This window comes from Falco rusticolus, chromosome 4 (assembly GCF_015220075.1).
Source record: "Falco rusticolus isolate bFalRus1 chromosome 4, bFalRus1.pri, whole genome shotgun sequence".
Classification (NCBI taxonomy): Eukaryota; Metazoa; Chordata; class Aves; order Falconiformes; family Falconidae; genus Falco; species Falco rusticolus.
This window is the reverse complement of record NC_051190.1, coordinates 3463922-3578712: the sequence shown is the minus strand read 5'-3', so window position 1 is coordinate 3578712 and position 114791 is coordinate 3463922. Positions and strand designations below refer to the sequence as shown.

Sequence of the window (114791 nt, the reverse complement as noted above, 5' to 3'; positions counted from 1 at the left end):
CTAGTGCTACAGTGTTTACAGCCATAAGAAGAGGCGAAAGGGGTAAACGGGATTGTTAGCCCACACAGAATTGTTTTCTACTGTAAAATTACTAGCATTTTATTTAATCTATCTTTAGGTTTGTACTGATCATTTATATTCAGTATGTCCTCAACCTAAACTTTATGATCCTAAAGTCAATTCCTCCATTCTGTAAAAACTGAGAAAATTGTAGAGAACATTGGGTTTGAACGCAAACCCTGCCTGAACCATCTCCCACTCTTCGTGCAAGGCTTTTAAACTTCTCGCAAGGCTGGAATGTCTGCAACTGCCTCCTCCTTTGATCTGAACTTCCCATAAAGAGGGAACGATAACGTGTAAAATAAACCCTAAAAGAGCTCCCCATCATAACGAGACAATCAACAATTCAGTGTTTCTCAAGTTTTTCAGAACATGTTCCCCTCTCTCCTGTAGGAAGGTGACCCGCAGACCGTTGCAGCCGTGCTGCACCCGAAGCCTGCAGCCTTTGGGCTCCTTCACCCTTCATGGCCCAGCAGCGTCGATTCACGTTTCCTGTGGCTGCCAGAGAGGAGAGAATTTTCAATTGGAAGAGAAACGAGTTGAGAAAGGGGAAAGTAGTGAAGCAGAAGTCAGGAATTCCCTGCAATTTACCACATCGGTACAGGATATACTCCTTACTCCTCCTCCAGGGTCTTCCCTAGAGCAGCTGTGGGTCCCCCAACCCTGGCAGTGCTCAGCGCCAGGCTGGATGGGGCTTGGGGCAACCTGGGCTGGTGGGAGGTGGCCCTGCCCATGGCAGAGGGGTGGAACTGGCTGATCTTTGAGGCCCCAATCCAACCAGTCTATGACTGATTCTATGGTAAGTGAGAAAGAGGCATCTCAGGAACATTAAGGTGACTAAGTTTGACCCTAAACACTGGGGTAAATTCCTTTCAAGATCCCAAGAAATGGAACTTACCATGGAAGAAATATTCTTCAATTATGGTCTTCCAGTATTCCTTAAGTTTTCAGCCAGAGTTCTTTTCCTTAATTGTGTTCCATCATTTCCAGTTTCATTAGCAAACATACTACCTTGTATCCCTCCCCGCATGAATGCTCTCTAACATCCTAACACAGATCATTTGGTCATTGTTCTTCATTCCCATGACTTTGGAGGCATGTGAAGGGCACCTAGGGCAAGTGTGCAGCAAGCAGGTCTTCCCATTTTGGAGTTGCACCAAACATCTGCTGTTCATGAACCTCATGTGGTTTTGTCTGGTACTGGGATGAGATGAAACTCTTGCTGCCTTTTTCAGGCAAGGGCTCGTTGCAGCACTGCAAGGTCCTGTTGCATCAATGTGAGGTTTCAAAATATAGTAAAACTAACTTGGCCCTAGATTATTTATTTATCAATCTATTTATTTGGTACTAATGTCTAAGAAAGAAACAGCATTACCACCAGCAAGATGATTCCAAGCATCTGTCCTTAGCTTTCCAGTGACCCTAGGGAAGCAACCCATAATCCACATATTTTAATTGCCACATTGTGGGCTGTGGAGGGTGGGAATGTGGGCAAGCATATTTCTGGAGCTATAATTAATCCTACTTGTTGTAGGGGTGTGATTTATGTGACAGCCTCATCATTGCGGGAATAAAGGAGTTGTTATGAAGAAATGTGGAGGTATATTATTTGAAGGAAGAAGAATATATAGCAATTCCACCGTCTTTAATAAACCATGCATATTGGAAAGGCACTCTTAAAATGCAGTAGCATGCTGCCAAGAATTAGTCTGTTTTCTACAACCTGAGGATTATTCCAAAAGCGTCCCTGGAGTTTTTTGGCTACTGAGATCAGGATTCACCAAGAATTTGAATTAAAGGCTGCAGCAGAAGTCAGAGCTTGCTAAGTGACACAAACTGGGGCTTCTAGATCTTCTGACAATCGAAGTATCAGCAGCACATGATCCTTCTGCTCTGATCACCCCAGCTCCTTCCCAGACCACCCTGCTGGCTGTATTTGCCCCATTCTCCCAAAGGAGCCCAGAAAGCAAGGAACGAACCATTCTGCCGCAACTTTTTTCCATTTTAGCGTAAGCAGATTAGACATAACCTGGCTATTACTTCATGCACAGTCTCTTTTGAAACCTGGTCATCTTTTAAAACAGTATTGGATATTTTTAAAATTTTCCTGCATGAACTCTTCAGCTTCCTCCAGGATGATTCTGCACGAATACAGACTCTGTATCACAGCTCAGGGTAAATCGCAGCACTGAAGAAACCCAGCATACCAGCAGCATTCTCTTGTCATAAACGTTTAAACATATGCTGACCCACACACTTTGTATGACCAAAAGCAAATGTTCCTACAGAAGTATGTCATCTGACATCTCTATCTTTTTTGCCCACATTGCTTCCCTTTTTTCCATACTGATGCTATGTTCTGATGCCATGCTGAGTCACCCCCATGGTGACAAGGCACAGCATATTGCTAGTAAACAGCTTTGACTTATGTAAGCACCTATACAAGGGTAATTCCTAGGTACGCTACTTGGCATGGACCAGTTGCAAAAGGTAATCCCCTTCTACGGTTAGTCAGAACACAGCAATTTCTTCGCATGAATTGCTCAGAAGAGTAAGACAACTTACATTCTCTGTATTTAAACTGCTGGGTAAGATGTAAAGGAAAGACATTTGTCATTCTGTTCCCTCCGTTAGCATTCCGCCATCCCCACATGTTACCTCGTAGTTCAGGCTGAATTCAAGTTACTAATTTGGATGCAAAGCTACCCTTAACACAGTTGCATGCAAATAGATATCATTTGCTCAGACAAGAAATTATTCCATTTCTTCTCCTGTGAAAGCTTAAAAATTGCTGTAGAAATTATCTGGCCAATATATAATTATCTATAATCATCAGCAGCTCAGCTACGGTATTATCAACAGTTTCTAGTATACAAAATTTCAGGATCCATATTCGGTGCTAGTGCAAATGTCGATAGTTCCCACAGGAGTCTGGTGAGCTGGTAAATGCAATACTGGCTGTGTTCATTTGCAGAAAGATTTCGGGAATAGTACTGCGTTAAGTTACAATAATTCCAGAACTTAATCCTAATGTTAGAAAATATACTAATGCTAGCACTGTTGAGCCTTGCATCATGAAACAGGCATTGTTTTGGCGTTATACAAATATTATGTTCCTCAAAAAATATTTTGCATTGAAAGCAAATCAAAAGAACTTCTGTATACATCAGCAAAATATTGATTAGTGCAAAGGTAACAAAATGTGGACAGAAGCTATACATCTTTTCCTAGAACTTCACAGAAAACTAAATGGTCTTAGTTCTGTTCATACAGAAAAGGACCCAGTCAATTAATAAGCCCCATTGTCGATTATTTCAGCAAAGATAAGGAATGAATGGTTAGAAATGCTGAATTCACGTGCATCCCTAGCAGTGGCTTTTCAGGCTAGTGTCGGTAGACACGAGGGAATTCACGACCAGGTACTTACAGCCTTGCTGCCAGAATCGTACCATTCTGCAGGTAAATGGACTTAATTCTCAGGGATTTGATTTATATGTATAAACAGAGGAGGAAGTCAATAGGATAAAGCAAAACCCTAGTAGGATTCCATAAACCCATCCATTCTTTTTAAAACCGTGGAGGAATGTGACAGAAGCAGCAGATGACACAGGCTGCTGATCCTACCCATTGGATTTCATAGAACTACTAATAAAAATAAAATAAGCAGTCTTTCTATCTAATACCCCAAGCTACCTGGTGGTTGTGAGGGAGAGTCAGGGTATTACATCTGGGAGATATCTAGAATCTTTCTGTCAAAGACGTGGCTGCCATTCATGCAAAGAAAGTGAGAACTTGGCATACGTGCTGCGGGGGTGCACGTGCAGCCATTTGAAGGACTAGGCTGAAAATATACCCTGTGCCCCTCCTATCATTTCAGAAAGCTTATCAGTGCTGGCTCAGGCTGAGGGCCAAAAGGCAAATTGTTGAGCATGCAGGACCCTGCACTCTCCTACCCTGGAGCACTGCTCATGGGAACAGAGCTGGCAGCACAGGAAGCTTAAAACGAGTCATAAATTTGCCCATTTTGGAGAAGTAGCCAATATTTCATGAAGTGAGTGTTCCTGTTCTCACCTTCATGAACAGAACGGTGTTGTACAGCCCTAAATTCAGTGGTGCTCACTTTTCATTACCTTCAAAGGCTTTTCCCATTCAGAGGCAGCCCTAAACCAAAGCAAGACTTAATGGTCAGCCACCAAACTCCCCGAGACCGGGGTGGGTGGGGGGGAGGCAGGTACAGAATTCCAGAGAACAGAGCAGTTGGGGCCATTTCAGATGCTCAGATGTCACCTAGCTGCTTGCCGAAACAACCGAGAGTGAATACGAGCAGCCAGAAGCCCAGCCAGGTAGCTGCAGAGCTGGTCAGAACTGTGAGTCCAAACACATATTCAACCAGTGTTGCAGCACTATCCAAACCAGCCGGCTGCAACAAGGCTTCTACCATCCCAGGTTAACTTCAATAAGCAGTCCCCACACCTTGCCCCAGCACGGCCACCAACCCCCCACATGGTTTCATCAGGTCATCTACTGCCTGGGCTGTTTCTCCATCCCCTTCAGGCCAGCCCACCCCACTCCTTGCCTCTGCTGCGCCCAGGTTCTTCCTTCTCCAGCTGCTCTCCCAGGCCCCCTGCTTCTCCTGGGGCTTCTCCTACATCCAGGGGGCTCTCCCTCCTCCCTCTGCTTCTTTTGGGCCTCTCTTCATCCAGTGCTCCTCTTCCGTCCACCTTAGAGGTATTTAACTACTGGAACCAGCCACAGCTGCACCTTACCCCACATCAGCCCCTGAAGCCAGCCCACAGCTGTCTATTATCAATGTTAATTAACCTGCCTTCATTCCTCTACAATTCCTCTACGGACCAGCATCCTCAAAGCCAGTTCATGCGATTGCAGCTGGCATTTCAGAAGGATGGCGGTAAGTGGCTGTGCGTGCAGACCCGACCCAAAGCGCTTCAGCACAAGCTCGACGCCCCTTCCCCTGGCATGGGACAGCCCTCTCCCCCCTGCCGGGCCGCTGCCCCCTGCTCTCTGCTGGCTAACGTGTGTGGGGAAAGGAGGTGCACAAATGCCCTCTCCGTGCACAGAAAACAGAAAAGGAATCCTCTTGTGCCGCCACACCTGAGAGCGTTTCTCCCCGGCCTGCTGGCCTGCAGACAAAGCAGATGCCACCTCTCTTCTGAGACCGTGACTCACGACGACTTCTGCTGTCATCTGAGGAGGTCCAGGCAGAACAGGGAGCATGTGACCTGAGGCCAACTACAGCCGGGGATTTGGATTAAAAATAAAAGAATATTTGTCACTGAATATTCCATCCTGCAAGGAGCAGAAAGTTTTCTAATGGGGAATGGAAAAGCATTTATTGTTATTAAAAGTGCTTCTGGTTCACTCATTTTTTCTGGCCCTAAGAACACCTGTGCTTTGATGGAAGGTGATTCCCCCTCATGAGTTTGGTTTAGGGAAGAAATCTGTGAAATGCCACAATATCTGTTCTTCCTCAGGTGGGGAAGAGAGAATGTGCCTGTGAGAAGCTGCCTGCACCTTGCACTTCTGAACCAAGTAAGAGCAGCAACGGGACTGAGGCTCTTTGCAGTAGATGTGCCTGGGGTATATATCCTGCTGCCAAACGGGGTCAGAACAAGGAGGAAAGTTTACACCAGGGGTCCTCAAACTACGGCCTGCGGGCTGGATACAGCCTCCCAGGGTCCTCAATCCCGCCCCCAGTATTTACAGACCCCCCACCCCCCCCCCCCCCGCCGGGGGTTGGGGGGGAGGCCAAGCAGCCGCAGATGGCTGCCTGCCACTGCATCCGCGCGCCGGCCCCCTGGTTAAAAAGTTTGAAGACCCCTGGTTTACACGTTTGTTGTCCGGAACAAATATTTACAGAGTGTCCAAGCTGCGGTTTACAAGGGGATTATCTACTTGGAGTTAATTGTCAGTGAGTTAACCAGAGATGAAATGCCCGTGTGCAGATACAAGGTCCAAGCAGTGTTTGGTGCTGAGCATCCGCCCTGTTCCCTGCGGAACGACCGATGCAGGAGGGGATGTCACCGTGTGGGCAACAGGAGTGTGCACGCCGCGGGTCACCTGCTGGAAACAACCAGCAAGCTGGGGGGTTGGGGTTTTTTGTTGGGTTTGGTGAGGGCTTTTTTTTGGTTGGTTGGTTGGTTGTTGGGTTTTTTTGTAACGCCCGTTTCTGCCTTGCTGATTTTGGAATAGGCACGGGGCCATGACTGACCTTAGCAACCAGAGCTGCACAGTGCAGGCAGAGAGACAGGAGGTGGCCATTCGGTTCACTCTATGCTATCTGCTTTAGCACGGCATTTGCTCTTCAGTTAATCAGTCACTGGCTCCTTCTAGATGGCCAGCTTCTCCAGGCTAGCGCCGAGTGCTTTGCTTTGATTCGGCTGTAGTTACACATTGACCCAGTCCTGTATTCACCAGCTGGAGTAATAATCAGCCATCAGTACGGTCTGTAAGTCACAAAGTTCTCTTGCTGATAATTTCGTCATTGCTTTATCATGTGGCAGCGCAGCACTGCTATCAATGTGGCACAAATCGAAGCAGCGGTATTCTGCTTGCAGATTGTCACTCCAGTATTTTGTCTATATGCCCAATCTCACACAAGCAAGCCAAGGAATTTCGCTAACTCAGCTAGAGCACTTCGGCTTTGCAAAGCTCTGTAAACACAAGTTCCCAGAGAAGAAATCCAAGAGCATGTTGTGGCAGGGAAAAATGTGTTTTAAATACATTTAGTGAGAATTACTTAAACAGCTCATCAATCAAGTGACAAACAAAATGTAAGATCTTATTTATAATCCTTCTTTGCTTTGGGTATAGTAAAAGGTTAGTATATGGCAGGAAATTAAAATCGTATTTTATTTTTCCACCTGCTTATTTCTATTATACCTTGGCCAACGGTATGTAGTCTTAGTACATTTTGTAACAGACCTCAGGGCAATGTGGGAGCAATAATGAAACATCATTATATTTTCTGGGAGCAACTGCAAAAGCTGATGGCAAGATTGGAGGCTCACTTCAGCTATAGGTTATTGCACACATTTTTCAGGCAGCTGATAACAAGGAAAATAGCTGTGCTGAAAAATAGGTAAACACTCATTTTTTTTATTTGCTTCAGAAACAGATCTCCAAGTTAGAAGAATGATTTCTTTCTTATGGCTGTATTTTCTTGAGTGTTGAAATCTAGCTTAATCAAAGAAAATCTATGGTGATTAGTAGGCTGAAACATTCAGCCTCTGCTAAACTAGTCCAGTGTGTGGTTTTGTCATATTTTCTGTTACTTTTAAACAGAAATTACATGGAAGACTTCAGTACAATAATAGAGTATTTGAGGCAAGACTGTATTTTACACGGTGTTCACCATTTTATGTATTTTCTTTATATATATTCCTATAAAATGAATAATCCAGTTGTTCTCAGCACTGAAGAACAGGAATGCAGAGGCAGTAAAGAGCACTTGGCATACCAAGGTTCAAAGTTGCCACGTCAGGAAAGCAGGGTGGAGGGGTGCGGAAGGACCTCGGTGTCACGTTGGAAACACAGAAATAGCAGAACAGTGCTCGAGGGGGCCGAGAGATCTTCTAATCCGTTCTCCTGGTCCAAGGCAGGAGCTGGGAGTCTGAAGCTATTCCCAAAAGAGTGAAGGGAAAACCCAGAAGCTGGTGGTGGCGGTATCTGGAAGTGACTGCACAGGAGCATTTCTGTACAGTTTCCCTTTTTCTGAGTTCGGTTTATTTGATGTCAAATGTGCAAAACTTGGTGTGACAAGATGCTGTGTACATTAGCAGGTGTAGCCTGTGCTCCTGCAACATCCCTCGCTTTTTATGAGCAAGTGTGTGAACTGCACGTTCACACAGGTAGTTAAACCTACAGTTAATCTATTTGTTGTGTCAAGGGTGGGGTTTTGCAGGCTTTGTTGGCAGCTCCAGGTCTGAAAATGCTGTTACCAATGAAATGAAAAAAACCCAACACATTTAAGCTAAATAAAGGAAACACTTTGATGAAACGCAATTAACTTGCAGGTCCTGCTTTCACAGGACATTGGTGAGGACGTGTCCATAGAAAGAGGTTTCCTTCAGTGGATAAACCCTTGCTAATGAGAACAGTATGGACATATGTATGCAATAATCATTTCTGCCTTTAGAAATAATAAATCACCAGCTCCTTTATGGGGATCAGCATAGTAGCACCAGTTACCTTAGCAGCAGCAGCTAGTCATGTGCTATCTGTTGCTCAATTCAACCTGTTAGAGGCACTTTGTATTGTATGCTAAAGGAGCAATTTCCCACATTTGCATACTTGGGCCAGACTTTAATGAAAAATCTGCCTTGTAGACCCTTCTTCTGTTCTTGGATGTACCCTCTAAAAATTTCCACCTCACCCATCCACAGTTTGCAAACATTGCTGCTTCTTCCAGCCCTGATTGCATATTATCCCCATGGCAAATACAATTGCCTAATAGAAACAAACATTAAGAAAGCATTTAATGTATTGTTGCTTGTCCTCTAATAATAAATGCAACAGCTAAAAACAGAGAGGAGAACTGTCACCCGGAACAGCCAGTTCTGAGCACCCAACATTTTGGGAGAGGCTCCAGTAACATGTGTGGTACCTTCTGAAACGGGCTCCCAGGCAAGACTGGGTCATATTTTTGGAAAGGCAAATCTGAACCCTTTTTCTTGAATATGAAGAGAAATACTACCATCAGATCACACCTCTGTTACAAACTCAGTCTGATCCTCTTACAATGATTTCCAGGGGGATGGATTCATACCGGGATCTCTAAATTCAAACTTAGGTTGGTCTTTGAGAACTTGATCCTGCAATTAATTATTTTCTGAAAACACTGAATGCCCTTTAACATCTTTTTGTGCACGTAATGCAAATGAGCGACACAGATGCCCCTCAAAGAAGCTCAGTGCGGCACAGGACTGAGTGTATGTCCCGTAAAGTAAATCTCAGCTCTTCCAGCAAGGCTGTGTCAAGGTCCCTAGGAAAAGCCCGTGATAACTGTCGTCAGCACTGTGGAAACATTGCAGCACTTGGGCACCCTGAAGGCTTAGAAGTGACCTTGACCATCACATCCCAGTGTGGGGAGAAGTACATACAATCACATCAAGTGGAAAGACTGTGTAATAGCGTAAAATTTTAGATTTTTTTCAGAGAGACCCAAAATTTCTTCTGCCTCAGATTTCCTTTGTCTGACACAAAATAATTTTGTACTGGTACAAGTCTCACAAATGTGAAAATGAGAAGGAAAAGGGGAAACTAGAGGAAGAGAAAGAGAAGAATGAACCGAGATCAGCTTTGCTAGGTTCCATGTATATATGATATTATTTAGGTATAGTAGCAGACACCTTCAGAATTTCATCCATTAGTTGAGAGAAAGAATTCTTTCCAAACTGTTAAGAAAATACAGGGTGTCACTTCACTGTGGAGCGTATTATAGACTATGTTTGGCTCATTTTTATTTAGTCATCTCAAATTTACATCTGCAGCCTGTAGAAGGAGCAGCGTCTTCAGCGTGCAAGCCCTGCCACAGCCTGAAACATGGATCTTTGCAGGAGATTAGTGCCACGCTGAACTCTCCGCTCTGTAGAATGAGGCCACTTGGAAGCGTGGCTCTTAGGCAGTCTTAAATTAAGCAGTATGAAATCAAGCCATAATATACATGCACATTTTTTGCTTTGTAAATAGTAAAATAGCTAGAGGACAGGACCTAGAGGGAACCCAGCAATCGTTTCAGAAACAGATGCTGACAAAAAAAAAAATAAAATCTGAGACTCTTTGGTGTAACTTAAACATCCTTTTTTCCTACATAAACGAAGCCCTGCTAATTAGCCAAGCTATCTTTCCAGTGTCTTGTGCCACAGGTTTTTTTTTTTTTTTTTTTTTTCTGCAGTTTTTAGATCACTAATGTCCATTAACTCTTGGAATATCAGAGAGAATGTTAAAAAACATCTATTTCTTCTCTAAAAGGAAAAGAATGCTATGAAAACAAACTGTGGCTTTTTAGGACTTTTTGCAATTTCCTGAGGCTTTTTCTTGAACTGGGGAACATCAAGTCCTCCCTCTCCAGCAATTCGTGGGAACAGTAGACTATGCACGAGAGACTGATTAGTGCAAGTCTACTAGAGAGGGAGAGACAGATTAATACAATTGTCTGGTTTCAAAATGTCTTTCGAAAGAGCGCTGTTGGCGCGGGAGCATGCCCGACACAAATGCGTTTGAGATGCCATCAAGCAAAGAGTAGAGTGAACGTATTATGGACTGGTTTACTACTGGCACAGGAGGATGGCTTTCCTCACCAAGAAACAGGGTCTTCCTATAGAAAGAAACTCACATCCTACATAAGAAATTAAATAAGGTGCCTTTTTTTTTATTGTTTTTTTTTGTTTCCCAGTTCTCCTCCCTGTGCCCTTTTCAGGCATCTTAGGACTGTGCCGTCAAGGCAAGGACATAACAATCATGGATAGTGGTGGGCAGTGTCAGTTGTCAGCCTACCAGATGTTTTGGCTACCGAGCAGTGCCTTTTGTAGCAACAGCAGCACCGTACTGGTGTGCACTGGGGTCATGGTTTGCTCTGCCCAGATACTCACTCCCTGCAGCAATGCCACAAATTGCCAACTACTCCGCAGTTTGTAATGGCATATCATTTTTTTCTTGTGTAGGTAAAGCTTCATGCTTTTGTTTGCTGAACCTTGCTGTCTCGCTTCCAGACGCTTCCTCCATTATCTCAAGATCAGGTTGAATTAAAATCTTTTGCTCCAAAATGTGTAAGTCTCTGTGACGTGGCTTAGAATTGTTCTAAACGTGCTGGATACTCTGCCGCCCTAGTCGTTAAGAAAAACTTCAAAGCAGATAGTGCCCAGGCAAAACCTTGTGCCTCCCAGCTGGTATGATTTCTCAGTTTGACAGCAAACTCCCGAAAAATCACTTTTTAATCTATTTTTTGCACCTGTAATAGCTTCACCTTTCCATGCTTCACTACCTCGTTTGTACGACTGTTACATTCAACTGTGCAGTCGTGTCATAGCACATCTCCTGCTTCCTCCTTACTCACAAGGCCAATTATTCTGTCAGAAAAGGAAATTAAATTAACATGGCATGATTTTACTCTCGACAAAAATATGTGGACTGCTTATTATCTTGTTGTTGGCTGGATATTGTAAGAGGGATAGTTACTCGAACAGATCAGTAACCGACTGAGCATTTGAAACTGGACTGACCTGTAATTCTCCTAGTCCCTTCTTTTTCCTTTAAGAAGGGAGGGTGGGAGCATGGGGGGGGGGGGGGGGGGGGGAGAAGAAAGAAATTTGTCCTTCTTAAGTCCTTTGAGACCTCACTTTTCCATGATCCATGAGTTCTTAAAGATAATTGTTTAATGGTTCAGATTGTTTCAGCTATTTCCTTAAATACTCCAGGGTAAATTTCCTTGCAGCTTGCTAATTTGAATATATCTAACCCAGCTGAACATACTTAACCTATTCTTTTCCGACTTGCTATACTCCAGTTTGTTGCTAATTCTAATTATTCTAAGCATCTGGTAAGAATTAACCTTTTACTGTGAAGACTTAAGAAAAGAAGATATGAACGATGAATCTTTAGTCTGTTATTTCCTCATCTTCCCTTGGTAGCACTGCAGTTTCTGTGTTTCTGTTATTTTTATTTCAATTTACAGAACCTTTCCTCACCTCCTTCAATACCTCTTGCAAACTGTAGCTTTCTACTTCAGTACTATAACGCCAAAGGATATTTCCCAGCATGGGTGGCTTGAACAACTCGGTGCCAACAGAAAAAGGACCCTTGATTTTAGAGGCAGCGATTAGCAGGGATAAAGCTGTCCTAGCAAAGCCAGCTCCAGTGCCGGGCTCCAGCCCAGCAACTGGATGCATTACATCGGTTAGAGAGCATACCATTAGACAATTTAATTTCAGTTTACTGTTTATTAAACATGTACACTGGCCTGAGGTGATCTCTCTAGAGTAGTGCATCTTCACGTTATCCAGGCACCCCTGCTTTTCAATGAGATGGGAGAGAGCAGCACACAAAACCACTGGGATGGGAAAAAAAAAAAAAAAAAAGAAGAAATAAAAAAAAAGAAGTTGCTCACTTGCAAGCAAACACACAATTTGGGAAATGAAATTTTAAAGCAACGGTCCTAGCTTAGCTTTCTTGTTTGTAAATTAAAATCTTTTTAGTGGGTTTTTTTGAGATGGCCAGTGGATTTTTCCACTTGGTGAAAGAAACATTTCCAGGAATACTGCAGAAGACCCTGTAACAGGGGGATTAGTATGCAGCTGGCTTTCTGGATGATCTCAGGCTAATCACTTACCTGCAACCCCCGTGCTCCAGCTTCACCCACCAGTAAAATGAATCTGGCTGATACTGACTGTTATAAAACATTTTGAGCCGTTTGCTGAAAGACCACTCCTGAATTAACCTTCTCCATTGGGTTGGTCATGCATAGGGCTGTAAAACCAGGGAGCTGAGCATGGTCTGAGTAGACCGATGTGATTTCTTCAGTAAAGGTGCAATTTGGAGGCTGAGATTTTATCTTTGAAACCATGTTTGAAAGATGTATTAAAATGCCCAGTAAAATATGTTGGATTCTTAATCCATTGAGCAATTACTCATTTCAAATTATAGCAGCAGCATTAAAACGCAGCTGGGGTAATTTCTAAGAAAATCAGAAGATATAATCATATGACAACATTCTTGTGCCCTGCAGCCCTGACACATGCAGAACGCCTGCTGAGCTCGAGGAGGTCTGGTGTGTCTAAGCGCAGTGGAACAGGCTTTGAAGGAGTGCTTTGCCATGCAGCTATCAAAATGAAATTTTGTTCCTCTGGATGTCAAGCAAAATGTACCCACTGTCTGTGATTTAAGACTTACCAGGCAGGCCAAAAATATATTAGCTTGCTCTTGGCAGTGGGAATCACATTTGTGTAACAACAAGCTTTAAAACCCTGTTAAGAAACATTGTCTGATCTGTAACATGGGACTCATTCATTTTGTTGTTGTTGTCATTTTACTGAAAAGAAAAAAAATGTGCAGAAAACATTTTTCCAAAATTCTGTAGGGTACTTTGGAATGTCTTCCCCTCCCCCTCTCTCCCCCCTTTTTTTTCTTCTTTTTCCCAAAAAAGCAAACACCACAACAGATTGGGTAATAGCTCCATCTACTAGTTATTTAAGGCTTGTTTATAATGTAAAGGAGAATGTTTGTTGCAAGTGTCTCCTAGACACACTACTGTCCCTACGCTATCTCACAATGTGAATTGCACAAGAATTTCAAAACCAGTGCCTAAAGTTAGGCTCCTAAATCCATATTTCAGTATTCAGAGTCCAGTTGCTTGGCGCTCAGCTCTTCGGAATGCCAGACCTTGGATTCATTTGGCTAAATGTGGATCAGAGTAAGATCAAACAAGGGACAGGGAAAGGCCAACGAGTTGCAGCACTCACCTGTAACGTGAGGGACAGCTTTCAAGTGCCTGCATTGCCCTCCAGATGGGTACTGCAGCATTCTGTGCCCCTTTATTCATGCAAAGTAGAAGAGGTCCAGCACAAAAAAAAAACCCCAACAAAAAACGAAACCAAACAACCAAAACCCCCCAAACTATAAAAGAAACTGGCTGCAATGGCTAAAATACCTACCAGAGCTGAGGAAAACTAGATTCCAATAAAGTGGCTCAGGAAGAAGGGTCTGAACCTGGGTTTTCATCAGGGCTTCTTGATATAGTCATGGAGGGTTTGAACTGTCTCATTTTTGTCCCATTGCACACTAGAAACTGATTTTGCGGATGACATTTGTGTTTGGTTTTGCAGAAGTGCGCTCCTGTTTTCAGCCCCACTGCAATAATTTTATATAATAATTTTGATAAACCTCGATCACGCATTCACGCTCAGCAGGAAAACCACCCCTAAGTTCCCACTCAGTCCCCTCGATCACAGCTCCCGGGGAGAAGGTTTGCTGCCTTATGGGATCGGCAAAATGCTCCTTCCCGGGATGCCTTAAGGTTGCCGTTGACCTCAGGATAGCTGCCGAAGGCAGGAACATCTGGGTCTGCACAGCTCCCATCCCCTGGCACAATGATTTCTGGGGAAGGAAATGCTATTATAATTTGTATCCTCAGCCCCTTGGCTGCTCACCAAAGTATCATAACTCTGAGCAAGACAGACACTCACACCCAGCGAAGGCACAGGCCGGATGCAGGGAACAGGAACTGGGGACAATGGGAAGAACCTGGGGTGTAGCAGCCACGGGCTGTGTCCTCTGCTCTGCACCCAGCCAGCTCCCTGCGCTGCTGCTCCCTTACCAGGGCCATGCACCAGGAAAACCAGTCGGACGTGCTCCTTGGTACAACCATCTCCTCTCTCCCTCTTGTTTGAATAATGCCCACAACTGAATGCGGATGTTCCTGCAGGTGGACGTTAGGTGGTCCTTGCTGGTACAGAAGGGAATTTCTCAGCTGCTGCCAACCAGCCGGGCTTCGAGATGGCAGGGTGCTGGCAAGGGTCACACTGTGCTCCTTACTGAGTGTGCACGTGTTGCTCCTCAGGGGGCAGCAATGGCACCAACAATCTATTGTCACTATTTTTAACATCTAATTTCTATCTCACAATACTTTGCATGTACTGTTCTTTGCAAACCTCTTTTCTGCCTATGTGGGACAGGTATCCCCAGTCTTCCATTTAGGAGGAATCCTGCTGGCTTTGGGTGCAGTGCCCTGGCTCCTCACTGACAGCACAGAGGGGAGCACCGTTGGTGAGCCGCCCGACAGCGGGCTGTGGGGCAGGCTGGGAGGCATTGCACACCACACCACAAAGCAGCGTGGCTGTTACGGAGTGCTTCCGACACAACCGCAGAGTTCCTGCCCAAGCCCACCCTGCCCTGCGCACAGGACACGTGCGGTTATTCATGAGCGAAGAGCGAGCGGCAGTGCTCAGGGTCTGATGCTCGTTATTGTGTTTCATCCTTCGGAGAACAATCCTACAAGCAGTCCTGGTTCAAAGGTGGCTTCAGTGGTGCTGTGCACTGGCAGAAGCACTTTTGTGAACTGAAAGTTAGGACTGAGTGAAAACAGAAATATTTTAATAAGTGCTGTACCTGGGGTTCTTCTGTACTGTCTCTTGACAGGGATTGAAATGCAAAGTGACATGTGGCATAAGGAAGCATCCACATGAGACCGGTGATGCGGTTATACTAGTGAACTGAACGTGCCCAGCTCTTGGGCATCGAAGCCAACCAGCACAGAACAGCCCCTGCCCATTCCACAGAACTGGAAATCTCGTCTGGTCGGGAGCTGCCAGAATCCAAACCGTGAGCACTTCGGTCATTCATGTCGTATATAATACAAACGGGATTTTTCTCTAAACACAACAGCTACTATTTAGGCTTGATCCCAGATTTGGAGATATTCCCTTGGATTCAGAAGGTTTTCAGTCAAACTCTCTATAACTTGGTTAATTACATTCCAGGCTCGGTATTCATTAACAGGTACCGCTTTGCTGTGTGCAGACAGAAGTGCAGTGCAGAGCGAGCACCGATGAAAGGTTGCCTATAAACGCCGTAAGTGGTGCTTTACAGCCCATGGTTTCCTCCCTTATAATATATGGATTAAGTTGTATATGGCAGTTGTCCAGGAATGACAATTTATTATGGTAGCACGAAGTAGAAACACACTGCGCTTGTATCGTACCTTGCAGGTAAGGCACCTCACAGTCTTCTACAAAGAGCAAATTAAAGGTTGTGCTTACAGGGGTCCACAAACAACTTACATCAGAAAACACTCACTGTATGAGTACAGCGGTTTTATTGCTGGATGCCAAAAGTGCCCTTTTATATCCAAATATATATCCAGATATCCAAATACCGCCCTTGCAACTCCGTCTTGTTTTGAAAATCCATTTTTTTCATATGATTTCATCCACTGTGATTTCATTTGGCATAATGCCATTGCTTTGAACAACCTTGTACAAGATCTGAATTATACTTGCAAGCAGATTCTGGACTTTTGCATTACAATGGTAAATGCAATGATCACTTATAGAGTTCACCCAGAAATTAAGGTAAACAACTCCCAGTGACTTAATTTTCCATTATCTTTGCACATCTTAATTTTTCTTAATAACAACTGCAAACTAAAAAAAGATGTTAATATACTAAGCATTTAATACATTTTATTTTTAATAATTAACACCCCTCCTCTTTTTCTGATAGTCATTTGCAGCATCTTTTTCCACTGGACCGCAAGTGCAAGCTTAATAATAAGACTCAGGGAATTTTATTCCATAAATTGATCTTGCTAAGGCAAAGCACCTTGAAAGTCCAATTTTCCTTGAAGCTGCCTTTGTTGCCCTTGTTTACCTTTTATTGTAAAAATGCATAGACTACAAATACATCATGTTTGTACCTCAAAGTGTATATGCAGAAGAGTATGCAGAACGTTTTGTCCTGCCTGTAAGAGCCCAGCAGGCCAGAATTAATGTGGCATAAACCCACTCTTGTAAAATGCAGAAAAATGTGAAAACAAAAAGCAAAAGAAGTATAAAACATGTGTAGAAATGTTCAGCTAAAGAGCTACTAGGTCTTTTGATCAGAGTTCAGCTAAGAGATAGCAAGTATAACCTGGATTCATCACTGCAATGAAACTGTTCTTTGCACATGAGGGCGGACAGTTGGACTGGGCACGTCAGGATCTGCTTCCAATTGTGTGATGCTAAACATTCCTTTTCCTTTGATTTCTTCTCTTTTGAGGCTAAATTTTGTGAGACAATGTTTTTGGTAAAAGGACCTCCCCATACCAGTGGGGGATTCACAATTGGAATTTCGGAATTGCACGGCTTTGTCTTTCTGTGTGTGCCTGCACGTATGTTTGGAGCTCTGCATGTGGGATGGCCTCCGTGGTGTCGGCTCTGGGTCCTATATGTTAAAAGGAGAAAGCACAGCAAGCGAGGTTTCACAAGAACAGCTGATTTGGAGAGATTTGGTTGAACAGTTTGTGATACTATCCTGTTATCAGAGACCCAACTTCTTTTTTTGGGTCTAGAACCCAAACCTTGCCCTTACTATGAAAGCCACCTCCTTTGCTCTGCTGTGATTTTTTATTCAATATAACAGGAAGAAGCGAGACCTCTTTTGCCAGCAAACAGATGTCCACTAAAAAGGTTTTACTAACTGATCAATTGCAAAATCCCTCACTGCAATCCTTCATAAAATAAGATGCCCTCTGTCCTTCCTCCCACCCTAAGCTTAGTTGCCAAAACTTACATACAAAATTATTACTGTAATGTTTTATAGTCACTGGGAAAAAAATATCCATTTGGTCTTACAGAATGATGTGAAATGAATCTCTGGCCTCAAAAGAAAAAAAAAAGTCTATTAAAAGTAGCTCTTTTTCCTCCCTCCTCCCTCTCCCAGGCCCCTTTTGCTCCCCTCCCCCCAATAAAGGATGTTTTGGAACAGCCTTTTCAGGAAACATTTCCACAGCAAAATGCAGCATCATTTATAATATTTAAAGCTACATTTTTGTTGAGATGGCTTGGCAGGCTTTGCTTGCAAATCTGGCAGGATATGGCCAGCTGAGAGTTAGCACTAACAAACTGAGGATATGCTGACACAACAGAATGCTTTAATCATCGTTGCAGCAAGCAGGACAAGATCTTCTCCTGCACTGCCAGCTCTTCCCAGTGTGAGAACCAATGGTGCTGCGTATTTCTCCTTCCCTCCCCTGCCTCTGGAGAGTACAGTTTTCCCTCGTCGTTTCCACTGAACTAAAAAAACCTCGTTGGGTAACAGCATATAATATTATGAGCAATGGATATTCCTCTTGGCCAATGCTGTTATGAAAATGCTACACATTTCCAGCACAATAAGGAAGCTTAATAATTAAAAAAGAAAGTCCTTAAACAATATGTGTCTCAATAGAAGGGCTATTTTCATTTGCAGCTAAAACTTTTTCTGCTTTACCATGCATACCCTTTTCTAAAGCAGAGCTGAAAGTTCCATTCAGTTAGCAAAACCATAATTAGAAACTTGTCTCATTTGAGAGCTGAGAACTGATTTTAGCCATTTGCAAAAGTCTGTTGAAGTACATTTCACATTTAAAAAAAGTCCCAAAGAATTTAACCCTGAAGACCTAAGAGTTACAACCTTGAGTAAGGCTTGCCCAGAGTAAGGCTTGCGCAGAGAATTCCTGCTGGATGATCCAGACAGGCTTTAGTGCAGAGGCTGTTCTTGCAATAATCTAGCACTGGATTTGATACATCAAACAACAAAGACCCATGTCGTTAAAGTGACTGTGAATTGAACTAGCTATTCATATTCTGAAGGCGTATTGATGTATAGATGCTGTTTGCTGGCTTTGCTACACTAAAACTTCTTGCAAACACCAAGTCTTATAAGGCAGCTGGCTGGCTGCAAGGTAAAAATGCCAAAACCTGTCAGTGGCAGCCTGAGCAGCCCAGCTGGGCGCTAAGCTGTGTCGTTTCTTGTCCGTGGATCCTGAGCAGGGCAATGTAAGATTTACTTACTGCTCTCTCCGTTTGTCTGCCCTGTCTTGGTGTGTAAGTTACTTGGAACAGTGCTGGTGTCGCTAAGGCCAAGTATAACAGGACTCTCTAATCTCGTTTAGGAACTGTAGGTGCCTTGCATACAAATAAGCACGATTAGAATACGGTTCCAAGATTGCACGCTGTGTGTGTTGGGAAGAGGAGTTGATATCTTTGCAAGTGTGCAGCTGATGCACAGAACGCAAAGGCCGGGAGAGGAGGGTACCATAAACAGGGCTACTCCGTACGGTCCTTGAAACAGCGCGTATTTGCCAGGTCTGATGGAGGAGCAGGCACAGTGAAACCGCGCTGCCTCCATACCCGGAGTTGCAGTTGCTCATACCCATCTCCAGCTCTACACTGAAACTTGGGGAAATGTGTATCAAACACCAGCCGCACAGGGAGGGGGAATCTATCCGGATTTATGTCGTGAAAGTAGGACTGTGGCAACAGAGGACTGACGAAATAGAGGGCTGGATGGCAATGCAGGTTGATCAGAAGTCAAAATACTTAGATCTAAATACTCTTTCTATACTGGAAAACGAGTGGTATGTATTTTGAGGCAACTCTCAGAATGCATGAGCCAAAAGGTGACATGTGGCAGTTATTTTTTACTGTCTGGAGTTCTTCCAGCCACAGGTTACTGGTAATGGTCTCTGGTTAGGAGCTGTACTATAAACGAATATTAGGTATGCCCTTGCTCATGCGCACACATACACATTATATTGCATCTGAAGCTTTGGAATCTTTTCCTCACTTCCTTTTGTTGTTGGGCCACTTGTTGGCTACTGATTGTTTTCTTAAAGCCAGTGAGCAACATTTCAGATATGCTGCTTCGCCACTCTTTTCGTATCTATACCCTGCGTATCAAAATGAAAAATCAGAAATTCAGAAACTGTTTTTCCTACAATTATCAGTATTTTCAGGGCTGGTTAATGCTGGTAAGTGTGAAAGTACCGCTGTATTCCTGCCGTTGGAGACACAGCTATGCAGCTGATTTTTAACTGCTGTAAGCAAGGCAGTTGGGAGGGGGTGTGAGGTGAGGCACATCATTTTTTCCAGTGCTTGAATGAAAACCTGAAGCATTTGCCAGGTGTATGATTGAGCAGCTGATCCAGGAGGCTAGTATGTTGGGTCCCCCCTCCCCCCTCCTTTTGTCTTCCTCCTATAAATGTCTAGCTGCAGCTTTGTATTGCATATGCTTACGAAGCTGATGTTACATCTGTTTAAGGGAGAGCTGTTACCTCTTATTTGAAAGGGAGAAGTCCCATTAAAATGTACTCAACTTCAAGACAGAGTTTACAATCGCCAATCAAATATTAAATCCTGATCCCCCAGGGCTTTGTGAAGTGAAACCCCGAGCGTGTGTGTCACAGCGGCGGGGCAGGGCAGGGCAGGCCTGGGGCACTGCTCGAGCATCGGGACACAGGCTGTGACAGCAGTGACCAGGAAGCCCATTCTCTGGGCTGCACTGCTTGAGCGTGCTGAAGGGCTGGCTGTGTTAGAAAAAGGTGGTGTTAGGAACACGCAGCTCAGCTGCTTCCTTTCATGTAGTGCTGGCGGGCCGGCGGCAGGGCAAACAGCTACCTGTGTCGGTAGGACAGTTTCCTTGCTGTTTTGGAACCTGGTTAAAATGGTCTCGACTGCCTTTGCTATAATAATGGTGATGCTGGAAGTGGTTTTCTCTCATCTAAGTGTAGGCTACTCACAGCAACCTTTACTATCGAAATGGTCCCCAATGACCTTTCTCTGAAGAAGGTCATCTTTCCTGCTACATAGAGACCTGTGAGCATTTCCAAGAACCGCTTTGATGGCTGGCTGATGCTTGGCACGGTGAGGGAGGTAGGCAGGTAGCTGCTGGATATGTGCAGGTACACCCAGTGACTTTCTCTGGACATGATTTACCTCTGGCATTTTTCTACTGAAAAAGCAGATCAGTGTACAATACTGATCTACAAAACATAGACTTGTAGATGGTAGACTTGTCTACAAGACAAGACGACTACTATGAGATGGAAGAACAGCTCAGAAGTTCTAAAACCTGCGGGAATGTACCAGTACCCCACTCAGCGCATCACCTCTGAAGCTGTTACGAGGTAGTGAGCAGATGACTAAGGACAATAAAACACACCAGCAAAATGAAGTTCTTCAAAGGCAGGCATATACCAGCTGACTGTTTCTATTTTTGAATTGTTAAATGTTTTTAGTAGCACTGAAGATCAAACCCCAGATTGTTCGTTTATGGCATAGCCCATTCTAACCAAAACTCTAGAGAGTCTGAAAATATTACAACCTACTTATCAACTCCCATTAGCAAGGGTTTTTTTTTGTTTTTAATAAATAAAGTCCCATAGAAACAGAAAGTATTTACAATTAGATCAAAATTCTGAATATAATTCACAAGAGAAAATGCTATTTTTTGAGAAAATGTTTTCATATCCTCATAACAGTCATTTGTTCTAAATTAGTACATAGCAATTGTCCATTAAATGAACATTTTTCCCTTAAGACCTATTCTTGTAGAAAAGTATTTTAGGCAAAACTTCCTAACCATGATGTAACTGTTTAGAATCAGAACATTTCTGTGATTAGTAATTCACATAAAAATTAACATTTTCCATGGCTTGAGGAAAACAGCTATCAGAATGTAAGAGAAGACAGGATGTAGGGAGAACAATATATTTTATTGGAGCGGCTTATACAGTTGAAAGAAGAGTATTGGCTTTTGGGCACGCAGTCCCTTCGTCCCAATAAAGGATAACACTTTTTCCTGCAAAACTGTCTTCTCTTTTATCCTTAGACCATTATGTCTATGATTATGCTACCGCTCTCAGAATGTATGGATTGTATATGTCCACATTGGACTGGATGGCTTAAACAGTGTCACTGCTAAACTGCTGCTTGCAAAACTATTACTGCTTGCAATAAAGTAGAATTAAGCTCTTTGGGTTAATGTGCTTCTTAGTTACATTGAATTTTTTCCTGTAACAAAGTAATGAACTTAATTTCATTGCCAGTGCATCTCTTCCACTGGCCTTCTCAAATAATTTTTAATATTACTTACATAAGAACAGGCCCTAGAAGTCTTCTTTACTTAAAACTAATTCTGAACTCTCATTTCCAGTGAAGCCAATGTGAAATTGGATTGTGTAAGAAATGCAGGCTCAGATTAATAGTTTTTGCTGTGTGCTGCTATTATAGGAATTCAGTGTTGGAGCTGTGTCCATCTCAGCGCCAGTTCATCTTTAATATGTCCTCCTACAGGAGGGGATGAACTCTGCGATTAAAGAGAGGTTCTCCGACAAAGTGATGGATGGCAACATTGCAAACGTCCGGTGGAAAACAACTTAAAATAAGGAGAGAGGGAATATTTTCTTTTGAATTGCAACAACCACAAATCAGTGTGCTTGTAATTCCTGTCAGAACCCGACACTCAGCTAGCACGATGTGTCTGGCTTGAAAGGCGCAGGAAACCTGCAGCCTTGAGCATTAACACGCCACGTTCCCTTTGCTTGAGGGCAAGCATTTCTCAGTTACCCGAAATGATCTCATTGCAAACTTGGCGAAGATCAAAGCTGCTCGCTTCAGCCTCGTACTGACTTCATCTCAGCACAATTTCACCTGTGGGTTTTAAATCTCGAGGCTGAATGATCCAATTCTCCAAACTCCCTGGTGAGCAAAACGCTTACTACTGACCATAGGCCCAGAGGTTATCTGAAATTAGTAGTAGGAAATATTTTCAGCTGTAGAAGGCATGAGCTTAAGGATTTATTTGAATATTTGCCTCTGTCAGCCTCTTTATTGCATAATTTGCACCAACTTAGATTTTCAAGTTCTCCATTGGAAGTAAGGCCAATTCATACTCCCTGAAAATCCAGCCTACTCACATTGCACTTACACTACCTCTTGGTCCACTTCTGCATCACCACTGAACTTGTCTCACTAAGTTTAAGTCACACTTTTTGCTGCATAAGCACAAAGGGGACATGGTGAGGAAACCAAGGATATCCAGCTGAGGACGACTCCTGACTTCAATATACGTTACAATTACTGGCTTTTTTTCCTGACGTCCCCTCTTCTGGCCCACCAGTGTGGATCACACCTGTTCACAAACAGCTCAATGGGAATCCAAGGGAACCTCATGTCAGCACTGAGAATACCAAGCGAAGATAGTGTAAGTAGATTTACCTTCTGTTAAATTTATTCACTGTCCTATGCTTTGCTCCCAGGGGAAATCTTAGGTGACATTATAGGGCAACATATATATCAGAAAATTAACAACCTTATCGGCAGCGTACATATCAAAGCGTTCTTGTTCCCGGTGATAAACAAGGATAGCTCAAGTCAAACCAACATCGTAGGGTTTCCACTACAGGTTTACATTTCCAAGAATGAATTTGAACCTTGCTTTTGTTCAGGAAGAGTCACGCTATTCCAATTCTCCATGACATTTCTGACTGAATATATTGTTCAACCATAGTTCATCAAATAATTTGGGACGGCTGCAGGCCAAGTGGTTTGTACAAACCTATTCCAACTACAGACTCCAGAGTGCCCGAAGCTGCGTCAGCACCAGCTGCTGTGGCACGTGCCTTGGCGGCCGTGGGGGGCAGCTGTGCCGTGCCTCCTCCAGGCTGCTGCTCCACCTGCCTCGGCACTGCCTGAGCAGAGTGATTGAAGAGTGATAAGCAGTGCATGTTCCCTCCTGAATTAATTACTGAAATGGCATCTACTTTTGGGGTTTGCCCACAAATGATGGGCCTAATTCTTACACGAAGACCTCTTTACCGAGCTCTGTCCGTGTACAGTTATATTACGGTAGGCACAGATATTGTCAGACCTGACTTTTCCAACTTTTGCCTGTCGTAGGAAGTGACAGTAATCTGTGATTCAATTTTATTGTTATTTTGCTGCTGCCTTGGGAGCACAAAATCAAACATAATACTTAAAACGTTTCCCTAGAAATGTTTAAGAAAAAAGATTTTTATTTTTAAGTTGAAAATTTAACTGCATGCTTAACCAACTTCAGTGAAGCATCAATCATACTGGACAAGCAATTTTAAGAAATAAGATAGTTAAAAAAATTAATTCTGAAAATACTGCCAACAATTTCATGATATAGATATTTTTAATATTAAAAGTAATTTGTAAATGTGTCTTTATAAACAATATGCATAAAATAGATCTACTATACTAAGCTCTCTCTTTTTAAATGCTGTTTCACAGTAATTTCTTAGGTATGCAAAATTTTCCCTCAAAGAAATAGTGCAATCTGAAGAACATACATTATGTCAGCGGATTAGAACTACTATGGTCATTAATATAAGTCTTTATAGATTTCTTGTAGGAGTGGATGAAGACTCATATCTGTCTCCGTTTTCTTTATTATTTGCAAAAGCTGCACATGTTCCGTTACAATCTGTCTGAGGTCCGTCATTTTCTGAAGCAACTTTGCAAACAGCTGTGATGATTCTGGATGATTCAGCTTTAGCTGGAGCTCCAAAGCTTGCAACAGATTGTCTTGTATATCTTCAATGGGCTTCACATTTAACAAACCTGGGCGATCTAGGGGAAAAAAAAAATCAGGAGTTGTAAGTTTAGGAAGAATATGGAAATATCAATCTCATGTACTAATTTCTTAGAGATTTCTAAACTTTTACACATGGCACTTCCTGAAAACTTTGACAATTTCTTAATGTATTGATTTATAAGATTTTATTAGAATTTGCTCAAAGAAGTTTTATAACTAGTCTTAGAAACAGTTCAAGCATTTGTGTGGTGCAGATACAGAGGCAAGTTTATACAATACTATAATGCTTTTTCCACAGTACAGTGGGAGTGTTTATGGGAAGAAAGAGTGAGATATAGTTGGGGGATAAACAACCTGTATCAGGTAACTCACTTTTGGAAAATCAATACATACTTAGATGGATTTCCATGTAGTTGCTACCATTAAAAATGTTTCCTGCTAAGCGGGATGCTAACCTATCTAAAAAAAAGAGCATAAATTCAACTTCTGCAGTCATACTAACCTGAGAGATTGAAAAATCACAGATCAGGTCTTCTCCACACCCAAGCTCCAGTTGCTATTAAGTCTCATGATAGCTTTTAGCATCAGCTCATCAACTTAGCCACAAATGCCGATGGCAGTGGAGAACTGATAGATGTGGCGTGTACAGAAAATGCTTCTTCTGGGCTCATGCCAACAGAGAGTTTTCCTCCGTATGGAGGAGTCTGGGATGGATGTTTACAACCCCAGTCAGCTATCTGCACTACCACAGCTGCGAGAGTCCAGGATTATCTTTGGCATATCTTATTCTTTGGCAAGAACCAAATATTTCTTTTTAAACTGTTATTACCTTTCATAATAATAGCTGTTTTGTTATTTCTGTCTGTCCCCAAATACCTTAAGTGGTTGCAATTATTATCCAACATAATTTGTAACTTGAGGTAATAAATTATTTGATCCTACACTCCTGAAATAATAGTGTTACTTAACATTATTAGATTGTCACATATGATAATGACCACCGATAATTTGTTACTGCTAAACTACTTGATACTGGGTAACACATCCTGATTATCAGAATATTCCATGAAAAAACAGTCAATAATTTAAATTACATTTGCTGTGTATCTATGAAATCAATTTCACAGCTTGATCAATAAAAAGCAGTGCCTATAGCTAGCCTTAAAGCACTTCTCCAAGGCAGTATTTCCATTTCAGGAAGGACAAGAGGTTAATCTATATTAAACATTTTAAAAATAAGGTGTTTTTTTCCTGTCATCTTAGTAACCTTTCTGTTACTGTTATTTTCTGAACTGTGCATCCAGTTCTAGCTCAGCCTGGCTTAGTGTTGTATACTAGAAAAAAGGCTGAGAGAAAAAAAAAGTTTTTTATAAATACAGTGGGGTTTTACTTCACGGAGAAAAAATTGCAGTGTAAACTAAAAGGCAAAGTTGGCGTGAAAACAAATGAGTATACACAAGCCATGAATACATGTAGGTCACTGGTCAGGATCGTTAACTCTCTAAGAGGTGAGGGTTGGGGAGAGTTTTTCAGAAATAGGAGTATCAGCAAGTTTGAATATGGAGCCTGATGTTTGTTTGACGGTGGCTTTATGAAGTGGCTGCTTGCAGTTGTAGGTGACTGGGCTCTGACCAATTTGGCCACTCTTTCTGTTTGGTATTTCATGCTAATGAGCTGTGCTTGTCTTGCAGAGATCACTTATTTTATACCGTACAACGGATAATACCATGAAATATGGTTCAGAAAGTCTGTAAGTAAATACCTGCAGGCAGAAAGTTGTTTCCAAACAAATGGCCCCTTTTTATTAATTTCCTTTGGCAATACTATCAAGCAATTTTTTAAAAATTCTTAGAGAACGTTTGAGAAATTTTAGATATTTATTTGTAGATTACTCAAGTGCACTGCATGTGCCGCAAAATCTAGTTGCCTTCTTTATATCTTTCAGAAACTTCCCAAATTTCAGCACTTCAAAGCTGTTAATAATTTTGGCTTTGGACTGCGATAGCTTTAAATTTTACTTCTGCATTGCAGATGAACTCTGAACCAGCTGGGTATGACTCAGTGTACAGTGATATAAAAAATCAAAAAGCACAAAGACTGTGGCCTTGATTTCCTCTGAGATTAATCTCCATTTGCCCTCTGCTTCTTTTATGGTGGGAATTTTTAGGGTGTGAGTTTTTCAGAAGTGAAACTCAATTCGAACGTTGTGCTCCCCAGCGCAACTTTCGAGTCCAGGAGGCAAACCCAGAAGATCAGTACTGAGTGTGGAACTTATCAAGGAGCCCCCCAGATTTGGTGCCCCAGGTCAATTGAAGTTTAGTGAGACTTAAGCATCTAAAATCCTTTATCTTCTTTGAAAACCCCCATCTAATGGTTTTATAATGACCCAGTGGAACTAGAGTCAGAAAAGATGACTATGACAAAAGCCTAGGAGATCGTCAGATGTTATTTTTAAATAAGTCAATTCAAGAGGAAGGAAAATTCCCATTGAAGGCAAGAGAGATTTTTCATGAATGAGAACTTCAGGATATGGACATTATTTTTTGGGTGTTGACAGTTTGCTATACTTTCTCACTAAAAATTTCTTACAGAGGAAAATGCTGTTTCTGTTCCAGGAAACTTATCTAAATCAGAAAAAAAAAGGAAATAAGAGCCAAAAGCTTTAACATATAGGTATTATGGTCTATTTCAAGTTGCTAAAATGCTCTTAAATGTATATGCTCCGGACTCATCGGGTTACTGTATCAGAAGGTGTATTTTGTGCCATAAGGAACTCCAGATAGATGTGGCTTGTAGAAAAAAATACAAATGATTAACAGTGAGCCTTGAGAAAAAATGTATATAGAGAATAGGAAGAAACAGGAATGGGAGTAAAGTAGGTGCGATGCTACAGTGGAGGCCTTTGAAGAGGCTGAGACAGAATTGCTGTTTGAAAGCTCACAGAGAAAATTATACAGGGAACTGACAAGGGAAGCGAAAGACAAAAACAAATGAGTTGTAGGAGTTTCTTATGATACAATGAAATAAGGTTACGAAAAACTTACGGAAAGAGAGTTGAAATGATGAAGGTGAGAACTAAAAGTGAATTGGACACCACTTTTAAACCTCTCTGACACAGAAGACTGTCAATTGAAGTTTAGCTTTTTTTACGTGCTGTTTGTGACCTGCCTTTCATCATTCACACTACGCCAAAGGAGTACCACATTTCTCTTATACTATTTTTCTTTATTCATTTTTCCTTTAGGTCTTCATTCATTGTCATACGGCTGTTTCATTTGGTTTGAAAATTCTGCAGGAAGCTGCTCTAAGTAACAAAATCTCCACAGCGACTGGGAAAGGCTAATAGCCCCTTGGTTTTGAGTGTCAGCTGTATGACTGTGTAAATCGGTGTTCTGTACTATCTCAGGGAAAAGCATTTTCTTTGTTTACCTACTTACAGATTTGGATGCTTCTTTCATGTTCCTAACAATTACAATTTTTTTTCTGCTTCTCACATATTTCCATCTGCATGCCTTTACCCATACCTTTATATTTTAATATCTTTAAGTGCATTTTGCATTTAAATACACATTCTAAAATCTTAATATGATAAAGAGACAAAGACACAGCTGACTGAAAAACTGCTGCTTCTTGTGCTGAGGCAGATATGACTCAGCAGTTTGAGCTTTTCCTTCTGAGACTGTCACATGTATTGTAGTCACCGGGATTTTGGTTCAAAGCCCACAGTGATTATCTGCAGTTCTTTGTCCGATTATAAAGCATGTCTTTGTTCTAATGGGTCTGCTAGAGCAGGATTTGTGTAGCAGTCAAATATGAACTATTTCTTGGTACTATTCAGTGAGAAAACTTCAAATTTTGCTGATCTCGGATTGTAGCAAAATTATTGAATATAGTGTTTAAACAGGCAGCAGTGATTCACGGCTCAAAATGTACCGTAAAGAACACACTCAGAAAGCAAAAAAAGTGAATGTAGCAGCATTTCTGAACTCAAATACTAGTTGGGCTGCGTGTTGACTAACAGAGTCTGCGTCTTTACAGGTATACCCTACTACAATTCCCCACACCACAATATCCTGAACGTTGCAGAAGATAAGTTACAGAAGTCCAAGTCCACCCATGAGATGTAAACATACAACAAAATTAACTTTTGAGCTTTTTATTTATTTGAGAACAACGTGCCCGAGTGAGTTTACTTTGTTTATAAATGTTGATCATCCCAACAAGTCTTGGACTATATTATCTTTCCTGCCCAACACAGACATCCAACTTGTTCTCCTTAAACCTTCTTACAATAGACTTCATTTTCAGCACCAGTATGTATACTATTTTTAAAGGTGCTTCAAGTTCTTTAACATGTATACCATGGCACTCACTACTGGCTGAGAACGTGTCTCAGCAGCACAGAGGAACACGACAGGGAGGAAGAATATCTCTTGAAGTTTTCCAGATCTCCTTTTACCAAAGCTTATTTATCCAAGTTCCCATAAGTAAAAGAGTGTTGTGATGAGAGTTTGGCATTGCTGTTAAAGGCATAAAGCACTTCTTTTGTAAAAACAAGGTAATATCCTACTGCTCACACACAGAGTCTGTCTCATCAGCATTACATTCAGAGTACTAGAATTTGTTTGCCCTTTACAGTATTGCTTTAAAGCACAATACACCAACATTAAGAACAACTCTTCAGCTTTGTACTAATGAGTTCAGAGTAAATTTGGAATCATTGAGACAGAGTGAGGCTGCACTGAGCAGCTTGGAAACAATAAAATGATTGACTGTGGAAGTGGGAGTACTTTCATTTTGTTGCTATTCCAGTTAATTGGTCAGCTTTTTATATTTTGTTACATGGGCATTTTGCCTTTTTACATATAACACAAAGGCAACTGTTTCAATATCAAAAGGCTGAACTGTTTTATAGGATTTGTGGCAAATTCCAAGCACTCACTTCACAATGAAAAGCTTTCTACATGTAATGTTCCAGCTGGAATTATCTTTCTCTTTCCCTTCTCTCTTCTTTTTAGAGCTGCATAAGAGAGAGCACCAGCGGAGCCAGCAGAACTAACACAATTTCGCTAGGCAATAACAGATTCACTCAGAATTAGAGTGTTTGGCTTGGATCTTTTCTGTTTCACAAACTGAATTACTTTTTAAGATATTTGTACACGGGATTTCTTGAATTGACTTAAAAATTACAGTACTCCTGCAGCTAGTAAAATCCTTGAGGTAATATGAACTGGTTTTGAAATCCTATTTTCAATGAAATAATCCTGGTTTGATATTCATGTACTTCTTACAGAAATTAAGTTCCGTAAGAATATAACTCTTACAAAAACCGGAGCGTGTGAGACATCTGAGAAACAGGATTTCAGTTCTATGCCACATAAGATATTACAGTCCCACAGGACGCATACAGTTCAATATATATTATATCTGACTCTAAATTCCATGATAAAAACCATTTTCTAATTGGCAGCAAAGCTCAATTTTTTTTCAAAATATAAACTCGGGTTTTACTATATAAACTATATTATAAACTATAAAATAACTATAATGATTTTTGTGAAAAAAAAAGTTCTTGATAAAGACAGGAAAAGATCTTTACTATCAAGAAATGAAAGGATTTTCTTAGAAAGGACTAATTTATGTTTATACGGATTTATATATTTATATGGATTTGCTTCAGAATTATTTAAGAGCTAACTCTTAAAATTCAGTAGCTCTTTACAGATCTCTGTTTACAAATTATTCTTAAAAGACTTGTTGATAGATCTGGTTCAACACTGTTGATTTCTTTCTGTGGATCATTGTCCTCCTGAGATCTAAAATGTAAGATTAGTTACATCATACCTATTTCCTCTAATATAAACCAAACATCACTGAAGACCTAGCGTTACAGATTGCAAGTTGCCTTTTTTCAATTAGGAGTGGATTTTCAGAGGCCTGTTTCTTATCTGTCAAATTTCATTATATTAGAAAATGCAAAATATTGGCATGTTTTGTGTAGTGCCCTAATAGGCTTGTATAATTTCTCCTCTTCCATCAAAGCCAAACAAAATATACCAGTAACATATTTTCCCTTCCTGAATTAATTCCAAGTCCTCAGGGATCATTGTGTTCGAAGGTTTGCACAAGAAAATGTCTTCTGGGAATTGTACTTGTTTGAAGTGGATTTAGTTAGTCTAATAAACCATATAGTGATACCACATTTTTACTGAATGAAACACAATGCCAGACGTAATTGTATGTGATTTTAAATGAAGCTATACATAACAATGCACTCGCAACAGAATGTTTGTTTTTAAAACAATAGCATGTGGTTGTTGTGTTTGATTGCTTAAACATAATTTAATAACAAAATACTCTGCGTTGCTCTGTGAAGGCTCTGAATTCATGACATTCAGCACATTCCTCCCATTGATAGCTGCACTACCATTCTAAGCCAAAACACACAAAAATCAGTAGGGTAAAATTTTCTTTGTGCAACATCACTAACTTGATAGTATTGGCCAAAGTCAAAGATCTTCAACATGACCTGAAATGCATACCTGATATCTGAGATTCTCGGTGGAACGGTTTGTAAGTGAACTAAGTCTGGCTAGCATTCACTACTTTACAAAACATAATAGCTACATCACCGCAGAATGAGATAGAGCATATTGACTGTCTTCAAAACCTGAAAATTGAGTGCCTTTTCAAATGAAGTGTTAAAATGCATGTGGTCTGATGACCTGGGCTTTCAGATTCATGCTTTGCTCAAAGCATAATGTATAAAGATTAATATAAGCAGAGCAGCTTAGGAAATCTGAACAGAGCAGACACACAGCCCCTGTTTTTCTCAGGCATTAGAAGAGCATTGTTTCTTGAGAAATGCATTCTAACCCCCCACCCCCCCTTTTAAAGGCAAATAAAACCTTGCAGGAGTGAAACAAACAACAACATCAGAAAACATCATAACAATCCTGTAAGCCAAAGGCCACATACATTTTGAAATTTTTACGGAGTCAAAGCTATTTGTGTACAATTAGCAAGCCACACAATCTAATTGCATGTTTAAAAAACCCTCATGCAGAATTTTAACTTTTAGAAGTTCTTGCCAGTGAATTTCCACCCTTCCTGTTTTCAGAAAGACAGTCCTGATTTTGTTTTCTAACTAAATGGACTGCTGATTCAGCAGGCATTTCCAGCTCCATCATTAGTATCAGGTCATTTACATTTTTACTTTCTGCCTGACACTGAAAAAAGTGCAAACAACATCAAGAAAGCTGAAAATTAATAAAATACTATGTGTAAATAAACTCATACCCATCCTGTAGTGCTGAGCACTTTCCTGTTTGGACAGGAATCAAAAGTGTCAATTTTATTATATAAAATATCATATTAAATAAGACAGCACTTACCTCCACTTAGTATAATGACAGCTATAAATATTGCCAGGTCACTGTCATCTAATTCCAGTGCATTGAACTTCACAGCAAACTCAAACTTGGGTTCCATAAAGTCACAAAAAGGTTTTCTCAGGCTCTTCAGGAACTCCCGTGTCATGAATCCTTGTCCATCAGATATAAGAACTCCATCTTTATTCATCAGAGAAGCCAGGAGAGTATATATGATCTCATGGACGCCATATTTCAGGAGAGTTACTTGATCATTCAGGTCAAGATTCACAAAACCTGGAATGTTCTTGGCAAATTCTGTGATCTCCTGCACTGCCTCCACTGAGCGGAACTGGCATCGCTGGAAAATGCGAATTGCTACTTCTTTGTTCTCCTCCTGCAGCGGTGACACATGCTTGCACTTGATCTGATCTTCTCCCATCATTAAAGAGTTCATGTCATAAATAACAAATGGCTAAAAATGAAAGGAAAAGAGAATTTACTTTCAAATGTCCTTTCTATGGACATTTTACTCCTGAGAAAGGGAAGTACCGTACAGAGGTATCAGAAAACACTTAGATATCTATGAAAAATATATCAAGGGTTATACTCCCTTGATTTATTCCCAAAAGAGTTAAACCTTCATAAACCTATTAAAGCAAATATCCACACGATGTTAAAATGATTTACAGAAAGCACAAGTAGTTCTTAAGGACTTCTCACATGTTCCATGAATTCACATTCTAAAAATAGGACTTTGGCTGATACTTTTTTTAATAATTGGGCGAGAGGGGTAAGGAACACTATTTTAAAATAGCCATGATTTTTGCCTTTTTGTGTTTGTTTGGTTGGTTTTTTGTTTTTTTTTGTTTGTGTGTTTGTTTTGTTTTGTTTGTTTGATTGGTTTTGTTTCATAGAAGTTCTGTAATATCAGAATTCAAAATTTGGAATGCTTATAAACAAAAGATTAATATGTTACTCCTTTTACCTGCATTTTAATGGCTTCTATAAAACAGAAACTAGTAAGTGTACACTGACATGCTTTCACTTCTGATGATATAGCTTCTTTTTTATAGGAAGACAGAGTATATTCACATTTTGATTACTTCATACACTGTAATGTTCTTTCCAAGTTTTATCCTTCTATAAAATACTGCAAGTAGTATCAACTTTATGGTATTGATTATCTGACAAACTTAACCTTTTGCTGTTAATTCCTTTAAAAATAACAAAGTTAGGATGCATTTAAACTCAAACAAGTTGTCAATGAGATAGAAAACACAAATAACACGTTACAAACTACAGCAGCCAATTCAGAACACAAGAATGAATCTGACTGTGAAATAATCTCAACTGGAATAAATCAATTTTGAAAGCAGATTAGAAAAAATAGTGCCAGGAAAACTTTCGTTATGATCTGGAAACAATCTGTTTCAGAATATGCAGAAGAAGCTCCTGGTTTTAAAGAAGTGGTTAAGCGAGGATTTCTTGACTTTATCTGAAGGATCTTTTCGTTAGAGAATAAATGACTAAATAGTTCATTGATGCACTGAAAATATATCTACTGATATTAATATTAATTAATATACACCAACAATTGAACTACAGAAATTCATTTTTTAAATTTAAGATCCTTTAGGATTACAGATTCTAATGCCTTAGTCACATGGGTGCTCACTGTCATGTTTTCATATTCACTATATGCTGCAGAACAGATTCAAAAAACCCCCAAACCTCCCTATACATAGTCTGTGGTCCTCTCCCACAGAATCAGCTTCTGGAAACTTCTAAAATGCTATTCCTATTTGATTAAATCGGTTTTGAAGTCTATTCAGTGCTAAATTATGATGGAAGTTTTAAAACTGAAATTAGCTGCTTTCTTTGGCGTCTCTTGGTGCCGTCTGAGGAGGATGTTGCCCATGGATGCTTGTCACTACCCGCCAGCTAGAGGTTACTGCTCCCATCGCCCCCTGCAAGTTCTGCAGACGGAGCTTGTGCAAGCGCTTGGTCGTCTGGCTCAGGCTAAGTCGAAGGCAAAGCTCCGACCTGCTTTCACCAGGAAGAAAGGAGGGGTGGTGGTGGTGTGACAGCTGACAGTTTTGTCCTTAACTGATACAGCTGCTTGGCAAAAAGAGGTCTAGCTGGGAACCAAAACACTAATATCTGCACAAGATGATTTCGGTTTTCAAAATGGTTTCATTACATCGGTATTCTGCTGCTGACAAGACCAATGGAAGTAGTGCTGTCACTGTCACAGTAACCGCAGGCAAACCTAGCTCCAGACCATGAGGTTCAGTTAAATAGAGTGTGAGGTGTGACACAATTTTTCCACTTGCACCAGGAATTCAGTGTGAAACCGAAAAAATAAACACGCTGCACTGAGAAAAGCCAGAAGAATAAGGTATTTTTCAGTATGTAATGTTATTTTGGCAGCATTTTATACATATCTGTACGTAGGTATATGCAGGCATATGCAAAATAGTGGAATAACAAGACTATAGAGCCTTTTAAAATACATGTTTTAGTAATAGTAGGTCATTTTGGTTTCCTTGTAGAAAATTTTAAGTGGGAGCACAAAGTACAAGGAAATGCCATCTATCCACTGCATGTACACGTGCTTTAGAAAGACTATACTATGCCACCAGCCTACTGACATTAGAAGATGAAAATCAAGAAAGAGTTCAAAACAAGTAAAGAATTTTTTAGCATAAATATTCAGATGAACTTTGTGAGTAGAATTTTATGCCAAATGAGCACTGGATATCCCATAAGAGGATGAGTTAGTAATTTTGATTTTGACACACTCAGTTAGCATATCCAATTATTTTCAGTTAATGCAGATGATATAACAATTAAACAATAATATAAATTTAAACTATGTCCAGAGTAAACAGTTTGATGTTCCAGCGCACAAAGTCCATTACAGTTCAAATCATGTAAATGTTATTACGTATTAATGTTAATTAATAGTTATATATGCATATCAATATTTATAAACAATAAATTAATATTAATAAATAATTAATGTTAAATACTATCACTCTTTCAGTGTTAATTTTAAAACGATTGAAAATTTGCAACAAAATGAAAAGCTGAATCTTGTGTCTATTGCTTTGTTGCTGTATTGTAATTGGCAAAGTTTTAAAACTTTCAAAAAAAAAAAAAAAGAACATAATTTATGGCATGCTATATATTTACTAAATGAGTATTGCATTAGTGTAACTTGCAGACATGACCAAGTTGCATAAGCCCAGATGTTTGTTAAGCGCCCAGCACAGCCCAGCAGCAAACCACGTGCTAATTGACTTCTATGACAGCTTCACAGAACCTTACAGAACAAAAGCAGAATTTGTGGATGCACTTGGGACCTCAGAAGCAAACTTCCCAGATTTTTAAACACACATCTGGAAAAATGGAAGATGAGAGCACCATAGGTAACCCTGCTCAAAATGCTGTCATGTTCCAGAGTGTGTGGTGGGCAGCTGCAGACAAAAGGAGCAGGGCTCCTGGTGACGTTTTTACGATGAAGAGGAATAAACAAGATAGATAATTAAGCACCCTATTTTTCTGTTTCCCAACGCAGATACATAGTTTTTAATAACACACTTAAGAAACCCTAAATTGCTTAATTAATACTTTCCCAGTAAGCTAAATTTCTGATACAGAGAGGGAACTGCAGAAAGACTTGGAAAAAGCAATGACCCTCAAGTGGACTTAGCATATCAGCTTTCTGCAGAATAAAAAAAAAAAATGCTAGTTCAAGTTTTATGTAGTCCGTGATGAAAATTTACTCAAATTGTAAGTGTCCACCATATCTGAAGTTTTTATATGAGGGGTACAACCATATTAAGGGCAATATTTAAATTATGATTTTAACTATCTTTCAAGAAAAAAAGCCTGAAATAACCTCCACATTCAATATGGTCAGTTTTCTAATCCTGACAATTTTTTTTCCGATGATTCTAGAAAATATATCAAACTAAGAGTTGTAAGTTTTGGAATACTATTTTGCTCTTTAGGTATTAAAATAGTGACAAAATTTAAAGCCTACTATAATTATCAGGTCTTCTTCATCCTCCTCTCACTGATACAGAGGATTGTTATGTACCACCAGTGAAGTTTCCAAAGCAACCCACAAATACACATATCTCTATTCCCTACTTTTCAAAAATTTTCTTGTAGACTCTCCTAAAATTCCAATAGCACCAACACAAGATACTGATCTGATCCAAGATAAGAGAGTTAAATGCAGGAAGTCATCAGAGCATCATGAGAATAAGCAGCATAGTTGAGGCTAGCAGTGGTGCTGGTACTGGGAATCATTTGACACATGAAAAAGAACTACACTTATGAAAAAGAATATTCCTTTGGGTACATCTAGTGCTAATAATATGCTATGATAGGGCTGCATGAATAGTACAACAACCAATTCCTGACAGCTAGATAGCTACCTTAAACAGATAATGTGGAAGATAACCTTTGGTGAAAGAGAAGGAAAACGGGAAGAGTGGATCAGAGAATACAAAAAGGTTAAGATGACCTTCAAATTCTTGTACTGGTTTCAAGTATTTTATTAGGTGAACTTGGAGTTTTTTCAAATAATGTTTACTTATCCTATCTAAAAACATTTCCTGTGTTTCAGACACAGCTTGAAATATGTAACTGCCAACAGCAAAGCTTTTTTTTTTTTTTTTTTTTTTTTCTTTTTTAAAGATTGTCAATGTGGTAAATCATTTACTCAAAAGAAAGAGAAAAAAAACTCCCAAAAAACAAAACAGAGGGAACTAACTGATTTGTCTGTTGTCTTTCCTGTCAAGATCGCCCTCGCCTTGGCTTTGGTCAGAGGGAAGGACTTTATGTATGAGTCATACAAATGTTTGGCAAGTGCTCGTAGATCAGCAGATTCAGGGTTTAACTGGTCGATGTCGCTGGAAATCTCTGCCAAGAGCTTCTCCTTCTCCGCCTGTGGCATTCTCCCAAACCTGATGGCTGAAGAAGATGACAAGCAATTACTATAGCTATAGTAACACCTAAAAAAGCACATCTGAATACCTTTTTATGTCACTTTTTGTTATGACCTCTTGAAGTTTTTATTAAAACAGTACTTAGGCAAGTAAGAAAAAGATGATTTTTCTCCAGTATTATAGGCAAAAAAAAGCTGAAGTGCTTTAAATAAATGTAAACAAACAAATCTCAAAGAGGAAATAATCTATGTGCCCAAACAGTTAAGATTACAATATCTTGCTTGGAAATGCAAAACCTATTGTCAGCTCACCTGACAGAGCTGGTGAAAACCACTCTACCTCCAATCTAAATAAAATGTAAGGAATCTTTAAAATATTAAAATTCTGTTGGCTTAGGGCAGGAACCACCCTTCAGCCTTCTATTGTTTTGGGCAAATCACCATATGGGTCTCAGATTCTTCATTTGTTTAGAAACAAAACACTCACATGCCTTGTAGGAATAAATTCCTAAATAGTTCAACAGGACTTAATGTAGCAAGTGCTATAAAATGTTACCAAAAGAATTAAGGAATGAGAAAGAAGGTTGCACAGGGAATAAGAAAGCCAGAAAAGGCTGAGTTCTTCATGGTAACTCTATGTGCATGCAGTGTTGAAAGAACAAGAGGTGGTTCTGCCTAGTCATACCTGCTCACCATTGCTCAACAGCGATGTAAGGCGGGCTGTAAAACTCCTGCTTTTACACCTATGTACTTACTATCCAAGACACTATTTATTCGTATGGGGACTGACTTGGAAAATATTTCAAATGAGCCATCAAGATCAAGACTGATTTCTCATGATATTTCAGTAAACAGAAATTATTTTATTTTATGAAAACAAAACAGAACAAAAGAGCATCAAAACAAAAAACAGAAGGAAGAAATAAAGGTTTGCATTTTGGCCTTAGGAGGAAATGGAAATAATAAAATATTTTTTCAGCAATTAGTGTCCTCCCTGGTTATAGTAAAAATGCTGTTAAGATCATACATATGAATGATTGTGCTAGGGACATTGATTCAGGAAATGACTAGCCACTTTCCTTTTACAAGTTTGCTTGCAGTGTGCTGATGGACAGAAATAACACTTTTTTCCCAGAAAAAAATAATTGTGCCAGAAAACATAACACCCCCATCTGTCATATATTATAGTTATTGATTGGTTCTCTTCTTTCATGGCTGTAGAGACAAAGTTGTTTATTTTTACAGCTCTGCTACATTTCTCTTTCAGTAAACTCAGTCTCCAAATGATGCATGCTGTAAATTTAATATTTACTTGGGTATTCTTAGAGTTAACACGGCAGAATAAAAATCATCGTGAAAGGAATTCTAGTTCAGTAGGTACAAATGAACATATTCTACTTCCCCCACCCCACCTCCCCCACCCTGAAAATGTCTGTTGCTTATAATTTTTTCATATGGGAAATTTTGAATAATTGCCAGTTTATATTTGTTTTGGATCATATATACGATGGCATATGTAATTTTTTCCTCTCTCATAGGAAAGACTAAGTATTCTTACTCAGCTGTTAACAATAGTTTTCAGGGAGACGTCACTGCTCTCCTTTCTTCTGAGAGCAAAAGAAATTATTAACTTCATATTAGTTTATATGACATACTAAAATGTCTCAAAGAGACTAACACCGTTCCGTAAAGAAGTGAGTAGATGAACATATGATAACGTTAGTGATGTATAAAAAATTAGTATCAGACAAAAGGAGACTTCATATTGTACTTAGCGTAACCTAAATAAAAAGATGAAAAAAATCATCATAACTACAAAGGAGTTAATTCAGCTACATATGCTTCCATGAACACTGTGTATCAAGATGGTATTTTCATTTTGCAGTTAAGATGGATTCTCTCACTATTAAAAATTCTTATCTGTAGTTAACACAAATCCTTCGAGTTTTTTTAAAAAACATGTATGGATGTGATAACATTAAACCCATGATAATGATATCTGCATTTTAGACATCCTTGAAGATGTAAATGAAGAAGTATGAGTATTCCATGCAGTAAGTAGAGTGAAGACTCACTGAAAATATTTTATAGCATTTACAGATTATTTTTTTCAGATACTTTAAGACTGATTCAATAAAAAAAATATCAAACCATCATCAATGTAATAAAGCTAAAATATATTAATACAATATTGTAAGAAGTTGTTGCAGGGACAACATGTATAACTAAAATGTGGGGTCAAGAAGGTGTTAAAATAATAATATAGCTAATAAAAGTGTTAAAGGTTATTTAAAAGCCCATGTTGAACAGTGTGGCTAGACATTTGTTAAACTTATATTTTCATTAAAAGCTATTATGTTCTTCACTAAACCTGGTTTCAGTGTTAGTATTATTTTAACATTAAATTTGTGACATGCATCGGATTATGTTTTATGATTAATTTGTCCACTCTTCAAATGTGTATTTTGCAATAGTTTCATCAACGGGAAAAATCTTGTGATACTTTGGTGCTTCTGATTGGGTTCTTGCCGACAAATTCAACTCCCCCTCACCATTTTTTTTTGAGGAAGAATATGCAAACTGAAGACCTAAGTGAAGCCTAGCAAGACTTCTCAGACCAATACAGTGGACTTTTTAATCTGGAAAGAAACCAAGGGAAGTATTAGCTTCATATAAAGGACTGTTAATAAAAAAGGAACACAGGAACTCTAAGGATCATGTCCTTTGATAGATTTCACAGTCATATCAGGAACTAGGTGCTTTGGGCCAGAAAAAAGTTTTGTTATGATAAATCCTACTTGTAAACTATTTTGACATTTTATATGGAATAAATTTATAACATTATATGTAGCATCTTCATAATATGTTTACAACAAATTTATGCATCCCCAGCAGCCTGATGTGAATGCTATCAGCTGGTTCTGTAAGCACACTAACTCTAACTGTTATGGAAACAGAGCTTGACTGAACACCAGTATGAGACATGATTCTGTTGTGGGCCTGTTCTTGAAAGCTGGGGTTTGCAGAGGCAAATTTATAATCTGGACTCTCACTGGCGTGACTCCCTTTCATCAAGGTTACTTCTACAAACCAGGGATTGAAAAAAAAAAAAGACAGTATATTGCTTCCCCTTCCTATGTTTTAACATTAACTTAGCTCTAAAATAGTTCATACACTTCCCCAATGCATTAAAAACAATAGAATTTTATTTTCTTTTATCTTTCCCCCCCTCCTCCCCTTTTCTAATCAGTTATCTACTGAAACTTTCTTAATGATGCACCACAGCGTATGTACCAGCTATGACACTGATTACTGAAATAGAGGTTTAATGTAGAGATTTTACTGAAAAGATCAGGGATTTTCAAAACAGATTTGAACAAAAGATTGTTTTATCATTAGAGAATAACTGATTGAGCTCTATAATTGTATTCTTTTAAAGAATAGAAACCAGACCGGTAACAAACATCTTGCTAGAAATTCATACATGGGTGAATAGACTAGTGCCTTTTTTTTTCAAGTAAGTTTGCCAGAACTGAGGAGGATAGTTTCCTTTTTAAAACTTGTGGCAGTTTTCCACATAACTGATTCTACTGTTGCACTAATACTGCCAGTATAAAATGGGCTTGCTTTTAGTTTTGAGTATAAAATAACAGCATAGTATATATACTGTATTTTCTAAATATACCCCTTATCCTATACCCTGATTCCTGTGCAGAGCCTTGTGTCCTGTCCAAGAGGCTTTGGGAAAGTAAATTACAGTATTTGTGCTAGCAATTTGGTATTGCTAAACAATGTATTGTTGATAGTTCCCTGTTAAAAGTTTACATAGCACTGGTGTAGAATTGATAATAAATGACAACTTACATTGTGTTTACTTTTTTAATGGAAAATAAGATTGACCAGGGGTGTTCCAGAATCACATTTCTGGTGTGCTTATTCATCCCAAATAAAGCATGCCAAATTACCTTTGCAAATTAGTTACGAACCCTAGTGCTTGTAATATAAAATTCTACTAATTTACAGAGCGTACTGAAGTACGTAATACTGTTAATATTTCATTTCCTGTTAATAATTCTAGAGGAGATGCCTTCTTTCACTTATCATTTATTTTTATTTTTCTTGTGACTGTGATACTTATGTTCCTGAAAAGCATTTGAGATCTCTGCTTGAAAAGTGCTATAAACCCCAAATACTATTTTTTACTGTGCTATCTGCTTCAGTGCTTTTCCTTGTTGGAATCATATCTAACTTTTTGTTTCCATGTGTTTTAGAATTTGTATAATTTTTATATATACAGTCAAAAACCCCTGTGAACATTAATGTTAAATCAGAGCCTTGTCTTCACTGTGCTAAATTTTACGAATGCAAACACCCTTGTGTATAATCTATTTTGAAGTTGAAGCCCAAAGACACAGAGGAAGACTATATCAAATCATACATGATTAAAACTGCATAGAAATTTACTATACATTTTAAAGGAATATTTGGCATAGGTTTGGCATGATGCTAATTCTTCTATGATGATCAGATTCCTGGTTTCTCTTTTAAAAATTACTATTTAAAATTCCTTCTGCATAAATGAAAAAGGGAAAGAAACCCAGAAACAGCAGAAGTATCACTGCCAAAGGTAAGACTGAATTATATAGCAAGTCTGTTAAAATGCTGAGATTACTGTGAAAGTAAATTAGCACATACGTTGTTATATGGTAAACTAGGTTATAAACATTAACGTCTATTCCTGAACACTTGCATGCTGCATTCAGAATTGAGTTAGATGTAATAGCTTTCTGTGCTATGAGTAAGCTTTGTTACATCAATGTCAAATCAGTCCAAACTACCCCCCTGTTATCAAAGAATGCACAAGCTGATTAGCTAATCAAAGCAGTATAGCGGGGGTGGGGGGGTGGGGGGGTGGAGTGGGGGGTGGGTGAGGTGGGGTTGGGGTTGGGGGTGGGGGGGGTGTTATCTCTCACTGGCCTAAAACACCCATCGTTGGTTTAACAACCCACTTGAGCTGGATTGCCAGCTATCAGATCACATGTCTACTCAGTTCAGCAAAACAGCCCCTAGTATTAGCAGTTTGCATTTAGCAGATAGGACCAAGTCTTCTTCTAAACACAGGAACTGACTTCACTAAGAATAGGAACGAGATCTTACTGTCCTCTGTACTATATAAATCCTTAGGGCATATCTTGTTGCCTGCTATCATAATATCAGACTTTTACATAGATTAATTTGGCAATAATGAAATCCCTCAGGAATCTCATAATATTTTTTTCTTGTGTTTAGTGTGTGAAAACTATGCTTGGGGCAAAGTTTGTTATGCACCTTTGTATGGATTGTTTATTAGCAGTCCATCATCTCCACATGTCTTTGTTTCTTTCTAAATGGGCTTTTTTAGGATGAACTAATAATAGCAGTGGATCTTTCATGATCCACTTTTAAACACTGTCCCTATTTCATGAACATATGTGTCTGAAGTAATTCATGAATTACGAGAATAAACTTTCCTAAACAAAAGGTGATCATGACCCAAAGGTATATTTTCAATATAGCACTTCGTTAACAACATAAAGTTAGAGAGTTCTGAATAAAACATTCAAATCTTCTAATGTGATAGGCAAAAGGATAGTTTAACTTTTTTTTTTACACTTTAGAATATATTTTATAAATATTGTATTAGTTGCAGCAGATTCTGTTCAGTGCTTCGTAACATTTCAGGCAAAATCCAGTTATGTTCAAAATTCAGCCTAGTAGTTTCCTTTTGGAGAAATTGTCATTTTCAGGGGACTGAGACAAAAGTCAGGGAGAGGTCAGGCACCAGGAGATTTACAGAAGGTTATGTTATAATATAATTTGGAAAGTGGGATTTTAGATGAGAGGAGAAGTAAGAGGGATTGATGATACCTACAGAGGTTAGGGTGGGAAAAGGAGAGTTTACAGAATGGATAAGAGTTCACAGTATTTCTGGTGGTTTAGGAAAATTTCAAGGATGGGTGACATCCTTTTCTGCTTCTCTCTCCACCTCCCTCCTGTGACCCTGGCCTCATCTACTATTTCCCTGGACCACTTATTCTCCTTGCTACTCTATCTTCTCTCTCCTCCATCTACACTCACAGCAGGTCCAGCTTCCTTACCTCCTGGGGGCCTGGGAAGCAGATCAAGGCAGGATTTGTAGGGGTAGGAAGGGCAGGGGCAAACCAGAAGGCTGGTGTAAGACATCTGGAAATATGGCTTGCTGCTGATGCTGCAGGGGTGGAAGGGGTTCAGATGGCGATGTCTGTCACAGTAATAGAAGGTTGTGCAGGTTTGGGCACGTGCCTGCTGGAACATAAGATCTCTCTCTCTTCCCTTTGGCAGTTATTTCTTTTATTTTCATTTACAGTATTCTTCAAATGTCAGTGATTTAAAACCAACAGTAAGACACTATGTGCTATGTTATATCCTTTGCCTTTCAGTGGGAAAAAACTACAGACTATTTATCCTTACGCCACATTTCACAGCTTGGAGAAGTCACTACAATTGCTTATAGGCCATTCTGTATAGCACTCTCCTGACTGTCTAGATTATTTTTGAGCATAAATAAGTCCTCACATAGACTATAAACAGTTTCTTATACTAGAAAACACAAAATAAAGCCAGGGCGGATACCTGTCTGAATTTACTGGGCATATACCCAGACTGAGCAATTAACTGCTCCCAGAACTGATAATAAAGACATATAGCCATGCGTGCTCTTTTTTCCATTACAGTAGTTAGTTTTATATAAATAGCATTTTTAGTAGAAGAGAAAAAAATAAATTTAGATTGCTAAAATTTTTTGGTTCTAAAAGAACAAAGCTTCTGCTTAGTGGTACTTCAGAATACAATCTGAGCAACTAAGGGTTAAACACAGAGTGCACTGTGGCTAGAGAAGAAAAGGAAAACAATATTCAAAGCATGAGAACACTACTGTCTTTTTTAACCTTCAGCCAAGTGGTATGTAGCATTTATACGTGAAAAAATGTGGTTGTAGCTGCTAAGTGTCTCCTTGCATTCCCTGTTTTTGCAAATGCCCTACTGATTTTGCAATAATATGTCTATGCAAAGACATAGATTGGAACCCTCAGGCACAAATAATCCACATTCTGATTCCAAGCATTTAAAATTCAGAATTCACTGCCCAAATGGCTGAACTTCATTCTGTAGATGTAACTTAAAAAAGTATCTCAGTGTCATTGACAACATCCAGCGTTGCATTTCTGCATGCATCTTTATACAGGCCTGTGCCTTGAAAGGCAAGATTTAGTTCTTTTTTATAGATTTGTTTGTTTATAAATGATGGAGGAGCGAGGGTGTTGTTTCATGCAATGTAACGTAACCAGAGTGGGCAAAAAATGCAAATGTAGAAGCCAATACTTGAGTATAAACACTACTAACTCCCTGTTAGGTGAACTGCTGGTGAGAGCAAAGGAAAGCGTTCCTTCAGGCCCTGGGACAAACGGCTTTGCCTTTCCCCTCCTCTCTGTGCTTCCCCCCGACTCCCATAGCCATGGCCTCTGCTGGTGCCACAGCTTCTGCCCTGGCACTGGCTGAACGGGAAAAAATGTCAGGTGAAATGTTAATTTTAAAAATACTTCTTGGGCCCTTCATGTTACTAAGCCAGAGAGAACAGTCTTAGCCTCCCCCTTCTTGATAAGGCCGCACATGTTTCCCATTGACATAATTGGAAGCTATGTTGCTAGGTTATGAGGGAATTTGGCATGCACCTTGAAAATAATAATAATAATAATAATAATAATAATGAAACCTCCTGAATTACTATAAAAATACCCACAGTAGCATTTCAAAATTAGATTTATTTTTAAGTGCTACTGTTGCATCCCAGGAACTTGAAAACCATACTTTCTATTAGCAAAACATTTCCCATACCAATTTACATTCAGTGCATGTATTAACTTCTCAAACCACAGTTAAGCTTTCCTCTTGGGGACAGTACACTCATTTTTTTATATTGAAAATAATGAAAGTTCTAAAAAAACCACAGAGAAATTATTTTCCCAGTCATGTTTGCAATTCTTTACCCTTAGAATTACATAAGTCTCTATGTTATGACATTTAATTCCTGTTTTTACTCAACTTTGCCAAAGCAAGGCAGCAAAGAATCTTCATTATGTCTTTCTGTCCAAACATTCATAAGTATTTCCACATGAATTGATATGTGAATTTTAAAGTTCAGAGGGACTTTCTTCTCAATTCTATGCAAGAGAGCAGTCTCATGCTTACCTACTGCAAAGAAAGGAACCACAGAACCATACACAATTGCAAACACCTTTGCTATCTAAGACTGCAATTTATTCAGAATGGAAATGCTCCTTACAGTTCACAGATGGGAGGGAATAGTCACCTCTGGACGGTGGAGAGATCAGACAGTGCATATAACACAGCAGTCACAGCTCTGCACACCATATGATGAAAGGCCAACAGCTGAACGGGCATGCTAAGAAACACTACGCTCCTACTTACCACACATTGGAATCTATGCCCAGATGTGGGTATCCTAGGAAGGAGGAGGACAGTTTTTTTTTAAAATGGTACAGGGTCTGCCCCATTCATCTGAAGTATGTTGCGTTCCAGTGCAAAAAAGTGTTAACTTAGTGATGCTAATGGTCCTCAGTAGGTGTCCTATGCCTCAAATTCAAGTTATTATTCACAGTTTCAGTAAACTCTCTAGTCCCTTTTTCATAATTAAATTAAGTTTTCTGCTTACAGGAAAGACACTGAGCTACAGTATGCAGAAGAGTCTCGTCAAAAAATAAGACAATGAACTGAAAAATAACAATTACACTAGGAATATGTTCAGGAAGAACAACCAACAGTGTAATGAGCAAGAATGATGGAGAATAAAACCAACTCATATGTTGCGCTACAGATTATATTGCTAAGTACAGATCTCTACCTATCTGATCTTTATATTGAAAGCAATTTCCAATGATATACAGTGTCCTATACTCAGAGGCAATCATTCTGACATGTATTTCTAAACTGCCTAGTGTAAAGGAACAGAAGACTAGATGTTAAAGCAGCACATTCAGTAATCATATTAATGTTTCATGTCATTTTTCAGATGAAAGATTATTGTTTTAAAATATGCTATGTGCGCTTACCATTATGTGACATTCCAACAGCAAGGCATTTCTGAAATCTGCAGTATTGACATTTATTTCTGCTTTTCTTATGGATGCGGCAATTAAGATCACACCTGTCATAAATTAGCTTTAATCTAATTGTTCTTCGAAAAAAGCCCTGGAGTAAACATAAAAGGATGCAAGAAACTGTCAGTATCAGTGTCTCACTTCTTTATACATACAAAGCACCCTTCTGCACACACGCTGAACCTAACTTTATTTCAGACAGATTTCCAAAGGAAGCAAGGCTCATGTGATCATACTCTCTGCTTACCAGTGTGCTCCTGTTCTGATCTTATTAGCCATTTTCAAGCTAGTTTGATAGAGGGGTAAAAATCTCAAACAGGTGGGAAGCCTATGGGAATCAACCGGGTTTAAAGGACACTAGGAACAACATAAGCTGAGAGCTTTGCAGAGCCATGCTGACCACGAAGAACATAATGTCCAAGGAAGCAAAGCTCTATTTGTTCCACTGCTCATGGGACAATTTGTTATAAAGAGAACGTGACATTTTCAAAATGTAAAGCTCATTAGCAATATAATTTTTTTTATAAATAAAAACAAACCAGAAATTCTGCCAACAGCAGTTTGTTCTCAAGTAAATAAAAAAGGTTATATTAGCTGTTTTTTAAAAAATTTTCTTTGCTAACCAAGTATTTTTTAAATTCTATTTCAAACATTTATTTTCCTTTTTGAGCCTCAGTACTTAAAGAGAATTTATATTTTAATATATTTTACTTTGTTTTTGCACAGTGCTGAACTAATTTTGCAATATTTATTTCTGGATTATGTTTTCTAGTTTTTTTTATTTTCTAGTTTACCTTGATTGTTTGGATATTACAGATTTTCAAAGTACATCGGCACATGAAAAATCACAAAACTTGGTGCCAAACTTATGGAAATTATTGCACACAAGCCTTATGAAGTCTTACAAAGAGAGAAATCAATTATGGAAATTCACACTTCTGTCTATCCACAGTTTAAAGATGCTTTCTCAGATCACTCAATCAATTAATAAAGTTTATCCAAATTTTCATCGTTTGTTCCTTGTAACAATCGATTTTTCCTCACAGCAAATAACAACAAAAGCATAATGCCAACTCTTATTTATGCAATTCACTGGAACCTAAATAACCAACAGCATACTTATTGCTTTATGTGTGTTCCTTAATTCAGTGCTACAAATTTTATTTAAGCTCTGCATTGGGTCTTTCCCATTAGTTACTCTCCTCAAGATATTGAAAACAGAGAAGATGGGAATGTCATGTTAAACTCTGTAATATTTTTCTTTGAACTCAATGAATTATTATTTATTTCTTTCTCTTGCATTTCTTTTCTCAGTCTTGAGGATGATCAATTTTTACACTATTCATTTGTCCTTTATATGCTATAGACACTAAATATCATTGACATAAAAAAAAGAGATGGTGGAGTTTTAAAGCAGAAGGCTAAATTCTTTAACACCATTAGACTTTTCCACAGTCACCTAGCAATGTGTAAATTAGGTAAAGAAACTCTAATGGAGTTGGAATTTTAAATTGCTGAGTATTGAGCTTTGGAGCTGGGCAGGAGCCTGCTTTTGCTGTGTTCTATGAATTCAGATGCTGCAAGTGACCTCCAAGACAGCAGGAATGAAATATAATTGCATAATTGACAAAAGTAGAAGAAACGCACAAAAAAAGTTGAATGGATCAGTAACATAAATAATACAAAAGCAAATTATATTTTCAAAAATTCCTGCTTATTAAGTCATAAAGTATATGTGGTATATGTGGAATGATTTACTTAAAGACCTAAAACTTTTTTTTAAAGCATGGATCTCTGATTTTACAAAGTGATTATTCAGATTAAAATAGTATCAAATTTTACTTACTGAAAAAAATATGTTTGTGATGACTTACCTTGCAGCCCTCACATGCATGCACACCATAGTGAAATCCGGAGGCCTTGTCCCCACACACACGACATTCAATAGCCATCAGGGAGTTGGAGGACTCCTCGTGAGGTTTATTGTACAACTGAACTTTTTCTGAAAAATAGGGTGGGGAAGGAGGCTCCATTTTGATTGCACCTGTGTAGAAGAGATTTAAATGATAAACTTTAAGTTTAATTGAATATATAAAAGAACATGCAAGGAATAATCACAAGCAATCACAGTAAACATTGCCAGATTCATAGGTCTGCTTCATAATCCAAAACAAGCAGTAAACAAAGAATGTAAAGGGATGTAAGCTATAAGCCACTATTTCAGTGGTAGCATATAGCCTGAAAAACCAGATTCTGATGTAGAAAGTGTATTACAGATTCAGTTTGCAGCTCTGTAGTGTGGAATGATTTGAAGACAAGGATATTAAAAATTTATATATGGAGACCTCATACTTGAAAGGCCTTACTTTTCTCAGTTTCTAATCTGGTTGTATTACTTTAAGGTGTTCAGAAATACTGCAGCGAGATGGACCAGAGTTTATAACGTAGTCTTAAAAAAATATTTAAGTATCTAATAGGCCTATACATTGAATAACATATTGTTAGATAATACATATACTGGATAATATAATATTGAATATTTAAAGAAATGTAGTTTTCTCCTGGATAACACTGTTCAACTTTGGATGCAGTTTAGAGACACATTTTATCTTCTGAAAGTTTCTTATTAAGAGAGCAATTGATAATATTGAACCAGCTCAAACAATGAAATAGGATATCTTTAAATCAGTCATTACTGGTCATAGAAGAAAGCTGTGACATTTGACATTATAACATTACATCAGATCATGTATCAGGATAAGGTGAATGTTTTTGTTTTCCAGACTGTTTTTGTTTTCCAGACTGGCTACACTATACAAAATATATATGTATATTCCTGTATAAAACAGGAAGAAAAAAAACAGGAAGAAAAAAAGAGAAGTGGAAAATTATTTAAGTAAAGACGAAGAGGATTTATCCTACCTAAACTCTACTGCACTCTCTAGCTTGTTATTAAAGTGTTATGGACATTTCTAATTAAAGAAAATAAAAACAAATTAGTAGCTGGAAAAATGCCTTTTAATTTATGACATAAGTAACCCAGTGGTACACAGCACCTGCTTTGCTGTACGACCAAAATTAAATACCACGATTTTCTTAGCAAGAATTCCCTGTAAGAATTCCTGTACAGATTGCTACAAGCAAATGTGATGTCAGATCTAAGTACGCTGAGGGAATCTTTTAAAAAGTTCCAGGCACAGCAACCTTACATACCTACTTTGAGCAGACGTGCAGTAACAACTTGTTTAAGAATTGTCACTTCCTTTCTTAAAAGGAGAGTGCCGTGTAAATTTTTTTTACTGTAGCTAGTGAAAAAACATTTTTCATAGAGAATAAATAGTAGTAGCCCATGAAACTCCAAGGTTATGCCTGCATTAGGAGCACTGATAAGAGTTATACCAACGTGGTGACTCAGATGCAGAAAATATTTCTACTCCATCAGTTTCTTAGGCCACTTGGAATGTAAAAGCTACACATATTAATAATTCATATGCTATGTACTCTGGGGCACTTTTTTAACATCCAGGATATTTATTCTGCATTGTGTGCATAGAGCTTCAAAGGACAATTTACACACAAGATATGTGAATGGGAGGCTGGAGGTTTCAGGAACAAGTGGTGGGGTTCATGTGTCAAATAAAAAGTGTTTAATGTCATTTTAGATACTTTATGATGCCTTGCCTGATCTCCAGCTGCTGTTCTCAAAGGCTGAAGGTCTGCTATATGTACTTGATCTTTTCTGTCTGCCCTGCAAGAATATCTTGTGGACATCTCTGATGATACAAGAGACCAGCATTTAGACATCTGAATACTTCTAAACACTTTGGCTGATATTACACTTCCCAGAGAATGAATCAATATGAACAGGAAAGAAGTATTTAAAGAAATTAAAAGCATACTTTGGCAATCCTGGAGCTTGATATCGTATTTATAATCAATGCTTGTCTGATCAGTTCTTGCAAGAGGAATATCTTCGTAGTGCGGTGAAGAAATGCTTGAAAAATCAACAGTGGTAAATGGCTTTATGTCAAAGGAATGTGCATGATCATCCATCGCAGACAGATCCACTGGACTAATTCCAAAATTAATGGGCCAAAACGGCATTTCTGTGTCAACCATTGTAATCCCTGAAAACAAAACAAACAAAAGAAACAGAAATTTCAAAAGAAGCTAGTTTTCTCTGTAATGATTTCAGGCCCAAGCTGAGATCCAATTGTCTCATGTCCAAAGGGCTGAGGTGCAAGCTCACAATCAGGTATAGGTTTTAGGGGAACATTTAGGCTCCCTCTGTCATTTGGCTTGAGTTGTCACCATGTAATGTGTTAGGCTGTATAGTAACATCGCATGGCTAATGCCAGGCAGTTAACCCGGCTTTGAGGTTCTTCTTAGGAAGGCTCTGACATCTCACATCTTAAGAGCAAACGAGGTTTGCTGGCATCCAGGGCTCAGGCTAAGCTTAGAACAGAGTGGTTGTCTTCGGTATGCTACTAGACTGAACTGATCTGGTCTGTACTTCAAAAGGCAGCAGAGGCAACTTGTAGGCTCACAGAACAATGGTTAGACGAAAAATTGACAAAAATATATATGGAAAAAATAACCACCTAAATAATTATGAATGGCCAGATGAAACACAATGGTGTTTTAATATTATATTTTACAGAGCATCTATGTACTTTAGTAAGCATGCAAGTAATTTCAAAAAACCCAAATACACCAATACCCAGCCACCCCCACCCCTCCCAGTGATGTTAACTTAAATCAGCATAACTGGAAAAAAACATTTCACTTTTTTAACAGACAGATAACACTGACTTTAATTCCATCTCTCAACAGCATGCATATGAATAGAATTAGAAGTATTCCACAATTCATTTTTCAGTTTTGCAAATCCTAATTGTCATCCACTTCGCCAGTGCCTGAAAATCTTAAAGATTTTTATATTAAGAAGAAAAAAAACACCAGTAGTTGGTGTTAAATAAATGGTGTTTTTCCTCCAAATAACCAGAAATATTGGAAGTCTTTACTCATTCAAGTATGTCAAAAGTTTTATCACAGAGTCTTAAACACAAGGATCAAGGAAATTTAATTTAGGACTTCCAAATCCCATATGTATTTATACAGATCTTTACAGTAGTAAACAAATAAAAACCTTCAGTCTTCAAAAAACTCAGTGAATTTAGACAGAGATGCAAATTGAGTCTTCTTCTGACAGCTGAACCAAAAGCCTTAATTTAGATGTATTTCAACTATGAAAAACCCTGTAAGTAACAGCAAGTGTAAAACACTGGTTTATAGCTAGGGTCTGACTTTAATTTTCCATGATTTATAAAAAGAACATTCTAATCTAAAAATAGAATAGATGTTATGGAACTAAAATAGCTTGGTCACTTTGGCTGTTTAGTTTGGACTTTAGACCCAATCAAGTAAGTAGCCTTTAACCTCTAGATAACATGAACTTTGATTTGATCCACTTTGAATCAAAACTACTCCGTCACACTGCCAAAAATGTTGCAAAATGAATATAATAGAACAGACCTGCTCTGTAATTTTGAGATCATCCTTTGATTTGACAGGCCTGCAGGTAAGTAAAACAGTGCCTGTCCTCCCCATCAACTGTGCTGAAGGGCTCAGGTAGGAATGGCTAGGAATGGTTAGAGGAAACCTTTCCTCAGGAGAGTCACCGTCATTCTGCCACCTTTTAGGACTCGCAGCACAACCCTTTAGCTCTTCTACCTTGAACACTGGCAACAAAGCTTGTAAGATAGCTTTCTTATTCTTAAATTTCAGATAAGAAATTCTCGCTGCAGAGGGGACAAAAGAGATGCTACTGTATCCCGTGCTGCGCAACATACATGTTGCCTCTAGTAGAACAGAAGGGGAACCTATAGCTCCTTCATACTGCCACTCGTATTCCTACGTGACTGATAGAGTCCTGCAAAGCAAACGGTGTTGAAGGGTGATGTTGGCACGTTTAGCCTAACAGTCAGCTAGCTGCCTACCTTCCCAAAGGCTTCAGCCACTGGATGGGGCATACAGTCTCATATTAGCCTTAATGGAAGTAAGATCCACCTACAAGCAAACAACAGAATTTCTAACTGCCACAAGTGAATTATCTGGTGGAAGTGCATGATAGGCTGTCAGAGTGCCTCAGTGTCATACAGTAGCTTCAAAATAGTAAATTTTTCTGTTAACGTGAAGTGTAAATCCCTGGCCCATCAACACTGAAAACTGTTTGTCTTGAACAGATCTCCAAAGAAAGCAGTAAAATAGAATACACTCCTTCTTAAGAGTCCATTTTTGTAATTGCTCAGCCACATCTTTAAAAGAAATTAAATAGAATCAACAGACCTCTAAAATTTAAACATTGGCTTATTATATCCTTTAAGCAAGTGACATGGAGTGTTATGTCCACCTTGTATCCACAGAGGAGGGCTGCCTCAAGGGTGAAGAAGGATGCCCGTAGGCATGGTTCTGGTTATGGTCCAGCTTCATCCTGCGAGGTCCAGAGGACTCTATATGTGCAGGTGCACTCACGAGGTTACTGTGTGGCCAAGAAACAACTGCAGGCAGCCACGTCCCCAGCAGGCAGGAGGACTCATAGTGACAGCTGCCCTTGCACTAGGGAGGCAGCTGAGGAGGCTGGGGTCCACGCTTAAAGGCAAGTGCCAGCTTAAGTCACTCTCTGAATAGGGATATGCTTAATCCCTCACCACGGATCTCAGTTTTTGTATTACACACACACAGACCAGATGTTAAAATTGTGCTGTTTTCCTCCAAAATCCATAAAAGCTCTACAAAAATATTCTCACAATCTTGAGGCATTATCGCTTTGTAGTTTCGGTTTAAAGGGCTCCAGTTTGCAAATGACTGAGAGCTAAACAGCCAGTTAAAGCTAGGCTATATTTCACTTTAGAACACAGGGAATTGCTGTGGTGTTTTGGAGAATTTGGTTACGCATAACATGATGAATTCTATGAAACTCCTGAATCATTACGGCAGAGTGTGTGCACGAAATTCATAGGCACAGATATACTACAGCTTAGAAAGAGCCTCAGATAAGGGTGCGAGACCAGATGTCTGGCTTGCTGGGCACAAACTACAACAGCTGAGAGGGTATAGTAATTCCTTAGCAGGAATTTTCTGTTTTCACAGACAGCACAGCTAACTTTTTTCAGCAGTCTACCAATGATTTCCAGAGCAGTTTCATGGTGAAAATATTTCTAGCCTAGAACTGTGATGTTTTAGGTTTTTATTAAGCTTTAGAAGAAGCAAAATAAAAATAAACAAATAGTGACCTGTCATCACGTAATACAAGGGATAGCGTTTCATGCATGTTGTTTTTTCCTTACCAGTTGTTTTTTTTTCTGTGCATCTGTTCACATTATACACATGATCTGTGTGCTGGGAATAAAGGATATAAAAAAGCCAAAATTAAACTGAAGAGAAAAACAGGGAATTGTGGGTGCACCTATCAGCTGTGACAGGTCACAAAGTAATTCCATTTTATGCTACTCATAGTTCTGCTCTAAGGTAATAAAATCTGGACTCAGCAGCCATTTACAATTTTTTTCGAGCAAAAGCCTATAAACTCCACCCCTTCCAGAGGTTAACATCCCTAACATCCCATGACTAGTAATAACAGTTCTTCTGATCTTCAGGCAACTAAAAAGGCTTTGCTAAATTGTTCCACTACAAAAAAGTCTCCTTTTAGTTTTCAAAAATTATTATGTTGCCTGTAATTTCATCTAATACTACAAAGGTACCTATCAATGGTATTATACACATACACATAGGTGTGTGTATCTGAAGTATTTCTTAAAGTGTAAGATTCTGACGTGGTAAAATGCCTTAAGTAGGTAGGTTTTACTCAACACAAAAAAAAAAAAGGTTTGCATGTACATTTTTCATTGCTTTCCTTCCCTTAAAAACAGGTAATTTTGGCCATACTGTAAATCTGAACTGACAAGGCCTGAGTTCTGTACCATTTACAGGAATTTAACATCCACTGCCAGTCTAGCATGAACCTAGGAGGGCTCATGAACACAGAACATTTAATCTAACCACAGCTGAGAAACATTTTGCCTCTCAGGCCTCACAGTTAAGGAACGTACATCTCTTCTGAGGGATGTAACGTTCTCCAACAGCAGCACCACAAGACAGGACAAGATGGGTGTTTACATGCACGTGTGTCTACGTGTGGAGAAATGGATATATATATATAAATATATATATATCCATATATATATTTGGCGATGGGGAACCATTACTATATAAAATAAAGCAAATTCTGTGATTTCCCAGCTGTAGGGACTATATTTCTACTACTTACTATGACATCTATGCAAAGAGGCGGCAAGGGATTATTTTCTTACTGCATTAACTATACACAACAAAAGGACTAAAGCATTTGACTTTCTCTCATTATGCACATATTTCTGATTTGTTTGGTTTAAAAAAAAAAAAGAAAAAAAGAAAAAAAGGAAAAAATCAGCAATGTGAACTGGTATATAGATATACAGATCAATAGGTATTTTTCAAAGATGCCAGTAAATTCAAAGTTGGTAAAAGAATCTTAAAGATGTCAGTGCAATAGATTCTGTACTGCAAGAATATCTAAGGTCAAACTAAAAATAAGAGCTGTTTTGTGCTACTTTTTCCATTTCTGGATAACAAGATGCTATTATAGCATTATTTTATCCAACAAAATAGCTAGGCATTAGTGATCCCACAGTAAAATTATTCATCAACCTTTCTGAATTATGAGAATTTTTAGGTTTGCTCAGGTTTTGGACATAAAAATCAGAGCATTTAGATACAGTTTTAGATTGAATCTTCAAATATGACTGCTGTGTCTTGGTCAAATTATGGATATCCTGTTCAATTTAATAAAATTTGCTATTATGCTGGAAAAATGAAATTTACTGTATAGACTAATTTATATTATAAATACTAGAACGAAGAAAACCTTTCATGTGCTAGTTTTATTCTTGTGGCATTGAAAACTAAAATATGAAAAACGTTCCTATGTTTAATAGTTAGTTTACAAATATTTCTATTTTGCATATAACTTTATTTCTGCTGTGTATTTTGTCTTTTTTCCCTCCACGTAAAAAAGAAATGCTAATATATCTTTTTTTTTTTTTCTTTCTTTTTTGGTGGTGGTGGAAGAAGTTTAGTTGTATTCTTCTCTTGGCTTTTTTTAAAAAACAAACCACCAAAACATCCAAAGCAAAGTCCAATCAACAGACAATTCCAGAATTCTTTCATAAAACTCACACATGCTCATGTGAGATCCAGGTAATAAAAATGTAACTAATGGTTAAAAAGATTTTCACGTGCAAAAATCATTCTCAGTCAGCAAAAGACTACACTGAATAGCAGCAGAGATGTTTTTCACAAAGTCAGATGAATACGCTTTAACATTTAATCATCAAAAAGACGAGAAGTGAAAGAGAGAATGGTGCGGAGATAACATTAAACACTGAGAAATGAAACTAGTTGTTTTAACTCCGTTTGCTTGCATTTAATCTCATGTAGCCAACTGCTAACTGTTATCTACAAGGAAGTAAAAAAAGGCGCCCGAACCCATGAAACACGTCTGTATTGACTATCAACCATAGTGACAGCATACAGTTAGCTAATCAGGCACTGACCGTGAAAACTATCATACCATTAAGTTAATTCATTCAGTAGCAGTTGCAAATTGAATTGATTTCCGATTCCTAAGAAAGTTATTCAGGGTATTTTTTGTATTAGGAAAACATAAAATATAACAAAAGAGATTACCGTGGTATGAAAAACATCTTGGATCACAGGCTACTCTTTACCATAAACACTACCTGTGCTCAGTTAACCTGAAAGGCCTGTTACACTACATTCTAGACACGCTCTTTCCAGACAAAACTACCAAAATATGACCCTAGAGGTATTTAACAAAGCAACCAGAACATCCTAGCCTCATATGAGTTACAGAAAATCAGAAAAAAAAAAAAAAAGCGCGATTAAAGCCTCTCAGCCTTGAAACATTAAAATCTAGGCAATGATACAATTATACTACATGGACAGGTATAAATAAGGACAAATATATACATTATGTAATTTTTTTTTTATTAAAACATAATTCATAGACAAGTTTGAATTTCATCTCATGTATAAATGTGTCAGAATCCGTCGAGTAAACTCATATGCAAGTGCTGCAGAACTTAATGGGGACTTTTACCAATTATTTTAATTAAGGCAGACTCAGACCATCTCCAAAATAATGTCATCTATGTTAGTTAAGATCACAGAACCATTCCTAGCTTTAAAGAAAAATTTAGAGATGGTGAAGGGTCAGCTTGATATCCCCATATATTTTATTTATCTACTTAGGAGGAACAATAAAATGTTTTATGTGTGCCTTGCAAAACCACATCTACCCTAAATGACAGCACCAAATCCACTGAATTAAAGACCTTCAATGATCTTTTAGAAGAAAATGCTGCAAAAGGACAATAAGAATAGAAAGGACAGTCTTGTGATAGAACAATCGCATTCCCCTTTCAATAACTCCGTTCTATTGTTGCCTCTGACACAGAAATTCTGTGTGGCAATGGGCAAGTAGTTCAAGCCAACATTTTCATCAGTGCTGTTTTCAGGTCCTAGATGTGAGGCATAGGGTCTGGTGATACATTGTGTTCAGAAAGTGATTAACCAATGTCTCTGGATGGTGGAATTTGTCATCACTTCTAGTAAAACTTGGGAAAATGGTATCACTTTGTCCTATTCATTGTTCTTCTGGTTACTTAGAGAAAATTGCACCATCCAACTGCATTTACTTTTCCCAGAGAAAATAAAAAAACCCCAAACTACTGTTTAGACTTTTGCCTCAGTTCTCCACTTGTCCAGTGAAATAATATTATCTATTTTCCTCCCTATTCTCTGTGTTGTCATTAATAAGGCAGCCTTCTGCAGCAGGGATGGTATTACTCTACATATTCCTGATTATGTCTGAGTAGAATGAAGCTTTAAGCTTAGTTTAAAAGCCTTTAGGAGATACCTTCTTCAATCATGAAAATAATATATTTTTCATGCATAGTACATGTCATTATAACAGACTTTATCTAATAGACAACATTTGCATAAAATAGAGGTAGTTTGGCTTTGGATAAAGCGAAGTATGTGATTTTTTTCTGTATTTCAAACAATGACTCAAAGCTCTTGGACACAGCCCATTTAATACATTAAAACAACTACTGTGTCGTCTGCAGGTTCTTAAATTTAACAACCACTCCATAACATAGGACCTGTACTATTTTGTGTTCTGTTGCTGCAGAGTCAGCAGAGGGAGCACAACGTAACTAAAAAAAAAAACCCAACTCTTTCCAAGAACTCTGCTGACACAATCAATGATGCTCTTAAACAAACAAACAAGCAAAACAGTACATAAAAAGAGCCTTGTTGGCTGATACACCCAGTTCAGTATTTGGACAAATTCAGAAAGCTTCAAACTGCAGCAAGAAAAATAAAATAATAGCAAAAATCTATAAAGACTTGCTTTAAAAATTGTGTTACAGAAGTTTGTACTGTTACGTTTGCATTACCAAGAAACAGAGATAGAAAGGAGTTTTTTTCTTTTTGTCTGTGCACATATTCAAGACATTGGTATTATTATGTGGTGACATATATACTGAACAGCAATATATTGATAGGACTTAAAATACTTATCCAAAGCAGTCTTTTTCCAAGGAAATTACACATTAGAAACAACTGTGATTTTGGGAAAAGGACTCAGGCTTACTTAGGCAATTGATAGAAGAAGTATTGACAAAGTTTTTTATTGTAAATTCAAACTGTTTTTGAAAACTCAGTATTGCCTTTCAGCATTCCTACCCTAGAATTGTCATTATAGCAAGAACAAAAGTACTTCTGCACGCACCCTGGTGTCAAGCAGACGCCTGCTTGTACCACAGTCTTAGCGGACCTGCTCTTTTTCTTTTCATTTATGAATTTATCAAAAATTTTACAGGAATGAAAATGGAGCTCACTGCATAACAGAAGAACAAAACTTTTATGGGTTTGTTTCAATTTGAGAACTCTAAACTAAAGCTCCCTGTCCCCCTCAGTTTACCTGTAAAAACAAAGAAAATACCTAGCGTCCTTTAGCAAATGTTGAGTGTCAAAACCAGCTCCACAGTAACTGACTTAGTGAAGAAGTAAGTTCATAGATAATTTGGTGCATTGCTTTTAACATCAGCCCTGACTCCAAGCACAAAACCAAGACAATGGAGGACATTTCTTCTCTGTTCCTCAGCTCCAGCCCTCAAGCTATCTAAATGTGGCCCAGAAATGAACAGGTCCATTAGGGAATATGCCTGACAATACGAAAAAGATGCCACATAGAAAATATACTTTGGAAAGAATGGGAATAAACATTGCATATAAAACCAAGCCTGGTAGTTCTAGACAAAATGGTTTTGTTACATCTTTAAGCAGAGGAGGAGGGATGTATCACCACTGTGGCAGGGTGCAGCCAACAAGCACACCTGAAGGGTTAATCACAGAGTGGGATGAGTATAAGGTTATGAAAGTCTCCTTTCAGAGTCTGCTGTACTAACCTGCAGAACCAGCACAGGACAAAAATTCTGATAGCAAAAAGAAAAGCAATAAGCTGGGGCTGAGTGGAATGTTAAAGGTGTGACAACAAACCAGATACTCCCAGGAACCACCAGATGCAGGTTTCTGTCACATCTCCACAATGTAAATCATGGGCTAGAGTTGAAGATTGGATGGCTTAAGAACCAGGCTGAGATACCCAAATGGTGCGCTGTGCACGGGCTTCAGGGAATAGTGACACCGAGATCCTTCAAAAAACTGAATAAAATGTAAGAGGGGAGTAAACCCATTCATCCTCTCAGTAAGGCTGCATGGTAAAACATCAGAAGAAACTTGAGAAACGGTGTAAATCCAAACACTTGAAAAGGCCAAAGGCAAGCAACTCATGAATCAGTAGGAAATGTATTCTGTTCCTATAACTGAATTATAACTACAAGCTGTGATCACTAAAAGCTCAGTCCATAAATTTACTACACAGTTTAGGAGCTAGCTGCTAATAGAAGCACAAGAAAAATAATAATAAAAAAAAGCCCATTCAGGGAATAATAGAGCTCTTTAATTTAAAATATATTTTCTATTCTATGCCTGTGGAATTCACACAAAATGGTAAGTGGCCTGGGTTCTTATTTGAAACAGCAGCATTTTATACCCTTGGAGCAACATAAACCACTGTAAATATAAATGCAAATGAGAAACAAGCTCAAAAATGCCACAGGCTACTCGGATATAGTACAAATTCTACCATACTATTTTAAGTTTTTAGTGCAGAATTTGTTGCATTCTGATACTGGATAGATATCGATGAAACTTTAAGTTATTTCAGGATATAAAAGAAATTGATTGCAAGGCTATGTCAAATAACAACTTAAATAGAAATTGAGAATATTGGACAATGGAAGATAGCTGTGTAAGAAATACTGATTAATATATCTGAAAAACTTTATAGACAGATAGCTCAGATTTAAGAGGAACAGCACTTGAAAATCATGGAGAACACAACTACAAAATTCTAGAGGTGACCCGGCATTGGGCTCCCAGTGATGAAAGGCTGACTACAATAGAAATGGAAGTGTTCTACTGCTGTCACAAGACTGACAGAACACTGAGCTGTAGAGATAATTTCTGTTCTCTCAGATTCAAAGTGTGTGGGAAATACAATGTTCTTAGAAATACTTGAGTGGCAAAACTGCACAGTTTTCTAGTTATAGGCAGCTGCAATCCATGCCTTGTGAAGCACCATGTATTGAAACTAAAATTAATCCTGATGAAAAGACTTATCTTCCAATGCTTTTTGTTCAAAAAATATCTTAAAAATACCTCCCACTCTTCAAAATAGAAATTACTGGTAGTTCATTCTGTTGAACAAAAAAAAATAAATAAATAACCGAACAGCCCCAGGAGTATAAAAATCTGAAAAATAAGATATCATCTCATTGCTAATATAAAAATCAGAATAAACATCTACAGAATTCTAATGGGCAAAGATCATGTATCACTATTTACAGTATGCCTACTTGCCTTAGTGGAGCTCAAGTCTGGATCCCTTTGGTTTTGAGGGATTTGAGGAAACCAGAAACTAACACGTCTCTAACTTGCACTGGCAATATTGTAAAACTACCTCATGATATAAAATGTAGGCGTAACTCTCTATGAATCATTGTGATTTAAAAAAGGATCCTGATAGATAGGCAATGAATCACATTCAATTTTGTAATCAGAAAAAGCTGGCTTCTTAAGAGAGACCTTTGCCCCCTTTGGCAAAGCGTCATAACTGAATGTGCCAAGCTACTAAGGAGTAGGCCTTCCCTTGTCAGCTGAGTGGCCTCGTAAGACTGAAGGAAGTAATTGATTTTAAAATATACAAAAAAATGCTGTGCTGTAAAGAAGATAGCAAAGCTTTATTAACTAGAAAGTCACAACACAGCTCAATTGACCAGAGTGTTAATGTTCTCAGAACTGCGCTTGGCTCCAACACTCAGTGTACCTTTTACAACTGGAATTTATTCGTACTGGGCAGACTTTGTATTGCTTAGGTTTAGTGAAAGTTTTACTAACTACAGGAAATTCATATAATTCAAAGACATCATATTTGTGCATCTTAATCTACACCATAATTTTTTATTATTATTTTTTTTTGCCACTGACTCAATGTGAGAGAACAATCTGCTTCGAGATTCTTTGAAACTGCATTCTTGCTGTGCTAAATAAGGTGACTAAGACAGTGTTCCAGAAATCTTTCCCTGCATCCCAAAGATGTACAGTAAGATAATATAATTCTTAATTAATTTAAAAATAAGGTCTCATATCATGTAATAGATATAACCTCTTTTATTATCAGTAACAAAAATAGAAATTGCCAAGGAGTTAAGAAAACTTTTCATTGTCTGAGTTTTCAGTTAGATTTATAGGTTCAGTGCATGCCATTAGAAGTATTTTAAGAGAAAATTCTGTATTCAGAAGTTTACATGCAGACTTATGCATAACCTGTGACTGTGCTTTCGGATGTCAAACTTGTTTCAAAGTCAATAGAAAGTTTTATAGCTTCAATAGAAATTCATTGTTTAGGCCACAGGTAAGAAAAACACTAATGTATATACTTAATATTGTATTATTGCTAGTGGTATGTAAACACCTGCTTAAAGTTAAGTACTTTTAAAACCTCAGTTCCTGGCTAAGGAAGGACTTCTTTAGCTAGGGTATATTATTAAATCAAATATCATACACATGTATACAGACGAATAAATCAGTGTATGTTGTAATACAGATCCATAAGGAGTTGGGTCTTCATAAAATGCCATATTTTCTATGTAAAATTACTGTTTCTCACTAGCCACAGTGAAAACACTGTGCCCAGAATTAATAAAAGTAACTCACAGCTACCATGAAACACTAGTTGCAATGTTAAGCCAGGTGCCTGCTGTATGTTTAAACAGGAAACAGCACTGTCCCAATACAGTAGAAATGCCACCTAGCAAATTTATACTGTGCTCACACATGACTCATTATATGAAAATTTGCAAATTCCTCTGTGGCTTCATAAGCCTTTGTGAGATTATCAAAGATTTAAGCGTGTAATATAGCAAAATACACCACAGATGTGTAAGCACTGCAGCAATTTACAAGACAATCATGCTACATTGTTTATTTGGTTTCATGAAGTCATTGTCACTGTGTCTTTTAATGTATTTTAATATACTAATCATGGACTGTATTCTTCAAAAATGGTGTTTAGTCAATGATTATCAACTAAGGTACCACTTTAGCAAGACATTTTAAAACTGATGTACTTCATTATGGGATTCAAATCTGAATACAAAGTTTGTATTTCTTTTTGAAACATTAATAACTTTAATAGCAAAAGTTGTATATTTTATGCACAATATCCAGTTGATTCTTTTTTCTAAGTCATCTTAGGTGCAATAAATTTTATACTAACTCTGAAGAATTTTTATTATATTAATACTTAAATAACCACAAGAAGCTTTCGCAATCCACTTAGTAGTAGGGGAGAATTTATTGAGAACTTTTTATGGAGGCATAATACTGTTGGTAAGAAGCCTGGGATTTTTTTCTTTCCTCAGACTGTCATGTCAGTGCTTTTTAATGTTCACAAGACAGTAAACTTAAGCATTGTTTCCAAGAGATGAGCTAATAAGGCATACGACTGTAATAGGGTAAAATATACTCATTAATATCCTAAATGCAGTTCTCTGCCATGGCAGAATACTGAATACTCCCACAGGAAGAGGAGGAGGAGGAACAAATGCAACATGAGTTTAAACTCATTCCTTGAATTAAATCCCACTTTTAAAGTTTTTCCTGGCAGTCAAATACATTGCAAATTATCCATAAAAATGCTTCTCATATCGGGATGAGCTGTTTTCATCACAAAGCTGTTACCTTCTAAAATACTAAAAATGTAAAATGTAATTTAGTATGGTAAGACTATATGTAGGGCCCATATAATTTGATTGAGCACTGTTTTTTATTCAGTATCACTTTAAATATTTTAACCTGTTGGACAATCACTAAGTCCAAAAAGTTGAAAAGCACCTTGTTGCAAAACTCATTCATTAATGTAAACGTGCTTAGCACTATTTGTGCATTAAATACAGAAAATACCTCAGCATAACAGGGACCATACTTTCCTAGCTATATAAAATTATATAAAGAAGAATTATAATTTCTGATATATACCATTATAAGATAATACTCTATATATGTGTGTACAGTCACTACTCTCTGTGATGTCAAGCTAGTTCAAATACATTAAAGCTTGAGAAAGTAGATAGATAGTACCAAAGAGGGCTTAACATTTAGCATTCTCCTCTTCTAGATGCTCCCCAAATTAACAAGCAGAAAAATATGTTCAGATTTTGTGTGGAATACATTATTTACAGACTGTTAGCGAAGTGTATTTTCACTAGCTACTGAAACTCTTCTATCAGACATTTCTAAACTTGGAAGGGTACTACCAGTGACAGGCATACCACTTCAAGGCACAATGCTGCCCAACAAGAGCTGGAGGACCCTACTCTTTACTCCATCATAATTGTTGCCATTCCTCTGACAAGAGAAACACCAGGCAAAAGAGAAATGGGTACCCCACTTTGGCTACATCTAAGAGCAGGCTTTGTACCAGCCTACAGTGAGAATACTCAACTGAAATCATTTCATAATAAAGACACATGAACTTTTGTACACCTATCATCTGTTGCACAAATGTATCTCTTTCATCTTTTAAATTAGGAAAAAAAAAAAATCAACCTTCTCCACTGTACAAACTAAGAAACATATAACCTGCTCAGCCACTTTTCAGTAATAGAGCAACCTTTTGTCATCTGACTACTGTACTTTTGACCCGCCAAAATATTCCCAACTAAAATATGTTGACGTGTTTGTACATGTGTTTCAATAATTATTGTTCTCAATAGTGTAGGATATTTATCACATATTTAGATCAATGTTCTTTGCATCTCACGTACTCCATCTTTCTAAATATTAATTTTCCCAGATAGCTTTAAAACTGCCCCATCAAGGTGTCTTCAGGCTGCCTACACAGGAGCGTAGAATCAGGTCGTAAATAGGGCAAGCTTGCTTTTGTAACTGAAATTGCGACATTGTGCAACACTGTGAGAAGTATTTAATGAACACAAGTAAATTAGTTATGAATTGTGCTCTGAATTTAAGTTACCTTGAACAGTTCCATTTCGGAATCTTCTATTGGACTACAGGACAAAAGTATGAAGAGAATCTTCCCCATTTTGGGCTTTTTTGGGGGTCAGTATAAAATACAACATAATATAACATTGCACTCGGTATTTTATTCCAGAAGAAAAATAGGTGAAAACTTTCTGAAGGAATTTTAGCACTGAAAACTGACTATCGTAAGATCTAGATATAAAATATTAATTTTAAAGTCTGTGTATGACTATAATAGTGATCTGAGAAAAAGAATACTAAAGTATCAACTATAAAACCTCAGCATTAAATTAGCACCAACTTACCTCCTTTCATGTCATTGTATTTCTTACTTTCAACAGAAATTATAGGCATTTAATTAGGAATTTTCTATTTGATATACTTCAGAAAAGCTTCTTGCAGACTGGAACTTAAGACTATAGGAAGTATTGAACAGAGAAAAAAAACCCACAAAGCTAACCCAAACAAACAGAGCCCTGGATCAGAGTTACTATGAAATAGATGACACTAAGAAGCCCTAAAACAGAACTGTTATCTTGAGTTTTAAACTAAATATAATGACTGCAACTTCTAAGTTTATGGGCTAACAATTTCCCTAGCAAACTAAGTAGTCCTGGATGTCAGTCTATCCATCAGACAAATCGAACTATTTTCAATTATTTCATTTCTGTTCCTACCATCTAATACTAATAAACAAAATTCCCTTTAGCCCTTAAAAAGAATCACAATACATGCATTCAGAAAATGGATTATCAGTGCAACACTACATAATAATTCAGAAAAGGGTACATGCTCAGTTGTTATACAAGGTTATTTAAACCTATCACCTATTCCTCAGTAGTTTTCTGAGAAAAGGCCCCCCCCGCATCACAAGCTTTTCTGAAAATTTGACATGAGTCTTTGGGAGTGACACAGAATTTGATGAAGATATTTTACTTATTTCCAAATGTACTTTTCAAGGAAAAAAAACCCCAAGATAACTTTATCTTAAGGACATAGAAGTAACTTACTAAATACACAATAAGTAAGTGTTGCTTGAACCTGAATGAAAAGATGAATATTCTCCCTGCAGCCCTTTGATAAGAAGAAATAGACAAAATTTGTTGGGCAAGAACATGATTTCATCTTCTATTTAGTTTCAAAATCATTGATAGACTTCAAAAAGAACTTATATATAACCTGGATGATGATACATTAATGCAAAATTATACAAACTCCTGACTTTGTTACTGATGCATAAACTCACTGTGTTTTCTAATAAGAGATCTAGCAAGGTTTGGATTTTACAATGTGCATGAAAACTAAAAGGAAGGAATTTCTTTGACCTTATTTTCTGTTAGGTTATTCTTCCCCTATGTTGTTAATATCCTAAGAATATGTCTGCTATGACTTGGCCCTACTTTTGTCAACCTTTCTATTTTGAAGCAAAAGTTTTTCCAATTCATCCATTGAAATTGCCTTGCTTTCCCCGTGAAGGAATAAATATTTCTACCTGCCAAGGTAAGGAAAATTACTTCACAGAACTCATTTGTTCCTTTATGTGAACTGTATGTCACTCCTGCACTTTCTGTAAGTGTAGTTCATCCAGAAAGCAGGGTATAGTTATATTAACGTTTAAACATATATGTCTGGCAATGAACAGCGCCCATTTAGTTAGCAGCTTCAGGGCTTTTGCTACTGTTCTTTGCTTCTGCAATAAACTGTAATTTTAAAAATTGTGGTTTATGTTATTCTTCAGTTATTAATATTGGTGATCTTTAACCTAGAGTGTTCATACAAAGCAAACATCACTCTCGTCACTCAAAGTCAGCAAAGTTTTGACCTGCACAGTGACTGACACAGACTGTACAAATTGTTCTATTAAAGGAAGATGGAAACTGGTGTTGCTATTTTTGACAAGAAATTATCAAGAGTTAAAATGACATCATTTTAGGACACCAAACAGATAGTATCCATAGCTAAGAACAATTTAAATTTAGGAAAAATTTATTCATGTATACTTTCAGAATTTTGTTATTTTTAACAGCTAATGCTAAAAAAAATGCTTTAATAACTAAGGCTGAACAGTCACTTCTGTAAATTTCTTTGCTTCCAGCTGTAAAGAATCTGCCAATACTTGACTAAATCAGTAAAGACACCGACTGCACTTTATATTTTGCACATATATATTGTGGAGAGCATAAAGTGACTGTCAGCTGTAAGTTAAAAAATCTCTGTATGCCCCCATCACATATGTTCATATGGATTTCAGATTCTGTGAAGCTCTGTATATGAGACTGACAGTTGCCTGTAGAGATCCCAGTTTATGTAAACTTGCCTGCTTTCTTTAAAAATGTGAACTGCCATTCCATTTCTATATTTGACAGCATTTGCTAGTTTCAATTGAGGAGAAAAATGTATAATCAAGTTCTAATGCTGTTTCAGTAAGATTAATAATTATAGGGTTATGCAACATTAACAATACTGGTACAAGCAAAGCAGCTATGTTAAAATTTAACAGCATTAAAAAGAGGGGAAGAAAGAGATTGAGAAAATTTCAGTTCCCTTCTCTGTCATGTGTTCTTGTCATCATCTTTTTTTGTCTATATTTAAAATACTTTAAGAATTCCTTCTGCAGTGATCTAAGAGGATAGCTAACAGCAAATCTGTTAGTTTCACGTCATGATATATAGATTTATACACCACAATTCAAGACAAAAATGCATCTTTAATTCCATTTATAGCTAACTGCTTGCTTATTTTTCTAGAATATTTATAAAGTAATTTGGAATACTGAAAAAAACCACATTAACTAACTTTCTGGAAAGTGTTATTTTGAATAATTACATGCAACTGTATTTCTTTAATCTAAATATGCGTGTGATTTTCACATACAAACCACAAATTATACACTGGAATTTTGCCCGTATACTCTGGGATACTTGATAACTTGATTGGTTTATTTTGAAATCAGCTATTCGTCTTCAATTTGGTCAGACTACCAGTAGTTAACCTTGCAATAAATTATATCGTCATACCCTATTATTCCTGTAAGGAGATTCATTTTCTAGACAAGCAAGTTTAGTGTGAGGAACTAAAAGTTATTGCTGTGACTTTTTGTAACCCCTCAAGCAGGCTTGTGAACAACTAAATATCACGTGGCTCTGATATATAACGAGGATAAGTTACTGTGACTTTTTACTGTTCCAGGTTTTTTTTTTTAACTGCTAAACAAAAATCAATTGTTTGCAAATGTCTATATGCTGAGTTTGAAGCATGATCACAAGACAGATGGTCAATCTCTTCAATGATTCAGTTATACTTAAAAGGAATCACATTGAAATACCATTGAGATTATCACAAAAAAATAAATTCTTAAGGGACATCTGGATTACATCCAGTGCATTATATGTAACGTAGAGCTGAGTATCAGGATAAGACACTCCTTGCATTCACGGTGCATGCAAAACACTCACTGGAACTTTCTGAACTACCTCTAATTCAAAGACCAGAAGGGGTCTTCAGTAGCAGACTGCTTCCCACACCCTATACTTCCTTGTGCAACAAGGTATGAACATCTTTTTTAAATCTTATTACTATACTCTGTAAAAAAATAAGAAATTATTTTACAGCAGCTTAGGTGACTCTTCGCCAACAGTGATATACTAGAGGGATATGATAAGGATGAAAAGAAGGGCTATAATTCCATTACACCCATCTAAACTGAGAGTGTTTGGGAATTTAGAACCTGGGTTTGATCTCTCACTTTCATTTTCTACTATCAATATATCATAAAAAAATAGGTTAAACACCAAACTTCTGCAGAGCAGAAACTGGTTTTCATTGGTTTATAAGAATACAGTGTTCACCTCAAAGCTTTATACAGGCATACCTTTCCAATGTAAAGGAGGGGCTTCTAAAATGTGTGTGGCATACTGTATAAAACAAATACTATTAGACGATGGTCTCCCCTGTATTTCAAGAATTCCTAAACTGTTTCAGATGTAAACTGGTACCGGACTTGGCTCATTGTTTGAAACTATGCAAGATTTTGTACAACTCTACATAACATGCTCTTTTGAGTCAGACAAGATAATTTGGGGTCAAACACTGGCTCCTTTAAAATTAACTCTAAGATTTCTATCAGTTTATTTAATTTACCTTTTGTGAGACAATGATGAAGGCATGTGATTTTGAACAGGAATTCTGCACCTCTTGGTCAATATCTGAACCTAACATATCCAAAACCTCTGCCAGCACAAACATACGTATCATACCAAACTGGCTCTCAAACTGAACCTCCTCCTTCCTCAGACATTCTGAGGAAATCTTTGGTCTATAATCCTCGGTTAGGGAAAATAGTCAAAATTATTGATACTGAGATCACAGTAATACATAAACTGATGAATAAATAGCTTCCTCACAAGATTTAGATTTCAATGAAAGCAGAAAAAGTTGCCAATTCCATTATGTTTGTCAGATGCAAAGCCCCCAGATTATCAATGGGCTATGGACTGTGGATCACAGAGCTCAACTGGATCTTGTATCTTGCCAGTTGTATCTTTATTTTACTATTTGTTCTCGGATGTTAAAAACACTATTGGAAGCAGTTCAAAAATACATTGCTGGAAAATTGTTAATGCCCTAGTCATACAATGTCATTTTGAAGCTCCCTGGGAATTTAGATTTGCACAGCTTATTAGGATATGACCTTTCCCTTGATTTTTTATTTTAAGATCAAGTTAACATGAAATTTCCCCAGTGGGAGTTGCTGTGTTTCCTTCACAGATAAGGAAAAGAGCAATGGCAACTCCGTATAGAGACAACTTTCATACATTTCTACAATACGGACAACTTTGTGGGCTTGACAGACATCCAATGCATTCCTAGAGGTTGAGAGGAAAGTCATGCGGTATGTTAACTAAAAAAAACACCAACCCAGGAACATAACAAAGGTATTTCCCTGAATCTACACCCCCCCCCACCCCCCCCCCCAGCGTCATTTGAGATTAAGCTTTGGGGAATTTTAAGGCCTATGGACTCCTTGCATTCAGAGAATCAGGGGTAGCACTGGTGTGAGATAATGGCTTGTTGCTGGAACACATTCATACTCCTTTGGGTGAGCAATTACTACCTATACAGCACTCTCTTTCTTCACGATACAGATCTTGTCTCACAAATTCACACACTTCAGCATTTCTATGCTTATTAGATTAGCATAATTTTTCCTGGGATCTCCTGAAGCTGATCTAAAAGCAGGAGGCTGAAAAGTCAGTTCTCAAAACTTTCCTATGTGGCAGGTATTCAAAAAGGCTAATAAGAATATCTCAAGTTATATCTCGGTGGTCAGTGCAAGAGGTTCCTCTAGAGCCTGATTCGGAACAGTTAAAGTAGTTTCTTGCTCTAAATTATTCTCCAGAGGAGAGATCTCTCTCTGTAATATAGGCTGATTACCAACAGTGTTTAAATACTTATATAAAGTAAATACTTTTTAATAGTTTAAGACAGGCATAGTCAACATTTTTCAGCCCTTATCTCTCTATGTCAATGAAGCCCAGAGAGAGACAGTTAAATAATTAGAAGCTGAACAACATTGTTTATATTTGAAAACTTTCAGATGGTCAAGATTGCAAAAACTAACAGCTTTTCATCAGTTTTTATTCAGGAGAAAATAATTTTCCTCACTAAAAGTAAAATCAGTCGGTCAATAAAGAGATCACGAAAAAGAATTCAATATTTTGATTTTTGTATATTGTGGGTAAAAGCTTTACAAAGGTATTAAACTTTTGCTATGCAAACAACATTTTTGCTCAACTACAGATACCAAAAGAAGAAAATGAACTGATAATGAAATGAAATAAATTATTTTTTAACTTTTCCAAGTAGTCTGCTGACTTAGTACTTTGGGTTGGCATTGTGCATATAATGTTCTTATAATGATGCCACATTATAACATAAAGTATATATGTTATACAGTATAATATAAATTCATCCTAGTCATATTTGAATGTCATAGTAATGATGTATCTGACAAAACCATACAAAGATTCAACTGATACCTAAAACTTCAGCTAACTTTATGAATTTCATCAGTCTGCAATTCTTCTCATAGGAGTGATGCATATTGCCTGATGTAATTTGGCCATGCAAACAAAATGTAGTCCTTTAAATTTTCCTGCAACATCTGTTAAGAGGGGGTGCCCCCATTGATTAAATTTGCATTTCCAGAAACAGCCCTTCCTCTTTCCATGACTGACAAGAGATATGGGCTTATTACTCTAACAAGCAAGTAGAAGACAGCCTTAAAACCAATTTAGATTATAGCAGACTGTAGGAGTTAATTTGCAATTGATCTGAGGCTAATCTCTCTTGGGTAAGTACAAAGTAATTATCTACATCACCAGTTAAAGACCTCTGTGAAACATATGTATCTAACAAAGGAGTAAACAAATCCAGACTGATATGATTTACTACATATTGTTGTAGAGTGCACTGATGTCACATATTTGTGACTTTTCAGCAAACAAATCTAGGAATGTGCTAATAATAGAGAAGGAAAAAATTACAAGCTGAATACTACAAATGTACAGGAAGAAATCTGTTGGCTAGCATCATTTCTACCCGAAGAGTGTATCAGCAGGCATGTTTGAAAAGTGATTCAACAGAAACCATGTATCTTTTTCTACTCTGGTGACATGGACTCTCAATGCAGATTCATTAGTGTAAGCACTAAAAGTTTATTTACAGAGGGCAGGACCTGAACATTTCATGTGAACACATTCAGAGCATGATAAAGAGCTTTGTCTCCTATTAGTAATTTAAATAATTGTGATTTGGTACTCCCAACACACCTATAATTGAATTCCTCAGTCATAAAATCACTGGTGCCAAACAAGTTCTGATATCTTTTATCAAGCCTCTTTTTTCTTGTCATTTGTTAACATATTTCTTATGGAGCTTTTCTTCTTTTTATAGATACATTTGCTTTAGTTATAAATTAACCCTGGAATTTACTCTCCCAGAGGCCACAAACTGCTTTTCTATTCTCTTGAAAAAGTTTCAGGCTATATGAATTTATGATTTGGAACAATTTCGAATAACAGTTGGTGGTTCAAATAGAAAGGAAGGAAAATTTTGAAAGATTAACAAAGCCATTAAGAATTAACTGAAAACGTTCAGTGGCTTTTCTGTGCCTTCTGCTCTGGAAGCCGCCATTAATTCACCGAAAGAGAACGTATTTGCCTGTGGGATTTCTGGTGCTTCCGGTTCCTTGTAGTAATATTAACTGAGATACAGCCTCATTCTGAAAGGTCCATATTCCATATTTTGACAGCTCCTAAAGATGGCCAGTACATCCCAAAGGTATGCAGAATACTTTAAAAATTTCAACTCAAGTGCAATTTGAACCATGTTATAAAAACATCAAGATTTGTTTAAAAGATTCAAGTAATGACCATTACAAGACTTTTTATTTGATAAATGTAAGCCTAAAGAAACAGGGCTTATAATATTTGCTGTTTCCTATTGTGTGTCTTTTGTGGGTGTCTTTCTCTTCACGCCCAATAGCTTTGGAAAACTTTGGCTTGTTTTAGCTAGAACTGACTACAACATAGAGGAGGTGTAACACCATAAACCTAAATTGTTGTTAGTGTCACCACTGAAAGAACAAGTTTGAGCTCACCCTGTAGTAGGTATCAGAAAACGCAAATGAAAAATTCCTAGAAGATATTTCCATAAGAGACTAACTTGATTGGTTCCACTGTTCAAAGAAGAGTTTGTATAAGGACAGAATAATATTTTGTAACAGCCAGGATAATATACACACTATTTATTTATCCTTCTGTGCTACTTTCAGTATCATTACAAAACACTGAAGTTTGAAAAATGTGATTTGATTTGACATACTAAATATCCATTTTTTAATGCTTTAACTCCTGTTTTAGCTAAGATTTTCCAAGGTGGAACGATTTGGGGAAAAAAAAAAAAAAAAGCAGCCTTCATGATTCAGAAAACAGGAAATGATCTTACAGAACTTTGCATTTCAGGATTATTCTTCCTGATCCAGTTTAGACTGGCTGTGGTCACGCTGCTGCGTGCACCACGTGTAACAAGGTGCTGACTTAATCCAGTGTGGGGTGGGTTAAAAATGACACTGTTTGTTTTTTAAAATTACTTTAAAAATTACTCTTTAATTAAGAATATCAAAAAGGATTGGAGATCCCAGAGGTATTTTACCTATATAAATAATTTGTAGGCCGTGCTTTCCTCCATCTCCAGTTTCCTATATTCAATACAATGTCCTTCTTGCAAAGGTAAGCAGAACTTCCTTCCCTACATGCTGTTTCTGAGATTTCCAGTCAGTTATTTGAAGGTAAAATTTTCATCTTACATTGTGCTTTGGGTCTCTGATTTTCATATTTCTATTACCAAGTTAGTGCCTCATCCTCTGGAAAAATGTGTTAACTTAGTCTGTATTTCTTCTTAAATGCTTCATCTGTTTAAGTACCTGTAGAAGGTTCTTGCTTTATCTTTGTTGTCTTAACAAAACATGGCATTTTCTGCTCCTTTAATTGAATCAATAGCAATACAGGATTTTTAACAGTCAAAATATTTATCAACTTTCACAACAAAAATGAGGTTTAAAATAATGGCCACATTGTCAAATATTTTAGCTCTCAAATCTTCAAGGCTTACAATACATATTTATCTGTTTAGATTTTACAATTCTATGCTTTCTATTTAATTAAAAATTTTAAAATCCATGACTTATTTGTTGACACTAGTTGTGGAAAATCAGTCTGATTTGGTCCTATTATTCATTTGTAATCTCATTCAAATCAAGATGATGAGCGTAAAGGTCAGATTGCATGGACTACCTTGAAGGATCAGAACCATAAAGTTCTACACAAGTATAACCATCTACTCTCACACCTTGTGTACACATTTCATAACTTTGTTTGCACTGTGTACTTTCACTTGAGCCAAAAGGAATTTTCAGAGCAAACAAGTTGTAATGTATTCTGTAAAGGTGAGTTACAATGTTAGCTGTCTATAGTTCTTGGACCAGACAGTAGGACAGTAACAATTTCAAAATATTTTTCATATTGTTCAGAGTGATGACTATGTCATATACAAGTATTTTACTAACATCTGCTCAGGACAGATGTATAAATAGAGAATTTTGCCATCATGCAACACAAGTATGGTAACAACTTGATCCTTCACCAGGAGTTAGAAAAACATTTTAAGAGTATTTTTAAAGATTTTGAGCTTTATGTTATATGTTTTTTAATTTATGTATTTGACAGCCAAATGAACAGACAATATAAAATGACATACACAAATTTTTCTTTTGATACAATGCCAACAATCTACAGTCTCTACTTTGCCAGACATACAGCTTCTATTTCTTTCTTGTGTGCTTTCAAACTTACAAAGATCTCCCAGTTATAAGTGATTAATTTTTTAGAGCTAAAAATCTACAAACAGAACATTAAGCACAGCTCCTCTTGGAAGAAACTTAGAAGGAAATTACAACAAATCTGAGAGGCATTTAAGCTAATTCAGTTTCAGCTATACTAACAGACTAAAGAGTACCAGGACTCTCACTCTGGCCATACTTGTTTGACTCACATAATCAAACTCTCTTTGTTGTCAAAACTGGGTGGCAATACTTACATGGCCTGTGGCAAATGGTCCATGGCCCATGCTAACTCCCAAAGTATTTCTGGAAAGCGCTTGAATGGCTGTTAGTTGGCTGAGCTAAAAATGGACCATGGACAATTCTGTGAATGTAACAATTTAACAATCCAGTTCTAAGCCTGTGCCCGAGACACAGCCCTTTTTAATTTACTAGCCTTTGAGTTCAACTAGACTTCTCTGAGACTAGGGAATATAATTGCTTTGGGATTTTGTTTTGTTTTTCCTCAAATCCACCAAATTACTTAATTGTGTATTAGCTTTTTTTCCTAAACATGATCCCACTTTCTGCCTGCAGGCTGACAACAAATGTAGTAGGTACCCTTAGCTTTCAGGAAGGGGGAGCATGCAATTCTGAAGGTGTTCACCATCAGCGTGAATGTGAATAAGACTCTAGAACTCTCATGAATCTCACCAAAGATGCATTTCCTTTGGTACAACTTTTTATTGAGAACTAATACAAATTGTACTGAACTGTTTTTCCCAAATGTGCACTTGATTTCAGTGAAATAATACGTCTGTGCAAAAAGAAACTGTAGAGATAGAAAACTAAGATATAAGTTATATTCTTGATACTCAGACAGACAGCAAAATTATAAAATTCCCTGTAACTGACATCTAAAAGAGGCATTTATCTACCTATCTTCATGTCACATAAAAATAGAAGAAATATTTTGCTACTTCAAAAGTCCACAATATAAAAAGAGCAATACTGGAAACTGCTTACTATTGATCTCATCTTCTGCTCTGAGAATGGGTAACAACATATTGGATACAGTCAGCACCTCAAAATCACCCCTGGCTTCTAGAAGCTAAAATAATCCACGTGCCCTGTGGCTGTGGTTGTAGAAGAAAACTTGACTATTCTTCAGCTGGATACAGCAAAGGTCATAAGGAAACCTGTTATGAATAATGGCTCATAGAAGATGAAGGGAGGAAAATCCTATGGAGTCTGTCAGTACCTCTTCCCAATGCAATGCTTATCTCTGCAGTAGCTTTTCCGATTTTTTTCTCTGATTTAATTTCATAAATCATTATTCAGGAGACGCTTTCCTTGAGGAGCCATACAGCAGTTTATTTGACATATTGGAATCAGAAAAAAAGTGTTATTTAGTATTTAACCTACACTGTTTTTATTTAATTTCCATAGTCATAGCTAAATGAGCACGCTATCACTCTTACCATTTTGAACTCCAAAGAACTCTTCTCCCACAGAGTAACTGCCAGGTATAATTACTATATTCATTAGCCCTTCCTGGAGTAATTGTCAGGAAAGTGGCAACCATACCTGCATCAATTTCTTCTTCCTCTTTGCTTTTTTTCTGCTTTCCTTTCAGGAAAATTAGAGTTTATCTCCACTTTGTCTTCCTCACACTGGGTCTCTCACCTTAGTCGCCTCAGTCCTCTTCCCCAAATCTACATTTTAAAGGTAAAAGTAAAGGGAGGAGGAAAGGGAGGGGTGGTCCTACCATCCCTCACTGTTTTCATGTCTACTGATTTGTTGTGGGTTTGTTTTTTAATTTAAATCCATTCATTCTGACATTATATAGAGATTCATAGTACAGTTATTTCATCAGTGACAGCAAAACAGTTACCCTCCTGTCTAAGGGTCATACTTTAGCAGAAATTTAAAATTGCCACATGCTGTATAACATTGTGCTGTGCCTTCCTGTTAGTGGATGGGGGAGGAGACAGGAATCTGTTGCACAGCCTGCGTCAGAGAATGTAGTCACACTACAGTATATCAAACTGAGAGTATGTACAAGTTATTGTTATTCTAAACTTACCTCAGACTTCAGCAATATTCACTGCCTGTTCTCCTGTCCTTAGTGACAGGAAAGCTGTCACTTGTTGTTAGCATATCAGACAGTTCCTGTTCTCAAAGGAGTAATAAATAAGGCTAGATTTAAAAAACAGAGCAAACTTGGGCAGAAAAAGAACAATGAGTAGGAATGCCAAAATGCAGTGAAAGACCGTGTTATGGCATCGTCAGCATATCTTAAACCAAGAAAAGCTGAAAAATCTCATAAGAGACCAGAGAGAAGAATTCAAAATCAAAAAGGTTCCAACAATAAACTTTACTCTTCGGGAAAGAAATTCAAACATCTGTATTTTTAAAGAATTTCCCTGTTTTTTAATACCTTATTTGGCAATCATAAAAAGGGCTAAATAAATAAAGAAAAACCAACAGTCTTAGCCAGTCTTCCTACTGTCTGCCTTCAAAATTTCCTTTAATTATTTAATTATTTTCTTTTCCTGATACTCTTCATGGACAGCTTTTTCACTTTTCCCCAACTCTCTTCTCTGCTGGGCCTCTGAAGTCCCACACTGCCCTTAGATCCCTGTCTTAATCCATGACTGCAGTTAATCTAGTCATACTGGACACCAGTAGCCTCTATTAAGATTAAAGATACTCCAGCTATTTCACAATATTTTTAAGCCAGAGCCTATCTTAAAATGGCACATTACTCCATCGATTCTACATAAATTTGTTTTATGGACATTTTTGCTTGTAAAGGAGAAGAACACTGTTGATAAAGTTTTGATCTTTTAAAAACAGAATTGATAAAATATACAGAAAGCAGTTTTCTGGGTTTTCATTTGATCTCTCACATACTTAAAATTGGCACCCTGGTGACCCAAAAAAAGAATGGAAAGAAATGCGCATGACTTCCACATCCTCAGTATTACATCATGAAGGATGAAACAGCATATTGGGTACGGCTCACAGGGCCTCTGTACTGTATGTAACTTTTTTGTTGCATAAAAATATGCCTTTCTTAACAAAACAGTGACTCATTAAAAATTTGACAGATACCGTATTCCAACATACGGAACAATGAAAACAATGATAGACCATTAGACAAAAACTCATTTCATAATGGGATCACTTACCATGAACTCTGACATTAGCATGCTAAGTGTTTTTTTAATATAAATTAAAACATGAAGGTAAGTTTGTGGGAAAAAATATTTTTAATATTCTATTTTTAGGTTAAGATTTTCATTGCCAAAAATTTTCATGAAGACATGTCTACAAGAAAATGTCTTTGTGGGAGGAAAATTGGGTTCTTGATTACTGAAGGGTTTTCCAGTACTCCTTCAAGAAGTACTTCAAGTACTTCTGTCAAGAATTCCTGCCTATGCCAACTGTGCTGTAATAACTATTACTTAATAAATTAGTGATCCTGGTCTAAGAAAATAATTCCTCAAATGTCATTACCTATGTCAGAAAGTAACATGCAAACCCAAGTAAAACCTAAACCAGTGCTATAATTGCAAGTGTATATTTTATACAAGGTATTGGATTACTGGAAAAAAACCCAAACTAAACAAGATAATGTGAACATAATATCCGCTGCACCCAATTTAACTGGGTAAAGTTAGCCAGCCTGATCACGAGGCAGACCCAAAGAACAAGTCTTTGGGCAGTGCCCAAAGGAAACTGTGTAAGGAAACCTCTTGGGTCTCTTATTCATCATGCCATAATGTTCTTCCCTGTATCGCAAAAACAATTAACCAGTTCAAGACAATTGGCAAGCTCACATCATAGCTAATACTCCAAGAAGCTTTCAAAACAGAACAAGATCAATTGGCAAGCTGATCATGGAAACCAAGTATGGAATTTGCTTGCAATAGCATTTCTTCAGTGTGAACATCCAAATAATTAAAAAAAAAAAAAAAAAGCAGCAAGCTAGGAACTAGTAATTAGGTTTCCATAGGTTTTTTGGAAATTATTTTGCATTGTTTTGATAATGAAAACCACTTTAAAATAATTGTTAAAAACCTGAAACCTTCAAAGTAGTTTTTCAGTCTTTGCTTATTTCCTATTTTAAGTTCAGGACCTGCCATAATAAACTTTTGCAATACTAATTTTGAAACGTATTCTCTAGTTGACTATAACAACTCATACTTAGCTGAGATCTTTACTTCAGGCCAATTTAGCAATTCCGCCAATAGGTCTACTGTAAATTAAAAAAAAAAAAAATAGAAAAAAGAAAAATCCAGTAAAAATAAACCTTTTTAATGGTGCTTGTTTCATTCAGAGAACTGACTTAATGTGAAATCCTTTTGTTCTAAATAAAGCTTAAATTTTCATCTTGTTTATCATCTCAAAACATCTCCAGCAACAGCTGGAAGTTCTGAAAGTGAAAGCATATTTGCAGAACTTTTGCTTCCACACACTTAAATCATGTTCTAAGCAAAAATGAAAAATATCTACATCTTTACATGAGTGTCTTGCAATATGCAGTCATTTGTCAAACTCTTTTGATGTTGACAATTACTATGGGATATTTAAAATAATAAATAAAATACTAGTCTGCTTTTCTTAAAATTTCTAATAATTTTAAAAATCAAATACACTAACATGCCTTCATGTACAAAGAAGGCATCTCAGACATGCAGTTTAAATGCAAATCATGGCATCCAGGAGTGATGACAGAAGAAATACAGTAAAATCCTTACAGAACTTTAGTGACTCAATGAAGTAAGTCTATCCACCATCACTGGTTAACTTTAGCAGAATCGGAAGAATAGCTACATCACTAGGTCAGCACAAGAACTGACATACTACAAGCTAGAAAGCAAATAGATAAAATCATTTTCCTCATCCTAGAGGGAATGAGAACCTCAGCCTGTGGCCTCTTCAAAATTTCTCACAGTTCCATTACATATGGTCCTGAATATGGTTAGAGAATACACAATATTCTGTGTAAATCAAGCAACCTTTTGCCCTCACATACTTCTGTGCTTCCTCATCTATAGATTTCTCTGGGTGTAACTGAAAATAATAATTTGGCTTTTTTTTCTTTTTTTTTTTTTTTATATTAAGAATGTAAGGATTCTTAATGTTAAGATAGGTAAGGTAGGATTAAAAATTGGTTTAGGAACATACCACATAATAACATGCCTCTACTAAGCTTAAAATCTGAGATTCAGAACAAAATTTTGCAGCTGAAATACTACTGTAGGGAAAAGTGAAAAAGTGAACAGTAACTCCAAGTAAAGCATATTCAAGACGAAAGGATCAGCTCTTCAGTTTTATTTCCTGTAGACATAAAAAGTCAGTACCTAAACCTATCACGAGGAAATATGTACATTATGAAAGGCAGTAAATAGAAGTGGCCACATTTTTCCACAAGCCCCCATATTAGATAGCACCACAAAGCACCAAGTCTAGGTAGTAAAACCTGTTTTTCTGACCACCCCTACTAGAAGATCTTGGTGCGAGTGTTAAAGCCTGTAATTAACATTTTTCTTTTCATAGTTCCTTTTTTTGGTGTAACAGAGTGACTGTTTTGGTAGTCTGACACATGTTTCAAACCACCATGGTTGGGAACTTATTTCACAGCAATATTAAAATATTTCCCTAGCATAAATATTGAAAGTGTACATAATTCTATTCATATACAGGCAACAACCTAAGTTCAAAATCTCTCAAAGTTCCAAATTGCTGCTACACAACCGTGAATAGTTACAGCAGTTACACAACTTTCCTGTTCAATAAATCAAAACAAACACACAAATACTATGGACATATAATGCAATATTATAACATAAAATATTATTTTATGCAATGCAGCATAATCACATATTGTGTAAAAGGTTTTCAGATAATTATCATCTTGTCTTAAAGTCATTTGCTTAAACTCAGTGGAAAAACACAAGATACAATAAAAAAGCTTCCATCACTCTCACCTATTCCATGGGGGCTAAAAGTGTTTGTATGAAAATAACATATTTAGAATTGTATACATGCAGATAAGTTAGAGGAATCGTAGCTGGAGTCTCCTATTAAAAGGTATAGGATTCTGGCAAAAGGGAATCTAAAATATGTCACAATCAGATTTGTGATAACAAGGAAAGACAAGAGTCCCCATGGAGCTCATGAAATTCCAATAACCCGTAAACCAGTATGAAGTATAATATTTTCCTCCCATAATAGCTGTTATAAGAGCAAAGCTAGCACTCACATCTGATTTGAAGGTCTAGAATAAAGGGATACCAACTGCAATGCCTGTATCAAAATGTTAGTATTTCATTTAGAGATAAAACACATTAAGAAATTGAACGCATAAATTCCAGAACAAAAGGCAGAAAATACACTACTCCTGTTACACTGGCATTTCTTATATAATGGAAAGAAAAATATGTAGGACTTTTGCTATAATATATATTCATGGTTATTCAATTTCAGGCATTTTAGTCTTACTGAGCAAACAGCGATTTATTGAGAGTCGGACCCTAAATATTCAGTATACCCAAACCACAGACTGGCTTCAGGAGTAATTGCACAGAAGCAAGCCGACAAAATTTCTAACGCTGCATGTAGATTGCAGACCTGACCCTACTGAAACAGCAGAACTGCCACTAACCTGCATGAAGCTGGGATATATTTTTTAGATTCTATGCATCTTCCAATAAACCAACATCACCTTTTTTTGATACTGTGGAAAGTTCTGTATATTTCTCTCTTGGGATATAATCCAAGATTTATTATGCTGTGTTATCAGATGTTATAGATAGCCTTTCAACATTACTGAGATAAGTAAGATGTCATTCTATCACACAGGGCTAATACATTACCTACACACACATATCCCCTACAAGTATGTACATAACCATACACGCATGTTCATCTTGGCAGTCGTCAAGCATACTTGTGCCTGAACATACATTCACAAAGCTACATAAGCTTTGGTTTTTTTTAATTGCTAATTATCAACTAGTAGAGTAGACTTTGGGATTCATAGACTTGAATCCATAGACTTTGTCCTGAATGTGCAGACTGCATGGCATGGAGGTGATCTGCTTAGTCATGAGGGAAGGGGGTGGCTTATGCAAGTCCACAAAGCATCATCTGCTAGTTGATTCCAGAAATTTACTACCTGGCTTTTGAGGTAGGTACTTGTCTTCCCCTTTCTGAGCAGAGTATTTTTTCTATTTAGAGTGAAATCTACTGAAACTGCAAAGTAAAAACAGCTGTATTTAGAGAATAGTGTGCTGCTTAGAAGCTGAGGGGTTTTTTTGGTTTGGGTTTTTTTTTCTCCTGTAAATTTGGGGATTTGTTATCACACATAACTAATTTTTTTTGTGTTTGTCATGACACAAATGAAAATCTATTACTGTTGTAAGAATCTATTACTGTTGTAAACATAAATCAACACACTGAAATCATAAATTACGGTTTTTACATCAATCTCTCTACTACCTTATGCTCCATTATAAATCTGTAACTATTTGCATTCTTATATCATAGACCATACAGTATTAAGGATAGGGACAATCTTGATTAAATTTGAGTAACAAGAGGTCCCAATCTTGACTAGGCTGCTAGGTAGTAATGCAACACAGGTAATTAAAAATATCTATGTAGTTCATGTATCATGAATTTTAATTGGAGAATGATGTAATTGTTCAGTTCAATTCTATGGAGTGGTTTAGGAGAGGACAAACAGGCCAAATAATATAATGGAGAGTGTGGGTGGAGTGGGAGAAAAATGTGAACCTCATCAAATTGACTTAAGTTCTGTGAAAGTTTTCAGATATGAAGACTGTAGAGTAGACCTTGGTTGGGGTTTTTTTGGGTTTTTTTGTTGGTTTTTCTTTTGGTCTAAATTAGATTAATAAAAGCCTGTGAAAGTTTTAGTTGTTTTAGTTGCATATCTGCCTAGTGGTGTAACAAGAGGTGACAACTTTGTAGCAACAGTCAAAGGGGAAGTCCATGCTGCAGTAGAAGACCTGATGCTGAAGTAGAAACTTAGTCTTTCCTATGGTTGCCAATGTAATTTTGCCTTCATATCTACTTACACCCGCAAGATCTGCCAAGTATCCCAAGGCTCACTCACCACAGGTGCTAGTACTAGGGTGACAATTTGCTTAGCACCTGCAGTTTCTATGTATTTTGTCACTGGAACCTGAAAGAAAGTATGACTGAAAAAAGACAATATCCTTCATTAAAAAAAAAAAAAAAAAAAAAAAGCAAAAAAAAAAGCAGGGGGTCAGGGGGAACAGACCAAAGAAATGTAAGAGGTTTATCCTTTACTGTAGGAATCAATTTGCATCTTGTATCTGAATTCTTATGAGTTTCTCATTTTTCATTCTTCCTTGGAAATGCCTCCACAGGGGGGAAAAAAAAAAAAAAAAAAAGAGGGTGGTGAGGGGGAGATTTTTTCCAAACTTCTCTGTAACCGTTAAATGAAATCCTTAAGAACTGACCTGTTAATGGGAAACCCCAACTTCTGTTTGTGGCATGGGTAGGTAGGACTAGAGTATATCAATGTTCTCTTGCTTTGGATTATTTCTAACTTTTTCTTGTGTTAGTTTGCAAAAAGTTAACCCGAAGAATAAATCCCTGCTGTTAAAGAAAATATACATCATTATGGCAATACAGCATGGAATAATTAGCACTCATCATCTAATATCATGCTAAATTCAATAAGTCTGTCAGCGACTAAAAAATGAAACTAGTAGCAATAACTAATGGGAAGTATTATATCCATGACTTCAAAAGAACCTAGCATGTAGAATTTATAATTGTATTTTAATTTCTCTTGAGCAACTGCAGTGGAAACTGTTTTACTGTATGCCAGAGGAAGATACAGGAATAATCATTGTGAAAAAAGCTAGTAAAAGAAACTCAAATTATGAATATCAAATATGCAAAACTAGCAATTCACGATTAGGCTACAAAAAAATGGCTAGTAAATATATTTAACACCGTTCTGAGCAGATTATATGTAAAAAAAACCACAAACCAAAAAAACCCAAAGGATAACCTCTACAATCAAGATGAAAAATATAACTAAGTATACTTTCCATTATTTAGTCCAGCTTCATACAAGACAGACGTTTTGTTCTACTTCTAAACTTTTCCTTCTTTTCCCAATATAACTTTTTGAAAAATTAATTTTATTAGTCATTGCTATAAGTGGAAAATTATACTGGCAGTAATTGAAGCTGGGCCTAAATTTATTTTATTGACTTAGAAATGCACTTATGGTTATTTAGAAAAGTTCACAGAAGAGACAGATTTAGAAGCAGTGTTGATAGTGGGTGTTTTAATCAGTATCATAAGGAAGGTCAAAGGGCATAGCTTCAGTATTTTTCAACTAGATTCTGGTATTTAGCCACCTTCATTTTGTGGTGATTATTTTATGGAATATAAATTTTTATCAGAAGAGAAAGAATTATTTGTATATTCTGTATCGTAATGGAAGCTTTATTGAATGCTGATGTTTAATAAATGGTATTATCCAGGAATTTGACATTGAGGCATTTTAAAGAAATACATACTATCTTAAGGATGTGTACAGATATATAATCACTGAACCACTAACAGTTAATGAGATGTTTTGCAAAACTGATGCCTGAGAACCTTCACATTCAAAAGCTGCCTGCGTAAAAATACCATTAAACTATATTTCTGATAGGTTATCATTCAAAGTCCATGCCAACTATTTTTTCAACTCTCTTTGACAAGCCCACACTTATGTTGTACCACACGCCTTAACACCCTGCTAAGAGTGATTTCCTATAATCTCGTAATTAAATCTCTAAGTAATTTTTGCAGCATTTTTTTTTGTGACAGCCAAGAATAATGATGTTAAACACATGACTTCATGCACCAAATTCTGATATTAACAGGAGCACAACATACAAAACTTCTTTTCAAAGGAGAGCACTGAGTATCAGATGTCATAGCTACTTGGTGTACACTGGGAATTTTTAGTTAACTAGTAACAAATCATAGTAACCTTTTAAAAGGTAAATTACTGATTAAATTATGGTCTAATTGGTACCAGAAAAAAATTCTTTTGGTTGTTTCAAATGCTCGTTTTTAGATGGAACATTACAATGACGTTTCACAGCAAAAACTTGTTCAGATATGGGGCAGCAGGTCACAAGTACAAGGCTAGCCCACAACTCTACTGGTCTTTCTGATTTACAGGATTTTACTGATTTTACCGTAAAGTTTCCACTACCTGAAGAAATGGGTAATTTCCTGAGCTTTCCATCAGAATAAATACCAGTCTTACATCACCGATATTAATAAATGCATCACTGTTAAGTCAGCATTGTATTGTCGTGTGTACGCAGTGCCACAAAGTTACAACACACAGGAACTTGCACTCTCCAGTTGTAGAATACCCTGGAGAGAAATGACACCGGGGAGATTACAAAAGGCTCCTGCAAACCTGAGGCATGCCACCAAGACATAACATATTTCAACATAGTATCTCAGTTGCTGAAGGCTCAGAAAGGCTCCCCGACTTTCTTGCGGTTGAGAAAAAAAAAAAAAAAAAAAAAAAAGTCTGTTCATTCATTGAGCGCGTTAGCCAGGTGAGCAGCGACACTTCCCCGCCCGCTCCTGACGGTAGGAAGGGGCACCCCGCCGCCGAGCCCGGGCGGCCGCTGGGCACATCTCCCCCCGCTGCAGGGGGACACCCCCCGCGGGCGGCCGCTCTCCTCAGCACCCTCCTCTCCGGGCGTGAGTCCCGGCTGCCCGGCCCGCCTCCCGGCCGCTGCCCGAGTACAGCACCATGGACACAGCGCCCACGCTCCCCCCGCCAGCGCGCCGGGGCTGAGCCGCTGCCGGGGCGGCCGCGCACCTGGAGCCCCGGCCCGGGGGTCCCCCCGCCGCCGCGCCCCTCCCGCCCCGCCGCGCCGCGCCTCCCCGCCCGCCGCCGAGCGGCCGCGGCCCCTCTCCCCGCCCACACAGCCCCCGCGGGCACCGGCAGCCCGGCTCCCCTCAGGGCCGTGCCCCGCGCTGCCCGGGCTCCCCGCTTCGCCCCTCGGCTCCCTCCAGCCCCGCCTCCCCGAGCATCCCCGGCCTCCTCCCGCCGCGGCCCGGGGCTCTGCCCTCTCCCCAGCCCGGGGCGTCGCTCCCGCCCGCGCCCCGTCAGCCCCGCCGGCCCCGCTCCCCGCAGCGGCGCCCGCACGGCCGCGCCTCCCCCGCCCGCGGCTCTCCCCGCGCCTCCGCCGGTCCCCTCACCTCGGGGGAAGGTCCCCCGCAGCCCGCACTGACCTGGCGCTGTCAAGTCTCAGCGGGAGAAACTGTTCCCTTCTAGTGGGATAAACTCCCCCGCTCGGCCCGTCCTACCGCCCAGGCGCCGCCTCCCCCGGCCGGGCACCGCCTCCCCGCCGGCCCACACGCCGGGGCTGAGGGGCGAGCGGGCGCGGGGCGCGGGGCTCGCGCCGCGGCGGGCGGAGGGGCGGGGCGGGGCGGGGTGGGGGCGTCGCGGCGGCCCCGGCGCTGAGGTGCGGGGCTCGGCGGGGGCACAGCCGGCCGCGGCGCGGGAGCGGGGCGCTGAGGGGCCGGCGCCGGGCCGCCTGCTTGGCCCCGGAGACCCCGTCCGGCCACCCCAGCCCGCTCCCCCCCGGCCCGTGCCCGTGCCCGTGCCCGTGGTGCCCGTGCCCGCTGGGTGCGATCGCAAGCGCGTACCTGCGGGCAGGCCGCGGGCCCGGAGCGGGGCTGGAATTTGATCCCTGCGCGCTGCGCACTCCCGCGGCGGCCAGCGCCGCTCCCCCGCTGCTAACCGCTTTCTCTTTGCATTCCCGCTCTCCAGCTCACCCCTCTGCGCCGCGGGTAGCTGGTCGCCTCACCTCCGTTTGCATCCTGCTGTGACAGGGGTAAAGGCTTTTCTGAAAAGATTCTTAGCAGTTAACGGAGGTAAATGAAATTCTTTTTTCCCCTCACTGATCTTAGCTACGGATTCTCTCTCCCCCACCCCCACCCCCCCCCACCCCCCAAGGAATGCGGAGAGGAACGGTATAGGCTGTGCTCGGTAAGTCTCAAGAGAGAGCAAGTTCAAACAAGCATGTCACCTCCTTCTGCTTCACCCTCCGATTCTTTTAAGAATAAGTTAGGTGTAAAAAAAAAAAAAAAGTTGTAAGATCAACAGGCTTTGGAGAGTCATCTTGTAAGTCAAGATGCCCCAGGACACAACAGTTTACCTTTAAAATCTCTGGATCTCTTGGACATCATTAGAAAATTCAGAAGATCCCGAATTTGCCTCATGATGGGTTTTTAGTCATCAAGCATTTTGACAGAAAGCTTACATCTGCTTTTGTACTTGTATACTGAGGCAATTTATAGATTAGAGTTGAATACGTCAAAATACCTGGTCTACTTATAGACACCAACATCGCCTACAGCTTTTTTTATGAGCCCAATCTTCCTGTCTGTAGAGGCTTGAAGCCTTGTGTTAATCTTTATGAGAATTATCTGTCTGTTTGTATAGGCTCGAAGTGTTACTTATGCCTTGACATATCAAGGAATTTACTTTTCCCTCCATCTGAATGTTTTAGCCCTAGAAATGTGGAAATCTTTTCTTTATAAGGTGGAGCGGTTTTTGGGGATTTTTTTTTTTTGTTTTCTTCTTCTGTTTTTTTGTTTGTTTTAGTGTTTGGGTTGTGTGTCCCCCCCCACCCCACCCCATGCTGCAATAATATCTATTCAGCAATACTCAGAATTAGGAGCCAGGTACTGAAAACAAGTAAAACAAAACCTCAGAATTAACTCAAGGTGCCATGCATGAATAAACAGGCAAATATGCGTGAAATAATCTAACAATTACCGAGACTTAAATACCCAAATTATTAATGTTTCTGATCATTTTACAGCAATATCTCAGGCAAAGTTTCAATGGAAAGTTAAAAGAAGGATCTTAGCTGGACAACTCCACAGAGCTCAGGTTTAGCTCTGCTGTGAACAGAAACAAGGCTGCTCTCTGTGCAAACTGCTGGAGAATATACCCATTTAGCTTAAGTCTCTGAATAACAGAGGATCCCTCCCAAAAATCTGGGCTTTAACATGCAAATTTTTTAAAACCCTGTGAAACTGGGAGCATTCCAAAAACTGGCAGGTATTAGTGAACATCTGATTGTGACTATAAACTCATACTTTGAGGCTAGACTTCTAGTAAGCTCATAAGTAAAGCAGAAATACAAAGCATAGTTTAGATTTTAATTAAATTGCATGGGCGAAACAGGCATACCTAACTCAGTCCAGAGAAACCAGCCAAACAGAGCTTCCAGGGAAGTATTACAAAATACCATGTCATTTTATTTCTGTTATAAGCATTGTATTCTTTTAGCAAGTTCATCCTTTGAACAGAACTCATAAAATATAAAGCAGAAACAGTAATGTTGATCTATGTACAAATTAGGTTTTGTAAATATACATTTTAACAGATTGAGACAGGAAAGGAAAAGAATTAGTCTGATTTCCTGCTTAACATAGATGTTTAGGTAGCATTTGTATTTCATTAAATGTTTCTTTTAGAAAGACAGCTAATCTTGATTTGAAGAATCAAGAGATGAAGAACCCATAAATTCTCTTTGGTACTTAAAAATATGCCTTATAATTTCAATTAATCAGTTTTTCTTTATCAACAAAGAGTGGGGTTTTTTACACGCGTAACATAGAAAGCCAATAATTTTCATATTGGTAAAGAAATAAAATAGGGTACAAGTTTATTATTTATTCTAGAATTAATTCTAGTTTCTTTATACAGTAATGAAATGGCCATAACAAAGAAATTATCAATTTCTCACACAGCTTTTGTTTGCATTATTTGACTGCACAGTTTTTGATTATGTGGACTTTGTCCCCTACTTATCTGAGAGAATTCCTAAGTTTGGCTGGAACCTTTAAACGTTATGAAATACGAATGAAATGTCAGGCTCGGGCCTTCCTGAATCATGGGAGATTTTTCCTAAGTTCAAAGAGAAGCTGAAAAGGGCCTCTCAGCATCAGTTCTAGCTTTAAAATTAGATGATAAGTTATCTAAAAGAAAGATCAATTATACTTTGCTTTTCTTGTTGCATATAAAAACATTAGTTTGTTGTTTTCATGTAAAGGAATTGCATTTTATATTATTTTCAATCATGGAATTTTTCATGGTAAGTCTTTCTGAAGTTTGTTGCAGCTGAAAAAAACCATATTTCTGCATACACTTATTACTATTAATTCAATTATTAAGAAAATGTGAAGCAGATTAAATTGAATCAATTGGCAAAAACAGTCTCATTGAAATGAAAAAGAGTACTACATGGAATCTCGAGACGGATAAGGATAATAGCCTCTCTTAAACATTTTTATTTCTCTTTTTCATCTTAATGAATGAATTTTGGTGCAACAGGTTCTCAGGTAAGCCAGGTAGGGTTTTACGGTTTGGTCTGAAGTTAGAATAATGAATACATTAGAGACTCTGTCTATGATACTGTGATTTGTACAATTGGCTTGAAAAGGGTAGAAATCTTGTAAGGATATAGAGGTGAAAGATTTATACCTCTTCCTCTCTCTGCAAACACACTAGTTCCAACTTTTACTTAATTATTGTGATGTTTCCATTGTGTCTATGCTTCAAGTCTCTAGGTGCATTACAGAAGTTTAAAATCACAAATCATGCAGTGTGTCCCATCTCAGTGTTCTGGATAAAATGAAAAATTATCTAGCCAAACTTTTTAACATCTAGAGGGCAATCTCATACACTAGCAGTGTGACTATAAATCTAGCAGTCAGAAGAATAAGTTCAGATTGTGGGGATTGCGTTGGTTTAAAGTATTGGAGTTTAAGCTAAAAAACTATTGTATTGCTGCCTTTTTAAAAGTTACCCTGTGTACTTGTGTTATATAATGTTTAAATTTATATATCTCATGATCTGTATTGATAACAAGAACTTTGTCTTGGCATATCCCATTCTGTCTTTATTGGCAGCTTTTTGTCTGGGAAGACAGGCTTGTAAAAAGTATTTCATAATATTGCACCACGCTCCTGTCTTCAGTTTTCACGTTCTACATATACGTAATTTTACTTGAAGGAAATCAGAAGTTTCAACTGTTCTCAGTGATGTTTTATATGGGTATATGGCAAAACCTGTGGTATAAACCGCATTTCTTTAAGTGATGGCAGAGGACTATCCCTTGGTATCATTCCAAGCTCTTTGGAGATTGTACTCTAGTATTGTTATACTGCATTTAGCATGCTGTGCCTCGGATCCAGCAAAAGTGATAGGACTAAGCATAATGCAGATTTTTCATAGATAACTGTAGAGCGGGTCAAAACAAGAACCCTTTAAACTAAAAATGATCCTCCTTTTCCTGAACTTTGAGGCTTAGATAAAGAGAGAACAAAATCCAAATCACGCCTTCTTTAAATCAGTAAAGCCAAGATCACACCAGGCTGCCTACTTCTAATTATAATGTTTTTTTCAGGATCCTTGGTCTCTCCCCAACTCTTGACTTCTCTGATTTCATTCTCTCTTGAAGAGAATAACTTCCTTTCTAGGACTGTCTGGTTCTTCTGTAATCGGATATTACCTGCATGTTCTAGTCCCATTCAGATCGAATGGGTCCAAATTGCATATCACACAGAGATAGCAGGAAAAGTAATATATACAAATAAAGAGCTCAAGCATATACAGCTATCTGTCAGATTTTTTAATCCATCAGAAATTTATATCTGAAGGAATCATTTCAAAGCAACCAAAAGTTTAGGTTCATTTTGAATCTAAATTAAAAATAGTTTATCCTAATTTCTCGGGTGATTAAGTTTAGACAGATTTATGAATGCAATTTATTCAACTTCAGAAATTCAGATTTCTACAATTAGCCATGCTTAGACATCTTAAATTAGTAGCTGATGCAACCAAGACTCAGAGTTGTGCTAATATAAGATGGGAAGGAGGTGGCTACTTCTGTGGTTAAAGCATGGGACTAGCTGCTGAGAGGTCTGGGTTCTATTCCTGGTTGTGTCACTTGCTTCCTGTGGGTCACCAAGTTACTTAGCTGTGTATTATTTCACTCCTATATAAAATGGAAATAATACTTACATTGCTAAAGCACTGTAGAGTCTGAAGTCGTTAATGTTTATTCAATTATTTTATGCTTATAAAAGGACTTTGTGTATAACTGTATCAGCAGGTCAAAACCTATATCCCTAATGTAATTGTTTTCATGTAATTTGCTTCGTCTTTGCCACACAACAACTCACTGATTCCAGCAAAGAAGACTAAAAACTCAAAAGTGCAGATTTTAACTTAAAGCATCTAGAGAACTTTGCTTCCAGGTTCCGGTTAAAATCTGTTCATGAAGAGAATCGAGTTTTCTTTTTAAGGGTGTGAGAAAGGTAGTTTTGTGGTATTTACTCCCTCATAACTGTTAAGAAAGAATAAATACCAAACCCCCACCCCCCCTCCCATTGTTTCTTTTGGAGGATTGTGTGAAGATCTCTTGGTACTTCCATTTCCTATAACCTTTGTCCTGTTTTATAGTTTTTATACATTGTTGTGATGGAATTAATTTGAAATACTATTTTTAAAATCCCTGCATTTTACATATTTCACCCTAATCTCCAGGGTGCTCCACATAGATGTAGGAAATACTGTCAGTCAATTAAATGACAATTCTGTAGAAAAACATTCTACACTGCAGCTACTAAATCCTGGCAAAAGTCATGGAATCAAGAGCATCTTCTGGTATGCTGCCTAGCCTTAAGGATTAGTTTCTCAGCGTTTCAGACACAGTGGCATGGATTTCACGTTTGTGTTACCACAACTTCTATTTCTATAGCAGAAAGAAACTCTGGAGGGTTTTAAACCAAGGAGATTGTTGTGTCTTTCAAATGTCTGGCAAATTAGGTTAGTATGCTTAGATACTTACAAACATTTTGAACATTTTGTAATTCTGTAAGACAGATACAGACAGTAAAAAGTAAAGAAGAATTAGCTGGCATTCAGACAATCCTGTAGATTTAATCGTGTTAACTGAAATACCTGTGTTAGTCTTTGCAGCAAATGGGTTGCACGGCTTTCAATAACAAGACCAAAGACTAAATAAAGCAGGTTTTTGTTTGTCTTTGTAATTAATATATATTATTATAATGCTAAACTTTCTAAAATTGTGTCATTTTAGCAACGTTATTTCTGAAAGAATCAGGAGGAGTGGCATAACAGTAAAATGGAAGAATCCTTTTCTTACATCTCACCAATTGTATTGCAGTGGCTTCTTTTTCCACAGAAGTTGTGACCACTGAGGTATACTCCAAGCAAATACACACAAAACTCTGACTTCTGGCTTCTACACATGGATTCACAGGCAGTAGTGTGAGACTACTGATAGCAGCGTAGTGAAAAAGTACGTAAATATTTGTAGTGTCAGGGCATAATATTTTTCAAATGTTGCTTTGTGTAAGTGTACACAGATGCTAAACTCAAAGGCCTGAGATGATGGTTTCTACTGCATAAACAATATCTGCTTACTCTGTGATTAAATCTTCATCATAAAAATGTGCTGCCAACATGCATGGAATTTTGCTGGGCAGAGAGGCAGTAACTAATCCTTACTGATAGTTGAATTTTGTTTTGCGGAAATGCAAGAATAAAATATATGGTCAGGAAATACAGCTTGAAATAGCTGTTGTATTAAAGTCGTCATGTTTCATTCATGTAGTTCCACTGGTTTGTCAGCTGCTCTTCTGAACTGACTCTTGTTAGCCTTTTAAATAAACCATTATTTTCATTTAAGATATTAAGACTCTTAAAAAATAAAGTTAATAACGGGTTTCTAGTCTGTGCTGACTGTTAGAGGATGCCAGGTAACTTTAGCAGTGAATCAGTGGCTATTTTGGGAGAAAAATATTACAATAATTTGCAGGAAATAACCTTTTTGTTCCAAAACAGCTGTCATTGAACACTATTATATCTACAACAATTAAAATTATCTTTGGTAACTTTTAGTATTTGGCATTGCTCCATTATTGTTCAGTTAAATATTTTTCAAGTATGTTAGGACTTCTGCCCACTGTGTGCTTGAAACCCTTCATTATCAATACAGAAGCTCTCGCTCATTTTTGTCATATTGTAGTCTCTCATGGCAGGACATGTGATAGCTTCTGTGAAGATTCTTTGCCATTCTATAGAATGGCAACAGGATTTCTGCTGAGCACTGATGATTCAACATTTACAGTATAGAATATGCTTTCTAATATGAAGTGTTGAATGCCAAAAAAAAAAAAAAAAAAAAAAAAAAGAATGTGCTAGCTAGCATATAAAGTGAATTAGGAAACATGTGCAAACATCCTGGTGAATTTAAATAGCTGGTTGGATCAGAAATGGAGGAAAAATAACATTGGGTCAGGAACAAAACACAAAGAAGCCAGAAACCTTGTATTTCTAATTTAGGATATAAATACTCACTGCTAAAAAATTCTTTGTTACAAAATGTAATTGATTAAAAAAAGGCAGTTTTAGGGGGTGTTGTTGGTTGATGGCTTTAATATGCTTCAAATACTAATTAAGAATATTTCCACAGTGCTGAGACTTTGTTCTCTCAGATTGTAACTAGTTGATATGCAACTAACACCTTTTGTGAATGGTTTTTCAGAATGAAATCTTTATTATTTGTATTGTAATAGCACTTGTGATTCCTGGTTATGGCTTTGAGTCCTCACTATTAGCAGAGCAGAACTGAAAGAGAGTATGCTTTTTAAAGAGTCTATCATACATATATAACATATGGTAATGTTTTATTAATAGCACATTCACTTATTGTGGTATATGCTTACTTGTATTTGCATCGGTATAAGTTAATATAGAAGTGTCCCTTCCATGTGACATGTATCAGATGCTATCAATCTCATTTTTCTACAAAAGAATTTACTCTGTGAACTCAATTATTAGTATTATCTTACCCTATGTATTCTTGTGTTAGCAAAGGCAATCCTGGGAATATATAGAGGACATTGTGTTGATTTCTGGTATTTGAGTTTTATATATACTACTAAATAATAAAATGTAGCAGTTTAGTACACTGTGGACTGGAACCTGGCAACGCACTGTTGTTTCAGTGAACTAAACTAAATTTAATCTTAACTCTTCTACATTCATTTGAAAATTTCTGACATTTGGGCTGGATCACCCCTTTACCCCTTTATGCGTTTAGTGGTCTCTGTGGACCTTTCATCGTACTGTGTACAGTTCTTTGGTCCAGCAGTTCGACCTGAAGTAGCAAGCCGAAGCAGTTGAACCAAAGTATAAAAAATAAGAGTAGAATTGTAAGACAGAAAATCGCATTAAATGGGGAAATTATAATTGAAATTTATTTTGTATTTCATTTATTCCCGCTCAAATATGCTTAGTTACAAAGTATCCACATATAAAAAGTTATTTTTATTGTGTGGAGTTAAGCCTTTTGCTGGTTTTTTTGTCCTAAATAGGTGATATAGGTAATTCAATTTTACATTATAAATCAGTGGAAAACTAATTTTTTTAAGGATACCATATAATAACATACAGATAATAAAGTGTATCAGAAAACAGGATTTTCTTATCATAGCCGCTCTTAGAGTATAACAGTACAAACGGAATCACAACTGAAGTTACATTTTCAGTAACAGCTGATTTTCCATGATTTGTTTTTTCAATAATCATTTACACCTGCTTCAAATGAATACAGAGTGAGAAAAACCTCATTTTAAATGTGAGTGAAAAAAAAATCTTGCTACTTCTTCCAGATAGACCATAAAAGTTTCAGCTCAGTGGGAACTAGCTCCGATAATTTCACTAATGATAGATGGACTGCTGCTAAGAAAGTATGGAAGTTGCAACAAAAAAGCTTTTTGGGAAAAAATGTCTTGTTTCTAGACTGTGACTTGGACAGCTTTGATCTTCAAGGACATTTTTGTAAGCAGGATAGAACAACTTCTCATCTAAACTACAGTGGTATATAATGGAGTGAAAACATAACAACAGATGCACAAGATGTGAAAAGCAAAATTTCAAATTTATTATTCCGTATTGTAATGAGAGATGCAGAGGAGGAGGACTGTAAGATTTTAACTTTCATTGTGATTATTGGGAGGAAGATAGCAGAATGACTTTTGTGTCTAGATATATGTCCAGAACATTACTAAAAGTGGGAAAAAACGTTATTAGTTTTAAGGATTTAGCCTGTTCCTCAGAATTAAGTTATTGAAACTGCTAATCTTAGCTCAGAACAAAGAAGTGATTTAGGGTAACTCCTCTCACACATGTCAGCAAACTCCTTCCATTCTATCTTTTCTGTCTCCAGTTTCCTGTTTACTCATCATGCAGCTCCAGTCTCTTTTTGTCTGGAGTTCTTTATTAAGGGGTGTACCATTTTTTAATTTATTTGATTTTTTTTGGTTAGAAACTTCATCTCCATTTGTCCAGGTTGTTACCTCAGCTTTTTTGTCATATGTAACATTCCCATTTTTTAAATTGTATGATGTGATCTCTTATGGTCTGATCTACTTACCAGATCAGGTTTTTAAATTCTCTCAAACCTTCTTTTAAATTAATGCTTATATTTTTGAGAAACAGTCCTTGTAAAAATATATGCATATCTATTACTGGCAGTATGTTTGAAACAGGCAGCAGTATACTTATTTCCCAGCTATGTTAATTTGCTTTTCCAACACTCTGAGCCAACTCAAGTTGGGAAAATAAATAATGATTTCTAGTAGCCAGGTGAAACTAGGAATGTGGAAAAGAAAATAAGCCAATCTGCTATGAGATCTGAGGGTATGACAGCAAAGCCAAACGTTAAATTCACCTCTTTCTGATTGTGTTATCTTTCTGTCTTTTAAGAATGGTAGAATATTTTATATTCATGTTTCTAGAAGATCTCGTAACGTTATTTATAAGACCATATTTGTGTATTCCTTCACACATCTAAAAACAATTTTATAAATATTTCTTAACATTGAGTAGTGTTGACTTCCAGCTACACTTTTACTTTACACTTTTACACTGTACTGTTTTTCCATATGCCAATCATCTGTTACCCTTAAGCTTAAATAGTAACAATGGAGCTGGTGCTGAAGCTTTTCTGTATGACCATTTGATTAAATTATAAAACTTCCCCATAACTAATCTCAAATTGAAATATATCCTTCAACTCATATTAAAGGTAGAGAGTTGCCCTGGACACAAGCGAGTCTTTTAAAATCTCTTTTAAGTGAGAAAGGACTGAAATTGTTTTAGTGTTTTTGGTTTGGCTTAACTGTCTTCTTTTAACTGTTGGCTTTCTGTTGGAGAAACATTATCAGTCTGCCTACACCCCAGGCATTTAAAAACCATTTCTTTACACTTTTGTTTCTATTCAAAAGGCAGCCACACCACTCCTGCTGATGCATTAAAACAGAGCACAAGTGGGCATATCCTGCTGTCAGAAATGTGCACACATGTGACTTACAACAGGAATTGTGTGGGTGTCTGAGATCAGAATTTGGTCCAATGCATGCTCTGCCTGAATTAGCATCCCGTTTTGCTGCGCAGTAGCAAAGAGCTTCACCCAATGTCCAAAAAAGGAGCGAGTGGATCGCGGATCGGGATCGGCACAGGCGCAGCTGGGCTCCCAGAGGTCTGGCTGGAGCCCTTGGCGAGGTGGCTTCCTGATGGGAGAGTGATAAAAGGGAAAAGAGGGGGACTTTCTAATGTACTTGATAGATTGTGTGTATGGCAGGGGTGGGGTCACAGACAAAAGGAAAAGAAGGCTTTCTGAGGTTTCTTATAACAAGGAGCAGATTTTCTGTGTGCTTCTGACCTCGTTACTTTGTTAACTGAAACACTGTCTTGATTTTCTTTTTGTGCTTGGGGAAGCAAGGAACTAGGAGGGCTTTTTGATCTCTCCTGGGTACTTCACAGCAATGATTCCAGGTGTATGCTTCAAAACACAGCTTTTAGAGAAAAGGGCATTAATAAGAACCAGTTGTCTCTTCCGCCTGCTGATTCTCTCTATTGTTTCAATTAGACACCTTATCTCTTCTAAACCATTGCTAAATGCGCTAGAAGCAATTACAGACTAACACAATCTCATTAAAAGAAATGCTTGCTTTCTTAATCTAGAAATTTATGTAGGGCACAACAGTAACAACAAAAACCCCAAGCATCAAACCAGAAGTAAAATAACTGTCAGAATCAGGATTAAAAAGGCCTTCCAGAGCCTTTTGATTGATGCATGTAATAAAAAAAACATTAAGAAAAACCAAAATTAAATTTAAGAAGGGTTGACTTCCTAGGCCTGCATTCTCCTTGTATTTAAACACAGATGTCCTCTTAAGTTTCAAATCATCCCTTAGAAAAAACTGGTTTCTGAGCCCTAGAGACACAACAGAAAGACACCTATGGACATGCTGCAGGCTGCAGGTTGCCTGAGCTGAGGGAAATTCATCTTCCTGAGTCCTGCAACTTTCTTCCCTGCCTGAATGGTGCATCCTGTGACATATGTTCCCCAACAGCCCATTTGTCCTAGTAAGAAACTGGCCAATCTAACAGTGGGAAATTAAATTTGGGAGAATAATTCCCCTAAAAATTAGGACAGCAGTTGGTGGAAGAAGGATAGCTACAGTTTGATTGATCATCTTCTATCCAGTAATGCTTCAGCGAGGACCTTTCCAAGATGTGTATGTTTCTAGGTTCATTTCCTAATAATGTGCACCTAAGACCACTTACATCAGACCTTTCAGAGAATAGGTTTTCTATCTATAGAGCCTCTAGTTTCTTTCTAAAAGATTTCTGTTTGCAATTTTGTTTTTATTTTCTCTTTTGGCACTGAAGTTTTGAAGTCTGCTTTGAGCTTTCTAAAAAGGACTGCATTTCTTTCCTATGTGATGTTACCTATCCGGTGAATAGAAAAACTGGCGTTAGTGAGACCTGTTGAAGAGAAACACAGACCTGAATTACCTATCGTGTTCCCTTAGGTAAATGTCTTTCACTGGTAGTTTATGGGCAGAAACGTTAAACATTAAAAATCTGCTCAGTTGTGTACAAGATTCTTTGAGTAGATAAATGACCCTGTAATAACTTAAACTCTTAAAGTAGATGTTAATTGGGCTGTGAGTAATTTTTAAAGCATTGCCATAGCAATAAGTTGCCAGAATGTTCTCTGGTCAAAGCAGAATTTGGGAAATTCCTTTCACAAAGTGGCTTTAGTTATTCCTGAATATAAGTGAATAAAAATATTTCCATAAATTATTACTTTTTAATGTTATTTTAACTGCTTAAACCAGTGATTTGACCTGTTTACAGACTTCCATAAAGGACAGAGCTGTATTGTGAATGATATGAAAGTTGAGAAACTTTTCTGTGTCACCAAAGATCTTGTGTGTTCTCTGTCGATTTTAAAAGTAGCATTGTAGTACTAGCACTTAGACCACAATCCCACATACGTTTACACAGGTCTACTGGCACTACCGTGGGAACAACTGATATTAATGCAGTTATTTGTGTGTCTGTGTCAATGACTGCAGGAATCAAGACTTCAACTTATGCCTGATGGTAAGAAGAGCAGAATATGATCTCTTGCTCCTTTTCTCATAACTGTGGGTAGTCTCTGAGGGGGTGCTTTGCCCCAACTCTTTGTTTTGGTTAGTGGTCTGCGGTCCGTTATGGAAAACAGACATTTGTGAACTGAAGAAAAAAAGCAGTTATTGTCTGCAACGTCGTTTCCCAACTCTGAAAAGCTATTTCAGACTCCTATGCAACTACAGATGCATGGTTGGAAGCTAGTAAGCAGACAGAAATATGCGTTCCTACTAGAAAACAAAATATACCTCTTGTATGGAAAAAGCCACCTTATAAAATGGAAACTGTGAGTGACAGCTTTTGCTTGGACTTCTAAGCACATGCTTCCTACCTGTGAGGGAGAGGAAGATGCTAAAAAGTGGCAAACCCATGAAGTGAAAGAAGTAGCTTCTATAAAGATACTAAGTTCTAAAGGATGTTCTGTACACACTTGCTTTGCTCAGGTGTTAGTTTTTGCCTGAAAATAACCCTGAACTTGTCCGTCTTATGGACAACTTTTCTCTGAATCTTCTCCTTTTCTATGGACACTGAGGTGCTCTTTTATCTTTTCTCCCTGCATAACTGTGTGCCAGGTATTTCTGCCTAGTGTCTTTGTCGGTGGCTCACGGTAGAGTATCCAGACTGAGGAAAGGTCCTGACATCTTTTTGCACAGAAACTGCATTATCAGAAAGTTTTTGACTGATGTAGGATTCCATTTTGGCTGTATGTGCCAGAATGGATTTACAGACATGGCAAGGAGCATCTTTGTGTTTGATTTCAACAACATCAAAGAATCCAGTTACCAATCAGATAAGAAGTGAAGGAATATTATTAAGAATAGGTAGTGTTTTCTGAATTACTTAACAATTTAAATGGGCTTTTACATTGCAAAGACCACTGGAGAACTATTGATACAAATTGAGTGTAACAGTGTGTGGGAAACTCTACTAGGAGAAAGTAAGAGAGCTGCACTACACTTTACAGCGTTGTTACAACTTGTAGACATCAGTGACTTGGACCAACCTATAGAAGGTAAAGGTCAATTGATTCAGTAACTATGCAAGGAGGGTTCTTCTAGCAGTGGAAACTGGAGGAAAATATAAAAGATATAATAAGATTTTAACTGCACAGGTTCATATTAAGAATATAATTAAAACAAGTCATCTAGAAAGTGATGTATTACTACCCAGAGTCTGCAAACCAAGGTTTAATATATCTGTAGAAGACATGGTTGATTATCAGGCATTAGTTAAAGGTTTGCTAGAGCAATTTCTGGGAAAGTTTCTATGTCTTTGTATTATGTGGGAGATCAAATCAGATAATAACCTTTTCCATCTTTAACATCCACAATATCTTACTTTATGCACCTGAATTTTGAAGATTGGTAGTACCAAACAATTACTTGCGCTTGTCTGGAGTTGCTTTGATGCATTCTTTCCACTATGGTAAATAATTTAATGAATAGTAAAATCCATGTAATCTTTCTCTTAACATCAGATTTATCATCTGGTGGGTTTTCTCCCCCTGTAGATTTCCCTTATTCCTTCCATAATCTAAATGACAGAACATCAGTGCTTCCATGGCTGTTCACAGTATTTTATTCCCTGTGTAATACTACTTCTGCTTTATAGTTTAATTCTGTGAAATTCTGTATTTAATCTTAGCTTCCTAAATGTTTAGATTTACCACTTTCTGGTTCTTCTCTAGTTTTGTATAAATGTGAACCATTTGGCACGCCTGACACCACATATTCTGCCAAACAGCAAAGAAGCTAATTGAAATACTCTGAGTATTTCAATTTCAATCTGTGGGCCAAATCCTCAGTTGTCATCAACTCAGTTGTCGTAGTCATGGAGCTCCAACAGTACGTGGAAATATGCCGATACAAATAGAGGCTATAGCCTACTATCTGTAATTGAGATCCGTTGTTTAGTTGCCTGATGGAAAGGAAATTTTTCTTACATCCTGATGCTGTTTTCTCCAGCAACATGGTTTCTCAGTAATTGCCACCTTTGTCCCCCTCATTACAGAATGTGCTATATCTAGCAGCTAAGATGAACTGTTGTACCATCCAGGATTGAATGGGGCAGCGGTCACATCCACTCTTGGCAAATAGTTTCAGCCTTGGATCCTGTTTCTTGTATCCTGATGCTGAGAGTTCTGTTTACTACAGTTTTGACAATAGCCTTTGAGAACGAGTACTCTGAGAATACAATAGTGTACCTCCAAAAAAGTTGCCAAGAGGAAAAAAAAATAGACTTCCTTCTTTGGCAGTGGTAGAATATAGGTAAGGCTAAGCAGCATTCTTAGCCAGCAAGAAGGGCATAACAATATATTTTGACTCCAATAGATCAAATGAAATCTCCTGTGAGAAAATACTTTTTTCTTAGACAAGGGGAGTCTAGAATGACTTTTCTTATTAAAGAAGATTTTATATAGAGGATAGACAAAAGGAGGATTGAATTCAAACATTTAAGGGGAAAGGAAACTATGGTCATCTCAGAATTCTCAGCCTGCTATGGACTGTAGTTAGCAAGCAATGCAATTTAAAAGAGAGGATGCCATGAGTGCCTATGAAAAATATTGGGACGTCTTGTTTATAGGCAGTGTATCACAGCTGCTTATTTAGTATCATTAAGAGAAATTTTAATACGAAAAATAGACTGTGATATCATGACTACCCATGAGGTATCTCTGGAAGTATCAGAACAGTCAGAGAATGAACCAGAATGTCCAGGACTCCTCCTCTGTGTGAAGTAGGCTGCTGCTTGATCTAGTTCCCAATAATTTTTTTCTTGTATGGGAGAAGGACCGAGGAGTTGAGGTAGGAGGAAGAAGGATATCTGTGCTACTTTTTTCTTATCTTCCCTGGAGAGTGGAGAAAGAATGGTAGAGCTGCCACTGAGGCTGGGCCTGGAGACCAATCGTAACTCCTTTTGGAAGCAGCATGGCAGAGGGAATGGTGCTGAAGGGCTGTGAATGCTCTTTGGTTTATACTGTAAGGGAGAATGTATCACTGAAGGGCTGGAAGGATAAAGTCTAAATGTGGATACTGTATTGGGCAAGAGAAACAGAAAAGACAGACATATAATGAAGGAAGAAATAGGAAGAGAAAACAGATAAGAAACTTGAGCTTCTGGGTTCCCAGTCATTAAGTTTTCCGTATAGACTGGTACAGATTTTAGCGGTAAGGGTGCTGGTTTTGAGTTGGCTAACAAAAATGAGAGCTGTTGTCTCATAACTCAGGCACTAGCCTGATTGTGGCTGTTGTGTATGCATGAAGCTTTTTTTTTTTTTTTGATAGTGTTAATTTTGTTCATCTTCAGCAGCATTTACAACAGAATTAGTCAAACTTCCACTCCACTCAAAAGACATGTTTTTTAAATTAAGCTTCAACCAAAGAACAAATGGATTTAAATAACAGGAACAAATGTTTCATGAAACAGAAAAGTTCAGTAAATCCCCAGTCTGATAAATTCTAGAGGTCTGATGAACCCCCCCATACTATAGCCTCATTTGTTCCTCCTCTCAGCTACCCTGTGGACTTCAGTGCCACTACTTTAATTCCCAATGCCTTTGAAATAAAATAAGGCTTGTGCCTTAAACACCTTCAAATCTTCCCATAATTTCACCTTCTTTATTCAGAACTTCTACTGTCTGTGTTTCAGTAACTGCACCAGGGGTGCTGGAAATTGCCACAACATCAGGAGAGCAGAGGTGAGAGATACCCAGGTCATCCATCGGGCAGGTGTGCCCTGGTAAGGCACGCTGGAAACTCTTTCACGTTATACTGGCCAGATGCAGTGATTGCTCTGGGGAAGGGGAGGATGAGAGAATGAGCGTGGGCGGTACACGGGAATTCACTCTGGTTGGCTGAAGGCTCGGCTCGAAGTAGAAATATGCTGACTTTTGTATGTATGTGATAAATGTGTTTTAAGAATAGCAGTGATTTCTTAATCCAGTTTTGCAAGTACAAACAATTACAATGCCTTGTAAAAGAGTTGCTTAGATTCCATAGTCCCAATGTAACAAAGATCAAACTGCTTTTCAGCTTGTGATGATCACTTTTACTCCTGTTTGAAGGAGGAGGGGAAGGAATTCCAGAGTTTGAAATCAAATATTTATATCTTAATTTCTTTATATGAAATTTTTGGGAAAAATACCAGAAACTGATCCTACTATTTTACTCTTTATTCATGGATGGCAGTAAGCATTGGTGGCTTTGAACACAGTTGCTGTTTTGTGCTGTATATTCAAGATGGGGTTTCTGATGACCCAGTGTATACCGAAGTACAGAAGAAAAGCATTTTAGTGTTTCAGAACAGAGCAATAGTTTTTTCTTAACACTTTCTGCATTAGTGATGGGATTTGCTTGATTATGCTGTTCTTTTTAAGACTTGTGGGAGATGAAAACATTTTATTGCTATATGTATGCAGCTATATTTCAATTTTGAAAAGGAGAGGAAAGCATACCATGACATTTAAGCTCTACATGCCTGAAAGAACACAAAGCTGGATCTTCAGTTAAAATAAGAAACGTGTATTACTGAGGTACCGTGTTTTTAAGCCCAGTCCCTAATGAACAATGCTGCAGTGGCATTTGAAAATGCACAGAAAATAAATCAGCACAACGTGACACTGTTGGCAGGAATATTTTTTTGTGTGTAGAAGATAATCCCAGGACTGATCTGGCATACGCTGTCTGAATTGTCTTGCATCCCAAGGGTGAGTTATTCTTCTAATACAAGGCTCAACATTGAAGTTGTTACCCTTTTAAAGTAGGGATTACAGAATTTATGTATAAAACTACAGGGTAAAAAATTACGAAAATGTCTTTCGTTTTTTCAACTGCGATGCTATAATGTTATGAATTTAATTGCAACTGTATCTTTCCTATAGGTAGCGTAGCCAAGGTCTGTTTCAGAGCCCATGGGTGGAAAAAAAAACCCAAGCCCTGTTTCTCTTCTTTCTCTGTTCCCTCATTTCCCTCCCATCTCCCTATTGTCAACTGGGGGAAATTGGCAATGAGGTTGTGTGTGTGTGCACTTGGGTTGGGGCCAGAGGAACAACCCCAAAAGCCTCCTTCCTGCAGCTGCAATAAACAAAAAAGTGAAATTTAGCGTGTGCCTATACTCAGCCAAAGAACTTCACATGAAAATTTTAATTGTAGGGGTATCTTTTTTTTTTTCTTTGTTGGGGGTATTTTAGAGCACTACCTAAAGTTTTTGCTTTACGGCAGGCTTTTCAAATTATGCATTCATTTTCAAAAGGATTTTGCTAGCATAGGTAAAATATAGGACATAATTTGTCTATATTTGTGTAGGTCATTCAGTTATTTGTAGCCCACTGTCTCTCTGTTACTCATATTATTTCCTCTTTTTGCAAACCCTTTTCATATGATTTCTTATTGTCTGGAGGCGGAAGTTTCCAAGCTAATGTGGCCTAAGCTGAGTTTAACAAAAGAGTCAAAAAAGAGGAAACGATTAAATGTGTTTGAATTTTATCATGCTTTCAGTTTTAACAGCTTTGGGACTCTTAGCTGCCATAGAAGTAGTTTGGAACAAAAACTAATACAAGGTTGTTGCTGCACCTCACATTTCCTTATGGCCGTGGGCTGTAGGATTTGTCCGATGGGGAAGCGTTGGCTGCCGCTGCCCCCTGCGGAGGGACCCCTGGGTGCTGCCCGCGCGGGGCTCGTGCCAGGGGTGCAGCCATGACATCTGCCACTGCCCCCTGCTGGAAGGCACGGGAAACACCGATGGCTGGGTAAGCACGGGGACTGCCGGCTCTCCTTCGTCATTCAGGGGTTAGTGCCACGGGGGGCATGTCCCTCCTTCCAAACTGGGGAACGGATTCGGTTTTCAAGATTTAAACTGAGCTTAATCAAAAAAATGAATAGCAGTGTCTCAAAACGGGTGGTGGTGTTAAGATAGAGGAAGCTTCATTTTAAAGCCAAAAGAGAACCGAAAGCTGCCCTGTTGAGATTTGTTTTGTGTGATCTAAAAAGCATTTATTTGGACTTTAATATTTTACATTTTGGCATAATAATAAGCAGTGACTCTACCAAAGTTCAAACTCAAAACATAGGTGTAAAGGTGTAGAACTGTTATGAAGAGTTCCAAATGAGCTGAGATTAATTAGTAGCCATCTCAGAAAATCAATACGATTGATCTCCTAAGTGTTTGCATCAGACAGAAATTGTGTGTCTGACGTTGGTGGAACTGGGTGTGGTAGCAGTCGTACTGGTGTAATGCCCTAGCTTTTAGTGATTAATGTAAAAGCAAGGAACTTTAACACGTGAACGTTGTATTGAGAGCAGCTCAGCCAACAGTGTAATGACTGAAACAGTCATTGAATGACAGATGATTAATTCCATACAGAAGCAGTACTACTTTCAGGTTCTCTGCACATAGCAGAAGGGATAAGATAGCAGACAACATAATGTAACCTACCAATTACCCTCTTTTTGCTTTTGTTTATGATAATATCGTGATTCAGTATCTTTACAGAAATTTTCACTGTGAGATTTTTTTTCTTTCAAAACATTTCGTAATTCATATCAGGAAGCCAACAGTCAAAGAATAGCTACAGAGTATCTCTGGTGGGAAGATGGCAATACACTTGGAAAATCCATTCTAACCAGATCTGCTGAAGAGAAGAGAGAGGATAGGCCTTTTATGCTGAAGTGAGTTTTTGGCATGCATTTTCTGTACACTGTTACAAAAGCTTATGTGCTTGGAGTAAGAAATAATACAGGTCACTGAGTGCAACCACGTATGAATTACATCTATTGTGTGCGCTGTGAAGCAAGAGGCTGATGTGAACGATCTTTTCTCTTGGTAATTGAAAAGAAAGTCTTTGCAGTAAGATGCACAGAACTAGTAAATATATGTACGTAAGTACATAAGGTTGAAAAATATTTAGTGGTTCAGAGAGCATCTCAAACTGATGTATATGTTTCTTCAATTTACTTTGCTTTTGGGAAAATCCTCTTCCTCCCCCAGAAGCATGAGGCTTACTTGCTACAGCTTGGGGCCCTGTGCTGGTCTCTCATGAGGAAGATGGTGGGCAGGGGTGCAGTGCCAGTGCACCCCAACCCCCACCTGGGCTCCTGCTGCCACAGGTGGCACCTCGGAACCTGCAATGCCAGCTCACCTATTGCTCTTCAGTGTTTTTCTTGGAAGCATCCTAGAGCCTCTTCTCTGTTTACCAGCATTTGATCCCTGTGGTTTATCTTTCACAATGGACAAGTGGATTGGTATTCACTGTTACTTTTCCTGTAAGGCAGCACAATTGGTCATAGCTGGCAGTTACCTGCTTTTCAGGATTTTTTAGTAAAATAACTCTTTGAGAAGATAGCTGATGCCTTGGCCAGAAAGAGGCTTCTGATTTTTTCTACAACTCTTTAGGCCTGAACTTTTTATTAGTAACTTGAAAATTATGGAACACGGTATTTGTACTTGAAAAACAAGTATTTCCTCCATTAAGACTATACCTTGTGAAATACTGATATGCATATAACCAACACTTCCATTTGTTTAAAATGTAAATGATCATTGTGCTGGGTAGCAATCAATTTTGCAACATCATGGCGGTTTTTTGGATTGAATTGTCCTGATAGTACACACCTGATTTTTAGCCTTCGTTGATATTAAAGTAGGTGTAATTGGCTTGTTAATACATTTGACTTCTTTTGGTGTGGGTTTCATGAATAGAGTTAAGTTTACTGTAGCAGCAGACTGGGCGCCAATATTTCACACAGGAAACAAGTCTCCTCAAAGCCCAAGCTGCTCCAAGAAAGTGACCGACTCCTACAAAAATGACGTATATTAGTTTAATTATTGTAAAACAACTTCCAAAGCTGCTGCAGCAAGATCAGCTAAATAAGCAGAAAATCACTTAGCCATTTTGTGTGTGTCAGAAGCTAAGTAACTGGGGGGTTTGATCAGTTGTGCTGTTAAATCACTTTCGATGCTGATTCAGAAGGGCATGTTGCTGAAAACCACAGCTGGCATTAAGATACTTTTCTAGATTAGATGATGGATTGTATTTTAGAACTGTATTGTGCAAATTGGGCACAAAAGTTAGTCTTGACTCCATCATCATTTCATCGCCTATTTCAGACTTATTGAACTTGATGCAAAGGAAATGACAGACTTCAAAAATTGTTTTTAAAGTTCCATTCAAACTTCACAAGTATAACCTAGAATATGCAAGTTCTTATTTCAGCAGAATGAACAGACTTTCTGGAACATGGTACGATACTTGACAATGATTGATTTGAATGAGTTGTTTTTTCTTGTCTGTGTCAGTTTTATCCCCATATGTTTGTAATTGTTAGGGAACTTTTCAGAGCTCTTTCCTAAGAACGAGGCTAACTGGAAATGTAGCTTTTAGATTTTTCCAGTTCTTGAAGACCACTTTTAAACGTAGCATAGCCCAAAGGAAATGTTTAGTCTGACATTGTCTGATGATGAAATTTAGTCAGTTAAGGTCTTGTGATATCTTGTTAAAGTATGCACAGATTGAAATTGCTTCCTGTCAGTGGTCAAGGAAGTGAATTAAACATTAGAAAGCAGGGACAGAATGGAAAGAAGGTGTGGTGGTCTGAGTTTTAATCAGAGGGTGCTGCAGTTTTGAGAGCAGAGGTGCCAACCTCAGCTGTTGCTGAGCAGTGAGGCAGAAGGGCAGATAAAAGGCCAGATACAAGTATAAACTGCCTGCAGCTGAATGTTAACTCTGGTCCTCAACGACAGGCCAAACAAACACCAGAAGTCTCCAGGAACAGGTATACATTTTCCTGATTCTACTATTTCTAATGCAAACGGACTGATTCGCTGTAGAATAAAATCAAATATCCAGGTAGATTTACTCAGTTTTCACAAATCTTTCGTGTGAGGAAAGGAACATAAGCATCCATCTTTCACAATCAGAAGAAATTTTGGCAATCCTGCCAAATCAACTTTAACTTGGGCTGGCTTAATGTAATGGGTGCAAACTCATTACTTAGAGGGAAGAAGAGAAAGACCACAAGAACTGTGCTGCTGGGTCAAACCAGTGGTCAATATAATTCAGTATTCCACCTCTGAATAATGGCAATAGGAGAGGATAATAAGAAAAAGATATTCTACATAGTTTATTTTTATAATCACGGTACTTTGGCGTGGTACCCAAAATACAGACTACTGATTAATGAGAGTTTCCTGCGATGTTCTATTTTTTCATTTTGAATGTCTACAGAATGGACAAATTTCTGGTTTGAGAGGGCCAAAATCATAGGAAAAAAGGACTAATTAACCACCAGAATTACCAGGAATGTTTGCTCTTCACAATTAAATTTCAATTCAAAATTAGAATTTCCTGTGCTATGTGTTGTACTAACTTGCAGAAACGAGCCGGTAGCTCACTAGGGAACAGCTGCTGAGCTGTTGAAACAAATTTCCTGCTACTAGTGCAAAGAAAGCATGTGCTACGGCGGTATCGGTGAACTTTGTATGGCTCTTCTACTCTGAATAAAGGCTGTCAAGCTATTTCTGAGAAACCCAACACCCCTGTTTTGCCTGCTTCATGGTATTTTAAGAGAAAGTATTAGAGAAGGTTCACCATCTTCCAACCGGAAAGAAAATGGAAACACATTCTTCTGAATTGCTGAGTCACTCTGACACTCTGAGCCAAAAGCTGATGCAATTCTTCTTTTATCACCGGAAGATCTCTTTGGTAATCACAGACACACCTCTTATTTCAATAGCTTCAGTAAAGGACTGTTGATTCCTCAGACCTAACCCAGCGTGTACAAATCACATTTTTGTTTTCTAGTTCCAATCTCTAAGAATAAAGGTTTAAAACTTGAGAGGCTGCAAGGGGCAAGTGTCTAAGGAAATTCTAAAATTTCTACTTCTAAAATACGGAACACTATTGTAGTGCTTTGATGTGTATTTAATTCTTAATGCTAGTTAAAAGCCTTACTTTTGTGCTGTTTGCCACAATAATCTGTTTTTTATTGTGGCAGAAATTATTTGAGCTTTAACCGAGCATAAATACAAGCACTATAGAACAACAAATTCTCCATTTTCAGTCACTTCTCTAATGTCATACATGATATCAGATTGTAACATTATAACTAGGCAATTTCTGTATGTGACTAAGTTAATAATGTTTTGTTACCAGTGGAACGAGGACCACCAATGCTGTTTCATTTACTTTCTCTGATCAGCTTGATTAAGGAGAGATGATGCTGTCCTAAGAACGTTAAGCTTGTGCTGGTAAGAATTTTAATAAAAATTTTACTAACTTCTGATCAAAGGAATAAGCCCAACGTTAGCAAAATGTTAAGCTGGCATTTAAGTCGGCTATAACATTGATATAAATGAAAAATTACAGGCATTTTTAAGAGAGTTGAGAGAAATGAGAGATCAATGTATTGCTTCTTTTACTGTTAGAAGCTCTCCAGTTTAAAAAATAATTGATATTACTTCTTCCACACCCTTCTGCCATAATTATGTAAAGAATCTGGATTATGCTTCCGACTTGATTTAACTGTTTTATAATAAGTCACAAGCATACCTTGCCTACTTGATGATATTCCTTTAAGGTTGTGCCAGTCTTTCCATTATTAAATCATGTTTAGTGTTATATACTGGTTGCTTAAAAAAAATTTGTTTCAAGCTTGAACTTGCTATGCATTCTCAGCTAGCCATATGTGTGAGGGAGCACAAAAAAACATCGGTACTATCTAGCAACTTAACACACTATTTTTCAATTTAATGGAAATTTTGGCTTTTCCTTAAAAAATGTGAGGGAAAAAATATCTGGAGGGCTTCAATGTGGTAGCGGGGAGAATAAGCTTAAAAATAACGAAGATCTGCATTTTGTATACATGGTCTGTGTGCTGCCCCTATATATTCCTTCCTGCCCACCCCCCCTCATAAATCTGACCCGTTTGTAGAAAAGCTGACATTTGGTTTGAACAGGGAGCAAGCAACTAAAATGGAAGACCTGTGTGCAGAGAGTAGGAAGGACTGTAAGATTTAATCACAACCATTCAGATACATACAGAAGTGCAGGAGTCCTCGTTACCCACTCTGCTATTATTCTGACTTAGTTTTTCCTGATGTTCGATGTTAGATGAGAAGTGAGAACAATGATGGGTCTTTTTGTAACCTTTTTAGTTACGGATTTTTCCAACACATCACCCACCCCCCATATCCTAGAGAAACATGGAGACCTTGCAACTCGGTATGACTGACCAGTCTCCAGAAGTTTTTAAGTATGCAATGCTATATGTTTTGTAGAACAAGGTAGAGATTTTTAATAGCTGAAATAATGTTTTGGGAATGTTCAGAATGAAAGACTAGGTCCCTTATGGGTCACTAAGTAGAGTTCATAGCTGGTCAGTGTACTTGCTCCCCTCTTCCTAAGTTTTATGCGTGACCTACTGAAGATCAAAAAGAAATGTTGATTTGGAATAACTACACCTCAAGAAGATGTCCTAAAATGTATTTGAAAGAGTTGCTGTAAGGACAGTAAAATTCTTCTTTCTGACTTTGTCCTGAAGAACAAGTGTCCAGGTAACCTTATGAGCAGCTCCATTTCCCGGTGTGCTTCTGCTGAATCTAGTGTAACATATATTTTTATGCCTTCAGTCTAAAAAGTAACCTGGTCTGTAGTCTTTCTTGGACATAATTATGTTTTATTCCCCATCTTTCAGAACAGATGATTGAATTTAGTTTTCACCCATTCAGTTTTTAGTATCTGCTATTTCTAAAGAGAACTCAGGACACTTAAGCCTCCAGTTCATTTTTTTGGGGCTGTTTTTCGTTTTTTGGGGGGTGGGAGGCTGTCAGGGGGGTGGCTTTTGTTTGTTTGGGGTTTTTTTCCAACCTATTTTAGGCTTTTGCTGTAGTCAGAGAGAGGTAGGCTAATAAACTCATCTTAATACCTCGTTGGAAGGTACATTTACTATAACTGTAAGTCCGATGTTGTGAACACCCCTCACATCCAAGCCCTTAAATATGAATGCATCCTGTGTTAATGTCTCGTGCTGTGTGGGACTGCCAAGTGGTCTCTTATCCAAATACTTACTGGGCTGGGGACTGCTTAATCTCTGAGATCAGGGAGACTTATTCTGATGTGGCTGTAGACTCTAGACAGTTAAATTTGCAGAAATCCACTGAAGGCAGTTTGCTTTTCAGAAGTTGCTGAGGGCGTAATTTGGCTTTTTGCAGTTTGAGGGTGGGCTGTTTAACCTGAACAAGTTCCAGCTTGTTCAGTTATAATTTAACAATATATTTTCCCCATACTTGCTGTGTTCCTCCCAAGAGATGCTTGCATCTCCTTGATGCATGAAAGGATACCTGTATTTAATGTACATATTAAATAAGTCTGTAAAGTAAATTCTCACATAATTTTACATTTAAAAGTACTATTTGAGGTGTGTGTGTGTATATAATTTTGTTAGATGCATGTGTAGAAATAAAACAGTCTTTGCTCTTCCCTTTTGTACCTCCTCAAGACATGTAATCTACAAAGCAGGAGAATTGCATGATAAAATGTGCCAGAGTGGAATGCATAATTATTCCAGAGGAGGGTAAGTCAGTTCAGAACTTGTACTAACATTCTTAAGGGTAGAAGGAGTCTTCTTGCCATGAAATTACATCAGCTTTCTATGGCGCAGAGTCAATGCACATGCTTTCCCTTTCTAGTAAAAAAAAGGTGTGAAAAATGCTAATGTCTTCAAAAATACACTGTAGAACAAAGCTGAGTAAACGAGTATATGTTATAGCTTGGCATTCACCTGTAAGTGAACTTGACTTTAAGGGGAGAAGAGATTGAGACATTTTACTTTTAAAACAACCATTTCACTTCTTTAATAGATTAAGTCATGACTTGCAAACAGACAAAAAACATCTAAATAAGAAAAAGAATGCTTCCTTGATCCTAGTTCAGAGGCATTCCCATAACAGGTGGGGCAGAGGCCTTTAAATTACAGGTCTCCTCCATAGACCCGGATCTGTTACAATTCCATCAAGCAATGAGAAGAGGCGTTTTCACAGCAAATAGCAGTGGATGCAGCTAGCAACACCCAACTTCAAGATTGTTAAAAGATGAAAGTTTGGTTGGTTTGTGTAGTAACATTATCAGAGGTAGAATCTGTTCTATATGGAAACACTGCCTGGTTTCCTAGGAGTCTTAAGAAGAAGGATACAGCACTTACTGCTAACTAATAGACTTAAATTCCCACCAAGACGAACAGTTAACTAACAGAGCCCAGCACAGTTCTGCTCTACTATCATCTCTATGTAGTAATTAGGCCTGGTTCAGCTACTGCATAGGGAGTGACTAATTTCCATTTCCCCAGGTGGAGAGGGGAGGAAAGGAGCATTTCCTTTTTTTTTTTTTTTTTTTTTTTTAAGCTAGAAAATCTGGCACTTGCAGCTGTTTGGTAGATCTATTGTGTGAGACAAATTGTACACAGACGGCGAGCTGATATGGCACCTTGGCAGCAGAATTTGTTTGTGCACTAAGTTCTAGTGGTAGTCTCTTTTAGCAGCACACCATGTTTCTTACTGCACAAGGCCAGTGGAGTGTCTGGTCTCGGGCTATGCATGGCAGCAGAAAAAAAGGCGTATGTGGGGAAAACGCGCCTAAAGGTACATCTATGGTCATGACACTACTGTTAATGCAGGTTGCAGAGAAAGAAAAATGTGCAAAAAGTAGAGAGTACAGGAGTTTAGCTTGAACCCAGCCAAAACTATGAAGTATTCAGTGATGATAGGTATAGTCAGGTTAGTAATCTACTGTTTAAAGGGCCCATCTGGAAGATTTACATAATCATCAGTTGGAGAGATCTGTACAGTAGATCTCCAGTTAGAGCACACTTGGCAAGTGAGGTGTTAGCGTATGGCAATCTGTGCTCAGCAAAAGGATGCTTTGCCCCCTCTTCTTTATATTAAACCCCCTAACCTGAGGGGAGGAGGCATATTCTGAGTGAATCTGTGAGATCCTTATGTTTTATTAAAGTGGGCACAAACGAAATAAATATATTCTTCCTTCACATAGACATCTTTTTCTGATTTTCTGAAAAATATTTGCTCAGTAGCTCTAGTTCCCACAAACAAGATTTCAGGAGACTTAAATGGCAGAATTGTATGTGAAATACCTGAGGGGTAAGGGAAAAGAAGCATCAGTTCCTCCTGCTTTTCCTTAACAGCGGAATTACTAAAAATCTAACATCTGTGGTCCATGTTAACTCTTTGGGTGATCATCTTCACTGTTCTGAGTTACAGTAAAATCAAACCCACACTTCAGATGGCATGCTAATGAAGCACAGCACTTTTTAATTTTAGTTTCATACATCTAAAGTACTGTCTAGTGTTTCTGCAGTAGTGCAGTAACTCTGTATTTGATGGAGCAGATCTAGCTGTATAGTTTTAAGTCCCTATACTAGATCACCTCTTAAAAGTTCTCATCACTCAAACACTTGCAACAGACTTTTGAGAAGTAGCTCCCAAATTAAAATCAGGTAAGTACCAGCCCACATGCACTACTTCTTCCTTTTTGTTACTCATCTGGATAGATAAAAGTTCTTTTGTATTGCCTGTCTAAGTGCTTTTAAACTCTATGTAATCTCTTACCAAAAATTCATTCTTACTTAGGGAAAGCAAGAGAAGAACACGAACAGTCAGCTTTCATTTCTTACGACTTACTCCAGTTATCTTCATGGTATTAGGAAGCATAGATCAGTGCAAGGCAATAATAATTCAAAATCTTGCCTTTAAACAAAAATATCAGCTATTCCTCAGAGCTTATAAATCCTTAATATGTAATTTGACTAATTGGGATCGGTCAGAAAACCAGGCACATTGGAGTAAAATAGAAATGGTTAGGAGGAGAGAAAAATGCTAACAAAACCCATATGTAAAGAGTTAAGCTCCCAATTAATCCATTCTCAGTCTTGTTGGGTTAGCTTACATTTTACCTGGTGGCTGTTACCCTGTTACCATCCATCACTTTTGTAGAACAAAGATTTAGCCATAAATTCAGGTACCTTCTCCTCTATAACTTGTAGCTTGTACTGGGAAACTGAAATGTCAAATAATGTGGATTGGTTTTTAAACACCACATCTACCCTTGGAAGTTCTGAGCAATGTCGCTGCTGGCAGAAGACAAAACTCCAGTTCTAGTAAAAAATACAAAGTCTGCCTTTTTCTTTTTTTTTTTTTTTTTTTTTTTTTAATTGATCCTGTTTCTAATTCTTTGTAACATAATCTGGGGAAAGAGAAACTCACTCATCTCTTTTACTCCTGGCCTATTTAAAGAGAAACAAAGAATAGTCTTTCTGTTGTTTTTCTTGGCTTATTTTAACTTTCAAGAACGTGCTTGATACTCTAGACATTATCTGAATTCTTTCTCTTTCTAAAAAAGTTAAATTTTATTTGCATTCTTTCTTGAATTAATTTTTGAGCTGCAAGAATCTACAGATGACCAAATCAATGTTTCATGAAACAATGTAAACCATCATCTTGATGTGCAATATTCTTCTTTAGAAAATGAGGAAGAATTAGAGGGAATGAGGAAAACAGGATTTTGCAAATTTGGCTGCTTATTTGCATGATTGAATATGCACTTGGTAAACTATTTACTGATTTTAGGTACCTATTTTGAAACTTCTAATATGAGATGTTAAAAACATCTTAAAAAAAATAGAAAAAAACCTGCTTGTTTAGAAATGTATGTCTAATAAAAATAATTTCCATTTTGGAGACATGTATTGTCATTCAGAGCTTAAATTCATTTGTGCTAGCATATGTGACAGTTTAGGTGATCTTTCTTAAATCAATAATCACTGCTAGGTTCCTTTGGTATGGAGAAATAAACTCTATTAGTGATCAAAATTTGCAAATGCTTCTTTGTTAGCAGCACCGTCTTGCGGAACAGCTTTATTTTGCCAGGGGAAGAAGGCAGAGCTCACTTAAGGTGCCTCTTACTCCATGCCAGAATGGTTACAGAGGATAAGATAGCCGAGTGTCCAGACAGGAAAGGAAACTCAGTCCCAAACACTGGCAACCATTTTAGGTCACCTTTGTACATCCTGCCTAGCCTCCAGCTGACATTTCGGTACAGCCCGGGTCTCCCACAGATCCTGTATCGTACCTGCCAACCCCTGTGCGGCTGTCTTGGTCATCGAGATAGGCATTGCGATAGGAGATCTACAAGCGGCGCTAACTGTGTTGGACTTATTCAGCCACCTGCATCCTCCTCCACCTCACTGGAAGCTGCTGTTGATGGACAGCTGGCTAGGAAATCTGTTTGTAGTGTTCAACCAAATACTGGCAAGAGCCATGTCAACGCACAGACAATAAGCCCTAACTTTTTTAAATTTTGTAAATAGGAGCTTTATTGTGTGTGAGCTGTTCATTGAGACAACATTGGCTCAGAAAAGTGGCTCGGTTCTTGTGGAGTAGGAAGTATACAAAGTACACACAATATTTACAAAGTACCTTAGCACTATTTTGACTAATTTTTACTGGAGACTTAGTGGTTGTTTCAAAGCTACATTAGTCACCTTGTCCATAATTACAATCTCTCGAAATCTGCTTCAGTGTTTTGAATTGGCTTTGGGCCTAATGGCCAGAAAATCGCTCCATCTCAATCTGAAGACTAAACTTGATTAGTAGCTCCTGTAGATTGGATATTATCCTGGTTTATAAATGAAAGACAAAAAAAAAAAAAGAGATGAAGTGTCATGCATAGAAACGCATCGTAAGCTGCGTCTGCATGGAAAAGGTGGAAATGAAGTACAGACCTTATGTTCCTAGGCAAATGTTCATAAAGATGAACAATCACAGACACTAATTAGGTCTGTGTTACCATTCAAGCAACGGTAGATAGCATTGTATTGGGTAACTGGGTATTTAGAGCTTGCATGGGAATTCCAAGCACAAGCCATTTAATGAAGGAAGACAAAAGGACAATCAATGTTTGAATAGACTTTTTAAAAAAACTCATTTTTTCTGATTAGTAGTTTGGAGATGGGTTATAGATTGCTCAAAAATGTCTTAACCATGAAACACTGCATGAGGATCATAAGCATGCATCAGCTTGCGCGCGACGCGCTTTAGCACGCTCGGAGGTATAAAGAAGTTTTGGCATTGTGGAGAGGCAATGTGTTATGTACATTGTGTGGGAGGATACACCATGCAGATTTGATTGCATCATCTTGCTCTCTTTTTTCTTTTCTTTTTTTTTTTTTTTTTTTTTTTGTACCAGATGGTAAAACAAAGACTGTAGTGAAACCCGTTTTCTCCCAGGAAGAGGTGGGAGGGAATTTTATACGAGCGAGAAACTTTGCCTCAAGTCGAAATCTGGGGCCTGGACTAATGAACTACCTGTAATTCATATTGTGCTAAATATTGCTGAAACTAGGCATGTACTAATCATGAACCATGCCAAACTATGCATAATTACTATGCTTTCTCTGTAGCAGTAATTAATTTGCGTTAGCAACTTTGATTAATCTTTCTAATCTAAAAGTAAAGTGCTTCTCAGACATGAAAGGCTTGGTAAGCGCTCAAGGTTGTTATTGCAGGCCGGTGAAGAAGGGTGTTCCACCCCAGTGGGGGGCAGGAGGGGGACAGAACGTAAAAAAATCAAAGTATAGCTGATATTTATGAACTAATGAAAACGACTGAGAGTCAAAGCATTCTGTTTTGCCACAGAATTCGTTGTCTGAACCACAGGCCTCTGTACACAGAATACTCCTGAAAAAGAATTGTCATTCCTTCAGTAAGGGACTTCTCTGTGGGCTGAGGGCTACAGGCCCAACACAGGGGCTGAGTTCCCACCTTATAGAAGGCAGGACTATGTATTTAAGATTTGTAACGTTGCAGTGCAAACTTACCCATCAATTTATTTCAGTCTTCATAGATTCATAGGCTGGTTTGGGTTGCAAGGGACCTTAAAGATCACCTAATTCCACCCCCCCACCACGGGCAGGGCCACCTTCCACCAGCCCAGGCTGCTCCAACCAGGTCTCGACCTGGAGAGAAGCCTTGTTCGAGGCACGATTGTTCAACCCTGCTGCTGAGTCAGTCCTTATTGTCCATCCAGAAAGGCTGTCAGTTGTGTTGCTGTGAGTGATTTGGACATGCCTGCTTTTCAGGAAATATGTGTGCTAAGATCATCAGCTTCGACCGTGTTGACAAACAGAGAGCTATCCGATGCTAATGTACGCACTACATTCTGACATCACTGGAGATTAAAGTTTCCATATTTTATTGCCAAGCTCCTGGCCCAAGCCAGGCTCTTCACCCAAAGGAATCCAAA

At 38.0% G+C, this 114791-nt stretch overlaps 1 protein-coding gene across 2 annotated transcripts; it reads right to left on the bottom strand.

Annotated features, from left to right (window-relative positions):
- Positions 1–23594: 23594 nt before the first annotated feature.
- On the bottom strand, positions 23595–84293 carry PPARG (peroxisome proliferator activated receptor gamma). 2 transcript variants are annotated; one of them, XM_037386615.1, is made up of 7 exons: positions 84184–84293; positions 49580–49807; positions 47555–47724; positions 45633–45771; positions 36313–36512; positions 31548–31998; positions 23595–24188 (listed from the first exon to the last, which is right to left on the bottom strand). In XM_037386615.1, the coding sequence occupies exons 2-7, from the start codon at positions 49797–49799 to the stop codon at positions 23941–23943; spliced, it is 1428 nt and encodes a 475-aa protein (XP_037242512.1). In that variant the 5' UTR covers positions 49800–49807; positions 84184–84293; the 3' UTR covers positions 23595–23940. The 2 variants fall into 2 exon arrangements, with proteins under 2 accessions (XP_037242512.1, XP_037242511.1); XM_037386614.1 differs by having other exon boundaries at positions 23737–24188; positions 84151–84248.
- Positions 84294–114791: the final 30498 nt, after the last annotated feature.

What these genes read in the sequence shown, in the direction of transcription:
- PPARG (XM_037386615.1), bottom strand. Translation starts at nt 49,799, where the DNA reads ATGGTTGACACAGAAATGCCGTTTTGGCCCATTAATTTTGGAATTAGT. An exon ending in ATGCATGTGAGGGCTGCAAG is followed by an intron (nt 45,772 to 47,554) that starts GTAAGTCATCAC and finishes TGTTTACTCCAG; the next exon opens with GGCTTTTTTCGAAGAACAAT. An exon ending in GAAAGACAACAGACAAATCA is followed by an intron (nt 31,999 to 36,312) that starts GTTAGTTCCCTC and finishes TTTCATTTTTAG; the next exon opens with CCATTTGTTATTTATGACAT.